The sequence below is a fragment of the Alternaria ethzedia genome (genome assembly GCF_023757985.1).
Source record: "Alternaria ethzedia strain BMP 0044 chromosome Unknown scaffold_27, whole genome shotgun sequence".
Classification (NCBI taxonomy): Eukaryota; Fungi; Ascomycota; class Dothideomycetes; order Pleosporales; family Pleosporaceae; genus Alternaria; species Alternaria ethzedia.
Window position 1 is genome coordinate 4,450 of NW_026056220.1, and position 111,985 is coordinate 116,434.

Sequence of the window (111,985 nt, forward strand, 5' to 3'; positions counted from 1 at the left end):
TATTACTATATACTATAAGATCTAGAAGAGAGAGAAGTCTTTATTAGATTAAAAGAGAGAAAAACGTATAGTAATATAAATAGAATAGAATTAGAGTAGATATACTACTAGTTAATATACTTAGTTATTATTTGTTAATAGGTAGTAATTTCTCTTTAGCGTAGTAGTCTTTATTACGTTAGGCAACTATAGTAATAGTATAGTAGAAAAGATTGTTCTTCTCTATATTCTAGTATAAAGACTTAAGCTTATTACTATATTATAAGTAATTATACTATCTATATTAGTAGTTCTATCTAGCGTAATCTCTTATAGCTACTAGAATAGCCTTCTATCTATTAGAGTATATAGCGCAGAACTATTTTAAATGTTAGTTTTCTTTCTCTATCTATATTCTTCTCTTAAACTAATAGTATATCTAATAGATATATCTTCTTAGCTAGTAGTGTAAGTGTTCTATACAAAGATACTTAATAGCGTTCTAGAATTCTACGCTTTTACGCGTATTCTTAACGTTCTATAGTAACTATACGCTCTTACTAGCTAGCTCTACTATCTCTATAAGTAATAGCTTTCTTTTCTAAAGCTTCTTTATAGGCTAGATATTAAAGTTAGAATTAATCTAGTAATAATAACTACGCTTATTAGCTAGTATAGCTTTACGTCTAGCTTTACTTTTTACTATAATTAAGTTAACGTTATATATATACTAGGCTACTATAGCTACTTTATTTACTATAGCTACCTTACGCTATTATTACTTATAGTTTTAGCTACTCTTTTTCTTTTTCTTCTTATCTATATATACCTAGTGTATAAAGCTACTATATTACGCTTTATTACTAATTTTACTATTAAGCTAGAAGAATAAAAGATATATACGTATAAGGCTCTTATCTTTAGTAGCTTTAGTGCTCTAGAGAACTACTAGCTTCTTATTTAGTATAGAAAGTAGATTTATAATAAGTATTCTAAGGTAAAAGAAAAGCTAGCGCTTTTAGATTACTACCTATATTAGATTCTATAGTATAATATCTATAAGCTTAGATACCTCTAAGCCTTTTCTCTACTAGTAGTTATTAATAGCTTAGTAGATAAGCTCTTTTTTATCTATAGTAAAGTTACTAAATCTTTACTAACTACTTTAATTCTACGTATCTTATAAGCTATAATTTATTTAAGCTTAAGGTATATAATATTACTACTAGTAATCTTACCTTCTAACGCTATATTCTTATTTAAGGCCTAATACTTATTAACTTTCTAGTAACTCTAACTAAGAGGTCTAAGAGTAAGCTATTTTACTAGAATATATAAAAGATAATATAATAGAGCTTTATCTTACGTAAGAAAAACGTAAGTATCTATTATTTACTTCTTTCTATACTCTTTATTACGCTCTTATACTTACTTTACTATCTATAATTATAATTCTCTTAGCTAACTATAAAGTATAGGCTAAGTAGGTATTAGATATTAAAATAGCTACTATAAATTACCTATAGAAAGGCCTAGATAGTAGATTTACTACTAGATAGTAAACACTATACTTTTCTATAACTAAAACTAGGTTTAATATAAATCTAGAGAGTCTTTCTAAGTAAAGCTATATCTACTACTTTTCTACTTAGGCGTCTTTATAGATAGTTATCTCTTCTTTATTTTTTTCTTCTCTTTAAAATTACTATAATTACTACTAGATAGTACTATAGATTAACTATTAGTTACTTTCTCTATAGTAAAATACTCTTATTATACTTATTATAAAAAGTAGTCTTTAAACTCTTAGACTATCTAGTTAGTTCTATTACTTTCTTTATCTCTTTATAAACTATATTACTTATTATAAAGATATCTAAACTTATTATAAGTAGATTTAATAATAGTAATAGAAAGATAGTATAGAACTTAGTGTATGTAGTAGGTTAGAGTTTAATATCATAATTACTAATATAAATTATATAAAGTAACGTTTATTATAAAGATATACTTCTTTATAGAAGATATAACTATATTAATTAGTATCTAGAACGCTGTTATATATATTACTAGTTAGAGATATAACTATTACTATATATAATATAGATAAAGATTAATACACTAATAGTGTATAAATCTCTTATAAGTACTAATTACTTAGTAAAAGGTAGTATTTAAATAAAAAACTATAGTTAGAACTTTTTTCTTTTATTAAAGGTATTATGTCTAAAGACTATAGTAGATTTCTATATAGGTTAGTGTAATACTAAAAGCTATTAGTAAGAAGCTACTTACTTTTTCTTTACTTTCTATAGTTCTAGATTTAGTCTAAATATTACACTAGGTTCTTACTTAAGTACTAGCTAAGCGCTAGCTTAGTAGTTAACGTAATAGAATACTACTTATTAAGACCTACTAGATTCTAAAAAACTAGCTTTAATATATTAGATTTGTGTAAGAACTCTAGTATAGATAATAGTAATAATAACTATATTAATAGAGAGTAGATACTCTAAAAAAACAAAGATAGTAATAGTAATAGTAATTATAATAAGCTTTTCTAGTAACGTTTTATAAGTAAATCTACTATTACTAACTAAAAACTAGTTAGTATAGAAACTATCTAGGTTATCTAAGTACTTATATTAAACTAAGAAGATAACGTTTATTAAGAAGAAGAACCTACTTAGAATAATAGAGATTATCTACGTATTAAGTATCTAGCTATAAATATATTATTTAAGACTAGATTAAAGTAACACTAGAACCTTTTTCTCTTATATAGTCTAGTAGTTTACTCTATTAGAAAGACTTATAGTATAGTTTTATTATAATAGAACTAATTATAGTAAATAACTTATAGTTAACCTAGTTATTTAGTCTTATAGTATTAGAACTTACTTTATAAAAGATAAATAGTAATAAGATAGAAATAGATATAGTAGATTAATCTTTATAGTTATTTTACGTCTACTATTAAAGTTTTTAATCTCTTACTCTTTAATAAAAAAAGAATTATACGTATCTATTATTAGTATAATAGCTCTAGAAGAGTTTAGAGTATATATTTATAAGACTTTATTATTTTTATCTAGGCTTTTTATTATCTTAAAGCTAACTTATATAGCGCCTTATAATATACCTCTACTAAAGTAAAATATATTAGTAGATATAAATTACTTTCTTTTTATTAGCTTTATTAAATTACCTTTTTTATATAGAACTAGTTTTATTAATTTACTATTAGAGTTAATAAGTATATTTTAGAACTACTCTTTAGATAGCGCTGCGTTTACTATATAGTAATTACTTTTCTTATAGTAGAGAAGATAGATTTCTCTCTTAATAAACTTACTCTTCTTATTATACCTTCTAACGTAGATATTCTAGTAGATAATTCTAGTATTATAAAATATATTAAGTTATTATTCTTTTAGAGTTATTATCTTCTAATATACTAGATAGTCTTTTATATTATATACGTCTTAGAAGGTATTAAAGCCTAGTCTAGTAATATAAAGTTATAGTAAGAAAAGTACTTTACACTTTCTAAGTACTTAACTTATTTTAATATCTTTTATATATTAAATAAGCTTAGGTTACTAATTATCTTTATTAATATTTAGCACTATTACTAATTTATTTAACTTCTCTACTCTATAGTTAGTATTCTATATTTCTTATATCTTTTTCTATACTTATATAAAAAGATCTACTTATAGTACTTTATACACTAGAAGTGTAATTCTCTAAGTCTAACTTCTTATATAATATTATTATATATAATTTATTAGACCTATAGAAAATCTCTAGACTATAAACTTTTAGACTTACTAAATTTTAAACTCTAGAGCTCTACTAAGTTACTAATCTTTAGGCCTAGTTCTTAGAAGATAATAATATACGTTATAATATAAATATAATAAATAGCTTTATAAACTAATAAAATACGCAGAAGCTTCTCTAATATTAGTAAATATAGAATAAAAAAAAACTTAAAGATAAAATTACCTTCTTAATATTTCTTAAAGCTACTAAAAAGAAAAGAAAAAAAGCTACTAAGAAGATAACTTTTTAAAGAAAGAGAAAGTAATACTAAGAGAGTATAGAGCCTTAATTTAGAGTTTACTTTTCTACTTTTAACTCTAAATATCTTATATTCTATATAAAATCTAAATACTTATATCTAGTTATAGTATCTATTCTCTTAAAACCTACTAGATTCTAGAAATCTAGTCTTAATGCGTTAGGCTTACGTAAGAACTTTATTATATTAAATAATAATAATAACTATATTAATAAAAAGTAAACGCTTTTAAAAGATAAAGATAGTAATAATAATAGTAAATATAATAAGTCTCTTAAGTAACACTTTATAAGTAAGTTAGCTAGTATAGATTAAGTAGCGTATTACACTATTAGAAGATAGTTTCTCTAAGCGTAGAGAATATAAAAAAAAGAAAAAAAGTAAGAGATTTTCTTTAAGGCGCGCTATATAAATAATAAAAGAGAAAGTAGAATAATAGCTTAATTCTATTACTTCTATTTTTAAAAGAGTAAGTGCTCTTCTAGTATCTACTTAGAGGCTTAACTCTAATAGTAAGTTATTTTTACTATACTAGAAGTATCTAGAGAAGCTAAGAGTAGTAGTACTTAGATACTAGTAAAGATAGTAGCTTAATTCTATTACTTCTATCTTTAAAGTTAAAAGTAATAACACTAAGCTTACCTCTTAAAGAGAAGAAAGCGCTTCTCTTACCTAGCTTATCTATTCTCTTTCTCTCTTTTTAATTAAAGTAGTTAAAAGTTAATTCTTTACTCTTTAGAATAAGTCTCTATATAAAGAACGTAGTATTATAAACTCTTAGATTATACTTATTATAGAAAATAGTATACTACTTATAGTTAGAATTATATAAGTAGTTAATAAACTTTATTAGTCTATTTATAAACTTACTATCTATAATATAGAGATTTTTTTCTTTAAAGCCTTCTAACTTAGTAAACTTATTAAGTAAATATAAATAGAATACTTTTACTTTTAAAGATAAGATTTCGCAATACGTAGCTTTAGTATCTATTATAACTTTACTATAGTAGGTATTAATAAACTAGCTTTTATATAGATTTTATTCTTTATTATAATAGCTTACTAGTCTTACACTTACGCTAGTAGCTAAGTAAACTCTATCTAGTAGTAGATAAGACTAAAAGTAGTAGCGTTAGGCTCTTTAGATAGCTATCTATTAGAGAGTAGAAGGCTATAAAGAGCGCCTAGGTAAAGAAGTAGTAGTTAGATATATAGAGAATATAGTTAGCTAGTAAAGATATACGTTAGTTATAGTAGCGTAAATAGAGTTTATCTAGTAGAGAGTATAAATATTAATATAGTTTTAATTATTAGTCTAGTACCTTATATATCTTATAACTACTTCTACTAAGCTTAGATTAAGATACTTTATTATAACTTCTTCTATAAGGTAATCTTAATAGTAAACGTTAAAGCTAGAAGCTATACTAAGAGAATTTAGTAAGAAAGTATTACTATAGAAAATAATATTTTTACTAAAGAAGAAGCTCTTAAATAATAAAAGCTTACTTACGTAGTAGCTCTAGAGTAGCTTTATCTTAGTAAATTATAGCTATAAGAAGCTATTTATTTATACTAGAGACTTTAGCTAGTAAAAGTAATAGCGCCTATACTAATAGAGATATTAGCTAACGTTATTAAGTAAGTTATTAGTATCTTTAAGCCTAGTAGCTTTAGCGTTACTTTTTTTAAAGCTAAGCCTACTACTAATAAAATACCTACTAAGAATATTAAAAAGGCAAAGAGAATAGAGATAATTACTAGATACTATTACGTTAACTATATTATATATAACTTAGATAGCTATAATCTTATCTTCTAATACTATAAGCGTAATAATTAGAAAAGTAAAAAGCCTTAACTTAGTAAGATCTTCTAGATAGATCTATAATAGAGTAGCTATATATAGTAGCATTCTATTTTAATATTTTATAAGTATACTTATTTAGTATTTTATATAGCGTTGCTGTATAGTTACTATAATATCTAGCTAGCGCTTTAGTTTATTTAGTATTTATTTAGATTATAATTAAACTTAAACTTTAAATTATATACTTTATATCTAATACTCTTATTATATATATAACTTTAGGTACTTTTCTTAATATTTAAACTAGGTAACTAAGTTATAGCTAAGTCTACCTATTATCTACTTCTACTTAACGTTAGTTCTTTTTCTACTATTACTATAGTATTAGCGTCTATAGTTATTAGCCTATTTATTTCTATCTATTATAAATACTACTCTTCTATAGTAAGAGCTACTTACTATTTATTTCTTAGATACTACTAGCTAGCTTATATTACTTATAATATACTACTCTTTATCTTTATCTATAGCTTCTTATCTCTTTTTTATAAATATAGAGTAGGTAACGTACCTACTATATCTAGAGTAAGAGATAGATATCTAATAATTTAACTACTAGTAGATAGAGAAGAAGAAGTACTATATAATCTTATCTTTTATAATTTAGAGTTTACTTCTATACTCTCTACCTCTAATATTCTACTTTTAATATTCTATACTTAGTATTCTACACCTAAGTAACTTTATTATATAATTCTTTAACCTTACTTAGGTAGCTATAGTATCTACACCTTTAGCTAATAACTAGAGCTTAGTATAGTATTCTATTTTTATAGAAGATAGTAATAATCTTACTAGAAATAACTAAGAATAAGACACTAATAATAATAAACCTCTTAAGAATAAGTTTATAAGTAAGTTAATAGCTAGAAACTAAAAGAAAGTAAGTATAGAAACTATTTAAGCTATAAAAGTACTAATATTAGATAAGAAAGAGAATATCTATAAAGATAAAGAAGCTATTTAGAAGAATAGAGATTATCTACGCGTTAGTAAATTAATATACTACTTATACTATTATACTAACTCTAGATAGTTAAGTGTTTTAATCTAAGAACGCTAAAATATTTATAGAAAAAGAATCTAGTAAGTATAGTTCTTAGAGAATAATTATATCTACTATAAGCTAAACCTAGCGTATAGCTTTAATAATAATAAAAAAGAGGTTAGATAACTTTATTATAAGTAGGTTACTTAGAATTAGAGATACTTTATAGATAATATCTTTTTCTTTAAGTATCTTTAGATAAGTAAGAAGACTAGAGGTATATTAAAGAAAGAGAAGAAGACTATTAAGAAGAAGAAGGTAATATAAAGTAAGAAAACTTAAGATTAAATATCTAGGCTATAGATATTATAAAACTTTTCTTCTAATACGCAATTGCGTTTTAAATACTATTAATCTTTCTACTCTAGAAAGTCTATAAAAATAAATAGAAACTAAAGTCTTTTTTATTTTCTCTACTAAATCTTATAGTAAATTCTTCTATACTTTAGTTATTTCTAGAGCTTTTTTATCTTTACTATTACTAACTATATAAGTATAAATAGGCTACTACTTTTCTTCTCTAGCTTTAGATTCTTCTATTATAGCTTTTATAGCTTTTTCTAACTATATACTATATTTATATCTAGATATTAGTTTAGATAATAGTGTAAAGCTCTTTAAGAACTAAAGTTTATATTTTCTTTTTTATAATATTTTAGCGTATACGTAGCTTATTAGCTTATTCTAGTAGTTAGTTACTCTTCTACTCTATCTATTAGATATTTCTTTTTCTCTCTTACTCTTTCTTATTAAATCTTTATTTCTAGCTAGTAGTATATATTCTAGATAGAGACCTACTTCTATAAGTATCTAGCCTAGTATATAAATAATTAAAAGTGCCTATCTTTACCTTTTATATCTATATAGCTTAAGTATATTACTTTCTAGAATATAAGCCTAAGAAGCTAAGAGTATCTTAATAATAATAGAACCTAGCGTATAGATTAGAAAAGAAGTAAGACTAGTATAGATTAAGTAGCGTATTACACTATTAGAAAATAGTTTCTCTAAGTATAGAAAATATAAAGAAAAGAGAGAGAGAGTAAAAGATTTTCTTTAAGGCGCGCTATATATATAATAAAAAAGAAAGTAGATAATAGTTTAATTCTATTACTTCTATTTTTAAAAAAGTAAGTACTCTTTTAGTATCTACTTAAAGGCTTAGCTCTAGTAGTAAGTTATTCTTACTATACTAAAGGTATTAGAGAAAGCTAAGAGTAGTAGTACCTAAACGCTAGTAAAGATAATAGTATAATTCTATTACTTCTATCTTAAAAGCTATAGGTAGTAATACTAAGCTTACTCTATAAAGATAAGAAAGCGCCTTCTTACTTAGCTTATCTATTTTCTTTTCTTCTTTCTTATTAAGGTAGTTAAAAGTTAATTTCTTACTTTTTAGAATAAGCCTCTATATAAAGAATATAGTATTATAAACTTTTAGATTATACTTATTATAGAAGATAGAGTACTACCTATAGTTAGAATTATATAAGTAGTTAATAAACTTTATTAGTTTATCTATAAACTTAGCGTTTATAGCGTAGAGATTTTCTTTTTTAAAGCTTTCTAACTTAGTAAACTTATTAAGTAAATATAGATAGAATACTTTTACTTTTAAAAATAAAGTTTTATAATATATAGCTTTAGTATCTATTATAACTTTACTATAGTAGGTATTAATAAACTAGCTTTTATATAGATCTTATTTACACTAGAGACTCTAGCTAGTAAGACTAGTAGCGCCTATAATAATAAAGATATTAGCTAATATTATTAAGTATATTATTAGTAACTTTAAGTCTAATAGGTTTAGTGTTACTCTTTTTAAGATAATAATAAGCCTCTAAAGAATAGATTTATAAGTAAGTTAATAGCTAGAAACTAAGATAAAGTAAGTATAGAAACTATATAAGCTATAAAAGTACTAATATTAGATAAGAAAGAGAATATTTCTTAAGAAGAAGAATCTACTTAGAAAAAGAGAGATTATCTACATATTAGTAAATTAATATACTACTTATACTATTATACTAACTATATAAAGTTTAGTGTCTAGATATAAGTATTATATAACTATTATAAAAGACTAATTAACTAGATACTATTTCTAGAAGATAACTATACAGTATATAAGCTAAATATAGCTTATAGCTTTAATAACTATAAAAAAAAGGTTAGATAACTTTATTATAAGTAGATTACTTAGAATTAGAAATATCTTATAGATAATATCTTTTTCTTTAAGTATCTTTATATAAGTAAGAAGGCTAAAGGTATAAGAAAGATATAGAAGAAGACCTCTATAAAAAAGAAAGTAACCTAAACTAAGAAAATATAAAAGTAAGTATTTAGAGTATAGATAATATAAAACTTTTCTTTTTTTATATAATTATATTAGTGTATTAGCTTTTCTTCTTTAGAAGCCTATTACTTTCTAAAAGTCTTAGATAAGAATATTAATTAAGCTCTACTTTATACACTCTTTAAAATTCTTATAGATATTCTAACTTTAATACTTAATCTCTAATAACGTAGAATTAATATAGTTAAAGCTATTACCTCTAGCTTTAAAAAAAGAAGTAATAGTTTTAGACTATCTTCTTTATTATCTAAGACTATAATATCTAGAAAGTACTTCTAGCTATTATTCTAAGGTTTATATATCTAACTATAGGTAATAGAAGCTAGAAAGAGCTTATAAATAATATTACGTTCTAGAATTATATAAAAGGTAGTAAGAAGAGTTACTAGATAATAAAAAAGATAAGAAGCTAGTTAAAATTATAAATATTAAAAGAGTTTCTTATTTCTATATAATTATATCTTAAATACTACTACTCTTTCTTTTTTAGAAGGTCTTAGAAAGTAAAAAGAAGTAATACCTTTTTAGATTACTCTACTTATCTTATAGTAAGTTATACTATACTATATTTAATTATATAGCTTTTTTATCTTTATAACTAGTAACTATATAAACTATTACTTTCTCTTCTCTATTATTACTTAGTAAGCTACTATTTCTAGCTACTAATATATTTCTCTTAGAGTAGGCGTATATTAAGCTTAAGAAAGTAAGCTAGAGTATTATAATAGAGTAATAAGATACTTACTAGAGAGTTAATATATTATATAAATAGTAAATTAGAATTATCTTTCTTACTCTTAATACTTAGGTTAATAACTTTTCTATTAAACTTATTCTAGAAATTCTTCTTTTAATAAGTCTTTCTTAGTATTAGGCGCTTTATATCTTAGATAGGTTAAGATAATAGTAAGTTAAAGTTAGACTCTTTATTACTAAATATATTTATTAGAATATATTTACTTCTTTCTTATAGTATATTTTATCTTATTAGTTTTTTCTCTTACTAGATAGAGCTATAGCTTATATGCGTTAGTAACTATCTAGATATTAGTAATCTAGTATACTTTTTATATTTTTATGCTAATCTAGTATAGTTAAGTATTAAAATATAAATATCTTATAACTATTAAGAAAGACTAATATAATATAACTAATATTTAAGTATACTTTAAGAATTAAATACATCTAATAATAATAACACTACTAATACTAATAGCTTTTCTCTAGAAGTAACGTACTAGGTTTTTAATAGGTACTAGTTAAGTAGTAGCTTAGTCTAGCGTATAAAAAACTACTTATTACTAAGTAGCTATAGTTACTAGCTACTATATTACTAGATAGATAGAGGCGTACCTATCTAATCTCTATATAGTAGCTTCTTATAGAAAAGTAACTTTATAGTTTACTACTAAACTTATAGGTATAGACTCTTTTATAATATTATAGCTCTAGAAGTAGAAATAATATTTATAACTAAGTAGTAACTATATAAGTTAGAAAGTAGTAGAAATAGAATAGTAGAAAATTATAAGTATAGTACCTACGTACTATTAGCGTACGCACGTAGAGCGCCTATATAATATAGCCTATATATAGTAAGAGTAGTACTTTAGTATATAGCGTATAGTATAATTAAGAACTAATCTTTATACTACTATAGCGTGTAAGTAGTAAGAAAGGCGTAGTAGTATACTATGTACGCTAGAATAGATAGCTAATCTATATACTATAGCAAATATTATATATTAGTATTATAAGAAAAATATACACTATAATAAATATAGTAAGTATTAGATATTATATTATATCTACTAACTACTTTTAAGAATATAACTAAAGTAAGTGCCTTTCTACTAAAGACCTTTAATAAAATATAGCATATAGTTTATATTAATCTTACTTAAGATAATAACTCTCTATAATATTATTATATACTTTTAACACTACTAAGCCTACTAGCGTATAAGCTAACTTACGCCTACTTTAATAAACGCCTTTATAAAAAAAATATCTTACCTTTTCTATATCTATAATAATAGCGTCTAAACACTCTACTAAAGTACTTTAAGAGGTATTTCTCTACACTTAAGTTATTCTTCTTACTAGGCGTATACGCTGTTTAGTTATTAGATAATCTTTAGTATAAGAATATTATATTAGATAAGCTTTTTAATATTAAGTCTATAAATAAAGTAGTCTTATACTTCTATACGTAGTATCTAATATAGTTAATAGAAATAATATAACTTAGCTCTATTAAGTCTACGTAAATTATAGATTCTAGAAGTGTTAAGAGCTAGTCTATAGTATAAGAACTAACTAGAGAGCCTTATAAGTATAGAAATAGAATAATCTATTACTTATCTTACCTCTAGTAGTATAGTACGTATTACGTAAAGTTCTTTATTTCTTTTAAAAAGAATAGAACTTTATAAGTTATTATTACTTTAGTAAATTTAACTTTTTAAAAGTAGAGTTATAAGAGTTATATAGATAGTAGAGAGAAGGCTTCTACTTTAATAGATAATATAGCCTTTATAGTAGACCTTCTTTTATAAACTATAATAGTAGTAGTATTAACTTAGTCTAACTTTTAAATTAAGTTTTAGAATTTTCTATAATACCTTTAGGTTTAGCTATTATTACTAGTAGCTATTAATTAATATAACTTTAGTGTATATACACACTTTAGTTTTATATATATAAAGTATATTCTACTACTATAAGTATTAGTTTTAGCTAATAACTATTAAGAGGTCTAAAAGTAGCTCTATCTAGATTTAAATTGCTAAGACGCGCTATAGTAAGTCTTAGACTTACACTAGTAAAATAGTATATATACTTTATTCTATATATATATTATAGTACTTTAATAATTAGCTATATTAGTAATATATTCGCTAAGTAGCTATTTAGCGTAATTTAAAACTATAAGCTAGAATAAGTAGTTATTAAGAACGCGCTAAGAGAATTACGTATTTATTACTTTTTCTAATTATTAGCTCTTATAGCTTTAAATAGTAATCTACGCTATATATTCTATTTAAAGAAGCTAGTAGAAGGTTATAGAATATACTTAATTCTAGACTAATACTTAGTAGATATAAGAAAGAGAAGGTAGCTTACGTACGCAAAAATAATATAGATCTAGTAGTAGAATAATAGTACTACTAAGAATAATATACTTCTACGCTACTACTTAATTTTTATAAATTTATAGAATATATTATTCTTAGCGTAAAGTAAAAAGAGCTATAAGTATAGAGTATTATTTCTAATACCTAGGTATCTATAGAAGAGTAGAATTTACGCTAATATTAGTGTTACTAGTTTATATTATAATATAGATAAGGCGTAGTTTAATAGATAGACTAAAAAAGAAGAATATATTAGACTTAAGATAAAATCTATATACTTTACACTATATAATATAAAAAGCTATAGCTCTAGAAGCTATAATAGAGTTATAGAGTATTCTAGTATTATACGTAATATTACTTTATATATAATATTATCTTATATATAGTATTAGCTTACACGTAGCGTTAGCTTATACGTAATATTAGCTTATATATAATAAAGTTAACTCTAATAGAAAGCTACTATTTTTGTTTTATAGAAGTAATAGAAAGTAAAAAGTTTATAGCTTTTTAATAAGCTAGAACTAGTTAAAGATAAGAGTTTTAGTTTTACTTCTTATATACTAGATACGTAGCTTACTTAGTAGTTAGTATAGACTTTTAATATAGTACCTCTAGAAATATAAATAGAACTAAACACTAATAAGTTAAGAAAGAAGTACTTTAAGGTTTAATAAACTTATACTAATATAATAGTAAGTTAAATATAGTAATATTAGAAGATAGATACTTTTTATAAGAAATATAAGTAGATATATAAGAAAATAAAAAAGTAGAGTATAAGAATAGATTAAAAAAAGTAAAGATATAGTAGTATTATAAAGAAGATATTATTTACTCTTATATATAAAAAGAAATTAGAGAGAATAGCTATAAAAAAAAAGAATAAAAAGCTTTAGATTAAGTTTAGAAAGTATCTAGATTAGAGTAAGCGCTAGAATATTTTTAAGAAGTAATTTAGAATAATTAGTATCTTTATATTACTACTATATAGTATAAATCTAAATAACTAGATTAAGAAGAAGATTACGTAAGCGCGCGTTATATAGTAGATAGAAATAGTATTTAAATATAATAAACTAGTAGTTAAGTTAGTAATAAGAATTAAGTAGTTAGTAGTTAAGTGTATATATAACTAGAATCTACTAATAGAATATACTTTTCTTAAAAAGCTATATTATTTCTAAGATACTAATCTATTAGCGCTACTTAATAGTATATTAAGAATTATAGATAGTAGTATAAAAGAAAGTAGTATAGTAAGTAAGTTAGCTTAGAAAGCTATATTTAGAAATTATAAGATTATAGTTTTTAAAATTACTAGAGAGTAAATAAAATAGCTATATATTAGTTATAATAAAAGTGCTTCTAGAATTATAAAGTTTTTAGATATATATAATTCTAAGACTATACTTACTTACTACTTAATATTTAATAGATTATAACTTAGATTAATATCTATAAGTAATATATTAAGAAGAAGTGCTTTTAGAATTATAAGGTTTTTAGAATATATATAATTCTAAAACTATACTTATATATAGCTTAATATTTAATAGAACTTAACTTAGATTAATGTCTATAAGTAATATAGTAAGAAAGAGTACTTCTAGAATTATAAAGTTTCTAAAATACTTATAATTTAGAAGATAGTCTTATCTACGTAGTTATATTATAAGTAAAATAATTTAAATTATAAATTTAGATTAAAATAGATAATATTAGTTATCTAATATTACTTCTAGGCCTACTAATATTAGACTTACTATAGCTAATATTACCTCTACGTCTACTAATATTACACTATATACTAGTAATATTATACTATAAGATTACTACGTATATACTATATTTTATATAATAATAGTTTATTATTATTAATTCTAATAAAGTTAGACTTACTATTTATAAGTACTTATTAGAATAATTATAGTTTAGAAATAGAATTTCTAATTAGGCTAAGAATTTATATATAAAGTTAAGTAGCTAAGTAGCTTAGTATATAAAGTATTATATTTACGTATATATAAAGATTTTCTATAAATAATATCTTAATAGTTAGATAGAATACTATTTATAAATACTTATATACGTATCTAATATAAGATATTTTTAGAATAATTCTATATTTAGAATAAAAGCTCTTTATCTTTAACTCTAGTACTAGTCTAATAATTACTTTTTTATTTTTCTAAGATTTTATAAATAGTACTTTCTAAACTACTTTAATTATAATAGCTAAAAAGATTAAAAGTATAAAAGTAGCTAAAGATACGCTTTCTTAACTAAAAATAAAGTAAAATAGAGTTTTTCTATCTCTATAAGTATATCTTTCTAAAGCTAACTATCTCTATCTATATATAAGTTTATCTATTACCTTATACTTTAGTTCTACTTATTAGATATACTATCTTCTAAAGATTCTACTAGAAATATTAGAGAATATTCTAGATTATAATTACTAGATAAATAAAATTTATTTTATAGATATTAACGTAAGTATTAGTTACGTCTTAATCTATATTTTATATTTATTAGTAAACTAATTCTATAGCGTAAACTAGTCTAAAAAGAGTAAGGTCTATTACTAGTATATAAAAAGACGTATTTCTAAAAAGATTAAAATCTTACGTTTAAAGGTGTAGGTATTAAGTAAACTAAGGCTTAGATTCTTAGCGCTACTATCTCTAGCGTAGTTAAAGCTTTTAAAATTTAGAGTAGTAAGATAACTATTCTATAAACACTAATGTCTACCTATAGTAAAGAGAATTATAATATAATTATATATTCTTAATAGCTTATAACTAATAGAGCTATAGATTATAAAGTAATAAAATACTAAATTTTTTAGTAAGTAAAATTATACTTCTACTATATATATACTCTCTATTCTTATTCTACTACTTATAATAAATTAAAGATCTAAAAACTTATTAAAGATATAAATAGTAGCTTAAATCTAATACTAAAGCTATACTAGTACACTAAATAAGCTCTAACTACGTTTCTAATACCTTATACCTCTTTTATAAGTTCTCTTAGCGTTAGTAAGTCTAAAGCTAATCTTATTACTAGTTATATTACCTTATACACTAAAGCTTAATTAAGCTTCTTTATTATTACTATATTAATTACTTTTCTCTTAAACGCGCTACTACCTCTATAAGTTCTTTTAAGGTTATTATTCTAGAAGCTATTATAAAGGCTATTATAAACTACTTTATTTATACTATACTAGAAGCTATTATAAGCGCTCTAAAGAGCTACTTTACTAGTATAAAGCTACACGCTAAGCCTATTAACGTTTCTATTATACCTATTTCTATTATATCTATTTCTATTATACTTATTTCTTTTACCTCTATTTCTATTATTTCTATTACGTATATAACTAGCGCAAGACTTTCTATTATTCTTTCTTTTAGTCTTACTTTTAAAAAGCTTATTAGTAAGATATATAAGCTCTTTAGTAGATATAGTCTACCTTTAAGATAATAGAAAGAGTATTCTATTTATAATCTTACTAGAATATATCTAATTACTTACGCTATCTATATCTATAACTAGATATATAAAGTAAGATTAATATTAAGTTTATAGCTCTTTCTAGCTTTTAAGAATACTATACTTTAGTAAAAGAATACTTTAGCTAGAATACTTTGTAAGAGTAATAAGAGCTAAAATAATAAGAATATAGTGTTTATAGCTTATCTTATATAGTAAGATACTATTTACTAGATAGTAGATATAATAGACTACTGTAAGTTCTATTAATATCTAGAGAAATAGTTATTATGTTATAGTTATTAGAGAATATATACTATAAAGCTATTAAGTACTAGTATTTATATTACTACTATATTATGTAGTTTTTAATTACTATCTAAGCTTCTAGAAGTTATATAAATAAGAGTAGTGTTAGTTCTACTAGAAGTCTTAGTACTAATAGTAATATACTCTAAGTTTATTAAAATCTACTAGCAGTTCTAAGACTAATAGCTAAGCGTCTTTTAATATCTTTTTATTAAATAGAGTCTATAAAATTAGATACAAGGCACTACTATATTCTATATATAGGTATCTACTAAATACTTAATAATAAAGATTCTAAGAATACTAAGAATATCTACCTTTTAGGCTATATATACTAATAGTACTAATAAACAATTAGATTAGTGTACTAGAGTACGTTTTATGCGTATCTAGATACAAAACAGAAAAGAGCTACTATAACTTACTACTTAATTACGTTAAAACTTCTGCAAAGAGCTTATTCAAAGAACTCGCGCGGCAAACGTGTGCGAAGAGCTTGCGCAAACACATCGTGCAGAAAGGCAAAGGTTTTGAATTATTACAACATCGAACGCGAACACCACCTCTATCCATCTCGCGAGCGAATCGCTAAAACAAACAACAAAACTGCTTCTATATACAAATCGTCGCAGCCCTCGCGCTGTCACTACTGTCGCACCGTCGCAAGCTCAAACAGCACACTTGTACGACTCCGGCTTTGTCGCATCGCTGTCCTTCGAGATGAGTCGTGTCTTCTGCGGGTACGGGCACAGGAACCTGTCGAATTGGGTTCCCTTCGTATCGTTGAAACTCACGGGCAAGGTCTGCGGCACGACGTCCTTCTCGACCCAGTCGACGAGCGCATGGAACGTGGCGGGAGGCTTGCCGCCGGCAGCGCCACCATTGCAATGTCCGAGGCCAGGGACTTGGTAGTAGCGGAAGAAGTCGTCGACGTTGGCGTCAAGGTCCTTCACGCGGTTGTAGTAGTTGTCGGTCGCCTTGTGCGGGATGATATTGTCGGCCTGGAGAAGAAGTTAGTCGGGTGTCAAGAGTAAAGGCGTAGCGGATGGAGAACTTACCAAGCCGTGGAATGTTATGAGCTTGCCACCAGCCTTGCGGTACTCCGAAAGGTCTGCGTCCGCCGTCTCGATGATGGAAGACCACTCCTGGACTGATGACTTGAACATACGCGTGTACTCCTCCACTGAGCTGATCTGCGTGTAGTTCCACTCGGGGTCTTTCTTGACGAAGAACTTCAACCAATTCTCACCAAGGCCCGACGGAGACCCGGTGCATGTACCATTGGCATTGCAGGTTGTTGTCGCAAGAGCGACCCGGAAAGGGGTACCGTCCATGCCATCGCTGCCGGTGAGATCGCTTGCGTAGTCAACGCCGTACCAGATGAACTCGCCGTCAGGTCCCCGGGGGCCTTCCCATGTAGCGTTCGCAATGACCGCGGCTCCTTCGCTGATCGTGACAGCCTTTCCGGTCGATGTGCAGTTGTGAACGCTGCCAACTATCGTGAATGGGTCGAAGAAGCACTTCTCCGGGTCGGAAACGAGACCGTCAACAACGCCGTCGAGAGGGTCGCAAGCGGCGACAGCAGCCGAGGTGATGGCGTCAAGCTCACACTTCGTCGGGAATTGGTTTGTCATTGACATCATGACTTGCGCCCATGCAGCGTTGAAGAACAACTCATTCCAGTTGATCGCAGCCGCTCCTGCATTGATGCCGTCGTACGCCTCAGGGTAGCGCTGAGCGAGCATGAACCCCTGGCGACCACCTTGGGAGCATCCGTTCCAGTAGGAATACTTCGGGGCTTGTCCGTAGAAGGACTTGGCGACGTCTTTGGCGATGAAAGATTGGTCGTGGAGAGACTTGGAGGCGAGGTTCTGTATCGCATACAAATTGACATTGCCAGGGCTGTTCAGCGCCCACGGATCAGGAATAGGTGACGAGCCCAGGCCGGCGTCTGTTGTTGAAGCCACATAGCCCTCGCCTATGGCTTCGTCCATGAAAACGTAGGATATAGTGAACCGGCCAGCAACCCAGCCTCCGCCTCCGACGGCCTGCAGTCGTTCGTTCCAGTTATCGATTGGGAGCCATGTCTCTACATTGATGTTGTCGTTCTGGCCTTCGTGGGTGTACGTTACGGTCACGTTGCAGAAGTCGAGGCCGAGCGCGGCGGGAGAAGGCTTGTTGGTGGACGTGTCGAAAGCTCCCGTGTAGTTTTGGACGAGCGCAGCGGTGAGACCCGTGACATTGGCGCCAAAGACGACGGGGTACGGGATAGAGCTGGCATTGCAGGCAGAGAATGGGACGGTGAGGTTCTGCATCGTGTTGTATTGTGGAACGAGAGACTGTGGTCGGATGGTGAGTTGGAACGATCGCGACATTGATCATATAAGTAGCGACATGATACAACAGCTCTCGCCGAGATGCCTACTGTAGGTACTCTGGTACGACAGGCGAGTCCGCTTGGTGGTCGATGCGTGGATGGGGACGAATACGAGTCATGGTATACGACGTATTCGCTGGTTGGCTACGTATCGCGCTAGGGTTGCAAAAGTACCTCGTTCGGCCAGTCGAGCCAAGTTTTCCAGAAGCTGCCCAAGAATCTCGAAATCTCTTCGATTAGTACTCTGCCGACGTTGCCGACCAGCCACACCCGGCGTCTACGATGCAAAAGAACCGCGTAGTGGGCCAGAATAATGAGCGCTTCCGGTTTGCGCATAGACAAAAGTGCCGTAAACTCGCTCGAGAGATTAATTGGAAACACCCAGATTAAACCAGTTCCAGGCGGCTGATTTGACGGCTTTTCCACGTCAGGCTCTGTCTGGTATACGACTGTCAGCTCAGATGCAGCCACACTGCAAGTCTGTCGAGATTCCTCGCTCATATCCGCATGGTCCAGTAAGTTTGACAGGCGCTCCGCCACTGCTACTGCTGTTTGTCCGTTCGAACATATGGCATGATGAATGGCACTCGTGCTTCGCTCGAAAAGAGGAGCAACGCTGGTCTGGTTCAAGAATCCCCAGGATTGCGATATGATGGCTCGAACTCCTCGATGCAAGTTCATGTACGTGACGAATCCATCCAGGACTCCACCCGGTCCCACTTCGGCATTCCCAGCGACTTCTGAAAGGGCGTGCAAGCCAGTCATGGTGGAGAATGACATGATAGACACAAGGTTATCTGGCGTGACTTCGATATGTGCACTATTGAAGGTGCATAACGCCTGAGTTTGGAGAGCTCTAGCCTCCTCGCGATGTCGGTCTGCTTCTTCAGGGTGTTGGTAGCTCATGTGCATGGCGGAGAGGGCCAGAACTTGGTACATGGCATATGGCTCTGACAGAATCGCTGGCATAAGAGCACGTGCTTGCGTTTCGTCTATCGACCCTGTTTCTGCGAGGCTTGGCAACGTCTCGTAGATGAAGTGGCTGAGCAACTGCATATGTCGCAAGCTGAAAGAGAGGTCCGAGCCATGCGGTGACGACGCCGCCCGAGAGAGGAAAGACAGGTCCACGGAAGACGTCACGGCTGGTGACACCGTACTGCTGTGTTCCACAGTACTCGGCACGCCATGCGACGTTGGAGTTCCGAAGTAAGATCCTGATGTGGTCTCGGGAACCGCGTATGGCGATTGGCTGGATACCGCGCGTTGAGATGGGTCTGGTGGCCTTGAGTACGTGCATGTACGATCATCGCGCGCGCAATTCTCGCACGTGGGCTGCGCCTCATCGCACTAGAACGATCAGTATGGTTTATTCCCTAATGCTACGCGAGCAGATGCAGGTACCCGCGCTCACGATGCCGTCGCGTACCTTGATGTGGCGTCTCTTGCACTCTTGACAACCGTTCCTAGATTTGCGATGCGATCTTCTCAGAACCTTACGCGGAGCCATGGCGGACTTTGGCGAATGCGACGTAATTGGCGAAAGGACGATGAAAAGAAATACGTGGAGGCGGGAATACGGATAGCGGCGAGAGGGTCTTGAAGCGTTGAATACGGATACGCTGACTAACCAGCGTTCTAGTTTAGCGCCATCGAAATCCGAATATGGGCTCGGGAAGATCCGTTCACGTTTCACCGACCCAGCACCAGCACTGCCGCGGCCATGTGGGTCTGTCATGGATCATGGTCGGTGGTCCGTATCGAGTGTACGGCGTATATTGCTACTCACGGTCGAGCCTGAACATAATCGCAATGACGCGGCTGCAGTTTACGGGACCCATGCGACGTTGTCTAAGCCCATAGCTCTCAGGAAGCTTGGGAGGGGGATTGGCGTTGGCTGCAACGTGCGTGATGCCCTGCACGCCCTTGATACCCGTTTTGATGGACTTTAAACCTGGTGAAACCTAGAAGAGAATGGACGTCGTTCTGAGCCGGACTTTGTATCGGGACATTCTTGCGGACAAGCTGCGTTTTCGAGACAGCGAAGTACGCAGCGGGCTTTGTATTCGATATCGAGAGTGTACCGAGCGAAGCATGCGCTACGCGGTATCGTCGGAGCTCAAGCCTGGGTCGCGTTCCCGACTGCGCAAGTTGAGGACGCGAACGTCACGCGCATGAACACTCGACCACAGCGTTATTTTGTGAAGGTACCGACAGCTATTATGGATACTCGATCGTCGTTCTCCTTGAAGAGGAGCTGGATGGGGGGATGAAGATGAGGTGTTGACGGGGTAGCGTGTGCCTGGCAGAACACGCGGCGCGGCGTTATGTAGCTCCGATGCGTCATCCGGCTAGTCAAACATTGTGTCGCTCTCAACACGAACACAGTCGCCCTGCATGTCAATGCCACCCAGACCTGAGACGGCACACGGCTTCCACAATGTTACTCCGACGCGATTCAAACCTTCAGCCAGAGCAATAGGGATCTTGCGGTTGCCTCAGGCATAATTCCGATAGCACACCTGGTACCTCTATCGCACAGCAACTTAAGCCCCCTTGCCAACATGGACACTATTGGACCAGGCCGCAGAGGAAGTCGGGCAATTACCAGTAAAACATCGACGGCATGGTATCCGCTGCCCGCGCGTGGGACGCTGACACGTCGTTCCAGCTCAAGACACTCACTCTTATTGCTCAGCTGTTTGCTGACTTTGTGAACACATAGTAAGGGCAATCAACTTCGAAGCGGCACATGCGAGCAAAGTCCTATACTTCACATCACGCGATGTCTCGTGTACCGACACTTCACCGCCCTCCGCGATACACACGTCCCGTCTTTGGTCTCAGCGTACCTGACCGGCCGATCCTCCTACACAACATCGTAGTACCGGCCGAAGCCGCGGACAAGGAAGGGCGATGGATATGATAACAGGCTGTTAGAAGATACCGATGGATCGGCTGACCAATGTCTCTTGGCCTGTCGTGCACATCGATGTGGGCTACGCCGTGACAACGGAATGTATGATTGGATCGCTGCGGCTGACTGCATACGCCCATACGCCCATACGCCCCGCCTATTTCAAGTGCTATAATGCGAGCTACACCGTATATATAGCTGATTCAGTGGCATTTCCGACCCGCTTCCTCGCACTGTGGACAAGCTGAGTCTGCAATGGCCGACGTCATCATCGTAGGCGGCGGAATCGCTGGCACCGTAGTCGCTTCGCGTCTGCACGAGAGGAAGCCATCGCTATCCATTGTACTCATTGAAGCCGGTCCCGATCCTACTGGGAATCCACATGTTACCATACCAGCCGCGGCCGCGAACCTCCACTTCTCCCAGTACGACTACAACTACTCTACAGCACCTCAAGAGCATCTCGATGGGAAGCCCAAGCGAAATGTAGGCTTTAGAGGCCTTGGCGGCGGCAGCGTTATCAACAACGGTACACATGGTGACTGCAGGTGCGCGCGACCAGCTGACTGTGTTAGGTGGATGGATTCGAGGCGATGCGCAGGACTATGACGAGTGGGCACGCGATGTTGACGATCCGCGATGGAGCTACGACGGCCTATTGCCATACTTCAAGCGCACGGAAAGGCACTTCGACCCCGATGCGGATCCCTCGCAGCATGGGCACGACGGTCCGATGCACACGGCATCTGTCACCTCTACCGGCCGTATATACCCATTGCGCGAAACCGTCCATAAGCTTTGGTCGAACCTCGACATACCACCTATCCATGACCTGAACGACGGCCGTCCTCAAGGCATCAGCGATCTGGTTGAGAACTTCCAGGATGGCAAACGGCAGATGGCGCACTCCGTATACCCGCTTCACGGTGTCCAAGTGCGCACATCAACCATCGTCCGGCGTGTGCTTTTCGACGATACGAATACGGCAGTCGGCGTAGAGCTCACAGATGGCGAACGCATTGATCTCAACGAAGGCGGCCAAGTCGTCATAACCGCAGGCGCCTACCGAACGCCCCAAATCTTGATGCTCTCTGGCATCGGAGAGCCTTCCCAGCTATCGCAGCACAACATTCCAGTTGTATCCAACCTACCAGCCGTCGGCCAGAATCTGCATGATCATCTGATGATGTACCGTTATTGGAAGCTGCGAAACCCAGAGAAGGGTGTAGCGATCGGCTCGCCGCTCTTCGGTGGTCTAAATTACGACAGAGGGGGGCCGGTAGACTTCTTGGTTCGCGCGCCTATACACCAAGTCGGGACACTGAAGGCAGCCATCGAGCGCGATGAGGGCCCGGTATCTGATGACCACCCACTGCTCAATGGCCCACGCACTCACCTCGAGATGCTTCTCATGTACATTGCCGTCGGAGCAGAAGCGCAGGGTCTTAGTATTCCGATTGACGGATCATCCATCATGACCTTTTTAATGGGCTGTCTTCCGACGTCGCGAGGCTCGGTGACGCTTGCATCGTCTGACCCGTCCGCGAATCCCATCATCGACCCAAACTACTGCGCCACGGAAACAGATCGCTACGTCTTGCGCGAGGGTTTCCGTATGCAATCCGAGCTGATGTTGGATACAGCCGAGGGTAAGATGCTTGTCGAATGTGAACACATTCCGCCAGGCTATCCGGGGAAGTCGGACGAAGATATCGACGCGAGACTCAAGATGGGCGCGAGTACCACATATCATCCTGCAGGGACAGCAGCGATGGGGACCGTTGTTGATGGATCGCTGAGGGTGTTTGGGGTCAAGAACTTGCGTGTCGCTGATGCGAGTGTTATTCCAAAGCCTCTTGCGGCTCATTACCAGGTACCAGTCTACGCAATTGCCGAACAGGCTGTTGACATCGTACTGGGTGAGCATTTCGAAGTGGCTAGACAGTAAATGATAATGTAGACAGACTCTTTCATGCTATGCCTCGTCTAGCCCAGTGATCGTGAGTCGTGCTATTGTTGAACATGTCGACTTGATTGACCTCACTAAACGGGAGCTACTCCTGCAACATACCAACGACCTCTAATTTCCATTTCACATACAGGCCAACCTTCTTGGCCCCCGAGCCTTACAGCAGGGTGATGTTCTCCGGACTGGGGAAGTGAGACGCCGAAATCGATCTGTCGCGGTTCTCGTGTGCCCGCCTACCGCGACTTCGAGTGTCGCTACCTGGGTCAAAGACTCTGTACACCGAGACCGCCCCAACTCTTGTGTATGTTCCTTCGGCCACTTTGACCGGTATAATAGCAACACCCATATGAGGAGTGATCATGAGGACTTGGCAGGAGTCGTACACGTCGATGTCAAAGTAGACACTGGCTTCAGCAAGTCTACCGTTTGTCATGCTGACCATGCACTCTCTGCCGTTAAGCGATAGATCCGGTAATACACCAGAGACAGCAGCTATCGGACCTCTGATCTTGGCGAATCCGTCTGTAAGTTCTCCAAGGGGGTTCTTACCCTTAGGCGTGACTTCGCAGCTGAGCAGTTCGGCGCACAGTCCTTGGTCAAAATTCTCCTCGAGGAGTAGATATAACACGACCCCTTCGACAGATGCGAATGACCACGTCGGAGCTCTCCAGGGGACGGCCCTCTGCGGTTCCTTCGGAAAAAAGACATACTCATCCCAGTTGGGATCCTGCAAACGCCAAAGTAGACCTTGTAGAAACCAGCTCTTCCAAATGCCCGCGAAGCAGGTATCGCCAGTCAGCTCCTGTAGGGCTGAAATAACGCCACCTAGAGCGGGGAATTTGTCGGACGCAAAACTCAGATTGCGCGATGTGTAATCTTCAATCATGCGGGCCCATACGCGCCATCCGTAGGACCTCCCGTTGACTACCGGGACCTGTATCTCCTGAGTGCCTGTGATTGGTGCCGCGTTTTTGATACTTTCAAGCCCCTTTGCTATCCTTTCCAAAGACGTCTCTTTCGAGGTGCCGTATTCGTCGACGAATTGGGGCTCAGTGAAGACTTGCTTGGAACACTCTAACCGCATGTTGTAGCTTGTGAACTGCAAAGTGCGTGTTGCAAGAATGCGTTCTTGGAGTACCCAGCCGCGGCTCAAGAGTGGCTCTTCCTATTTCACGTTAGCTGGCCGGAACGCTGTGCGGATCATGAGAAAGATGAGCTGTACCCGTCGCATCGTGATTGACTCGTCAGTAATAGATTCCATGGAACCAGGAGACCACATCAAATCGTCGTAACGGAAGTAAAGGTCGAAAGAGCCCTTGTCATCTGCAAAAGAGACAATGGTCTCTCCTCTGAGTTTACGTGCGTGCAAGAAGCCCTCGCCACAATGGCTGGCACGTGTCGCAGCAATGGTCAGATACGCGTTGCTGTACACATCAGCCATCCGAGAAGCCTCTCTCTCCCAGTCCGCTCCGTCATCTTGTATGATACAAAGACAGTCAGCCCAGAGGTATCGGATGCCTAGATATCTGGTGAGAAAGACGGCGTCTCGAATGGTTTCGGGGAGCTGGTTGTACTTGATTCCCCCATCCTCTTTGTACTTGTCGAGATCCTTGGTAGTCGTGGTGAATGCCAAAGCTTTTCCCCAGCAATAACTCAATGCGATATAATGGCCTTCACTGTCTGGGCCTTTCTCGATAAGCCTGAGTGATGTGTTGTCCAATAGAGTACGTGGATCACCTGCGGCACCTTCGAATTCAGCCGCTTTAGGCATGGAACCAAGGTCCAAAAGGCGCGTAGGTAGCTGAGATGTGTTGCGAGCCGGCACCGATGTTGAGCAGTCCGGATGGTTTTCATTGCAGTTCTTGACCCATGCTGACATTTGCTCAAGGACATAAGGATGAACCGAGTTCTGTATGGGCACGTGGCTCTTGAAGCAACCTGCGACCGAGCTGTCTGAAGAGCGCGCGTCAAATCAAGCCTGTGTCAACAAGTGGACGTCAAATACCTGGAGTGGTCGTGTAACTGAAGTTGCCAGTGAGCTGTACCTGAGGTTCCGCCTGGCCCATGAACACCTTCAGCATGGGCGAGCCAATCGGCGCCAGTATCCAAAGAGCTGTTCCATCACAGTCCTTAGCGTTCATTTGGTAGTGATAGCTGCCACTAAGATGACTGAAAATGACCTCGCAGAATGCGCATGTACTGACACTAGCTTCTAGGTCTGATACGCTGTTGTGCCATCTGTAGAACGGTTCCTTCGTTTCTTCAGTGGTGACCGACCTGGGCAACCGAAACCACTGGAATTCGTCGTACACGGAACTGTCGCATTGATGAAGCTTCAGGAAGCTGCGAATAGGTAAGGACTGGCATGTATGGCAGAATCCCATCTTTGCGAAGGTAGTTGTGGAAGGTACGGTACGTGGTCGCCTGATGGGGTCACTTCACGTCGAGAGTCCGCATGGGTATCAGCGCGATATGGTGATCAGCTTCTCCTTGTGTGCGCGGAAAGCTCAGCAAGGTGTGGAGAGCGGGGGATTCCAAATGTTTGCGAGATCGGTACACTCGTAGCGACTCATGCAAGAAAGACCTATCAGGTGGGCAGACTACATGAGGACAAAAGTATGCAAAGTAGCTGACGTGAAGTTGATGTAGGCTCTAGGGTGTTCAGCCTCTTTTCCCGGTTAACGCGAGCGAGGATGTTGGGACGGGCATAGCACGAAGCAGGCTGGTGCCTGATGAGATTGGTGGGTGGGACTTGGCCCGCATGCGATGACAGCGCCAGCGCGGTACGTGGATGTTAGTAATGGGGCGGTAGGGGTGCAGATGTCTTGACGTCGGCGACTGCCTAGGTGGTATGTTCGCTTTGATTCGAGCTCTCAAATACACGGTTGTGGCAGGCGCGAGGTAGGCCTATCAGTTGAAGATGCGAGGTGCTTGCTCCGATCGGAACGCCATTCCGACGGCAAGATCGAACCGCCGCGCTCGCGCATCCCTTGCTCCCTAATCATCACACTCACGCCACGACGTCCTACAATGCACGCAAGTCGCGCCTCCTTTGCCAGCATCGCAATGCTCCTTCCAGCTATCGAAGCACTCTCGGTGGACGTTTTGCCCGCACGAGCTTTTACACCACACGAGGTCTTCCCTGCCCCCCGGCGCGTCTCCCTTCATCGCATGGCAACAGATAGCGCAATCCCCTTCGATCTTTTGCCTGCGCAACTGCATCAGGTCACACGCTTCGCATGAGCGATCTTCCCAGTCACCGCGACACACAGGACATGTGAAGTCCCGGTGATCGATGTAGCATTGCTTACGCCAATCCTCGAAGCATCTCTTATGGAGAGTCCTTCCGCATGTGGACTCACACCACACAACCTCCGACCGATCGTATTGGGAGAGAAGGTCGCCTTCTTGACATATGGGACATTCATCGTCGAAGGGCAGACGGCGGGCATGCGAACGCGCACAGCGGGGTGTTGAGGTCGTGAAGCCTGGTGATACCTGCGGCACAGTCACGCTCGAGGCCTCGCTGGATGTTTCGCTGAACGTTTGGCCCTGTACCTCGCCGGACGACTCGCTGGACGATGCGCTGGACAAAGGTTCTCTGCCGGCCGCTGTCGGTCTTCGCGCATGTCGTGCTAGCCTCCGCATCATATAGGGTGGGTGCGACACCGTCGGGCTCGATGCCTCGCTGGACGAATCGCTGGACGAATCGCTAGACGAGTCGCTAGACGGCGGTCGCGCGCCCGCTGTCGTTGGGCTTCTCTCTCGACCCGACGCTGCGGTGAGGACAGGTCGAATCGGCGCTCTTTGCCTTCGCGCGCGCAAGTCGGTGAGGATATTCGGCGGTTGCGAAGACGACAAAGGCGGATCGATCGATCTCGTTAGACGAGAAACACGAGACTCCAACTGCGCCATGCTTCGGTGTGCAGCTTGAAGAGCCGTAAGCTCCTCGAGGCGGCGATTGACATCACGGAGCGATCGTTGCACATCGATGGCCTGTTGTGCTTCAGCACGTGCGGCAAGCTCGGATTCCGATGGCGCCCCGACTGAGGTATTGTTAGATGGTTGCGCTGTATGGTGGGCAGTAGAAGACCTACTGTTCGCAGATCCAGGCCGCTGCCTCACCCGCTCCGACGTAGCGTCGACCCGTTCGTCTACTCGATCATACCTAGGGAACGCCTCCCACATCCTCTTCATCCAACGGTTTAGCTCCTTGGAGACGCGATACTTCTCTCTTTCGTAGAGGATCTCCATCTTGTCGACTTGGTATTGATGGAAACGAAGACACAAGCCGGCTCAGCGAGGCGCTGGAGTTTTGAACGAAGTTGCTCAGGGTCTGAATTCTGGTTCGCCAAACCAGCCAGCAATAATTTGACCCTGTGTGCGTTGTCTTGACGTATAGGCATGCGGCATTTACGGTATATTGTACTTGCGATTTCTCTCGTTCGTGAGAGTATCATTTCGTCCAGGTCGTCGGTGTTGCGGAAGTTGCGAGTGGCTCGTCTCGCTCTGCGTCATCGCAGTGCCATGGGGTGAAGTGGATAGCGACCAGAATATGGCATCGCACGAAGGTGTGAGTGAGGGCGCCAATTCAACGCAGCGGCCGTCTTGAAAAAGCTTGAGCACCGCTTCTGGGTCCCAGCGGCGGCCAGACGCATCGCCAACGACGGCCCTGGGATTGGATGTGGAAAGAGGCATGCTTGAAAGAGTATGTATAGGGTAAATGCGCAATAAAGGTAAAGTCGCGACGCTGTGGAGTTGCACCGCTTGATGCTGTCGCCCAGGTCTAATTATACTCAACCGCGCAGTCTTCATCGACGCTCACGGCTTTGCTCGTGATACCACATACCTCCGCTTGAGGCCGCCAATTGTGGAAGGCCGTGGCTGTGTTCGACGCCTCTGAGACGGAGTAGCTGGCCAGGCTACATCCTCGCGGTTCCTCACTGGATGAATGCTAGGCGCAGTGTAGCATACCAGGTGCTCTGATGCGTAGGAGCGAGGCTGCGCGCTTGTATTTTTCATGCATCGTCTTCTGTCGAGCGTGGGGTAAGTTCTGAAGTAGTGTGGTAGCGAGGCTGTGCGGCACAGTCGATCCCAGCGGCTTCCTGGAACGGCTTCCGTTTCTGGTCGCAAAGCGACAACCGGCTGCCGTTGGACCAGATCATTTGGAAAACGGAACATGAAGCGAAACGCGCTCGAGCCTGGATGGTGTGGCTGCGAAGATGCATGTCTTCCGGCATTGCGACACCACCGCATCCCACGCAGAAGGACAAATCGAAGGCGCGCGCTTTACATTAGTATCAAAATGAAAGGTTGGTTCGATCTCAACGCGTTGTAGACTTCTGGGTCATTCACTCCTGTCGTTCGTGGTATGTAGGTGTCGAGCATTGTCGTGACTTGTTGACCGCCGCATCCCCGCCTACGGAGTCTTCAACGCGCCCTCTTGCATCATACGCCTTGCTTTGTTCAAGTCGTTCGATATCTCGTGGTCCCAAATCCACGCCATCCTTGACTGCGCATTGCTCCGCAGCGCTTCCAAATCGTCACCGACGTCTTCTCCTTCGAACTCCCACAGCATACCGGCTTCCTTGCTGGTCTTAACCAGCTTTTGACTGCGCGGCCTTCTAACAGCGTCATATGCGTGGAATACCGCCTCGAGGCCAGTGTTTGTATGACACTGCGATAGCAACTCGCTCAGGACGTAGACATCTTCGATACACATGCCCGCGCCTGCGCCTTGATGCGGTGTCGATGCATGAGCAGCGTCGCCCACCAGGCAGATGAGTGGCTTAGCGCTATAGTAGGTTGATGCAGGTGGGTGGTTGAATAGCGCCCAAATGTCGGGCTTCCGGACATTTTCCATGATCCTGCGCACGGCAGGAATCCAGTGCTTGTAGTCTTCCAGCATGTCATCGCGGGATGTTTGGACCACCCAGTTCTCGTCTTCCCATGTGGGTCGCGAGGAGAAAGCGACGACTGTGGGTACGTTAGCTACGCGGGTTGGCGGGTGAGCGGAGTTCTCGTACCATTGAACAGCGTGCCGTTCGCAATAGGAAATGTCAGCACATGCCCGTGATAGCCCATATACATCTGCGGCGTCCTTGGTGTCTCATTGCCCAAGATCTCAACCGCCTCCGACATGGGGAGCAGCCCCCGATACGCATACTTCCCCGAGAAGACCGCCTTCGCCGCATCCGTATCACCCAGCACGATAGATCGCACGCGACTTTTGATCCCGTCGCACCCAAGCACCGCACTGTGCTGCGCAGTAGACCCGTCGGCAAAGTGCAAGATCGCATCGCTGGAGCCGTCGTCTGCTTCGGTAATCTCAAGTACCCTCTTCCTGAAATGCGCGACTCCCTCCGGTACCAGCTTGACCAGCTCATCAAGAAAGTGAGCCCTGTGCACGCCCCCTCCCGGTCCCTTCCTCCCCGGTATGACAAAGATCTCTTCTCCCAGTTCTACATTCTTCTTTCTTTCATCTCCAACCCTTACATGGAACCAGTTCGGTGGGTCGGTGACTGTGTTGCCTTTGCTACATTTGACGAACGCTTCCGCGATGCGTTGATCGATGAGAGCCATTGTGCGAACCATGACTGGCGAGAAGCCGACACCTGCGCCTATCTCACCAAAGGCTTCGGCGGACTCATATAGCGTGATCTTGATGTGTGGACATTTCGTGAGAAGTGCGGTTGTCAGCGTGAGGCCAGCGATGCCGCCGCCGACGATCGCGATGCTCATGGGGTCTCCTTCAGTCATGACGGTGATAGGCTGGGGAGATCACGGATTTGATAGCGATGAAGGACACGAGAAATTGGCTGCGATATGGTGATCGTGATAGACGTCGCTGACAACATGCTTTGCAACTGATGCGAGCTAGCTTCAACTTCCAAAATGATACTTCGAGGTACAACTGCAGCTGCTGTGTGGTAAGATGACCCACATCATAGGTGGGGCAAGCTTGTGATGTTAACACCGGGGTGCCGCCTGGTTAAAGACAGATGCGCTAACCACCTGTACGGCAATGAAGGTGAGGAGACATGCGTATCGACCATTGTGCCGCGACATGCTTACCGGCATTTAGTGAACTGCCGCTTACTACCGTTCAATGCTGACTCCAGACCTTGTGGACGTACGGATTATAACAGGATCTTTCGCAACGATGTGTTTGCTTGGAGAGATAACAAATCTGAGTGCGCCGAGAGGGCCTGGAGCGTTGCTGGAGATTTGACGCGGGCCGCTGCGGTGGGGTTGCCTCTTCCCCGCCGAAGGCGCCGTTGTGGATCTGAACTCTCATCCCGAGCCCGCTAACTCATAATGTAACGGCATACCGGGAAGCTAGCTTCGAAAGAAGCATTGCCACCGACGGCTTCATATAACGATAGGTTGTTGATCCATCGTTCGTATAGCCAAGTCACGAAGGATGCGGAGAGGGCTCAATTCCGCGCGATGGCCTACCCGCCCCATGTCGGACACTTGTTCCATGTAATGTCCGCGCATCCTTCCGCCTACTACGGCCAATCGCAAGCATCGCGAAGTAGAAGTTATGAAGAAGCGCAGAAGGTCCGCTGATCCTTCTCAACAAGACGCTGCACATCAGGCCATGATAGAAGGCTTCGCGGCTCGTAATCGAGGTTATTGTGCCCGTCCTGGAGTGTGTCCGACAGCCAAATCTCGAACATGGCGAAAGTGCGACGCGGTGAGGGAATATATGTTGATCGGGCGTAATTCGAGTAGCTTTCGTCTGGTCTGCAGTAACCCTTGACCCTGCCCGCATCGCATAACGAGCTGTTACTGATAGTCGACCTTGGTCGGCTTCGCAGCAATTACTTCACCCCTCCTTCGTTCTTCATCACACTCCGTCGACATGACGGACGCCAGTATCGTCGAGAAGGGAGTTCACGTCGACAACTCATCGGTTTCCCCAGCAGGGTCAACAAACGAGCATGGCTTCGATCGCGCTGCGGAGAGGCGACTCATCCGGAAGCTCGACTTTCGAATCTTGCCAGTGCTGTGGATACTTTACTTGGTCAACTTCATCGACCGGTAAGTCTAGTTGAATGACCTTTGATCGTTGCGAGGCCGTGCTAACTCGCCCCCAAGAGCCAACATAGGGAATGCAAAGATCCAGGGCATGGAGACAGAGCTGAACCTCATCGGCCAGAGGTTCAACATCGCCGTGTGGGTTTTTAACCTGGGTTACCTCGTCGCTGGCATCCCATTACAAATCGCCTTCAAGAAGTATGGGCCCAAGAGTCTTTGCGTAATGATGTTCTGCTGGGGCATCACCGTCATCGGATGCGGACTCGTGAAGCGATGGGAGGAGCTCGTTGTCTGCCGTCTGCTGGAAGGCATCGCCGAGTCGGCCTACATCTCGGGAGCGGCATACTTGATCGGCGCGTATTATTCGAAGCGCGAGTACTTGACGCGCTACGTCTTTTTTTGCACCGCAGGTATTGTGGCGGGCGCAATCAACGGGTTCGTTTCCTCGTTAATCGCTCGCATGGACGGTACAGCCGGGTATGGAGCGTGGAGATGGTAGGTTAACTGTTGAGTCCTTTGGCGTACATCTACTGACGTGAATTAGGATCTTCATCATCGAAGGTTGTGTGACTATCTTCGTCAGCATAGCCTGTTGGCCGATCGTTCCCCCATTTCCCGAGCAATGCAAGTTTCTGTCTCCCGACGAGAAGGCGCTGATGCTAGCTCGCATAAAAGCTGATGGGGGTCATGTTGCCGACGACGAGATATCGTTCAAGAAGGCGTTACATTTCCTCAAAGACTGGAAGATCTGGACTGGGTAAGTGGCATGTATGTTCTTGCGCATAACTGAACTGATCGTGACCAGCGTTTTGATGAACATCGGGGTGACTGAGAACGCAAACTCTCTCGCGAACTTCCAACCGACCATCCTAAAGGGCCTTGGCTATACCGCGACGCAAGCGCAGGTCCACACGATCCCTGTGTATCTTATCGGCGCCGCCTTCTCGGTCATCTTCGCGTACATGAGCGAGTGGCTGCAGCGCCGGTATCTGTTTTACGTCCTAGGTTGGGCAGTTCTCGCGACAGGTCTCATCGTGGAGATTGTGCACCCGTCCAACCCGGCCGTGCGGTATTGCGGCATGTTTTTTATTGCCAGTGGATGCTATCTCGCGATGCCGATCTCGATTATCTGGGTCTCGATGAACTGCGGTTCTGGGTACAAGCGGGCCGTGGCTATTGCTGCAATTATCAACTTCGGTACTGCAGGGGCCTTTATTAGCTCTAACGTTTTTCTGTTTAAAGAGGCGCCGGTGTTTCGTACTGGGTTTAGTACGGGTCTCGGACTGGCTTGTATCGGTGTTGTTGCTGCGACGGTAACATTCTTTGGTTGCAAGAGGGAGAACAAGAAGCGCGATGAGGCAAGGTTGCAGATGCCGGAGGTTCTTGACCAGAGTACGAAGGCGCTGGGCGACGATCATCCCGACTTCCGCTTCGCGTTGTAGGCCGGACACGATGATCTGGGGAGGCACCGTTGGCATGTAGAATCGGGATGAGACGACAATGGAAAGGCGCCGTTCGGTGAGCCGTAGAGCAGGCGACTCTTCATGGATTGAGACGTTCCCGAACCCTTCCCAACCAGTGACTGACGTTTCACCAAGAGGCTGCGAGCTGACGTTAGTTGACTTGAGATTAGCAAGAGATTCTATGACGCGGTCGCGTTACGTGAGGCACTACGACGCGCGCTGCCAGATGCTGTGATGACGCGCGCTGCGTACGTCGGTGATGATAGCATCACTACGTACTCACGACGATGAGCTTGCAATATAGATGGCCGCACTTGTCGTACAGTCGCTGGCTGCCGAGATGATGGCGTTGAAGTGTTAATGGCGGTCGGATGGTGTGGTGTGTACCTGAGAGATGGTGGCCAATCGGCGGTCCGACGCCAAGCAATTGCGGCGCGTCATCGCGGTGTTCAACACCACGGCTTCTCCACCACAACGACATCTGCAGCCTCACGAGTATCGACGTTGAGCCGTCATTAGTGCTGTAATACGCAGGCGCTTCTGCGTCACCACAATGGCTGCAATCTGGTTCCTTCCTTCGCCTGGGCCTACGCGATATGACAATTTTTTGCTAGCTGCTAAGAGTCGGCATAAAAGCCGCGACACGATAGGCGCTTGCTTCGAGTTATTAACTAAGTGCATGATAGGCGCACGCGCTGGGTAGCTTGTGAGTCGCGAAGGCGTCCGGACTCGGGACCTTGTGCATCCGAAGCTACAGAAGGCGTCCGGACCCGGCCTCTGTGCATCCGACTTTCGACGTAAGCGCTAATGGATTCTCTGCACAATAATATCAGGGCTACAAGGCTGGAAACTTCTATGTAACACCAAATCATTGGTGGATATACGTACCTGTGCGCAAGCATCTTCCAAGATGCAGACTATTGCACCGAGGAGGGCCGTGTACGTTTTTGGTACGCTTGACGCTACAAGAACTTTGCTGACCCCGTGTTAGAAAGTTAAGCCCCTACCTTTAATTTTCATGCCCTTGGTTCAACTTCCAGTGCATAGCAGATGCAAAAAATGGCCGAAGTAGCGACACTTTTCAACGAAGATTGGGAGTTCCAACGCTCTGGGCAAACTGGCTGGAGCAAAGTACACCTTCCCCACGATGCTATGCAGGTAGAAGGGCGGCGGGAGGACGCCCTCGCTGGAACTCATGGCGGATTTTATCTTGGCGGAATGTACAAGTATCGCAAAACATGGCAAGCGCCTACTACTCTGGAGTCCAAAGTGGTCGCTTTGAGCTTTGATGGTGTTTACCGGCACAGTCGCGTGCTGGTGAACGGCACAGAAGTCGGCGGTTGTCTGGCGGGCTGGACCAAGTTTGAGGTTCGCGTAGACTCTTACCTGAAGCTCGGCGAGAGGAACACCATCGAAGTACATGCCGACAACAGTGAACAACCTAACGCGCGCTGGTACACTGGAGCCGGAATTCATCGCAGCGTTCATCTCATGGTTCGAAACCACAATCTGCTTTGCAAGGACGGGATCAGGCTGGCAACGCTCTCCGCCAGTGGAGTTGCTCTTCTCACATTCGAGGTCTTACTCAACAACGAAAAGAAGGATGACGTTGAAGTATCTTTCGAGCTTTCGAGAGGAGGAAGGAACGCGATCCAGTGGACAACAAAAACGACAACGTCTGAGCTGAGACAAAACTTCGAGATATCGAACCCAGATCTATGGTCGGCTGAGACTCCGAATCTCTACGACTGCACTGTCGTCATCAACGGCGATCTCTATAAGTTCAAGTACGGTCTGCGCACTCTGCAGTTGAAACCTGGTCATGGATTCCTGGTCAATGGCCAGGCTGTGAAGTTGCGTGGTGGTTGCATACACGCAGACAACGGTATCCTCGGCGCAGCGTCGTTCAAAGCTGCTGAACTGCGGCGCGTGTCGATCATGAAGAAGAATGGCTTCAACGCTATTCGTATGTCGCACCATCCATGCTCGGAAGTTCTTCTACAAGCATGTGATGAGGTAGGCATGTACGTCATGGATGAGTTTGCCGACTACTGGTACCAGGCAAAGTCTAAATACGACGATTCCAACACCTTCAACGAACGCTGGGAGTACGAAGTCGCTTCTCTTGTGGAACGAGCTCGTAACCACCCTTCAGTTGTTATGTACTCCTTGGGTAACGAGATCACTGAGCCAAAAACCGCCTACGGACACACGATCGCCAAGAAGCTCCTGGACTTCACGCACAAGCTGGATCCATCCCGACCCAACACTATCGCGGTCAACCTTACGCTGGCCGTGATGATGTTTTCAAAAATCCCGCCGGGGGATCCAAATACTCCTCCTGCAGATAACAAGGGCGGTCTGGGGGATTTGGTCTCTAGCAATTTCTTCAACATCATCGCCAGCATGTTCCTCTCATTCATGCGGTACATCCCAAAGTTCAATCACACCAATGTTGTGACCAGCAGACTCTATTCGTACATGGATGTTGCGGGCTACAATTATGGAGATATCCGGTACCAATCAGATGCCAAATTACACCCTTCAAGGATGATGCTCGGTACCGAAACCTGTCCACCTGATCTTCCTAGGAACTGGTCCAACGTTGAAAAGATTCCAAACCTAATAGGAGACTTCATGTGGACTGGATGGGACTACCTTGGCGAGGTAGGCATTGGTGTGCACGACTATGAGGCAAGCAGGTTTACCCCTATAAAATTGTACAAACCTTGGCCACATCTAGTAGGGGGTTGCGGCGCTTTAGACATCACTGGTGTGCCCAATGCTTCGGCTTTCGTAGCCCAAGCGTGCTGGAAACTCCTGTCTCAACCCGTAATTGCGGTACGTCCATTGGACGTCTCTAACTTGTATTACAAGTCGACGCCCTGGCGAAATTCCGATGCGATCGAGGGCTGGGGCTGGAAGGCTTGTGAGGGCCAGAAGGCTTACATTGAGGTCATCACTCAGGAAGAGGAAACAGAACTCTTCCTGAATGGCCGCTCGCTTGGGCGCGCAAGTAGCAACCAAGCCAACAGATACACCGCTAGATTTTCGACAGCTTACGAGCCTGGCGAACTTCTTGCTGTTGCATACTCTGGCGGACAGGAGCGTTCGCGCTCCACGCTCCGCTCCGCTGACGTTGCTTCAGTTAAGATCGTCAACGAGAAGTCCGGTGAACTTGTCGCAGACAGACAAGACCTAGCGTACCTTGGACTTCAACTCGCCGATCAGGAGGGAAACATCGAGATGAACGACGACGATACCCTCACTGTCGAGGTACATGGAGATGCCACTCTGGCAGCGCTTGGGTCTGCGTACTATAAGAATCTGGATTCCTTCAACGGCAATGTTCATAGAACATGGCGAGGGCGAGCCTTAGCTGTGATACGTTCCGGCAGTAGGTCTGGAGACGTTGTCGTTACTGTAAGCAGCGTAAGGCATGGATCTTCGTCGATTACAATAAAGCAGAGAGCTCAAGAGTAGTGTATCGTGCCGGTGCACAAGGTTCCCTAGTGTAAATCGGATGTTCAACCATCCAAAGGATACCCAGAACAAGGACGTCTTCTAACAAGAGCCCTTTCACTCGCTCATGTTCGTATATATGTCAACTAGCTGTTAGCGACCTTACAACGATGTAAGTGGTTTCGAGGGTGAAGATGCTGCTTGTCGTCGTTTGTGAGTGATTCCACGACACCAATACACATTCGCGTTGCGAGGAAGACACATTGGCAGAGCATAGAGAATTTACACGGTGCAAACATAAGGCAAGGGTAGAGGTGCCTCAAATTTGATCTTCATAATCATTGCATGACTAGATGAATGCTTCAGCTATCACTGGCTGATCGCCCTCGAAATAGAGCTGAATAGAGCCTTCAATACTGCCGTTGCTCCAAAATCAACCCTTACTCCCCGTCCGCCACTCACTGACCATTCATCTCAGCCCGTCTCCTCATCTCAATCCTCTTCCTCAGCAGGTTCGTCGCCCCCAGCAGCAAGGTCCTTAAGCGCTTGCTTGCGTATCTGTATGTATTTCTCGATGTTCTTGGTCGTGACATCGTACTTTGCGATAATCTCCTTGGCGAAGAACCGGCTGGCCTGCAAGGCGAAGAATTTCGCTCCGTCGGTATCAGGCGAGTTTCCGGCGTTCATCCAGAGGTCGTCTAGGTTATCGGGGCATGCGGCTGTGCCGTGGTAGTCGACAATACCGGTGAGAGAGTCGGCATGCGCGTCCACGATGCGTTGCATCATTCTGACGTGGTCGCTGAGCCAGTGCTCTAGGTTGGTGTTCACCTTGGTGCACTTTGGAGGCGGTCCCTGGACTTCCTCATGCATAAAAAGGCGCATCAGCGCAATCTCTTTGGCGATCGCAGAGTTGGTGGCTGCTGTAGCAAACGTCTTGTCATCTAGCAGACAGAGGTACGCCCCCAAGCCTGTGCGGATGTCGCCGTAAGTGACGCGGGTTTCGGTGTCGCGGAGGTATGCTGCGTATTTGGAGACGTTCTCGGGTGTCAATGTGCCGGTCTTCATTAGGCCAGGAAACATGTCCTGTGAGTGTTAGCAATGTTTACACCGTGCATTACGGTTGAAACGTACCGTGAGCCAGCGGTGAGCCTCTTTCGCGTCGCCGTCTTCGAACTCGTGGTGCAGATCTATGAGACGGTAGATGGCGATAAGTTGAGGTATCTCTGCATCCTTGAAGTCGTCTTCTGACCTCAAGATGGCTCGCTCCATCGCGTCCAACAGCCAAGGAGCGCCCGTCGCGGCGTACTGATTGGCCATCGATTGCAGGTCGATGCTCTGGCTGATCTCGAGCGGGAACTCAACACGCGCATGTGACTTTGCAGGGCGGAAGCCTTCGTTCTTGGGAGGCGTGTTGAAGTGTTCCGCGAGATATTCCTTGATCACCTGAGTCCATTTGTTTCGACGGTCAACCCATGTGGATGACTTGTCGACTCGGTACCGACGGAAGAAGAAGCAGTCCTGAGCCTCGATGGGGTGTGCTTCACATAGCTGATGAGAGTAAGCGATCGAACCGTTTAGACCGTCTATTACAGCCTGTATTGAAGCGGAGTAAAACTTACATTGGTCAACGGGTCGCGGTTGATCAGCTCGTAGAATAGCAGACGATCTGCTTGCATAGAGTTGTACCGGACTACCACCCGTGTCATGCCGTCCTTCAGCGGCCAGATTGGAAGGCTATTGAGGCGCATGACTGATTCTACCGATGAAGCCTTTTTGATCGTGATGTCCTTGAGTATGGCGAGAGCTGCCTGTGCCTCGGTGTCGTTACCAACAGGCTTGGCAGCTTGTTGGCGCAGCACATCGGCCCTGGCCGGTCGAACCCCGACCCAGAGACCTAGATCCTTCTGGTCGTTGTCCGCCATCGTCTTCTCTTCTGATGAGGCTTCTGCTGTTGTGTCAACCCGTCGATCCACAATTGTTGCGCTCGAGCTCCAATTCTGCACGCGAAGTAGTGTATGATCCTGGAGAGCTGGCGCCTCGACGCCAATGAGGGCGAAGCTGAATGCATAGCGGTGTAGGGGTTCGATGACGGGCTCCATATTGTGCTGAGTGCTCTGCGACGTGAGTATTGGAAGAGGATGGAGAGCAGTCGAGTGTTGAGGTGAGTGCTTATATACACCCTAGCGTCCCCGCTAGTGTCTACCACAACAAGGTCGAAGTCACCTTGGCCTTCACCTTCACCTGGCTGTTTTGGGTAACGTAATTAGACCACCAAAAATATTTCGTGCCTTCGGTTTTGTGGATCTGAACTTATCAAGTTGTGGTTGCAAGCAAGGGTATATTTATATGTAAAAAGTGCGGGTGAAGGTGCGCCTTCGGTCTTGGTAAGTGAGGGCCAGGGCTGTTCCAAATAGACGGTGCATTGGAAGGGTTGTCGTAGAAGCGCAAGTATGCTGCATAACACCTAGACATACTATGATCATTAGCAACAACTCACTCATACAGGTGGATTATAGCAGTTTGATGTTACCATTATAATCGCTTGTCTTATCTTATCAACGACTTGTTAGCACGAAGGGTGTGGAGACATTAGCGACTTGTTGACAGCCTCGCTAGCTAGAGCAACGCCTCTGGTCCATGAAATCATACCAATGAAAACCACTCCAGCTTCACACCCCTCTTCTCCAGCTTCTCCGGTTCGAGCCGCGGGTCGTAATTAATGAGCTCACCCGTTTCCTTGTTCCGAAAGAAGTCGTAGTTCGTAGGGTCGTCACCATCCACCAACTTGGCCGTCCTCTCCCAACCCTCAAGATCATCGACAGACAATCGTGGGTCTTCGATACTCACTTCCTGAGTATCGGTGTTCAAAAATCTCAAAACGCGGCGATCACCTTCGGCCCAGGCTGCCATGCCTAGCCACGGTGAAGGTAGTGAGCCGAGGAGCATATTACCATCTTGTAGACCGTATACGAAGCATTCACCAACAACGGTGTAGTAGTCGGGACCGCGGGAGCTCGGTCGCAACGCCAGAGGTGTAGAGCAGCCGAGCAAGATCGCGATGATGTCGCCGACCCGGGTATTTGACGGTGCAAGGCCAACGTATCCTTCTTTGGTACGGAAGAAGAGGCGATCAGCACAACATTGAAGGGCGTCCGAGACATCACTTCTAATTGCGGAGCTCGGCAACTCCGTCTCGCTTTGACCAAAGAGTGCTTGATCACCGAAGTCCTGGCCGACCCAAGCGTTCGTCGAGCTGAGTATCCAATCTGGCTCGCGCTCTTTCGTGATGCTGCAGTTGAGGGTAAGAGCATGTGCCTTCCTCATCGGCTCGTTCGTAGGTCCGTAGATAGCATCCAGATCGCCCGGCTGCCACTCCCTGACGCGACGGATCGCTTCCCGCCTATCGAGCCACGCTGGCAAAGGCGTGCTTACCTGGCTTACCTCCGCACATCGCACTCCACGTACTCGAAGGATTTCCGGTCTCGTCTTGTTTCCTGGCTGGGTGTTCTCCGCGTTGGTCACCGTATAGTGAGCCCGCGAGCTAGTAGCCGCGAACTGAGCAGGTATGTAGGTCTCGCCGGGGATGTCTGACGCCCAGTCGGGTACCCATGTCGGCGCATCAGCGGTGACCTGTCCATTATTAGAGCAATTGTGGAAATGCTCCAGTCGCTGCGATATCCCGGCGTGGTTGAGTACTGTCATGGCATACACGTCTGCCCCGGTGTTGTTATCGTCGTACTCGACTTTGATGCTTGCCGCGACCTTGTGTGGAGCGAGACCAAGCAGTCCATAGATCTTGTCCCTAGGGTCGGTACATGCCTTGAAAGTGGCTGCGCGATAGAGTAGTCGTGTGAAGCATAGGGCTGGTAGCCGCGCCATTGTACCCGTAGCCTGCTCTAAACGTTCTCGAAGGCCATCTGGTACAGTCGCTTTCGAGTATAAGCAATAAACTGCTTCAGTGAACGGAGCGACCGGCACTCTCTCATATCCACACTGCACTACAGCAGTCGGGCGAATCTCTTGTACAACCCACAAGCGATGGAACCATGGACGCTGGAGCAGAGTGTGTATGCTATCCCATGTCTCGGGTGTGTAAGGCAACTTGAAGTCAGGGTCGTACCAATCCTTCTCTTCCGCGCCGGGAGCGCTGAAAAGGAGCCCAGTGTCCGCTTCGGCAACGATCTGATTGCCCAGGTAGCGGAATGTGCGCAGCGCTAAGGTGCTGCTGGCGTCTTCTGTCCCCAACCACAGCGTGCTCATCCAAGCCAACCTGTATATATCGTGCATTCGTGGCACCTGCTTGTTCAACTCGTCGTTGTCACTTTGATTGAGGCAGATTGCATCGATCCATAGTGTTCTCGTTTGACCAGGGTAGCGTAGAAATCGGACCACCGTGGTTAAGCTCTTCGTGACGTACAGTTTCGCTGGACCATTCGGGCCTTCGACGGTGATAATTTCGCTCTTGCTTGAGTCTCCCCACTGTATCAGGAGCGTCAGTCAGACACTTATCAGAAGGGGTTGTACTAGCAGAACTGTACGTACGACGTAGGATACTGTCTCATATCTTGGTACCACGCCATCGCTCTCCGGTATCGACTTGTACTGCTCGATATGAAAGTCTGGATCCGGGTGGTTCCATTGTATATCGCCCGTCTCCACGTTTCGAAAGAAGTATTTGTGTTCGGTGATCTGTCATCTTATCAGAGCTGGTGGGATTGGAGAGGTTTCGCTGATTTCAGTCTCCTTCTTATACGCCGGACTGTTGCGATCAAAAGAGCCAAGAGGCCTGCTATGACTTACCGTCTGGAAAGCTTCCCAGCCTTTGGGCATATGATCTCTGATCTCGGCCAGCGTCAGTCGCGGAGGTTTGGCTCTAGACGGAGGCCTCAAGACATGATGATCAAGCCGGATCCGGATCTCGTCGTCAAACTCTCCAGGTAAGATCGTGGCAAGTCTGATGAAGCTGAGTGGGTCCGGTAGCGGAATGTACCGATGTTCTGGGAGTAAGCTCAGTCTCTCTTCTTCGCCGGCATTGTACGCGGCAGCCACAAGACTATTAGTGCGGGTCAAGCCTTTATTCTTGGGTCGTATTGTGGACCAGCGCAGGAAGCGACTCCACAACGGGTGGTTCACGTAGGTTGGCGGTGTTGCGTCCGAAGGTGGGTCGTTCATCTTGACAGCCTGATCGTCGGTTCCGATACAACGCCGCTCGCTGAATAAGTCAGGAAAGTCTCAATATACCGCAGCTAGAGTAAGTCGGCGACAGTTAGTTGGCAAATGGGGGAAACTCAATGTGTCCGTGAAGTGCAAGACGCGATGTTCGTGACCATCAGTTGTACAGGCAAACGAGAAGGTGGGTCATGCCACCTGCCTTACCGGTGAAGAGCTTACTCGAATACGTCTACATGCAGCAAGGCGGCGAATGAGCCTGGTGACAGTCCGCGGAGGATTCTCTCGCCACGCGAGATGCAGCGCAGTGCTCATGTAGTCAGCGGCAGGGTGGCCGGCTTGCACACGCCAGTAGTTACCGTCATCTACATCCATGATACGGCTCGCGCGATTGTAGGCGTTTGATTCGCTGCGACGGCATCACACGGCATGCGAACGCCACGAGGGTGCGTGCTGTGAAAGAACGCGTCGATATTGTGCGCGCAGTCGTGTCAACGTGTGGCTTTCGATTATAAATATAAATATGACCAGAATAGGATGGCATTCTCGCGAAACGATCGATGGGACGCGTGAGGCGTAACGTCGTTGAGTCACAACGAACGTGAAGAGGGTCGGGAGGGAGGTGCCGCCAGAGCCGTTGGGGTGCTATTGGCGCTAACACCCGAAGAGGGGAAGCGCGGCCCCTTTGATGTGGTGCGGCCTCGTACCTCATCGCTCAGACATCACATGAACACTACCCGCGTGAATAACGTCTGCATCATCTAATGCGACGTCTCCTTTCTATATTTACCACCGCACATGGGAGGTGACGCCCTCAAAATGTACATTGCCATCTACACCCGCTCGATGATCATTTAGAACGGATCCGGATTGCGCCACTGACGACTAGACACGAGATCAATCGTCGCAGGGCAGTTCGGCACGCCGAAAGGAACATAGCCACCCACCGTCCCATACTCACCATGGCACCCCTCGAATACATCCTTAGCGTGAGCCCAAATATCCGACAGCGAAGCCTCGCACTTTGACCAGTCGCCCTTGTAGTGGACTTGGACCGCACACGTCGTAACCACATTCGCCCACCACCTTTCGCCGGGTCTCTTGTGAACCAGCTGCACCTTATTCCGATCGAGACCCTCCAGCGTCGCAAAGGCGGCTACACAATCGTCGTACTGCGCAGACTCGCTCGTAGTCTGGCAAACAACGTCGTCTATATTAGGGTGGGAGAAGGCGAGTCTACCAAAGTCAGGCTCAACGGGCGAGTCTTGTTGGTACCACTCCGGGTAGATCGACGTCTTGTACTGCTTATCCGAAATCGCTTCGCCGGCGCCGCCATCGAGGTCGACATCTTCCAACTCAAACGCCATATTGTAACGGCTTGGGGCGCCCGGTTCGCCGTTCTCGTTCGCCTGGTTCTCTCCCTTCGTTTTCTCAGGACTCCATATGCGTGGATACGCGGGGTAGACCCCAAACTTCTTTTGCATGTACCGCGCGATGGCAAAATAGACATAGTTGTCGTTGGTTTCGGCCGCAGCCTGAACGTCCCTCGCCGCCAGTAGTTTTGCGCGGCCAGATTTGTACGTGAAGATTGCCTTGCCGCCTATCATTTGCTTGGTGTCGTGACCTAATCGTGTCAGTCGTACGTGGGAAGTTATAACGATATGCTGTAACACTCACATCCCCCCTGACAGATTTCCGTCTTGGAGTCGTTGACATGTAGTAACTCGTGGAGAGCGGTGCAGGCTATATTCAGTAATCAGCAAACGAGAATTGGTCGCAAGTTGAGCATGTAGTTCACCTCTGCTTCGCATATTCCTGGTGTTTAGCCTTAATTGGCCAGTCGGGTCGGCGAGGATATTCTTCTCCAATTCTGCGTGGTCCTTGAGAGTGAAGAAGAACGCCGGGCAAAAGTTGATACCGTCGTATGACCACGAACCTTTTTTCGTGGGCATGTAGTAAGCAGAAGTTGAATCGTCGCACTGTTTCGGCTCCGGATCGTCGCAGTGCATTTCGATATAGCGTTCAAACCACCAGTCGGCCCAACCCCGCCCCCATGACGCTTGAGTGGCGCGGTAAAAGGTATCATAGATTCGCTGCCGGTATCCAAGGTTTTCGCTTGGTGGACCCCAATATTCGATTGCCGCTTGAGTATCGAAGTTTATGATCCTGTGCCCGCCGCCGGTATTCGGAAGGAGTTCGTCGCTATCATCAAAGGCCGCATTAGCGAGCATTACGCCATCCAACCACGCTTGATGGATGATACGCTCTTGTTCCGCACTGCATTGCGAGTTCTTGAAAATGGGAGTAGTCTCAATACCCACATTCCGTGCACTGCAGACTTGGAAGAGAGACGTCAGGAGGCCAAAGATGAGGACTAGTAGTGCCTTGGAGGAATGCATATTCGTGAGCTTATCTCGAGGTAGTTTTTGACCAGTGCAGTTGGGGGGTACAATGGGCGGGAGGGGTACGTTGTGTATATATCAGAGATCCAGGCCGTGCGCTCTTTCTCTGCTGCCTTGGCTCAGTCCTTCACTTCGCGACTTCACTGCGCTACCATAAGAGTGGTGAAATTGATTGCTGCAATTATCTATGTCCAAACCAGCCTACCTATTCCAGTACCGCGGACTACAACGCAAGTCGTGAGGATGAAGAGGTAAGGAGAATGCCAATGTAGCAGGCACAACATTTCATAGACTTACATTTGAAGGACCTCCGGCTCGATGTCGCCATGATAACTACCTGTGAGCTACAGTTCGCCATGTCTAGCACTTGTTGTAGTCGCCCGGTCTCGTATTAGGGCCACAACATTCCTTCCCATTTTACAACTCATCTCAAGTGACGACGTAACCTCATTCCCACCACCAAGCCAGAAGACACCCTCCGCTACCTGAAGGTCTCCTGTTACACCCCTGCCGTCATCAAATTTCGGAAACGCTTTGCTCCATTCTTGTCGATGAACCCAGCTGAATCCGATGTCCGTCGCATTCTGTCCCTCCTCCCAATCCTTTCCAATCATTGCAGCAAGCTCGCCTTCTGAGATATACTCTAGAGACACTACACGGTACAGGTTTTCGTATTCAAACTTACGGTTCCCGCATTCATCGCTGTCGTAATGATCAGGTCGTTCAACCCAAGGTTCCTTGCGCCGAAGTCGGTCTTCCCAGTAAAAGCCCATATCGTCCCACATAGATAGCGAGATCAGGCTGGACTCCGCAGATGTCGTTAGAAGGCGGTCTGGGACGTCGAAGTCAGCGGATAAGTTGAGATATTCCGGTCTGAAGGCATGCTCCGTAGCAAAGTAGGTAACGTGCGCTGAGGTATAACTTGGTGGTGATAAGAGGTTCTTCGGCAGCGAGCCGAGCTTTTGGAGGCTGTCAAGTAGTGGACTCTCATGAACCAGACCCGCCAGCACGACTACATCGAACTCGTGGTTTTCATGTAACGTTAGATCTGATGCATCCGCGATTGAGAGTTTGTATCGTCGATCTTGGCCATGTTCAATTCCAACCACCTCGCTTCGCAGTTGCAAGTCCCCTAGCGAGGCGTTTATCATTGCGCCTACAAGCCGGATGTTACCGCCGACTAATGATGTTTCCTTTGACTCTCTACAAGCCACCATCGCATCGATAGCACTAACCTGCGTCAGATCAAGAGAGGAGCGCGCGCGTACACATGGCTCGATGACCTCGGACTGGAATAGCCTGCTGATACCAAGGCCTGTAAGATAGTCCGCAGCGGAGAGTTTTGCGATGTCGTCATTCAGACCAACCCTTCTAAGCTGTTCATCAACTCTACTGAACCGGTCTGTACGTCCAAAATGCTGAAATCTCTCAGCCGTAGTGTGGACCGCTCGCCGGAAGAGTGCAGGCGAGCTGCCGTACTCGTAGCGCATGTGGATACGTCTCCAAATCGATGGAAACGTGAAGTCGCACGAGGCCTGCAGCCCAGGGTCTAACTTCAGATCGTTCCAGTGGAGGAGACGCAAGGTATCCCATACGGACATGTTGCTGGACCATACGACTGGTTTCACAATCCAGAGCAGACCGTGCTCATCTAACCATTCGCTCAGTCTCAAAGCAAGCAATGGCTTGCCGATAATTTCCTTGCCGTTCCAAATGCCTGTTCTTCTAAATGGGTTGTAGAGACATCCCAGAAGCGACCAGCAACCTTTCTTGTCTAGGAGAGTCAGACCCAGCTTCTCAACGCTTTGCGTGATGCATGTATCGTCCGTAAAGAAACTGGCAGCGCCGGTTTCGAGAATGGTCCGGTTCTGGGTATCCGGTACTGGGAATGAAGCGACTCGTCCGCCGATGCTTTCGCTAGATTCGAAGATCGTGATCGAGAGTGGTTGGTCCGGAGGAGCATTCTTGCGTAAATGGTACGCTGTACTAGAGCCGCTGAGTCCTGCGCCGATGATGGCTATCCTCGTCTCCTTCCCAGGTGCATCTTGGTGTCCTGTTTGACGGTCGTTGGTAGACGCGCAAGTGAGTGTAGCGAGAAGCGAAAGTAGAATGCAAAAGATCGAAAGCGCCATGGTGGAGGTGCAGTGGAGTGGAATGGATGCGCAGAGGAAATTGTTGGTGGACGCGGTGTGCGACGACTCACTGGCCTCGTACACGATAGGTACGACCATGACGTAAGCGCACGTGCTGCACAACTGAAGGCAAGCGCGCCTGTATCAACCTCTTATCCAGATCTACAATGATACAGCAGAAATATCTACCAGACTTGTAAGACCGCGAAGGGGAGTAGATTGCGCACGTTCTTCGAGGCTCTTGGGACCTTCCGCACCACTTATGAGGTCTTGTTGGGGTCCTCGAGACACGTCTCCACCACTTTTTTCGTTCCTTCCTCATTCTGCAGCTTCAAGCTCAACCGCTCCAACCGCTCCAGCAACGCCTTCTCGGTCTCCCTAAATCTCTGTTCCTCAGCCTCATCATCCTCGTCGCCCCCAAGATCTCCTGCGGTTGGCGTCTTGTCACCCTCTCCACTTCCTTCGACCACCACGTTCCCATCCGTAGTCTCCTCATCTTCACTCGTGCCATGAGCACTCCCCCTCATCGCAGCAGCCCTCCTCTTCTTCATCTCTTCCGCTCTTTCCAGGCAGATATCCAATCTCTTGAGACTACTCTTGGGCCACGACGTCTTGTAATCATGGCCTCTTTGCGCCGTCTTCGCGCCCTCAGGCAAAGTGACCCAATCCAGCTTACTTTCCACGTGAATGTGTATATCCGGCTCCATGAGCGACGGGAAGTCCAGTGTGCCAACTCTCAGCTCAACGACTGCCTCACCCAGGTGATTACTAGCCCAAAGCTGGACATGACATTGCGGACACTCGGCATACCGATCGACAAGGCCCGGTTTAACCTCTCGGCTCAGGAACGAAGGCTTTGTTGGAGATAGAATCTGGATGTTGTATAGTTCGATGTTCAGACTCAGGTAGAACGCGCTGCCGGTCTGCTTTTGGCAATCCATGCAATGGCAGGCATAACAGTAGAGCGGTGCTGTCAGGAGCCTATAGCGGATCGTGTTACAGACGCAGCCGCCACTTAGCGCTGGGAACGGTTTCGACGTGGACATAGTGGTGCTCGTGGTGCGGAGTCGGTCCGGCTGGAATGGCAGTGATTGATAAGCTAGGGCGGGGTGACACGTGGGAGATCAAGGCTGTGACGTAGTAAGCGACCAAGCCGCTAGTGGGCATTTCGAGATTAGCGTTGATCTTCGCGCGGAAGATTCGCGACTTCACGATACTGCTGGATGAGTCCACCAGTAACATTCGACGGTGATATGAGAACCATCACGATGAGCGACGACCTCCTTCCAAACCAGCTCGCATGGGAGCATTATAAATCGGAGATTGGCGATGGCATGAGGGCTATCTAATCCCACAGGATACTTGACGACTTGACGCTTGCATACGGCAGAGCACAACGATTTATTCCGTCAGTTCTCCACGATACTACCAAAAAGCATATGGTCTACCCATATGGCCCTGAGCGAAGCATACACGTGAAAATTCCGCGCGACTGCTGGAAATCGCATCTTGCAAGGAACCCATACTTCATGCGGACGGCTACAATCTCACGCACGTTGATGGAACTACAGACACCGGGCCTTGGGAAGTCGACAATGTAACCAGCGTCCTCGTGAAGGGGTTTTTGAGGTAGCTATTGCTGCATACGCGGTATATTGTCCTTCACTAAGGAGAGTATACATAGCAATGTATTCTTTGAACAGGAACACGGGATGCACGTCTACGCGCAGTGGCGTGCATGTAGTCGGTAATCGAAGTATTCTGTCATCCTCTGGTGGAGTGATAGATGATGTCGCTGAGTTCTGTTAATAGCAGGAAGAAGAAGAAGAGTGAAGACATGAACAGAAGGTAGGTACGACACCGTCAAAAGAGAAGAGGAGCCGACGACCTTCAGGATATCAGATGCAAGGTCGCAGCGGACTCTCTGGCTCATTGAGAGCTTCGTTAGGCTCGCCAGGATAAGCAAGGAAGAGCTCGCGGTCGACGAGAAGGATCTGCAGTCCGCCATGGGCTTTTGTACGAGGGCGGAGCAGGAATCAGGCTTCCCTGTTCTCGCGGAATATACCGAGAAGCAAAAGGCGGCAATGCAGAAAAGTCCGATCGATCTGAAGAACGCCCGCAACATGTGCGTCGAAGCGGTAGTCGCCGCCAAGATCAAGGCCATGGAGCTCGGAGAAGAGGACAGCAATGAGGCTCAATGTCTCCCAGGTTGGGCCGACATTGACGAGACAGACACACAAAGCGCAAGGTTCTCTCGGCAAATGATGATCTGGCTCATGGAGACGGGATTCGAGAAGCTGGCCCTGCTGGCGATGACAGGGTCCGGTTCAGCCCACAGCAAAGCCCACGACCAAGTGAACATGGCCGATGTAGCCGACGACGATGCAGCCGAATTCATCGAGGAAAAAGATGAAGAGCAGGAGCGGAAGGATGAGCAGGCCGCAATTGCACCATTCATTCAGGAAAAGAAGACCGGCAAGACCAAGAAGAGGACGAAGCACCAGATTTCTCTCGATCGCGTGGCCAAGATGAGCGACCATCACGTTTTCACGCCCCGATACAACAAGCTCCTAGAGCTTTATGACACTATCTTGGTAAATTACCCTGCGGAGAAGATCATTATCTGGAGTCGATTCTACAAGGCGCTCATCATCATCGCCGAAGCTTTCCGCCGACGTTACTCAGTTGATATCCCCGTATGCTCCGGTGTCTTGAGTACAAAGGAAAGGGACGACCTCTTGCACAAGTGGCAGACGCTCTCGCATGCGACGACGCCCATCGGCTTCCAAGCCAAGGCTGGTGGAACTGGGCTGACCATGAACGAAGCGTCGCAGGGTATCTTCGTGGAGGTAAGTGGATTCCATGCAATACTGATACTAGGAATATGCTAACCTTGACTTTACAGCCCTGGTGGAACTCGCTCGATGCGCTGCAAGCTGAGCGAAGAGCCGTCAGAATCGGTCAAGAAAACTTGTGCACGTCTGGGTGCCGACCTGTGCTAACAGCTTCTCGGACGCAATCATCAACACTAGTGCACTGTGGAAGCTGAGGGTCATCGACAAGATCATGGCCGCGTTACGGACCGCAAAGGGAGCCGAGGTGGAGATCCCGCCGCACGTTCCGCAGTTTGGCATGGTACCGTATATTCACTAAACGCGATTCAGAGGAGTGGATGCAGAAGCGATGCGACAAGAAGAGGGGAAACAGGCGAGAGGAGCGACAGAAGAAGGCAAGGCTGTAGAGGGTGACGAGAGGCCTAGCAAGAGGCCCAGGCTCCCAGAGGGCGCGTACGCCAAAAATCATGGTGCGGTTGAAGGTCTCGTAGGGCTTGTGGACATTTCATCTTGCAACCAGCTCGCACCCCATATCAGGCGGTCACAACTACGCAGTCGTCCTCAGAAGACCTTTCTCGAGATATGGTGGGGAATACACAACGGAAGCCACGGAGCTCGCAGCAGTAACTACACCAATTGCACATGCTTGAACATCAGCATCCCGCCAACAAGCCAGCATATGTGAGCACCCACGAGTACATGTACAAGATCCTTTGTTACATACTATACACCAAATCTACAGAGTCGCGCTCTTAAAAGCATCCCGCGGTATCGACATGGCAATCCCGCTCTTGAGTGCCGAGCTGTCAAACGAGCTCTTCAGCCCATCCTTCTCCTCCAGATACTCGCCTTCCCTCAGATTCAGCGTATCCATAATCCTGCCAACCTCATTCTGCTTCTCAACCTCGTACTCCTCGGCAGAAAGCATCAACGTCTCGCCGCGCGCCTTGTTGATCTCCAGAGGCTCGTGCTCGATGGCTGCGGGCCATTTACCGGCTGCGTAGAGGGCGTCTTGTATGTCGGCCCACCGCACGCTCACACCTTCCAGTGTGTAGGGCTTGACGGGCGGTGTCTTGAGGGCTTTGGGCAGGACGGAGCGGGCGATGTAGTGGTTGCCGTTTTTAAGCTGAGCCTTTGCTTCGAAAGCCTGCTCGAGGGTGGTGATTTCAGCGCGGTGACCTGCGAGAATCTCACGATCCAGCTCAAGGTCTGCCTCGGAACGTGTAGGATCGGGGTTGTCGAGCGCCTCCTGCAGGGTGCGGGCCTGGAGTTTGAGTTCATACAACTTCGTCTCAGCACCGAGCTCGTTGGCTGGCGCCGCTCGCTTGGTGAGATCTTCTTGTAGGTTCTTGAACTGCTCCGTTTTTCGCAGAGCGTACTGTAGCTTCCCCAGGCGGGTCTCGAGGCTCTCCTTGGCAGCCTTTATGCTCTTCTGATCGGCCTCGTTCTGGTGGTGCTTCATCTTCAGCTTGTGGTCCATGGACCGTATTTGGCCCTGCAGCCACTTGACGTTATCCGTGGGCTTCGCCTTGGCCAGCCCCGCATTCGCCAGGGCGTCAATCTGTTCCCAGCGCTTGTCGAGGAAAGTCGATACTTTCTTCTCCTGCTCAGCCTGTTCTTCCGCCGTCTTGGCTCCATGCGCCTCTTGTATCCGCAGCACTTCCGCCAAGTCGGCGCTGGTGTTGGCGCGCTGGTCCATGATCTTCTTGACCCTCGTCTTCTTGTCCATGCGCTTGAACTCGGGGTTCGTCTTGTCCCAGGCAGTCTCGTGCAGTCTGCGGAATTCGCGTAGCTTGCGGAAAGCATTCTGGCCTTGGCTGGGGGTGGGGAAGGTGAGGACACAGTGGGGTACCCATTCGTCTGGACGTAGGGCGGGCGGCTTCGAGTGCTTGCCAATAAAAGGAAGTTGTTCGAGGTGGTGGTTCTATGAAGTTAGCATACAAATGTACAATTGATGACTTCTGCATACATCTAGGAGTTCCTGCAGCGAGTAGATGATCTGATTCGACTTGGTGTTGCGGAAAATGTAGATGATCTCGCCGTGCTTGGCAGTGCCTTCCGGGTCTACCACGTCACGAAGAGTGTAGGGCTTGACCGGTGAGATCACATGCTGAGAAGTCGCTTGTCGTCTCGCCTTTTCGTTTACGACGGTCTGTAGGCGGAGATGCTGCGGATTTGACTGCCTTTCAACATATGCAGCGATCTGCTTTTGCATGTGCGCGACATGCTGAGGGGTGACGCGGCTGGCGGCGGTGGGACTGGCGAGAGATATGGGCTGTAGTGGCGGCTTGTACCGCAGCCGGGCAAGAGATCGAGGCATGGCGGCGGGGTGGTGATGCCAATGGCCGCCGGCGATGTTGGTGGATGAAAGTTGCGAGTCTCAAAAAGCACGGGCCAGGCCGCGGAGGTCCGCTTGATCCAATACGACAACTGGGAACTCCAAACACGCGTTCACCCGCAAGCTTTACTATGCGCTGCGTCATTGCGATTGCTGGGGCGATTGATGTCACTTATAGCAATGCCTCGATGATACGTTTCTTTGGAATCTTCCGCTCCCGCCACTGCCTACCCACCAGATCAGCGACGTAATGGCCGGCGAGTCCCAGGCAGCCGAGCCCAAGTCTCCACCACGTGAGCGCCCGTGGCTGCTTGCATATGTATGCGCGTCGAGTATACAAGGGTTGTAGTCGCTGATAGTCTCCCAGAATCGCAAGCTCAGACACCTCCAAGGCATCACCATCCGCAACCTCACGCTCAGCTTATCTCCCCCAAAGTCGCGCGGACGGACCATTGACGATGAAGCTATACCGAGCACGCTCAAGTCGCCCACCAAGGCGCTGGCGATGAGAGAGAGCAGGGGCCTGGCGCATTCGCGATCTTCGAGTGACCTCACCTCTCCCGAGGACACGCGGCGCAGCAATGGCGGCTTGCGCGAACCTGCCCCGAACACGGCGACCAGACCCGGATATGGAAGGGGACTGCGACGGCGCTCGACTATGGAGTGGACCAATGCGACCCCCCTGTTCCGCCAAAAGAAGCTGGAAGACATTACCGCAGGGCGCATGGCGGATACCTTCTTCAGCCTGCATGTGGAGGACCAGGACGACCCGGTTTACATTTCCGAAGTCGCGGAGAAGGCTATGAATCCGAATTTCAAGTTCTTCGATCTTGGACCCTGTGGTCCTGGTGTCACGCGACTCGACAAGCTTACTGTGAGGGTGTGGGCGAAGAGCGAGACGATGCAGGATTGGCAGTTTCTCATGGACTACACAGTACAGTTCAGGTCACTGCAGTTCATTGGCAGGACCCTTGGAAGCTTCAGACACCCACTCCCACAGAACTGCATACTCTTCCACATGACGGACGGAATCTACACCAGCTTCACGGATCTGCCGGTAGAGGAGCGAATGCGCCCTGAACTTCTCGCACCGCCGAAGAACAACCCAGACGGGAAGGCACTGACTTCTTCGTCATACGATGCGCTGATGCGACTTTCAACTCTAGACGACTGCATCCAGGATGCGCTAACTACGCGAGACCGGATCGCCGACGAGATTGAGGGCATACTTGCGGCGAACAAAGAGGATATCTGCACGGTCGAGGCAGTCCCCGAGACGGAGGAAAGTCTGCGCACAGTCCAGGCTGCGGTGACTGCTGAGAAGCGGCGAGTGGTGGCGGCGCGAAGGAAACGGGACGAGCTTCAAGCCAACATCAAATATCGACGAGAGAAGATACAGGCCGGACGAGAATTGCAAACGCAAGCCGAGTCGGCGCTAACTGGAGAGAGGGCAAAGTGCACTGAGAGTAAGGAACTTATAGAGAAAGCTGCCGAGGACATTACCGGCCAACGGCGAAGGGTGTGCGAAGACCTCCTCAGGATCTTCCCTATCGAGCCTGTTCAGGGCAAAGCGCTCGCATTCACGATACGCGGCCTTCTCTTACCCAACTCCAACTTCGACGAAGTAAATCCAGACGTTACTTCAGCAGCGTTAGGTTACGTCGCTCAAGTCGTCAATTTGCTGTCGCCCTATCTCTCCGTCATACTACCATATCCAATATCGCCCCACGGCTCGACATCGACCATTGACGACCCACTCGCCGTTACGCAGGCCAACCAGAATCCCCAGCGCACTTACCCTCTCTACATGAAGAATGTTGTCAGGTATCGCTTCGAGTACGGCGTCTTCCTCCTCAACAAGAACATCGAAATACTTTCCAACTCCCTCGGCCTGCGCCCCGTCGACATCCGCCACACATTACCAAATCTGAAGTACCTACTTTACGTTGCCACTGCCGGGAAAGGCGAGCTTCCGGCGCGGAAGGCGGGTGGTATCAAAGGCTTGTTACGTCAGGATGGTGTACTCTCCAGAAAAGGAAGCATGGACAGTACAGTGACAGCGAGCAGCGTCGGTACACCCACAACTGAATTGAAGAAGAATCTTGAGATTGCGGGGAAGAGATTGGAGATAAAAGCAAATGGTGCGCCGACTCATACACATGGTCATGCAGGGAGCAGACTAAGACCTGCAGCATAGCGACACAAGCGTTGATTGGGATGAGGACATGTAGTCTAGCTGTGTTGGTAAGGACTGCAGCCATGTAGATGTAAATACCAATAGTCAGTAACATAAGCTTCGAGATTACCGTTGCTTTTGGTCCGGGTAGCTCCCCGACCCATCACCCGTACATCGATTGCTTGTTCCATGCACCTGTGACGCGCGCTTCTATTATCTTTCTATCAGACCGCGGAAGGGACCCGGACCGCACCTCCATCAGGGTCCAAAAGCATCTTGCACCGTGGTCCACGTCACATTCAGTCGCATTGGGATCTTCAGCATTTCTAAACAGTAGTTTTAAGCGAGTACGCCGCTGACATAAGACGTACCCCTGGCATTCGCTCACAGCAGATCGACGCGCTACGGAAAGCCAAGGGCTCCACTCCACCGGTCGGAAATTGCTTGGGACGTCGAGCCAGCGAGGCCTGACTTGCGGCGAGCCTCGGGAAAGCCAGAGAAAGGAGAAGCAACGCATCCGCTTTTATATCTCAGCCGCTTTATATCTTCTGCTGCAGGCTCTTCTTCGGAGCTTCTTCTACGTCGTCTGGGAGGTGTTTTGTTTCTCCTTGACAACAGACAAGGTATTGCGACTACCGACCCGTCTTCCGCGTTCCGCTTCTCCTCAACCTCACAATGACGGAACCGTTTCCTCCCCTCAACGGCGCACTGCCACACAATACAGCAACGCACGGCGCAGCCAGGCGGAGAAGAAAGTCTAGTGCGCTGGGTTCCGATGTACCTGGCGATGTCGACGTCCCAGCGTTGGCTACACACCGCACGAGCACCCCGCCGCTGAACAGCCCGACGAGCATGGACTCGGTGAGTGCTTTTTTGGCCCTCATCCAGGGTATGCAGGGCACGCGCTGACAGCTCCCGCAGAAACCAGAGAAGTCCGCCCGCCGCTCCAAACGACGAACAACACGCCGCTACCTCTCCAAATTCAAGCGCCAATGCATCCGCCATACCTGGCTGCTGCCGCTCATCCTCGGCCTCACAATCGTTGCCCTCTACCTCGTCTACCCCTACGAATCAAACCCGCTGTCCGCCTGCCTCTTCCTGTCCTACCCGCTCGCACGCGACGACCCGCTCATCCCCGCCCACGTCCGCGCGGATCCCAATGGCCCAGTTCACTACGGCAAGGGCGGGCGCGACTTTGCTTTCGTCGGCTTCTACATCATCGTGCTGAGCTTTACCCGCGAGTTCTGCATGCAGCGACTCATTCGCCCGATTGCGGTAAAGCTTGGGATCAAGAACAGGGATAAACAGAGCAGGTTCATGGAGCAGGCGTACACGGCGCTGTACTTTGCGCTGTACGGACCGTTTGGCATCTGGATCATGAGTCGCACGCCGGTGTGGTACTTCAATCCTATTGGGATGTATGAGGGTTTCCCGCATCGCACGCACGAGGCCGTTGTCAAGGCGTACTATCTCCTTCAAGCGAGTTACTGGGCGCAGCAGGCGATTGTGCTGTTGCTCATGCTGGAGAAGCCGCGGAAGGACTTTAAGGAGCTGGTTGCGCATCATGTTATTACTGTCAGCTTGATCTGGTTGAGCTACCGGTTTCATTTTACGTACATGGGGATTGCGGTGTACATCACGCATGATGTGTCGGATTTCTTCTTGGCTGTAAGTCGGGATTCTCCCCAACCTCAAGATTGGTTTACTAACGCGATCCAGACGTCCAAATGCCTAAACTACATCGACTCCCCCATCGTCGGCCCCTACTTCTTCGTCTTCATGGTCATCTGGGGCTACACGCGCCACTACATCAACCTCAAGATCATCTACTCCATCCTCACCACGTTCAAAACCGTCGGTCCGTTTGAGCTGAACTGGGAAACGCAACAATACAAGTGCTGGATCTCGCAATACATCACCTTCGCCCTCCTCGCGTCGCTGCAGGCCGTCAACCTCTTCTGGTGGTTCTTCATCTGCAGGATCGCATACCGATTTGTCGTGTACAAGGACGCGGATGATGACCGTAGCGAGTATGCGCCGACGGATGAGGAGACGGAGGAGAAGGAGAAGTTGATCAAGGAGGATGTGGAGGTTGAGAAGGATCTGGACAGGATCGAGGAGGCGCCGAGTACGCCGGCAAGTGGTGTGGGATTGCAAGCGAGTGGAAGTGACAGTATTGGGTCGAGGGTTAAGCAACGGAAGGGCGGGAAGTCATGATGGGGGATGGGGGAATGTCGTAATGAGAAGGAAGGTGGGGTTTGGGTCGGGATAAGGGATGGGGTTTAGAAAGTCTGGATTGTTGAGTGCTGGACAGGTATTTCGAATGCCGAAGCATTGGGCGGAGTTTGTGTATAGGTATTCTTTCTCTGATAAGCATGCGAGAAAGCGGCTAATGAGTATGTCAGATATTAATTCACTCCATAAAACATGAGTCCACAGGCGTGCCTTCCTGCATAGTGTCTGTGCTTCCCTTGATGACGTTTGCTGGAGTGCGAAGACCCCGAGTTGCATCCTCGCACAGCGCACTTTGGCAAGTCACCCATCGCCCTTGCCGCGTTCATATGTTCCTTGGATCATCAGAATTGTTTGCTGATATTGGACAGTCGCGATGGCGATGGCGGTGCTTCCCTATTCCCGATGACGTCTGCAGGCGTGCGCACACTTTGAGCCGCTTCTTCGCACAGCGCATCCCCGAAAATTCCCTTTCGCCAATGGCTATCGCACTCATACCAGCCAGGAGATTTGCGCATGGCTTGCTGACATCGCCTCCGTTGCTGATGGCATTCTGTGTGTAGTGGTCCGCATGTAGGCTAGCGCGGCTGGGGAGTCATCTTCGTTCCACGGATGGCTCAGTTGCTGCATCCAGTCATCACCGTAGCTTTTGCACTGATGGTATCGCTCCCGCAATAGTCTTGGTCGATGCACAGAATTGCGCTCTAGCGAGGCGCCTACATTGATTTGTTGTATCGAGGTTTGCGCGCTTTGAGTGGGATGTCGTCTCCTCGCAGGCTCGAGACGGTCTGCTCGGTTTGATCTACCCACGAGATCACGCTTCGGCGAGGCGCCTACAATGGTCTATTGTGTCTAGTTGTGCGCGCATTGGGTGCGATGTCTCCTTCCCGCAGCCTCGAGGTGGCACGTTTTTGGCAGCTACGCACGCCATCACGCATCAGTGAGGCGGCTACGATGGCTCATTGTGTCTAGTTTTGCGCGCTTTTAGTGAGATGTCTTCTCCTCGCGACCTCAAGACATCACAGAGGTTCCGCACAGCAGTGTGCGCCTTCCGTGATCTGGGCGAGGTAAGGTCGTGCGCTGTGTGTCTGGGAGTGACTCATGGAGCGAACCATGGTTGGATCAACCAGCTCGACCGATCGCGGTAGAACCGACAATAGTTGAAGGAAAAGTGGTCTTTCATGCTTTGTGGCTACAATATAAGGAACGTAATCCCCTGTACGCTGATAAACCATCAAGATGGCTACATCAACTCCCACCAGCAACGATCGGCTGCCGTCAACCCTGTTTACCGTATACCAGACGTATAAGCGCGGGACGTCCGTGGTACTGGAATGGCTTACTGCCTTCGACAGGAGCCCCGCGCCAGTATCAGCGTCTAATGCCATTACCATCAAGCAACTGCTGGAGAAAGCGAAGAAAGCCTCGAAAAGCAGAGGTAACCCTCCGCAGACGGTTCATGACGCATTCAAGGTCGTTCTCGTCAACCGTAACAAGCTCACCAAGTATTACGATCGTCTCCCTACAGCTTCGGCAGACACCATCTCGGCAACAACGCGTCACAAGGTCTTCAATGAGACTCTCTCCCAAGCGTATTCGATTCTATTCCCGCCAGAGTTGACAAAACGCAAACCGAAGAGGCCAATCACGAATATTTCGCAAGCGACACCCAACATCAATTCATTCGAAACCCTAGCTCATATCGTTGAGGAAGAGCCCGATTTCGACGCCTGCGCATCGGACTTTTGGCAAGCTGAAGCCCCCAGTAACTCCGCCAACTCTTCCATCACCGACGACTCTGTTGGCGAAGCTGTTGCGCTGCATGCCTACGTTACAGAGCTTCAGACCACAATCGAGACCATGAAGAGTTTATGGAAGTCCGTTGCTGCCGGTGAGACATCTCTGGCAGCGGCCGGTTCGCTCACGAACATGGTCCAGAATTACTTGATCGAATGGATTCGTTCACAATCACTCGTTACGGATCATCATGACGCACTGTTGAGGTCCTTTTTCCATGGAAAAGACAAACCGGAAGAAGCAAGAGGCAGCTTTGTGCCCAGGTGGTTGCAGGATCCTGAAGGGTTCAGATCAGGCCATGAACAAGATGTCTTTCAAGATCTAACTAACGGCTACGGTCTCATCTGGCCATACAACGAATTTGGTCAATTTGGAGCGCTAATTTTAGCAAAAGACGAGTCTTTGGACGTCGTGGAGCGCCGTAAGTTCGAAGATTACTTCAAGGCGCACTCGCAACAGAAGGCCCTTAAGCAAGACTTCGTCGATTCGATCCTGGCCTACCTTCCAACGAAAGAGACTAATACTGTCGCTGAGCATGTCCAAAAGCTCACGGATATCGCAAACGAACGATACCATCATGAAAAAGAAATCATGCGATCTATGTGCCGAAGCATCTATCAACATCCGTTGTCGGCCTTGCCTTTTGAAGAAATGATGAATTCGGCGAGTTGCAGAAGCGATTGGATGAAGGATTCGTATGGCGAGGATAATCTCCAGTTTCCGCTAAGCGTCCCGCTCCTATGGCTGTTCAAAGAAGCTCAAAAGCCCAAGATGGTAATGCGGACTAGTCTCATCATGGGGGTACACTTATTCATAGAGAGCTGTCGAAGCTTCATTCCATCGAAACCTACCGAGTATCTGCGTAGTACCAACAGTCGGATTAAAGTCTTGTCATTCGCCAAGAACAATCGGAACGCGATCGTAAAACTACTTGAAGCGGAAAAAGACCCGGTCAAGGCCGAGATGTTAGACTATTGGTACCCCAAAGCTAAACTCACAGTCAAACAGCTGGACAAATTCACTTCCCTCAAGGTGTTTGACTTATACTCGCAATCACCATGGGTTGCAGGGAGCTACATGGCGACCATCGCGGCGCGCAACATGCTGGTTGGTAGCTGGCCGCTTAACAAGGACGGATGTCTCTCCAACATGCTGCATATGTACAATATGCTCCAACAAATTGGGTTTTCTTGCCCCCGTATTCCCATCTTGGAGCATCTTTGTGACCTTCTCAGCCCGGCGATCTTTCCACATTCTCAAGGACGGCCCACATCCAACTTCGATAACACGGCTCGGGTCACCAATGGCCAGGAGCTGTGGTATGTGAGAAATGGAATGCCGGAATTCGCCGGGTTGAAACGAATGGTAGAAAGAACTAATAACGTTCGAACTGCCCCTCCAATCAGTATATGGACCATGTCAGAATTCGCAACCCAGACCATACTTCAATGCCGTTTGGACACCAACTTCTTAGTCAAGATCACGGACAAGCGGCTCTCGAACAGAAAGCACGATGTTAGGCCCAACGTCCTAGCCCACTTCACGCCTTCCGAGATTCTACTTCGCGCGAAGGACCACATACTACCGGAATTCGAAGGGCCGTTTCCAGTAGCAAAGGTCAACTTCTTCGCTGTTATGGACCTGATGCTCGACTTCTTCAAGGATGTTGCCGGCCGCATCTCGAAGCCAGGGGGTCTACCGGAAGATATGCAACTATGGAGCAGAACCATCGTGGAGAACTCTGGGGTTGATAGCTTTCCCGACGTTTCATCAAACACTGTGAAAGCTGCCAACGACTTCTTGGAGCAGGCCAGGCTCTTCATCGATAAGAAAGATTTGAAGTCTGGGGCTGCGGGGCTGAAACGGGCCAGGCAAAATGAGTGTTTGGCTCTCCTGCGTGACGCTATGGTCAAGGTTTGCGGGGACGTCAAGCCAGAGGACTACCTATGGAAGGATATGTGAGGCGGATGTAGTGGCTTCAGCAGATAGTGCAATAATAGTGTCGCGTTAGATGAACCGGCCAGCCGTAATGAACACGTCTAAGCTGAGTACATGTGCAATCATCGTCGCTGTTGACAGTGGCCGAAATGGGACGTTGCTTGCACGTTGATGAGTAGTCCGAGAGACCGTTCCTTCCGTTTCGTCCCTGAGAGCAAGACTAGCCTCGTTGATCGAATGCTTGGCGCGCTAGTCCGCCGCGCAACCTCCCCGCTCACGTTATGCGGAATCCTTTCATCCCAGGCACTGTTAATATCATTGGTGAAGCGTGTCTTGCCATTTTTACGCGCATCTGTAGCTTCCACCGTGTAGGTAGCAGAATTGTAATGGTAATCACTCGCATGTGCAACACCCGCGCTTTCCCTTTTCTCGAAGGTGCCATGCCTCGCGATGCCGGACGCGTCGAGCGATGAACGATCGCTGCTACACAACCGCAGCACCTTATCCAAGCCGAAACACTGTAATTAGATCCACGGCGCAGGTTCTCGTCAATCTTGCGACACCAGCCTCCCACCAAGGCCCCGATGGAAGAAGCGCGCATCTGGTGGTCAGCTTGATGGCGACGCATGGGTCATGCGACTGCGTTCTGCGATGGGGGCACTTGCAGGCTTCCCAACCTACACAATTTACATGCACGATCTCACTTTCGAGCTCGATCCCGCTGAACCATGGGATGATGCTGCGCTAAACTCTCACAGCCAGTCACGTGTGGGATGTTGCATGAGTTGCAGCCTAGAACATGATTTTTCTGCTTCCGCATAACTACAAGACTGCGAGCTCCCCCACCATTAAGCATAGCGACACGCCCCCAGCTTCCCCTTTCTCACACAGCACCAAATCGACTTGAAACGACATTTCCGATCACAAGCCCAGTCGCTTCACGATGTCTGCGCAACCCCCCACCAAAGCACCCGAGCGGCTTCCGCCGACCCTATCCGAGATTTATCGCACGTACAAGCAAGGAACTTCGATCGTCATCAGTTGGCTCGTGTCTTTAGATTCGTCAGCTACAACTAAACCGCGACCGAACCAGGAGCAACAAGACCAGTCACACGCAGCCGGGTTGACGGTGCGCGAGATCGCTGACCGCGCTCGCCAGGCTGCAAGCATGGGTAAGAAGCCACCCGTGGACATTCAAGCGGCTTTCAAGAACGTCATATTAAATCGCAGCAAGTTGACCAGGTACTACGAGGCGTTGCCATCTTCCACGCAAGAAGTTCAAGATTCGACTGAACGTCACAAGGTCTTCAATGAGACCTTAGCTGAAGCATATGCATTGCTCATGCCAAAAGTCAGGCAAAAGAAGAGGGCCACAAAGGGCGCACCGAGCGCGTCATCCGACGCATTCCCTCCCGCTACTACGAACAGCTTTGAGGCGCTGATTGGACTGATAGAAGCCGAGAAAGATCATGACGGATCCGTATCTCAATACTGGCAAGACAGCCTGCCAAGAACTAGTCCCAAACGATCCGCGATTGTAGAAGACCCCATCGAGGATGCGATTGCTATCCAAACCCACCTCACAGAATACCAGGCCATCGTGGACACTACGAATGCCATTTGGAGGTCGTTTGCTCGCGGCGACACATCCCTCGCAGCCGCCGGATGGTTGACGAACATGGCTCAGCACTTCGTGAGAGGGCTGAAATGTCACGCGAGCAAGGACGTCACTATTCAGCAGGGCGTGTTTAGTGAAATTGGGGACTGTGGTAGTCTACGGTTAGACATAACTGCGGAAGAATTGACATCGACGAAATTTAGCGAATCTGTAACGTCTTCATCCTTTGTCGAGCTAACTCATGGCACTGGTCTAATCTGGCCGTTCAGACTCCTGAACGCTTTTGTCGAAACAAAACAAATCCCGCGGTCTTTCGAGAACGAGCGGCGTCGTTTCCAAGACTTCTTTCGCAACCCGTCTGAGGAGCGCAGTGTCAAAGAGAATTTCGTTGGGGCAGTCGCCGAGTTCGCATCGCGCGATGGATCTCAGCTCTCTCAAGAGGATCGCCAAGCAGCAGGCGAAAAAATTTGCGCCGACCGTTACGACTATGAGCGCATGCTGCTCGGATCTATAGTCAAGAGTATTTCTCTACACCCCGCCTATCAAGCATACCAACTCGATCCGGATTCAAACAAAGCGCAAAATGCCTCGCCCCGGTGGGCGTATATCAGGCAAGGACATCTACAACACCCCTCAGCGCTTCCTCTTGTCGCTGAATCTTCGAAGAAGGTGACTTGGTTCTCGGAATTGGTAGCAACGCACATGCTACTGGAAAGCGGGCGTAGCTTTCTGCACGAATGCGAGAGGTTAGGAAAGACGCCGCCGAACTGCCGCATCATTTTACTAAGCCGAGCGAACGAAGTGCTTCGCGCGATAGCAGAGCTACAGCAACATCAAAATCTGACGGGAGACACCATCGAGCTACTCAAGATGAACCTGGAGAAGTTCCTTGCTGTCAAGACGTTCGACATTTATTCTCAATCACCTTGGGTCACGGGAAGTTACATGTCCGCTATATCTGACTTTACGCTCTACTGTGGCCTTGCGGTTCTCAACGAGCAGAAAATGTTCGCCGCTGTAATGCATCTTTACAACATGCTACGGCAAATCGATGCTAGATGCCCCCAGATACCAGTATTGGAACATCTCCAAAGTTTGTTCAAGACAGTGGTTTTCCCGGGAAAGCAAGAACCTCGAGAGAAGTTTCTGAATACCTTTGAGATCTATTGTGGTGCGAGGTTCGTGAAGAAGTTAACGAAGGACTTCACAGAGTTGACCACAACCCCAAAGAAAGTACCCCAGCAAGTCGCTGGCGAACAAAACAAGATCCGATTTAGTACCATGGAACTTTCCGCGCAAGACAGCTTTCACAATGTTTACATACCCACTCCCGAGCTTTGGGTCAAACTCACGGGCGACCCTAATGTAATTCGACGGATTGAAAGGGACAAAGGCAAGACCGATATTCAGACTTCCTATCCACCATCGGAACTTATCCGTCGCGCGCAAGAGATTATCAGACCGGAATACGAAGGGGCGTTCGCAATAGCTCGGCTGAATTGTTTTGCGGTTTATGGTCTTTGCCAGGACATACTGTTCGAGATCGCCACGCGCTTCGGGGAGTGTGGGCCTACGTTATTCGACCCGTTAACTCATGCATTAGACTCGTGTGGATATCTCGAGATACACAGTGATAGCATCGACTCGGCGTTACTTTGCGTTCGCCTGACGATGTCCGATGTCGACTTGAATTTACGTGGTCGCAATGACCGGATGGCAGACAAGAGGTTCCATGAAATACGCTCGGTGGCCATGACGCGAGACGCAATCGTGAAGGTGTGCAAAGGGAGGAAGGTTGAGGACTTTCTGTGGCAGAACTACTGAGTGGAGGCTTGAGTTTGGGATTGGTGCAACATTCAGCTGGTATTCTTCTCTTGGTACTTGTGAAGGAGGATCTCTTTGAAGGGCTTTGCCTTTTCTTTCGTACGTAGGTAGTGTTTGGTTGCAAATGAATGCCTGTAGGGCGAGTTCGTTAGGTACAGCATATAACACGACGTCCCTCATACATCGGAGTGGAGGTTTTGATGACTGCTACAGGGAGTGCCGGAGAAACGCATAAGAACAAGCGTCCGCGACCTAGATTTGTTGTTGAGTTGCTGTTGAGGCTGGGGGTGGCGAGGCTGGGGGTGGCGAGGGCAGGTTAATTCTCGGTAGATTCGTCTAGAAGGCCGGGGATGCACCGCAGTGCCGATCTCAAAGCAGGGTCCCTGCGGCTCTTTGTGAAATATAGCCGGGTGGAACTCGGAGAGCCTCATCGTCGGTCGCATTCAGTTTCAATACATCGAATGCATCATCTTCAAGACTTCTCAGCATGAGTCCAAGCCGCGTGATGCAAGGGCCGTGACTTCCTCAAGAGTGACGGCTACCCCAGACTTCACATTTGCTATTTCCGCACCCGACCCACTCACGTGCTGGCGGCCAAGCCTATCTCGACCTGGCACATCCCTGCACGGATCGCTCACCGCCCCTAAATTTTCTGCTCGCGCCATCTCCGGCTTCGCCTCCTTTCCCTTCAGCCCTGTCACCTCCTTCCCCAGGCCCACTTTCTTTATATAAACCGTGTTCCGTGTCTGTGTCCTCTTTCCCCGGATTCACTCGAAACCACGCACGTTCACTTTTACCATATCCAAGAGGGTTCACTACCACGACTGCAATCGTTTGTTTATACGTGTCATCACAGAGGTTACTCACGTCGGCACTTGTCGCTACATAAACCCGGTTTCCTCGATAATACATCCTCAAACCTCAACAACAATCAACAAGATGTTCGCACGCATCGCCACCCGCGTCCCCATAACCGCTGCCTTCGCCGGCAAGCGCATTGCACCCGCCACCATCCGCGCCAACTCCTCCAGCTCCACCAGCAGCGCAGCCCGCGTCATGGAGATGGCCGCGCAGGCCGAGCGTCCATGTACGTCATGAAAAGGAAGCATCAAAAATGAAGCAACCGTACTAACCTGTGTTTCAGCTGGCGCCGAAGCCGCCGTCCCCGTCATGTGGGCCGCCTGCGGTGTCCTCACCTACGCCGCCTGGAACCGCATGAGCGAGCGCAGCGCGGGCGAGAACGTTGAGAAGCTGCTCATCGTTTAGGCGAGGACGATAACGAATTACACACTTCTGCGATACCCCGACAAATTCTTCCTCTTCTTCGTCGACGAGCGATCGGTCCGACGATGACGGTCATTACCTATACTTGCGAATGCTCTTTGGCATAGACGTATAGACCGCTTGTGACATAGCATGGCATTTGCGTGCGCGTGTTTGGTTGCAGCATATAGATCGTGTTTTTTCTTTTGGTTGGATTGGATTGGACATTGGGAGGGCATGGATATGTCTGCTTGGACTCTTGGGATGGCTGCGGCCAAGGACTTGGATAATGGTCGACGGCGTTCGACTTTGCGCATCAATGCAACATGAGCTCCAGGGCTCTTTCTTCACATCATCCTCATCACCATGACTTTGATATTGCGCATCTTCTGACCGGACTACGCAGGCTTCACCACACGCAAGCATGCCGTTCTGAAATTTTTACTTTGAAGGCTGCTTCAGAAGGGGCACCACCCTTGACTGCACCGGGTGGCCTTTTTGTTCACACCTCCACATCATCGCCTTGGCGAAATATTGTTTTGGTCGCTCGCCGTCGCCGTTTTGCTGCCACACCGCACTGGACATATCCTTTTGGACAGAACTTTTGCGCATCATTTGCTTGCACTTCGCTTTGGAGGCGAATGGAATCAACAAGTTTCTTCCACCAACTCCGATTATGAGAAGTGCCGCGGAGGGAGAGACGGACATCCATAGCTCAGTCAAGCATTTTGGTTTTCCGATAACACAATGCGGCATAAAGTGCAGCGGTCGATCATGCGCTTTGAATGTGACATTTTGAAAAGCGAGCAGCGCCATCAGGCTTTTCCCTTCTATCTTGGATCGCGTTTCAAAGAGACAGGAGGCCGACGCAGGACATGTACCGAACGACGGCATGTTTTGGAGAATGCACTCTGGGAGTGGTGTGATGAAGACGAGAAGGACAGCCTCGAAAAGAGGTTTATATACCCACATATCCGAGCAACACTAACATGGATTGAGGTTCTGCTTAATTTGATATCAAGGTGGAGTAAGCGTTCCCAAACTCCATGGATGTCAACGTGTGTACTTTAAACAAGAGCCGAGGCTCTACTCGGCCACATGTAACTGGTGGTCTGTTTTTTTGGTAGAGTCAGGGTTGCGACAAAGCCGCAGAGGACCAGACATGGTAATGTTTCACTGTGGTTTTTGGCGAAACGGTACGCCTTGTGTGGGTGAGTGGAACAGGAGTGAAGATGGCGTTGAGTTTATATACCCGCACTCCCGAGCAGCGCTGTCATACACATGCCTGTTGCGTTTTTCAGAAAGCAATCGCAAGAGCACTGAACAAAATACCAGGTCTCGCGTTCTCACATATCGAGAGAGACTCATGCTTTCAGGTCGAAACGGACTTGCGACGAAGGCGAGGCAAACGCAGACATTGTCCATGGTAACGGAAGTTTTTGATGAAATGGGAGACGTTGTGTGGGTAAAAAGGAAGCCTGTGAGAAACGCGTGAGCTGTATATATCCCCACGCTCAGGCAGTACTAGCATGACTTTATCAGAATGCGAATTTTGATGACAGTATTTGAGCTCGCGCAAGGAAGACATGTCTTTTCACTGAAGTCTTTTGTACAAGCCCCACGTCGTGCTTCGCACATTTAGTACACGTTGGGACTTTTGAGTTAAATTGGACTTGGAGACGAAGGCGCGAAAGGCAGAAACATGTCGAATGCCTACTGCGCCTATTGGAAAAAGAAGTTTTGCTGTGGAGATGAAGAGAGAATGCTGCACGGAGAGCGAAGGTTTTATACTTGCGCAGGCCATGCAATAAACTACATCAGCCCTTTCTTCTCGTTGCTTAGGAGAAAGGAGAATATTTCGACGGTAAAGGTCATGACGCGAACCGTGATTCGTTGCAACGAGTGTTGATGTCGTGGTCCACACATGGCGCCAACCTTTGGTGTTTTTGATCGAGTGTGCCATACACGATGAGAGCGCAGAGGCCGCGGACATGAGGATAGTCGGCTCTATCTTTGGTAGAAAAAGTAATTGATGTGTGCGTGAAAAGAGATACTATAGACGGCGAGACAGTTTTTGCATCTGAAGTCTGAATCAAGTTCTGCAAAGTTGAAATCAGTACTTCGATGTCATAACTGTATACGCGCCTGATCGAGCAATGTGAGGAATATGTTATCAAAGCCCATTTCCTCTAAATTAGTGACCTTTTGGATTGCCTTCCTGATCTTCCATTCCGGCTTATCGGCTTTGTTCGCGTTGAATAGGTCTTGGAGGATATCATCGACCGCCGAAGTTGTCCGCTTGCACGCACTAACGGCGTCGTTGGTAATCTTGCTGAGATTGTTGATTCCTTCCTCGATCACCATCCGGCGTGTTGTCATCCAGGCACCGTAGTCTTCCTTGGTAGGGACGCACTCTGCTTCGCCTCCACCGACGCGCTTGGCCAGGGCATCCATTGCTACACTTCCTTCGCGAATGGACTGGTCACCTTCCTCTATGACTTCTTGACGCTGCTGCTCGATTGCTCGCTGGAAAGCGCCCAGACGCTCGGCGATGAACCCTTCCACGGTCGCAACGTTAACTGCATCGTCATCCTCGTAAGCTTGAGGCCAGTTGTCTGTGGAGACTCTCGCAGCGACAAACGCGTCTTGGACGAACTGGTATAGGCTCTTTCGTAACCGAAGTGAGACCGTATCTCGGGTCGCTGTCGACATCGTGTTGCGTGTTTTGGTATGTGGTGAGGTGAGATGTGCGACAAGGGCGGAAGACCAAGGAAGGATCAGAGACGTGTGAAAAGTGCGAGGCAGGTGCGTAGCAAACACGCGTGGCTGTCACGCCAGCGATTCCAGGAAGGTACGCAAAGATCTTCTGAACACTCGCGCAATCTGATAAAATGTACTGTAACTGGGGGGCATGAACACACAGCACGTAGTCAAATGTCGATGCACTGCCAGATTGTTGACCTGATGTATTCATCGTGAGTTACCTACTTTCCTCCTGACATTATGCTTTTCTCAACTGCGTCTTTTCTGTGTTCTACGCTGTCGTCACCGTCGCCGCCGTCTTCGCCCAATGCAAACCCCAAAGGCTACGCAGACATGTCAAGCTGCTCGAACAACCGCGTAACTAGCCAAAGCTGCTCCCTGTCTACGATGAGAGTGCGTCATACCTGAGACGAGGGGACATACCAAGCCTAGCGTCAACGGCGTCGATGTAAGAACGCAAGCATATGTCGAATCGTTGAGAATGTCTAGAAATGCTCATGGAATTGTTGCTCGCGGAAATGCGAAGCTCATCTAAGAGCACTCTACAGACATCCTGGTCGGTGCGATACTGAGCGACAAATGTCTCCAGAAATGTCTTGACTCGTTGTTGTGTACTGCCGTCGTAGAGTTTGGGGTGGTCCAAACTAGTGCATGCATCTTGGAGGTAGGCGTCTAAGACCCCCTCAAGAGCAGCAACTGCCGCATTTTGCTGATCATGCGCCGCACTTTTCTGATCGCGAACAGCAGCGTTGACACGGTCGAACAATAGGTCGAGCTTGAGCTCGATGCTTGTAGATGAGGGTAACGCTCTTTCAAGGATTTCAGGAACTCGTCGGTCTATCTGATGGTGTAGACTGATTTTCAGTTTCTCTGAGGCAAGGATGCGTCTCCTCATGGAGCCGAGCACTCGGGCGAGCATGAACTCTTCTCCGGGATAGACCTCGCCCAATTCAAGCTCCTGGCTCACCTCGATCAGAAGTGCCATCATACGATCCAACAGTTCTGTCATAGTTCCAATGGTGAAGACCAGGCCGTCCATCTCGGAGTTGACATTTTTCTTAGCTGGTGTGCTTGATCTCCACGTCCTTGAGGTCTGCGGCGTGTTTGGCCTCAACATCCCTGAGCTTGTGACGAAATGCGGCGGCTTGTAGTAGAAGAACGCGAGATTGCTTCTCGTCGGCGTGCTCCTCGGCGTGACGCTTGGTGAGAGCAGTCTGTTTATCGAGTTCCTCTTCGTGCTTGTTCTCGACTTCGGAGGGCTGGTAGGGCTGCGCAGCCGCTTGGTGCACCTGCCTGTTCGGGTGGGCAAGGGTGCGCATATGGGCAACGAACCTGTCCGTGCAACCCACCATTATCCTTAGACCAGATAGGTCGCGAGTTCAGGCGTAGAGAGATATGAATGAAGGCGAGAGAGGGGAAGTGTGAATACGAGCTGGTTTGGGTACCGACTATGTAAGTCCAGGCAGGGGCGCGCGAAGAGATTTTCGCGCTCGTGGAATTGTCCAAGCGTGTTACTTTTGAGTGAAAGGGACACAGTTGTAAACTGCAGATTGCATCTCACAGATATGTATATTCAGATAGCGACGACGTCTACCAATCACGGCAGTTGACCAAGATCTAAGATTTGAAACAGAGTAACTTGAGCTGGGGTACATGTGTTGTGAAAGAAAAGAGTTCAAGGACGGACATGTGATAAGCTGCAAAAGTTTAGGTAATCATGAAATTTCAGCGTCGGTTGGGGAAGATTACTCAACTGCCCGCGTCAATACAAGCTGTAATAGCATCTGACTGTGCCCAAAGATATCAGCTAGCTAATGCAGCCATGCTATTCTTTCAACGACCACTCCAAATTACCTACTACTTCAAATATATCAAACCACACAACCCAAACAAAAAGGTACGTGGCAGTAATCATGATGTCCCAACCTCAGTGAGCGCCTTCGTCGTCTCCATAGCGAACTTCTCCAACTCCTTGAACTCCTGGTACTCGTCCGGGAAATTCTCCTCAAACTCCTGCCAATCGTCTAGCAGCCGGTGCTCTTCTCGAATCTCCTCAACGGCTTCACGCATGCTCTGGAGCCTTGTCTTGAAGTCCGTGATTTCTTCCATTTCTGCGCTCATGCCGGCCTCGTACTCGGCCTTCTGCAGCTTCTTACGGGAAGCTACCTCTTTCTCTAGGGTCTTGTCGTAGTCGGCGTAATCTTTGACCCATTGGGTGTTCGCCATCCACACATTTCCGCGTTCCTGGGGCTTAGACCTGCTCAGGCTGAGGCTCAAACTACTGGCTTCTGCTTGACCGATGCTGAGGCCGCCAGCGAAGTAGTATGCGCGTGCAAGGCGGGCAAGAAGCATATAGGCGACAGGACCGCCAGTGTCATCGGGGATAAGACAGATGGTGAAGTGATGCATCTCGATCGGGTTGAAGTTCTTCCAGCTTTCAAGACAGCATTTGGTGAAGGCGAGCAGCGAACTCGTTCCCGTCAAGGTGTCTCCGTGTTGCGACCTAACTTGATTGCCTTTGCTTGCATGGCCCATAGACTGTAGGAAAGGAATATAGGCGATGTTGTCCTTCTCGGCCTGGTCGGCGAGACGAGTCAGCGCGCGGGAGAAGCCTCGCAGCACGCGCTTCTTTCCGACATCAACGTCGCCTTTGCTGCCCTCGATGAAGTGGCGCCGTCCGCTGATGGTGTAGCGAATATGCCAGTCTTCATCAAGCGCCTTCTTGTCGATCTCATACGCCATATCCGCAGCGCTGTCTGAGGTATCTTGATTCGCGTACTGCATAGCGGCCAAGGCAAGGTCGCGTGCGTGAGTGACGGAAAGTGCCTCTTGTCCCACACCAACCGTCATCTGTCGCAGATAGATAGTCGCTTTGCTGTCGGCGCGGTCTTCGTATGAGTGGATGACTTTGCGCAGGTCGCTATCGCCTTTGATCGTAGCGTTCACGTCTCCACAACAGATGGCTTTGAGTATCGCGGGTTCGACGGTAGACAAAGCGTCATCGGAAACATTGATCCAATCTTCGAGGCTGCAGCGCTTGGCGAAATTATTGTCGGTGAGCTTCTCGTCATCGTACGCGGCGCGGACTAAAGGTAGCCATCCATATTCGTCGAGACTCAAGGCGAGCTTGGAGTACTTGGATTGATCAACCTAGATGAGCGTACCGTGTTAGTTCATTCCCAACACAGCTCTATTTCGTAGATCTTACATGTTCTTGGGTCCCTTCCTCCCACTCGCCAAAGGGTGTTTCGAATGCGGCGTTCATCTTTATCCTTGCGTCGTGGTCGGCGATAAGATGGGAGACAAGATTGGAAAGACGGGGAAGGCGACAGTGTGATAACCAGGTAGGTGCAGGCCGCAAACACTCGTGGTAGTCACGCTAGCGACTGCACGCGTCCAGGCAGGCGCGCGAAGAAATTTTCGGAACCCGTGACATCATTGAGTGAAAGGGTAGGAGCGACCCACTACTCTTCTTGTGTCCATCTCGTCTCGTTCGTCAGCCAGCCTGCCGGAATCTGCGCTGTCTTCGTCACCCGCAGCCGAGAAACCCCAAAGGCTTCAAAAGGCTAAGGCTTCGCGCTGCATTCAATATTTGCTGTGGTGATTTGAGAGTGAACGGTGAGACGAAGGAGTCTTGCAGCATGGAAAGCTGCTTCGGCATGTTTGCAAGGGCCCACACAAGAGACCCAACTCCATGACTTCTTTGGCTTCTAACTTCGGTCATTCTCCATACAATGCGAGATTATAAATGTACTCGTGCTTTCTACTGTGAAAAAAGATAATTAGCTCGTCGGGAAGACGCCATTAAAGGGTCGAGAAGCTCTTTTGATGCTATGACGACATTAAAAGAGTGACCTAGACACATCCAAAGGTTTCGCTCGCGTTTTGAAAGACAGAGACAGGAGAAATAACTCCATTATGTTCTATTCAATCGTTCTTGGTCATATTACCCGAAGTGCGAGGATGCTTGGTGTTCGTCTCTCTCACATGGCGACGAGAAACTGAAGGTTCTGATAGCGGAGCGCCATGATGCCATTACGATGTCGTTTTAACATCGAAAGAATATTGCGAGGCGTGCAGAAACTTGCAATCATGGAAAGTCGGGAACTATTTTTCGAAAGACCGCGCGAAGTCAGCTCATAGTAGTGTCCGATGGCGAGTTTGGATACTCATCAAGTGTAGAAGATGTTGTATCGGTCTCGGACTCTCTGCTCAGTATATGTACTTGGGGAATCATCGAGGCGGAGTGCAATACTGAGTTTGAGGCGCTGTTTGGATATACGAGTTGTGCCGCAAGAGACGAAGGAAGGCCGCACACGAGGAGCAAACTCCATGTTGCCATTGAGAACAGCTTTTGAGAGTATTGCAATCCTGGTGGATATGATGGAGTCTTCGGAGTTGCATACGCATAAGACGTTCGAAGACCACGTTTTGGAGACCGAGAGAAGGACGCCAACTTCATCAATCTTTTGAACTGCCATTTTGGTGATTTTGCGAAGTAAGGAGAGAACTAAGGACGTTCTTCGTGCGCTGCGAGGAATACATAGCGTATTCCGGAACGAGCTGCTTCCACATCAACTCATGTGATTTCATGTTGCGCTGTCGCAGCGGAACAACCAGGAGAAACATGTAAAGGGGTGCCGCAGGTTTTGGAGGCCGAAAGAGCACCACTTCTCCATCTTGGAAGTTCTGAAGCATCTTTGGTGTTCTTCCTGGGAAAGAAGAAGTGCAGAAATATTGTCCACGCATCGAGTGATAAATTTAAGGCGCTCGCCAAGACATCTACATCGCCTTTTTGCAGGAGGCGCTTTCCCTAGTCAGGCGGCGTAGAACATGCAACGGTAGTAACGGCTTTTGAAACATTCCCATCGCCGACCGAGGCGAACACATAGAAACGTTCCATAGCGATTTTGGACAACCAGAAACGTATGTATACCTCATACCGCATCTTAGTTTTGATTTTGAAAGCGCAAGTTGATGCCAGCATATTCCCAGCCTTCTTCTATCTTTCGAAACGACAGGCGGTTGAAGTCATGTCGTCTTCAGGCCTAAAGTTTTGGAGGTTGAAAGTAACGCGAGCAGGCGGACACATTACCTCGAAAACATACAGTTTTGGGAAAGACCGGAACCAGAAACCATGTGTTTCTTGATGCCTGGTTTTCGGCGTCGATGTCGAAACCGGAAAGGAAAGGCGAGCACATGCTCCATTTCATCTAGAATTTTGGAAAAGCCAGACCGGCGAAGCCATGGCTTTGCGTCAGGGCCCTTTCGGTCAATGAAGAATGCCAGGTGTGATGAAGAAGAGAAGGAGGCGGCGCGGAGGAGGGGTATTTATACCCCGCTAGACCCCGTGACTGCAGAATGGGGACGATATCGGAAGAACGCCAAACCAGAATTCCATTTGTGGAAGGAACGATGCGCCGAGTTTATGCATGTAACCAAGTAACCAAGACGTCGCGCCGCCCACCTAGCCCATAACCCATCCCAATACATGAAGTTTTGCCGTACAGAATCTTACATTACAAAAAGGGTACAAGAAACATAGATCATACTCTCGCACTCCTCACCGCACTCCTGTTGTGCGTCGTATAGCCATTCTGCCACCATTCACCGGGCGGCTTCCCCTTGGCCTTCGTGCTAGCATTGGCACGCTTGTACACCTCTTTCCAAGGATCACTCGCAGCAGACTGCTTGGCCATTTTATCGAACTGCTTGATCTCCCTCTGGATCTCGCGGTTCTCTTGCTCGATGTCTGACACCTCGTTGCCGGCCGTACTTCCACTCTTACTCTTCGTCTTGCTAGTGCTGCTACTACTGCGCGGTGCTGGCGTTGCGCGGAGAGGTTTGAGGATGTCGCGGAGTTCCTGATCGGAAGAGGATATTTGCGCTTTGAGATACGCCATTGCTGTTGGATCGCCGACTGCGTCGCCGCGCGAAAGAGTAGTCATGATGGGTGTGCGGGGGGTGAAGGCGTGAGTGTACTTCTCCGGTGTTGGCACGTCGGCTTCCTTTGGAACGTGCTTGGGATCAAGCCGCGCTTCGTCGCCCTTCTCCAACAACGCCATGATATCCAGACTCTCACCATGCGGGATCTTCTCCTTGTTGCTAGGTGTGATGCAGTCCATATCTACCTCCTTTCGCAAGACGTGATCGATATCGACAGCGGAGAAGTAGGCGCATGATTGGGGCAACTCATTGATCCCCATTTGCTGGCTGAACATTGCGCGCGTCCATACATTAGCCACTTGCAGAGCCATCGCTGCTTTGTACCTGTCTTCTTCTTTGACGAGGTACCGGATTTCGTCGTGGACAGTGATGACGAGGCGAGCGTCGAGACCGTATCGACGGGTCAGGTAGTCCATGGATACGATGAGAAGGTGGAGGTAGTCGACACCGGAAGATTGGATCGCCCAGTTGATTCGACTCGTCATGAAGCCGCCCTTTGATAAATACCGCCGTTGCAGGGCCTCGGTGATGGCAGCGCCGAGGACCGGTGTGCGGGGTCGTTCCTGCTCAGCAAAGTCTTCCAGCTTGTTGAACACGAAAGATTCAGTGCCGCCGCGCCAGAAGGCTCGTTCATGGAGTTGCTTCCGGTTCGTCTTCTTTCCTTTCGTGTTCTTGTAGAGGTCGTCTGCTGTTTTGGAGGTCTGCTCGTCTGACAACGAAGGGTTGAATTGGCGGAGGAGGGTAGACGCAAACTTCAGCCCGGCGCCGTAGATACGTCCGTAGTTGAAGACCTTTGCGTCGTTTCGCGATATGCCTAGGATGGCGGCTGTGCGAGAGTGCAAATCTGTTCCTGCTGCCTTGGTACCCTCAAGCGTCATGAAGCCGACAGCATTGCCGCCGTGGAGTTTGAACGTCGCGTCGCCGATCAAACTAGCAATCCACAGTTCCTGCGAATCGACATCGGCTCCAACAAAGCAGTACCCTTGTGGTGCTCGCACCATGGACTTCAACTCTGACCCAACGCGGTTCTTCTTCGCGTTACTAGCCGTAAGCCATGTATTTTCAACCGATCTCCGCGTGACGGTGCCCATTGGTATGATCTGTGGAAGGATGAAGCCGACCTTCTTCCCCGCGCCTTTGCCGGACGCAGATACGAGTTTTGGCGGATCAGGTACCTCCTTGTTGTAGACGACCATCTGCTTGGTGATTCTCTCCCTCGCGCTGATCCAGTACGAACAAGATGCGTTCATCTCCAGTGCTTCCTTGGCATACGCATACTCCGACCCCAGCTTGCCCTTCTCGAAGTACTGCAGATACCCCTTGGCGAGTGGATTGGCACATCTTGCGAGCGGCCCGTCCTTGTGTGGGATCTTGTAGTAGACATACTCGCTGTCATCCCTGAGCTTCAAATTCTCTTCCTCAGACATGTCCAAGACCTTCAACCCCTTGTCATCATACGCAAAGGCCTCGTCTGCTGGGACCTTGTACGTCCACCCATGTATGTCCGACCACACCAGAGGATTGCCATCCCATGCCAGCTTCAACAGAATCGGCGTGATGCGTGTTCGTACGGTGAGAGCCATCGGAGCGTCGTTCTTAGCAAAGAGGTCCTTGTACCACTTCGGCATACCGGGCTTCTTCTGGCGGGCTGCTGGTCTCGGCGGATCGCCCTTCTTCTTCCCCTTGACCATCTTCACCTCCTGACCTGACCAGTCCAACTGACTCAGCCATGGGTCGTTCTCATACACCTCCGGCTGATCCTTGACCTCCAGCGCCTTCTCCGTCAACGCCACCAAGCGCTCCTTCACAGCATCGTCGAGCTGTTTGTATGTCGCCTCGGCATTGTTGATATACGCATCCCACGTCTCGTTGACGGGAAGGATCTCGGCAGCCAAAAACCGTAGTGCGGCAAAACTAACAGGATGGGGACATGTTTCGAGGAACAGCGGAAAGACTTTTTGATACACACGATGCGTGATTTCTACATCAGCAGCACAGTAGGAGAGCAGGTCTTCCAGCATATCATTGACGACCGCACGGTCTTTCTCACCAAAGTACTCCCTCTGCGCCTTGTCGAGTGTGATGTTGCAATGAAACTTGGCCACGTCCCGTAGCGAGTTGATTGCGCTTCTTCCCATCCACAGCTCTTCTTCAGTCGGAGGAGCCAAGACCGTGGAAAGACCTGCGTTCTCCTCATTTGTGGCTGCCTTGTCTTGCTTCTCCTGATCCTTCCTATTCTTCATCCACGACGGGCGTTGGCGCGAGCACATGCCGTTGGAGGCTACATGGAGGGACATGGTATCGACGAAGGTGTTTTTGGATTGCGCAATATTGTACTCTTCCGCTATCCTAGCCCTGTCGTATCCAATGTTGTGTCCGACAACGACGCGGGGTATTGAGGTGTCGCCGAGCGGGATGAGGTGGCGATCTGACTTGGTCTCACCCAGCAGCCATGGCGATAACCACGCATACCAGGCGGTAGGACTGGCGGCACATGCCATGCAGGCGAAGGGCGTCACCTCATACATGACTTCGGTGTCGAATGTGAGCATCGTCTCGTCGGGCGCATCCACGGCCTCGGTGGTGCCGTCGCTGTTGTACTTGGTCCAGCCGCTCCGTCGCACCCATTTGGTTGGCTTTGGTGGAGGGTTCGCCCATGCCAGTTTCTTCGCCATGCTCAAGTACGGTTCTGCCGTGTCCATGCCCAGTTTGTAGAAGTGCTCGTCGAGGCTGGTCCCTTGTAGTTCTGGCAGGTCGAACCCGACCGGCGGGGTCTGGTCCTGGTTCTTGCCGAGTAAGTCATGGCGACTGAGGTGGTCCTGCGATAGTGCGACGAGTTCGGGTGGTGGGTGGGTGCTTGCGCCGGGGAAGACCTGCGAGTGGATGTGCGAGGAAAGATGCTGAACGCCGATGGGACTGAAGCGGGCTTCCGAGGGCACTGACAAAGACGCATTGGCTGTCGCACCGCTCAGACTGCCCCTTGCATTACTACCGTCCGCATCCGGAGATTGTGTAGACTGCACTGTGGCGAGACATCGTTTGGCGGTGTTGGCGAAATGTGATTGCGCATGGATGGGTCGCGGGCGGGCGGCGTGGGCGACAAGGGAGCGACATGAGCAGCGCATCGTCAGACTGGAATACGGCGGTCACTGCATGGCGTCGGCGGGTTGAGTCGTCGTAGTTGAGGTTGCCATTCGGTGTCGTCATGTTCAGTGTCTAGTTCACCCGCAGACTCTTGGCGCGGTGCAGTTCCCCTCAGCCCTACGCGATGCATGATATAGCACGCCCGAGCCCAAGAGCGGCCGCTGCTTTTGCGTCACCAAGCCCCCGGGACTGCGACACCATGCCCAGACCAGCAGCTACGCAGATGGTGAAGGAGCACGTTGCCCTTCCTGACCTGCCCGCCCTCCCGGCCTGCGCTCGCCACCATGTCGGCCGACCGCTCTCACAGGGACGACGATGACATAACCCACCCACTCGACGACGCCAACTTCGACACCCCCGAGAGCCACCACCACAACCACTACTCCCCTAACCACTACTCCCCCGAGGCCTTCGACTTTGGCGAGCTCTTCGGCCACTACAGCGCCCCCGCCGACGAGGGCCACTTCGACGACGTCTACCGCGCCCCGCCCGTGCCATACTCCACCGGCTTCTTCGACCACATCCTCAATCCAGCCGGCCTCGACCACGGACGCTATTCACCCTTCGCTTGGCGCCCCTACAGCCCATTCACCGGAGACATGCCGCCCGCCACACGCGCACGGCCGCAGGGCTCACGGCCTGACCGTCTCGCAAATGGCTACGTCGACCTCACCAGCGCCCCCGAGTCACCACCGCGGAGAAGGAAACCGCAGTCGCCCACCCCGGGCCCCTCAGCAAAGCGCCAGAAGCGGGACGATGGATCAGCGGCGGAAGTCAAGCAGCAGAGCGCCGAGCCCGAGAAGATCGAAGAGCTTGACCTGACGGAGCAGAAGACGCCGCTGCAAGAGGCTCTGCAGAAGCAGCGGGAGGATGCTGTCAAGGCGCAGGCAAAGCCAGAGGAGACTGTCACCACCTTCAACTCGTTCAACTGCGTCATCTGCATGGACAACCCTACAGATCTCACGGCGACTGCGTGTGGTAAGATACTTCAAACCATCCCAAGTGCTCTGCTAACTGTTTAGGCCACCTCTTCTGCCACACCTGCCTCATGGAAGCCCTCATCGCTGGCGAGAACCGCACCGGGCCCCACGAAACGAAGCGCTCTCAATGTCCCGTCTGCCGAAAGACCATCAGCCGGAACAAAGCGACCGATGTCATACCTCTGCTGCTCAAGAAGGGTCTGGCTACACAGCCGAGGAAGAAAGTGCTTGCACCCGCTGCAGCACCCGCACCCAAGGTAGCTTGAGCACTTGATTGAGCACTTGGATTTTGTGATACTTTTATTGCCACTTGGATTTATTCATGGAATATAATGCTAAGCCCTCCTAGCCAGTCAAGACAGCCAAGAAACCGCCTCAAGGCCCACGTCGAACTTCGGCGCGTCGCACGAGACGAGACGACGACGTGGAGTGGGTGTGAGAGGATGGAGTGGGCAACACAGCAGAGGGAAATACTGGGGTGGCATGGAATGAGGATTCTGTTGAGGCGTTGGAGGTGGTCATGTTCGGGTAATCCACCATCGCGACTTCCTCACCAGCGTATCGATAGGTCGGCTGTCTACGGACTGCTTTCGCACTAGCGCCATCACGATGACGTACTTCAATATCTTGTACTACCAGATTACAGAAGAAGAAAGAACTCTGAACCCACCAAGTATCCCCGTCAACAACCAACACCCCTCCACCTTTCCATTCCAGCCAATTGTTCTACACTCCCATAACCTACCACCCAGCATGTCAGACCCCAAGAACACCTCCTCCATAGCCATCCTCGGCGCCGGCGATGTAGGCGCCACAATCGCATACAGCCTCATCATGAACCCCGTTGCCGGTGACATCCTGCTCGTCGACCCCAAAGAAGAAGTGCGAGACGCTCAAGTGGCGGACCTGTCAGATGCCACCTTCCACGGTAACACCAGCACCCGGATAAGAGCAGGCACACACAAAGAGGCGGGACAATGCGATATCGTCGTGATCGCCGCTGGTGCAAAGCAGAAGAAGGGCGAGAGTAGGACGGATCTTATCGGTCGCAACAAATCCATTCTTGAATCCGCCATCTCAGACATGAAACCTTTCCGCGGGGATACGGTCCTTCTGCTAGTCGCAAACCCCGTCGACGTTCTCACCTACTTTGCGCAACAATACTCCGGTCTACCCAAATCGCAAGTTATCGGCAGCGGCACTTTCCTGGACTCTGCGCGCCTTCGCGGTATCCTCGCGTCCAAGGCTGAAGTCGCGGCGTCTAGCATCGAAGCGTACGTCTTGGGTGAACACGGCGAAAGCCAGTTCGTTGCCTGGAGTCTGGCGTCCATCGGCGGCGTTCCTTTGTCATCCGCGTTGTCGTCGAAGCAATCAAGCGCGTTGGACAAGGACGCCATTGCGGAAGAAACGAAGAACAAAGCCGCATCCATTATCGAGAACAAGGGCGCGACGAACTACGGTATCGGCGGCGTTGCAGCATCGATATGCAAATCCATCATCTTTGACGAGAAGATCGTTAGGCCGGTTAGTACGTACCAGGAAAAGTTGGGGGTTTGTTTGAGTATGCCGGTTGTGTTGGGTAGGAAGGGCGTGGTGAGGGCGGTGCGGATGCCGTTGGATAAAGAGGAGAGGGGCAAGTTGGAAGGGAGTGCGAAGGCATTGAAGGAAGTCATTGAGGCGTAGAGTGATGCATGGTCTTGATGATGGTAGGGGCCGTAGGGAGACAATGGTGGGGGTATATGTGTCAGCCGTCTGATCTTTCGGGCTGAGAGTATGTATAGAAGGCCGACTTTTGTCTACTCTCTTCTTCTTCTCTATCATCCACTCCAAAAGGCATTTTCCAAAAGGGACGTGGATCTATTCTATGTTCTCTCCGAAAGCTCCTCTTTTCCAAAACGTACCTCGACCATTCATATGGCTTCTCCGCTTCTCCGCGCCGCTCTCTACCAAAATAACCCACTCTTGAATTTATGTTCTCTCCGGACCGTCTTCTTCCAAAATGTCCAGCAAGATAGACAATGGCTGCTTCGTCTGTCCGCCCTGACCTCTTCAAAATCGACAAGATAAAGTTCCCATGTTCTCTTCTGCGATTCCTGTCCTCTAAACGACTTCTACCCTCCAACATGGCCGCTTCTATCTCTCGGTACACTGTTTATTACCAAAACAGGATCAGAGCTCTTGGATGTTCTCTCTGGGACTTCCTTCTTCCGAAAAATCGATCGCGCACACATGATGACTGCTTTGCACATTTTATCACCAAAAACTGCCTCGGAGCATATGCATGTTTGCTCTGAGAATCTTCCTTCTCCAAAAATTCATCATCGGGACGTTCCATGGCTGCTTTCCTCCTCTGTCTTCCTCAACTTCTACCAAAACATACTAGGGAGACTTCCATGTCGTCCCTTGCAGCTGTCGTCGTTTCGCCCAAACCTTGCAGTTACAATACTGATGGTCCGCCTGGCATGTCTTCTTCCTCAAAAATCCGGCAGCCGTCAATGCCATGGCTGCGTCGCTCGACCTTGGCGCATCTCTATCAAACTTCAGATACAATACGCAGCCTGGAAATGTGTTCTCCGAGACGTTCACCTTCTTAAACCGCCCGTTGACATGTCCATGGAGTTCAGCGACTCTTCCCAGTACACCCAAAAGATCGATTTGTCGGGAACATGTCTTCTCTGGTTCGCTCTTTCCAAAATTGACTCCGTATCATGGTATGTCTGCGTCGCTGTTCCTCAGCGCAGATCCAACTACTAAAATCTACCACCAAGGCTTTAATGTTCTCTGCGAGAAGTTCGCCTTTCCGACCTCATTGCCAATACTTCGACTGAATATCTTGAGCTTTTCTAAATGCCTCAAACGACAATAGCTACGCCCGATGCGATCTCCGGTTCTTTCTTTCTCAAAAGAAACGGGGGAAGCAGACAATGACTGCCGTTCTTCCTTGGGTCTCTTGTATAGCGTATAAAACATCCAGCGTACAGTTGCGAGTCTTTGCATGCTACCTGGAAAATAAATGCTACGTCAAGACATTCATGTTCTTCTTCTGCCGATACCACCAAAACAGCATCTGATCGACTAGATCATGCTGTTCCGCCTCGTCCCTTCGGCACAAAACTCCAGCAACTCCTCAAAATTGCATACAATTTGTTCATGTGTTCGTCCGCGGTCTTTTCGCCTTTCAAAAACAGCACTTCAAAAGCGCGGAGGCTAGTCGCATGAGACGTCTGAGTGACGAGTACACCGAAGCCTACCGCCTACAACACCATATTTCCGGGCTCTAGGATCTTTTTGAGACCTCGGTATCCGCCTGCACCTATCTTGGGACGAGCATCCAGGCGTATAAAGTCTTCCCAATTTGCAGAGTTCTCTCCTTCTTTACTACACACCTACCATAGTGTTTCTCCAAAACTGTGGAAATACATGGACATGATTGCTGTGCCTTGTGCCTTCTCCAAAACTGCAAAACTTTAAAAGAAACTGGGACATGTCTGTCGCACGTCCTCCCGACTTTCAATACCAGAACTGTCCCAGCCAAGATTCTATGTGGACGAAAAGACTTGGTCACTCCTCCATGAGCATTGAATTGCAGCAAAACACACTCCTATGATCAATTTCTTCCGCGCTCTCCATATTACCATCTCGCTGCCCGAGCCTAAAGCCGACACGAAGCCGCGCGGGTGATATAAACCACATTACGACCCCGATCTTCTTCTCTTCATCAATCCCAGGGAGCTTTTCCAAGAATTCAAGGACGTCACTGTCATGATCGTCCTCTCTTCCGGTCTTCTGCACCCAAATTTCAGAAGCAGAAATACAATGTTTTTCTCTCTCCTGCGCAGCGGGACATATTCGAAATTGGTCTGTGCTGGTACATGCGCCTGAAAGACTACCAAGACCTTTGCATGTGCTACAAAATTCCCACAAGATCGAGAACATGACTCTTCTCTTCCGCCTTCTTTGGAACGCAACAGCTTCAGCGGCTCAAAAGTATGCACTGGACTGATCATGTGTTTGTTCTGTCAAAAGGTCATGACAACCAAGGAATGATTGTGGAGCAGAACCTTCTGTGCAAAACATCAAATCAATGACTTCATGCCATCTGCCGGTGATCCAGCTGCTACGCCGGTGTGGGTCTAGTGCGTCGATGTGATATAAAAGACACCTTCTTCTGCTTCCTTTCTCTTCCTCATCACACTCCAATACTTCTTTTTCCAAAAATTGACAAGGCCAGCTGTTATGTGCGTTGTTTGCTGCTGCTTCTAAAAACCACAAATGCACCGTCTAAATGATCGCTCGTCTCCAGCTCCTCGCTCCCCAATCTCGATCGATTCGGCACACCCCAAAGATGTCTAGCCACCAGTACATGTGGAGTGCTCATCCAAAACTTCGATCCCCTACTTATCCGATCCACGGTTGCTATAAATTGATAGCAGGGAATCTGATGAGTGCGGTGCTTCCTTCATTCCAGAATCTACGCAAATACAAGATCATGACGTTGGTCGTCGGCGTCAAACGTGTTTCCTCTCCAAAAGTGTCGAAACTCGAGTTTATGAGAAGAGAAGAGTCAAAGCTTGACTTTAGAGCACCTGGACGTCTATATAAAGCTTACTATCTTCTACTTCTCTCTTCTTAACTACACGTCGCCCCCTTGCTACCCAAACGAAGGATGCGAGCATGTATGTGCGCTTCTTTCTTTCCTCAAAAGCTCCGAGTACTATGACATGTGTCCTGCTCTTCTCTCGCTTTCTGAAAGGCCGCGACTCCAAAACAGGAAGTACAAGAAATGATGACTTCGTCTCTGTCACGTTGCAGCCTGGAGGTATCCGCAGTCATTTCGAGTGATATTTGTAACATTACGGGTATACGTATTCCTCAACAGGTCATGATTAGTCGAAGATACATGATCACGATGGAGCAATTGTGAGCTTCTGTGTGCGGTAAAGGCGTCTATCAGCGTCGACGATGGTATGGCCGCGAAGAAGACTGCGAAACCGATAGCGCACTAGGCGGGCTGGAGGACGTGGACCGTGCACAAAGTGAAGGTGAGAAAGATTCGATAGGGCGAGAATCTTCGCTCCCCAGCCCGCGCAGAGATCTTGCCAAACAACGACATCCGCGCGCACCGGGTATTCGACTCCAAAGCATCGTTCCTTCCGCCGACATGACGGGAGGTCTTCGACATCGTCTGCGTCGCTGGTACCGCGAGAAGCGCACCAGGTTCTCATCAAGCTCCAAGACCACGTCCACGTCAGTCACTCGTAGACACCGTTAATTTTGCAATTGCTGACAGATCGTAAAGCTTAAAGATGCATTCAACATCGCCAAACAATGCGCACCAGTGTGATCCAGCAGGTCCTACCATCGCCGACAGCACATCCCCTCTGCTCCGACTGCCTGGCGAGCTGCGCAACCGCATATACGAGTACGCACTTCAGACCGACGACGAGTTGAAGTTCGACAGCGGTGTGAGGTCCTATGAGGGTGTGCCTAGCGACGATGGATTTGACGGCCACAACATCCCACGCTTCATCCCCTGCGGAGCCTACCGCTCAGAATGCAAAGACCACGTCAATCAGCTGAAATTGACCTGTCGCCAGTTGTACAAGGAGACCGCGGGGCTGGAGCTCCAAGTTAACCGAGTGCATTTTTTTACCCACTGGAGTGATAAATTCGGCCCTGGACAACTTTTCCTGACTTTCATCCGGAACTGCGCAGCGACTAAACGGGGACGTTTCCGTGACATTTACCTCTGGTCAAGCAGTCATAGACAGGTGCCAAGGCTCAACCAGTCGCTTGAACCCAAAGATGTCATGTTCGAGCTGGCCGGATACTGCCGGCAGCATCCTCAAGTCAACATCAGCTATGCTGTGCCGTACTTGGACACAAATGACTTGTGGATAGACGTCGTGGCGCAGGGCTTGTTTCTCAGCTTAGTGATAGGTGGAGAGGATCTACGTTCGGTAGCAACCATCGCCCACAATAGCGCACTCGATGATATGGAGACTGCAGAGTTTTTCAAGGACGCAAGCGGCGCTGCGATACTTCGCGTATCGAACCTGAAATTTCGGTTTGACATAGCGGAAATTAGGAACATCGAATCCTTTCAAAGGGAACTTGCGACCGCGCCCTGGCTTGATGCTAGGGTATGTCTTGAGTTGGCGACGAAGTGGATAAAGGAGGGTATCTGAAAGGAAAAGGCCGAACGGGTCTGCTGGCTACATTGAGACGAAAACATGCAAAGTAGGTATTCCAACGTCAACGTAGCCTCTGGGTCTTTCAGGATTCTTTGCTCGAACGAGGAGTTGGCGCTGTTGTTCTGAGGATGCGTGGAAGGACGGCGGTGCGGAGATTGAGATCCCGACAAGCTTGGGATGAGGATCGAAGCTTGGCACGCTAGTGTTGGCGGCAGCGGGTTTCCGATCCTCTACGCGTGTCCACATCATCACGATCACATAGAAAGAACGTTGAACAACACCTTGGTGCCCTTTCGCCTCATGCAAACCTGAACACAGTGCCTACATCACAATCACGATCTCAAAGCATGCAAAAGATGCGTCGTCACCGGGTCGCAGCGGCCTGACTCACAAGATCAGGCGTTCACATGCTTACGCGACAGTTCCTTCTTTCTCTCACTATTCGCAGTAAACCTCCAGAACCCATGCCCTGAGCATCGACATCATGCGCGTCGGGCTGTTTGACATTCTTGTTGCCACTTGCATGCGACAACGAGGTTTCGCAATGCCCAGGGCCACCAAGCATCACCCGGTCGCATGCGTCTTCGGCTCACGCGCGCCCTTCGAAAGAAATCCATCGGCATTACACTGCTGTCGCAACGAATCCACTGAGCCTCACCCTCACGATCCCCACGAAGGTGCGAACTTCTTATGACTGTTGTTCACCCTCCTCGGCCGAGCATGTTGAAGTTATCCACACAACCGGGTGTACTTCGGTTCCCGAGATCTACCTACGATGTGCTACATGGCGAGGCTTCATCGGCAATTGCACGACCCACAGGCGCTCAGTGTGATCCCAATGTCGCGTGTACAGATATATAGCATCTCAAAGCTTGTGGGGTGGAGCATGTTTACCACTTCACATCCTCAGTCCATAGTATGACAAGCGAACCCTTCAAAGTCATCGTGATTGGCGGCGGACCGACGGGACTGACAGCTGCTCATGCATTACATCTAGCCAACATAGACTTTGTCGTTCTTGAACGCAGAGATGATGTCATTGTCGATGTCGGCGCCAGTCTCATCCTCGGAGCACATGCTATGCGGATAATGCAACAACTCGGTCTGCTTGACAAGCTGCTTTCAATCGGACAGAGAGTTTTGAATAATAAGTCCTTCACTAAGGATGGCAAGAAGTTCGCAGACGGCACGTCCGTCCAGATCGTCAAAGACAAGTAAGTTCTGCCCATTGGTCCAACCCATCTTTGATCATCCACTTACTCAGCACAGCTTCGGCCTCGAGCCAATCGCCTTTCATCGCGCCGAACTCGTACAAGCCCTCTTAGAAGGCCTCCCGGACGAAGCAAGAAAGAAATACTGTGTCGGCCAGAAAGTGGTCGACATCGCGACGACCGAAACTGGCGTCGTAGTCACCTGCGCGAATGGCACGACGTTTACCGGATCCATGGTCCTTGGCGCCGACGGAGTGCACAGCCAAACACGCAAGATCATGCACAATCTCTCAGCAGAGGACCGCTTTTCAGCCTGCCGCAACCCGGAACCGCCGTTCTCCGCCCACTACCGTTGTCTATGGTCCAACACACCGCGCCCATGCGCAGCTGGTCTGGGAAACAACACACAGGGCAAAGACCGCTCTCTCATGTGGATCACTGGCCGTGAACGCGCTTGGTTATTGCTGTACGAAAAGCTGCCAGAACCGACCCAGGAGCCGAAACGATACACAAAGGAGGAAATGGATGACTTCGCCGCTAGCTTCGCAAACTGGCCTGTCAACGACGACTTGAAGGTCAAGGACATCTACGACAGCTCGACCGCAGGCATGTCAAATCTGGACGAGGGCGTACTCGAGCATTGGAGCTTGGGACGCATCGTACTCGCGGGCGACGCATGCCACAAGTTCACGCCAAATGCCGGCCTGGGATTCACAAACGGCATCCAAGACGTCGCATTGCTTTGCAACCTACTACACAACGCGACAAAGTCAAGTGCAGGTTCTGATATTGGCTTCGGTGAACTCCAACAAATCTTCCAGGAATACCAATCTTCGCGGAAAGAGCCAACTGCGTTCGACTTTGGCGTCTCGGCTGCCGCGACTCGAAGCCACGCGTGGGCTACACCGATCTACTGGTTCGTGGGCAGATTCATCTATCCGCTTTACGCTTTCCAGTGGCTCTTGATGAAGTATGTTGTGGCTCCGCGAATGAAGCAAAGTAGGGTATTGGACTACGTCTTCGGCGAGGACCGCATTCAAGGCCGCATTCCATGGGCCTATCCTATCCACACGAAAGGCAAAGAGTTGTAACGGTAGTGTAGTTGTTGCGACATTAGTTAATGGGAATGGGATTCGGTGTTCTTCCAACTTCGATGGCATTGGGTGATCGGCAGCCTTTGCACAAACTCTTCGTGGCTGACCGGATAAATACGCGTCAGAACCCACCGTCTCGCACCACAGAACATGAACAAGCCAGCAAAACCCACCGAATCGAGCCGGGAATTCACGATGGCGAACCAACACGTCATACATTCACGAGTAGATAAGCATTTGCGCGCCGGCCCTTGCGGTTGGCAAAGCTTGAGTATTGTACGGCGGGGCACACTACATTCTTCCTGTCCAAGCTGAATATTAAGGCTAGCTCAGTATGTCGCAGGCAGGATACTCAAGCGCCCCCCGTCCGTAAGCAAGACATTCCCATTCACATAACCTCCGGCTCTACTAGTGAGGAACAGTATTGCGCCTGCCATATCCTTGATGTTGCCAGCTCTTTGATCGGGTATGAAGTCCCTCGGCCACGTCTCCTGATTGAGCATGCCCGCGGTCATTTCACTAGGATATACTGTCGGACGCTAGTAAGCAAAAGGCACTAGGAAGGGAACGCTTGGACTTACAGCCAGGCGCGAGTACATTGGAGCGAATATCGTAAGGCACCAACGTCGTCGCCAATGCCTTCATGATGTGTACTGCTGCCGACTTGGAGCCAGCATACGCATAGCCCGCCATCGGTACGCGGTTAAAAGCACCCGCACTGCTGATACATATAACTTGACTCTTCTGCTCAATGTTGCCGGCTTTGTTGCCTTTATCGAGTAGCTCAAGGAATGCGACGACCGTGAAGAAAGCCGAAGTAGTATTCACCGCAAAGGTTTGCGTGAACTCGTCCATATCCCAGTTCCATAGGTGGTCGCGAAATTCGGTGATTGACGCACCCTTTTCCAAACCTTTCAGTGTTGGACCTTGGATGCCAGAGTTGGCGACAACAAGATTGACGTAGCCGGATTTGGCAGCGATGTGATCGACCGCTGCGGAGAGATCGGATTTGGATGTCACATCGGTCTTGAAGTGATGTATGTTTCCGTGTTTCTAAAATAACGTGTTAGCATAGTCTAGCACGTCGTTCCACGAACATACCGCTGTGCTGGCTGCCTGCTTCAGCACTTCCTCTCGGCGCCCTAGGATGTACACGATTGCACCATTCGCTTCAAGTGCTTGCGCTATCATTAATCCGATGCCTATTCATAAATCAATGAACCTGCATGTCAGGAAAGATTTCATCCCCACCTGTTCCTCCGCCCGTAACCACAGCCACTAGCCCTTTCACATTGAACAAAATACTCGGGTCGAGATCAGCCATGATGGAAAGTTCGTGTATTGGCAGCTAATTCAAGCTCTACCTTATGTAGGTGGTACTGTCGCAGCGAGAATGCGCGAGGTACGGACGGAGATACCGAAGCTCCGCGAGTTGACAGTGATGCGTTGAAGCTTACAGGTCGAAGCTGATGCATGACTGTGCCCGCTGTAATGCCGAAAGATACCCCGCCCTAATGTCGCTAGGCTTCAGAAAAGCTGATCTCATTCGCTATCGACAGACATTGCACATCGCGCAGTAGTAGTAGTGTCGGCCTAGAATAAAGGCGCGTCTCTCGAGCTCTTTCGATGTAGACATGACTGCTCCTCGGAGAGTGTAGAATTAAGGAAATTGCCGACTTCTGGAGCATGGGGTTGGAGAACATGGCTCGGCCGTGAGATACCCCAAGATGCACAATACTCAGCATCATATACTGAAAGTTCTGAGCACGTGTTCACACTGGGGCCGGCGCGCACCCAGCATCAATATCATGAAAGCGCAATCGTGGTGAATATTCTATCATCGCAGTTCGATCGCGCCTAGTGAAGTGGGACCTGCTTTCGTGAGATTTATATTGCGTAATCCAGGGGAGCAGTGTTGGTGCGCCTGTCCCCTAGGTTGGTGTCGAAAAGAAGGTGGTGATGTTGCGATGGAAGGGTGCGAGCCTCGGATGACACCCGCGACCACGCTAGCACCGCGTGGGGTAATTAGCGGCATACCTCAATGGGCAAATGCGGGGGCTGATGCCTAGTCGGCCAATGCTACACCGAGTTGTCCACGATGCGGCGTCGACGTCTTTCAAGAACACGTTTACAACTTCAGCCTCGTGACGTTTGGCTTCTTGCAAATCAGCGACTGCTTCATTCTCACCTTTGCCGCACCTATCCTGCAGTTCATATATAAGATGGGTCTCGCCCCGATCGAGTGTCTACCAGTCGAGCTTCTTCAACCCATCTTCATCGCCGCCGAACATAACATCGCGCTCATTCAAGCTTCGCATCACATCGCAGCACGACTGTCATCCGAGTACATCTACAACTCAACATGCGACTACTACCTCACTGAGGTACGAGGCAAGCGCGCCGAGCAGACAGCAGCTCAAACCTTCATCTTCGCCAGTAGATGGATGACGTGGTATTTCTTCAAGTCGTGGATCGTGCGACGATTTGAACCTCCAGGATGTCTCTGTGGCCTGACGACAGATGAAGGCTGCTTCGACGCCCAGTGGCCGCCCGACTTCCAAGATGCCACACAGATGGTCTTCTCTAGAAGTCATTTTCCTCGACTCGCTTTTGTGAAGGGACGCCTACCAAAGAAGCTATTCACGGGCTCGTGGACCCAAGACAAAGTCGAGTTCTTACGATTCTTACTCTGGATTACAGCGATGACTGTCGACTGGACGAACCCTGAAGTTGCGCATACGGCTGTCGCTGCAAGAAAAAATGCCATGCTGGAACACAATCTTGAGGCAGTAGAGCTGTTCAACCACAATAGACGCCTAGGCCGACCTGCCGACCTGGACACAGTGCGATTTGCTGTTATCGAAGCTGGCTGCGACCGATCCATCGTCTATGACACGCTAATGGCTGCAAACATTCGGCACGGACCTGGACGCCGACAATACTCCGCAGAACTCTACAAATGGTGTCTCTCCCAACAAGTAGAAGGGAACCAGAAAGGTCTGTGGCTGCGGATGAAGCTTGAGGAATCATGCATCATGAGAAGCGAAGGGGAGGCAAAAGAGGCACCTAACGCAGGTCTCCTGGAGTTGAACGCTAGCAACCAAGATTACGATGGTGGACCAGAAGATACACTTACAGTGAACGATCTTCGTTGGAATAAGGTATGTTGCTATTTCCCTATAAGACTCTGCTAGTTCCAGTAATTCCTCGCCTCATCCAGGAGATATCGATCTCCTTCCCAGTAGTGGACATTCGCCAAGGCCGATCATGAATTGCAAACTACCAACATCAATAAAGAGACGCGCAGGACTAAGCGTGCACTAGGCGGTCCCAGACAAAGGATGGCTCATTTCCAGGATGACGGGTTATGCACGTCAGACCATCAATCATAACATTAGTTGGCCCGAGGTCGTACGCTCCCCGGGGTACTGCATGTACCGCGGTCACACCTGTCCTCGTCGACTACATTGCTGGGTTGAACACAACGGAGCCTCACGAATGGTTGAACTTTGGCTTTCGCCGCCAGCGTCTTGCACCAACAAACAGATGATCATGCGTCGCATTGGGGAGACGAAGAAGTTTTAGGACTCTTGAAATCATAGCTAGCTGGCGTTAACACTAGAGACATCTTCAACATTCCGCAGTGCGTCAGTCTGCTATCGCCGGTGTTTGATGTCCAGCGATTATCCAATTCCACACACTGACACCTCATTCCAGCCTCATCGCTCGTTCGGATGGTTTGCCGACATTCTCCCGCGACGATATGGCATACACGGCACGACGAGAGCAGATCTAGGCGACTACTGGCATCATTTATATGGGCAACGACGCTTGACCCGTGGGGCTAGTCAGGCGGGATCGCCAGTTCACGATTTTTGGCTTGACATGTGGATCACGCAGACGAAGAGTCGGACTCATGAGCAGGGTGGATAGTCGTGACAAGTTCCTGGGTCGCTGCTATTCTCTGACTTCTCATTCACAACTTGCTCGAACTATCACGTCCAACAAAGCCATCAATTGGCCTGATCTTCACCAATTCCGCCCCATCTCTCCGCCCATCGACCATGAAATCCTGATATGCAGCAAACGCATCCCAACTCCGCAGTACGCATTCGACACGTGTACTTTTCGCTTCTCGGTCTTCGACGACGGTAAATGAGTTCACGCCTCTCACGCTCTTCATCACGATCTGCGACAGCTCACTCCACTTTTCGGCCTGTCTGGTGGCGGATGTGTCTGGTTTGGAGGGAATGTTCAACAGAACGATGGCCGGACTTGATGAGATCGGTACTAGTGATGATGTTTTCTTGGTGATAATCGGGCAGTTGTGGACTTCTGGTGGCTGAGCAAGGACATCTCCGGTGGTAAAGAGTTGTATGAGGTCTTGTACAGGCTTGGTAGTCAGATGCGCATCACTTGCTGCTTGATTCGCGTATCTAGCACGGTTAGTGACATGATCTTCTATCTCAATCGAGAACTTACTCCTCAATCATATATATCTCAGTCCGCGAACTGTCATCCACCGGTAATGCGCAGACATACTGCAACACCTTCGGCTCGTGTGGTGTTGTGAACTCGATGATCTTGTGAAACGCGTCGATGGCTTTTTGCCGCGCAGCTGAGTCCTTGAAGACCAGTCTAGCGGTTGTGAGAATAGCTGTCATCTTGAAGCTTGGGCGCAAACATTCGAAGATTGATCATGATCATCAATATAGTTTTATGGTAGTGGATGGAGATACCCCGCAAGCTCGGGATACCAGTTCCGATGCTCGGAATAGCCGACCCGTACCTGCAGCGAGGCGCTCATAATGTCGTGGGGGCCAGTTCCACTGCATCCACCGACTAGATACATGTCGTATCCTCTAATGTACGAAGACCTAATGTATGCTAGAGCCTTTGACGAGGCGGCAGTGGTAAGTCATAGGATTGCACTTCGCGTCGGCACGTGAGTCCGCGTGTCATGACGTCATCATCCGTATTTCACCCACACCAACCGAACGCGCCTTCCCAGCAAACTTCCTATGCTTCGCCCTCCCTGATATCCTCAACCCATGTCCCTCCCTCGCTATCTTCGCAACATCAAACCAAACTTCGCCACCCCATGGCGCGCATACTCGTCACTTAACCGCTCCATCCCCTTCAACTTCTTCGCCGGCTACACCGTCGCAAACATGACTTCCGCAACCTTTCCCGCAACACCGTATGCCCCGACATACGACAATTGGCCGTATACCGATTCGGACTTCGTGCGATACGATGAAAATGACGATGGCGTATTCTACCGACAACCCAGACTCGTTACGCATATTGATGACCCGTCAATTGCGCGGTTGACACAGTATTACGATACCGCATTACCGAAGACTGGGAGAATAATGGACATGTGCACGAGTTGGAAGTCATTCTACCCATTATCGGTCAAGGAAGCCATCCAGAAGGGAGGATTGGAAGTTTATGGCGTGGGACTCAATGAGGAAGAAATGGCAGTTAATGGCGTGTTCCAGGGCCCCGCTCGCTGGCGAGTGCTTGACCTGAACAAACCACCACACGACGTACGAACTGCATGGGAAAATGGCCAGATTTTGCAATTCGACGCAACGACCTGCGTCGTCAGCATTGACTACCTCAACAACCCGCTAGAGGTTTGCAAGAAACTTTTGGAGGCCACGAAAGAGGGTGGAAACGTTCATCTCGTTATTAGCAACCGGTGCTTTCCAAACAAGGTCGTGAGAAGATGGATGATGCTAGATGAGCGCTCGCGACTCGAGTTTGTGGGCGATTACCTGCATTTCGCGGGATGGAAGGATGTGCAGATAGTGGATCTTTGCGCGAGGGATGAAAACGGCATGCGCGTCACGGATGATCAGGGGACGGTGCTTGTGAGTTCGCAGCGACTTCCAGATCATTTGGATCCGTTGTGGGTAGTGCGTGGGACGAAGAAGTCGTGAGCCGAGTATCTGGGAAAGAGTAAACCGGTAGAGTCCACAAGACTGCACCGTAGACATGTCCACATTCCTCCTGTAGCAACGAACCCCTCTCAAATCTCTTGAAGTCTCCTCGCCTTTTTTCTTCGACGTTTTTTTCGTTTTTCGCACTACGTAGTCCCCAAAAATCAAAATGGGTAACGTTTGGGTCTTCGGGATCCTTGTGGTGCTGTCGCTTCGGTTGGGCGCCTACATGTACTTCCAGCGGCGACGAAACGTGCGCGAAAAGCGCATTTTGGAGATCGCGGAGGATGCGCGCGCCTACCAGCGTGACGGCTGGGCGAGGCGTAAGGACTATGAGGACCTCCTCGCCGCCTACAACGTAAGTAATAAATTATGTAGTTCGATAGGATATGACTCTGACTATTTCAGACCCTGAAGAATGACACCTCTCGCGCGGAATAGTGCAGCGAGATGCACTTCGGAGGCGCAGCACCCTTCGGGGTCAACATCAAAACCACGCGTGCCGCCTACATCACCGCCGCCACCACCCACTCGTCGCGCTCGCCTTCAACGTCGTAGCCCGAGATAGTAGGCATAATTGAAAAGTAGATAGTAAACCCGTTTCTGTGCGCGTCGCAAACTTACTGGATGTTCTTGTGAAGTTTCGTATGATGTCAAGTGGTGCGAAATGAACCCAAAGATTCGGTAGGCCTATGACTGTTGTGGAAGGCGCATGTAAGCTGCCAAGCCACCACCACGTCAACCTGAACATACATCCATCGCTCTCACTCTTCCACAAGAATTGCAGCTATTCCGTAGCCAACAGCACCTCCTTCAGTCGGTTACCGACCTCGAGATGCTATTCTTTAGCAACGTGACTTCATGGCTGGCGCCATTACTCGGCGCAAATAGCTGGATCAATGGCTTTGGCGAGGTGCTTCCACCACAACGCGAGTTCTTCTACGTTGGCGGAGAGTATCAGAACCTGTCAGTAAGTCACGCGAAATTGACGACTGAACTCTTCCCTCACAGCTACAGGTACCATGCCCTGAAGGAGTGCACTGCATTTTACTCTGACTTATTGCAAAACCAAATGCCGTACATAACTTCAGGGCGCAGTCTTCTTAGAGGGCAAGCTAGTCTTTTCTTTCTAAACTCCCAGTGAATGCTGATCGTATAGGTAGGAAACACGACCGCGCAGTACATGGTCAACCAGATCTATGTTGAGAAGCTCACCCCAGCAAAGCCAACCCAAGACTATCCCCTCGTCTTCATGCACGGAACTGGTCAGACTGGAACAACTTTCCTCGATACACCAGATGGTCGGCCAGGCTGGGCTTCATTCTTCTTATCGCACGGCTATACTGTCTATCTGAGCGATCAGCCATCGCGCGGTCGTTCTCCGTGGTTGCCGAACACAGGCACAATGAAAAGCTCCAGTACTGCGCTCATCGAGCAACTGTTCACTTCAACGTCATCGCATAGCCTCTGGCCGCAAGCACGGTCGCACACGCAATGGCCCGGGACTGGCAAAGCAGGCGATCCGATCTTCGACGCCTTCTATGCGGCGCAAGTCCAGTACCAGGCCGACAACCTAATATCTGAAACCGAGAACGCCAAAGCATACACGGCCCTTCTCGACAAGATCGGTGGTCCAGCGCACATCATTGCGCACAGCCAGGCCGGCGCATATGGATGGCGAGCCGGAGACCTCCGCCCTCATCTAGTCAAGAGTATCGTAGCGCTCGAACCGGCGGGTCCGCCATTCATCGGAAGGATTTTTGGATCAGGTCCCGCGCGACCTTTCGGCATCACTGAGCTCGAAGTCGCTTACGAGCCGTCGGCGGGACCCAATGCGACGTACATCCAGACTGTTGTTGTTCCTGCAAGAGACGTCAATTCGAGTGAATGTATCATGCAGGATGAGCCGGCGAAGCAGTTGGTGAATTTGGCGCAGATACCGGTGCTGACAGTGACGTCAGAGGCGAGCTACCATGCGGTGTACGATCATTGCACTGTAGAGTACATGCGACAGGCAGGTGTGAACGTGGAGCACATGAAATTGAGGAACGAGGGTCTTCATGGCAATGGACATATGTTCTTCATGGAGAGGAACAGTCTAGAGATTGCTGAGAAGGTTTTGGCTTGGTTGCAGAGGCATTAAGCTGGGCGAAGGAGTGTGCAGCCCACGTTGACGTTGGGTCACCTATTCACATGTTCTCATCCTGATGTAGGCTGCAGCCTTTTCCCCTTGTGTGGGTGCGAATGTAGAACACGTTAAACACCTGCAGCATGTGGGTTCGAACACGTTTCGTCTGATGGGAAGGAAAAGGGTGCGGTGGCTGGGAGATGATCGGCCAGATGACGGCTAGCGCACCCCAGAAGAGACTAGTCTCCGCAGCGCCTTCCCTTCCACCCATCCAGTTGTCGCACCTTCTCGTCTCCTCAACATCCGTCACACAACAACCCCAGTCGCACAACGCGTTTCCTTCCTGTCTGTTCGTGTTCAGTCTGTCGCACATCTAGATCTTCATCATACCAGCACGTTTGCGCAAATTACTCCCAAATGAAACTCGAACAATGGTCCCGCCCCGACCCATGATAGCCCGGCCAATCACAGCCGCCATGATAGAAGCGCTACCAAATTGGGAGGCTGTTGCTTGTAACGTTCATCGCACACGGGTCTCGTCGAAGACGAACCATGGGAGACGAGACGCTAACGTTTGCTGAAAACTCACAACCTACAAAGACTTCTACAAGCCCATAGAATTTGTATTCATGACCAACGTCTTTCACAATGTGCCTGAACATCCAGATCACCATCGCGAATCCCCTGGATCGCTCCCGTCAGGGTAGCAAACCAGATCACTCGAGCCGACATGCACCAAACATCAAAAACTCTGCGACACGCAAGAGCAGCAACAAGACTGTGACAAGCAGTACCACAGCGCCCGACATACACTCTTGGTTACAGAACATTCCAGGGCCGACAATACACAGCGAAGACCCGCCTCCTTACACTGCAGAGCAGCCAAAGTCGCGCAAACAGTCATTACGACCACGCCAAAACCAGTGTTCGACGACTTCTCAGGATGAACCAAAGCTCGCCCCGGCAGCTACAACGCGCAGGCTAAAGTGGAAGAAAGCTATCTTGGCCATATGCGAGCACAAGGCCTTCACATGACTCAACTGCGTAGCCTCTATAGCAAATATGGGCCTTGGCTATGTCGATGTAGCCGCCACAGTTACGCAAAGCAGGGCGTAATGCCTCCCTATATCGAAGTAGAACGGAGCTCCAACCGCGCAAAAGCCGTATCGCATTTCCATCTCTTGTATCGCCCCGATGGCATTGTGTTATCTCTGCAAGACGTCCAGGAGGCACTCGCTGCCTGGGACAGGCCTGTCTGTCCACACCTCAAGATCAACAACACCCACGTCTTCTCATCGTTGACGAGGCATTTGAGTCTTCCGACCGAATGCTTTCGAAGAGATCTCAACAGGCATGGTGAACATGAGAGGCGAGGCAGCGAACCCATTTTGCAACCCAAGAATATAGAGCTACTGAAGGAGGCGGAAGGACATTGTGGTGAGCTGCATTGTGACACGCACTTCGGGTTGGACTGGATCTCTGACTGTCGTGGGATTGGGTTTTGGGTAATCTGACGCTTGGGAACCATGTGACCATCAAGCGTTGAAGAGCTCGAACTTGAGCTGTCCGCCTACCTCAAACTACAGCCTGGCAGCTACAACGCACAAGATGAAGTCACTGGAAGCTATTTTGGCCTACGTAGCCGCCACGCGCATCACCAGCGGTCACGACAGCGTTCGACCCACGCACACAAGACTCGCAAGAATACCCCCATTCCAGTCATTATACCGTTATAATTCGAGGCCGACGCGATCAGCCTTCCACACTCCCTGGCGCAGGTCGACCGGGTCTATTTCCAAAACCACGTCAAGGAGCAGACATATTGAAAGAACTGCATACGCAAATTGTCAAATCTAACCCGGGCGTATACATAGACACCGCCAGCACACTCTCTTCCAGTGTGAAGTACTCGAATGCGGTATATAAGCTCTCGAATCCACGCTCTTTTGCTTCTCCACAACTACCACTACCACTACTACATCAAGCAATACTACCAAAACCACACTACCAGTTTCAAAAGCCTACCAAGTTTCTCAACAAATCCCCTCCCAATTCAACTACCACTTCCGCATACCACCGTACTCAAAAGAACCCTTCCTCGAACCACAAAACATCACCATGTGCACCTACGAACCAGTGTTATACATGGGCTGTGGCCATTCCAAGAACGAGTTCGTCAAATCCTGCCTGGGAAAGAGAAACGGATTCGCGTGCTCAGAGCCAAATTTTCTTAGGGCGAGAAGGAGCACGGGGAAGTGTAATAACCCCTGCAGATGATTGAGGAGAGACCTTCGTCATTTTCCTTCAGGAGAGAAGCGACCACGAGGACAGGAGGATAGCGAGATGGAAACGCGATTTGTTTGGCGGATGACATAGGACATGTTTGATTGATGTATCAATGAATGAATGAATGATGTACGAAATGCTTCTGCTATGGTCTGCTTGTGATGATCGACTGAATTTAGGGTGTAATAAAGTTCTGACAGCTTGATCTTTGGATATGCGATCGAAGAGAGTACGAAGAAGCTTATTTTGTGTGAAGGCCTTGCCGAATACATGAGTCTCGTTGGAGCGTCTACTTCATGTTGCACGTCCACGTATCCTCCAGGAATAAGTGTGAAACTTAGGAATACAGTGTCGCTGTGGTCGCCACTTGATCAAACCGAGCGTTCACATCGTGCGTTCTCAGGAATAATCACAAGATGTCAACATATCCATGTTTGATGCTTCAATTATCAACGATCATGAAGACACGATCAACCATTCGTGAAGCTGCATTCCAACGAACATTTTCCTGTGACAGCGGCATGAATGTATAAAGCCTTCGATCTCCTTCTGTTTTGACACACAAATCATACATGCAGCAAAACAACAACATCCATCATACCAGCAATCCATTATCAGCAGCACAATATCCAACATCCCCCCAAGCACACTAGGCATCAAATCTAAAGCCTCACACATCATCTACGCAACTCCTTTAAAACCATCATGTGCCGAGTCCACAAAGTCATCTTCAACGGCTGCGAGTACAAGTGCGAAGGCTCACGTACAATCATCACATGCCCGACCCGCTGCCCGGGGCATGGTTGTATAAACTGGACGAAGTCGGACAAGGAAATTATTTAAGTAAGGGCTCTTCCGCTTTGAAGAATCGTCTGTGCGAGACAGGAGCTGACCTGGTAACAATCGTTAGGTTGTCGATAAATGCTCAGGTCATGGCGGGCCGGTAGAGATCACGGAGGAGGTTGAGAAGACGTGAGGCAAGTCTGATCGGTGGTTGGAGTGGAAGAGTTAGGTGGGAGAGGTGATTGAGCGGGATGGGTGAAATGAGAGAGATGGATGGATGGGATCTGTTACGAGCGATGTTCAGCTGTTGAGTGTGCAGCGTAGTCAGAATGGAATATGCCAGTTGTATTCGACCGCCGATGTGTCTTGACTACTCGGGAAGGTACTCGGTGCCATGTGTCTTTGCAGATGTTGATGGAATATACAGCGCAATGCTCCAGACCCTAATGTTAGTGGAGTGACTTTGAAGAGTCCCCAGTAGTGACATGCGCGGCGTCGCTCAAGATAAGAAGATAGCGGGAATGGGATGAGACAGTGTGTGGTCGGATGCGGTCGGCTCAGATATATTGTATGTTCGGTGTATATTCATGTACCGGCTGCAAGATGTCGAAGCAGACAAGAAGCGTACTCTCACCTCTCACCATGACGTATGCGCAAGCGAAGGCGACAGCAGAGACTGAAAGTCGCGTAAGTCAAAAAGCTTGCTCCGTCATCGCACGGATAGCAAACACTCATAGGCGGGTCGTGCCTGCCTATCTCAAGCTCTCAACACCTTCAACCTGCATCACCCACCACACCATCGCCATGGAACTCGGTATAATCCCCACATCGCCAGGTAAGTTGGAGTGCTTCGGCATCCCGTCGAAACAGTCGCGCATGCTGTACCAGGCATGCGCATCCATATGATATCCGCGACGCTAACAACTGCTGTAGTAGGCAACGAGTACTATGAAGTACGCGCCATTCCCGGAAAAGGCTACGGATGCGTCAGCCTCAAACCCATTCCGCGCGGTACACGCATCCTCGCGGAGGACCCCCTCCTGATCGTCCCGGTCGGCGACTACATGCTCTCCGATGTTCAGAAAGCCTTCGACAGCCTCACCCCTTCGCAACAGACACTCTACTACACACTTCACTCCTCACACGGCCAGGATCCGAATAAATGGCCGTCGCGCATCCACGAATCAGTCCCACCCCAAGAAGTTCTTCGAATCAAGGAACAACACAAAGCGCGAACCGATCCCTCACCAAGTCTGATCAGTATATTCCAGACAAACTGTATGGAGATGAATGCAGGCGCCGCAGTATTTCCGCATGCCGCCCGCTTCAACCACTCTTGCAACCCAAACGCCTGCTTCTCTTGGAACGCCTCCATCGGCAAAGAGACTATCCACGTCATGAATCCCATCGCCGCGGGCGAGGAGATTACGCTATCTTACTGCGACATGATCCATGACAAGTCGCTCCGCGTATACGAGCTCAAGCACTACGGCTTCACCTGCGATTGCCCGGCCTGCAGCGACGACGAAGAGGACGAGACATCATACGGATACCAGAGTGCAGAGCGGCGATTCCGGTTACAAGAGCTGGAGCGTGAGACGAGGTTCTTCCGTGGTGCAAACCTGGAAAAAGGCGCACAGCGAGATGACTTCGTGAAGAAGCTGTTGCAGTTGGCGGCTTTACACAAGGCTGAAGGGGACTATACCGCCAGGCTGGCAAATTTGTAAGTGGCAATCGGCGTGACTAACCCCAGGCTGGGATTTCGAAAATCCCCAACGCTTGTGAAGGCCATGTCGTCGTCAGAATGGGTTTTGCTCTTGACATGTTTGCTAACGTTTGGTCAGATTCCTCGATATTGCGCTAGTCTGTGAGCTCAGGGGAGACCTTGGTATGGCGGAGTTGACTGCGGGCAAGGCTGTGGAGGTCAAGAGGGACTGCCAGGGGGCGGACTTCCCCAACTACAGCAGGTATACTGACGTGCTTCATCGGATCAAGTCAAAGGTAGCTTTGAAGGGCTGAGGGGAGGTGGGGCTACATGGAGCCCTGCATCGGGAACGGGCGTATGGCGGACTGTACACTATCAAAAATTAGGAAATGCTTCTTAGTACCCGCGATGATAGACAAAATGGAGCGAAGGATGAAGTGCGAAGCCACCCGTCGTGATGTTGTTCCAAGAATATCGCTAGCGCACCTGCAGCCGCCCCTGCGCGTACCCTGAGACACGGCAAGCCTCACGCCAACACGACTGACGGCTGCCAACGCGTCAAGCCCACCGCATCTTCACTTATCGCGCAAGCAACCATGCGCAATGCGAAAAAAGAAAGAAGACCTAGTACTGGAAGCGGACGCCGCTATTCCACACAAGCATCACGGCTAACACGACAGCGGGAGCTAACAGGCAGGTTTCAACAGGCGCTGACGTCGCTGCGTGTACCTGCGTCTCACAGCGCGTCGCAAGTCTGGCGGTGTTTCGGGTCTTTGTTCAAATATCCAACCCTTCCACACCTCGTGTACTTGCCGACATTCTATACTTGCTAACCGGTAGACTCCATTTACGCCCTTTCGTATCGAGAGTGCTGCGCCCCCCGAGCGATCACCATTTCAGCGGCCCTCTAGCTCCGGCCCAGCTGGCATCCGTGAGCTGAGTAACACCGGACAGAGATACATCACAACATACGCGCCCGACCTCCTGACTCACCTATCGCAAGCTTCCCACCGTCACCATGGAAGAGTCAGATAGCAAGAAGGCCGCCGAGGTGCCTGCGCCCATCGCGACTTCCGCACCGCCGCTGTCAACAACGCAACTTCCCTCACCACCCCACTCACAAACCGGCCACCAGGCTGACCCCAAGCTGTCGGTCGACGCCGCAGACAGCATGACGCCGCCGTTCTCGCCGTCGAGCCAAACACCCGTCTTGCAGAAGGAACAGGAGGAGTTTGAGGGCACCGTCGACGTCAACAACGACATACCCACCGACAAGGACCTAAGCAAGGTGGAGGACCTGCTGGTGTTGGATGCGCAAGGCCAGAGCAGGCCCTTCAAGGAGCTTTACAAGGCGCCGCATGTCGCTTCGAGGCAGCTGATCATCTTCATACGGCATTTCTTCTGCGGCGTAAGTACACTTACACACTTCTCGTAGACAGAGCTGACAGATCCTAGAACTGCCAGGAATACCTCCGCACAATCGCCTCCTCTATCAAACCCGATGACCTCCTCGCGTTACCCACACCCACCTTCATAACCGTCATCGGCTGCGGACGCCCCGAACTCATCCCAATGTACACCGAGATCACGGGCTGCCCCTTCCCCATCTACGCCGACCCTACGCGCAAACTCTACGACCATCTCGGCATGACGCGCACCTACAATCTGGGAAGCAAGCCTGAATACATGCAAACCCACGTCCTCATAAACTCCGTCCAATCCATCTTCCAGTCTCTCGGCACCGGTCGCAAGGCGCTCAAGGGCGGCGACTTCAAGCAAGTCGGCGGAGAGTTCCTGTTCGAGAACGGCGAGTGTACGTGGGCGCACCGGATGAAGACTACACGGGGACATGCGGAGCTGTCAGAGTTGAGGAGATTGATCGGGCTGGATGACGCAAGGCCGCCTGTGAGGAGGAAGTGGAGTCATGATGTCAAGGAGGATAGCAAGGGCAAGGAGAGGAAGAGGGCCATGAGCTGGGGCAGACTGCGAAGCAAGAGCAAGGGTGGAAAGGACTTTTCGAGGGATGCGAGCAAGGGCTCGACGCCGGAGAGGATACTGGAGGAGGAGGAGCCGCGGAAGATGGTGGGTAGTCCGACGATATGAGTATACGTGTATGAGGTGTTTGGTGTTTGGTTCAACTTGGCTGCATGGTTCTCCTGGCGTTACTGGTATCTGTCTACTGTGCGTGGTCTTTTCTGTCGGCTCATCCCTACGATATCGGCAAATGAAAGCTCTTCAATTTCAGTCACAAGTGCGCCGAACGATATGCTATCGATACATACCACCTCAACACCATGAATCGCATTGCTAAAAGCCGTATATATGTACATCACCCTGTCGTATACACCGTCCAGATCCGGCAAGTAGATCCGCCGCGCTCACATGCCGAGACCATGACATAACACCTCACTTTCTCCACAAGTGGCTAAGATGCCCGGCCCACGCACCATCCCAACCAATCACCGCGCAAAATCCAGCAGTTAGGCCTGGAGCCGCCAACTCCGAGCCAGCTACGAGTTTGAGCCTCAAGTCGCGAGCGTTACGCGCAGCAGCACCGAGGCGCGTCCGACGAATCGAGGGCGAATGAGGGGCAATGGAGGGGCAGTTATGACGATTACCTATCACTGCGACCAGCCCCACAACGCCTCGTACAAAAGCTACCGGAGCCGCTCGAGCTTTCTGGAGTAGTGTGTTATTTCCCCTCCCGGTGACGGTATTCGTATATATAAGAGCTGGTACTTTGTTACTTCCTCTCGACACACGTTGAAACTCTACCCACGTACTACTGAACCGAGACATTAACGCTACAATGTCTGCTGATACCGTTGGAAAGGTATGCTGAGCCCCGCTTCTTGCTTTGGAAGCTGCGCGACGCGTTGAATTATGCTGACGTTGTTCCTAGACTATTACCTGCAAGGTACGTACCCTCGAGCTTCTGCCTCCTACGCGACATCGTCATCGCGTCGTGCTTCATTCTTCTGAGCATCAGATTCCATCATCAGGCTTGGCATGCGGATCCGCAGAAGATTCGCGATTCGCGATGCGCGATGACGCTGATGTTACCGGCGAACGCGATCTCGGAAACAACAGCCGACGAATTGAAGTCTGACATCTCCACAGGCTGCAGTTGCTTGGGAAGCCGGCAAGGACCTCTCCATCGAGGAGATTGAGGTTCTTCCTCCCAGGGCACACGAAGTCCGCATTCAGATCTACTACACCGGTGTCTGCCACACAGATGCCTACACACTCTCCGGCAAGGACCCCGAGGGTGCCTTCCCCATCGTCCTCGGTCACGAAGGTGCCGGATACGTCGAGTCCGTCGGTGAGGGCGTCACCAACGTAAAGCCCGGCGACCACGTCGTTGCTCTCTAGTATGATCAAGCCCTCCAAGCCCCATGTTCATATCTAACGTAAACAGCACCCCCGAATGCAAAGAGTGCAAGTTCTGCAAGTCTGGCAAGACCAACCTCTGCGGCAAGATCCGCGCCACACAAGGAAAAGGTGTCATGCCCGACGGTACCTCGCGCTTCCGCTGCAAGGGCAAAGACCTCCTCCACTTCATGGGCACATCCACCTTCTCGCAATACACCGTCGTAGCCGATATCTCTGTCGTCGCCATTGAGGAAGACGCCCCCATGGACCGCACCTGCCTGCTCGGCTGCGGAATCACAACCGGATACGGCGCCGCCGTCATTACCGCCGGCAAGAACGGTGTAGAAGAGGGATCCAACGTCGCCGTCTTCGGCGCCGGCTGCGTCGGTCTATCCGTCATCCAAGGAGCGGCCAAGAACAAGTCTGGCAAGATCATCGTGGTCGATGTCAACGACGCAAAGGAGGAGTGGGCCAAGAAGTTCGGCGCCACACACTTTGTCAACCCCACCAAGCTCGGCAACCAGTCCATCCAGGAGAAGCTCATCGAAATGACCGACGGAGGCTGCGACTACACATTCGACTGCACCGGAAACGTCAACGTCATGCGCGCTGCTCTCGAAGCCTGCCACAAGGGCTGGGGTGAGTCTATCATCATCGGTGTCGCAGCCGCCGGCCAAGAAATCTCCACTCGCCCCTTCCAGCTCGTCACCGGCCGTGTATGGAAAGGCTGCGCATTCGGTGGTGTCAAGGGCCGCACCCAACTACCCGGCCTCGTCGCGGACTACAAGCGCGGAGACCTCAAGGTCGACGAGTTCATCACCCATCGCCAACCGCTCGACAAGATCAACCAGGCTTTCGGTGACATGAAGGCTGGCGACTGCATCCGTTGCGTCGTCAACATGCGCGAATAACTACGCTCGGGCCCCACGCCGAAGCTGTGATAAGGTTGTGTTTTGAGCGGATTTCTTTCCTTTGTTAAGATGTATCTACGACGCGATGCTGGGGATTAGAGAGCATGGCGAGGTGTTGATGACGTATGTAGCATGAGTCGGCGTTGATGTACAAAATGGAATGAGATATGACACCATAAAATCTTTGATGTCTACACAACTCTTATCATCATCAAAGATTGTGTCGAAAAGCTGAGTTTCTGGATACGTGGTACTATTCCTGTCGCTTTGACCCAGTTCCGAAAGGTTTGCAGTTGGTAGGCATGTATTTGGAAACTTTGGTGGCTCCTTCCAAAAGCATCGTATTCGGTAGTCATAGTTCTGAGGTTTTGTTTGCGGGTTCCCAAGATGCATGTAGCTCACAAACATGGTTACATAATTTCGTAGGCCTATCGGAAGTGCGATGTATGATTCTGAGGGACTTTTGCCGTACCACGTTGTGAGACGGTCCGTGCGCGGGGGAATATATTCGCACGTCGCTCCTTCCTTCTTTCTGAACATCAACCTTCTACTTTCACTCACCTTTTTCCAAAATTCTCGAACGACAAGTACATGGCCGTGCTGTCTGTGCCTCCAAGAGGTGTTGGGACGAACACATGTGTTCAGCTTTTGATTCAAAATACTTCGAAGTTAGTAACATGCCTGCCGGCAGGCTTTCACTCAAAAACATCACGTCTGTCTTACCATGTCTGCCCTCTGGCACCAAAATTTCACAAAAGTTACATCATGTCCGCCGCTGTCTCTGCGTCGCTGGTACCAACACATCACCAAGACAACAACAGGGACTTTCCGCTATGTGTCGTCTCTGGAAGACTGACAGATCTATCCACGCCTTTGCACCTCAACTTATCTGTCATTTCGCCTGGATATCTACAGCGACGTACCAGCATCGAAGAGCTCGAGCTGTGAGTCACGAACGGATGTGGCGGCCTGATGGTGACCCCCATCGTCGCGTCGACGTCTCTCACCACGACATGCAATATCTGGTCCGACGGCGCACCTGCGAGGAAGAGGCTCGGTTAGGCTCCGCGGAATGACGCGAGCTATGCTGAGGATGGTAAGACTCATCGACGCATCGGCATGTTTCACCACGACATGAAGCATTACTGTCTTCTGCTGCTGGTTTTTCCTAACACACCTCACCACGACATGACGCTTTCGGTCTCCGGTGGTCCCTAGTACACCTCACCACGACATGGAGCATCGCTTTCCCTCACTGTTGGTTTGCGACGACGCACTCACCTTACACACCTCATTGCCTCCTCTTTCCGTCCCTGCCCTACAACATACTCGCCTTACACACCTCATCCTCTGCTGCCGTCCGGCCCTCTTCCTTACCATGAAATAACGCCTTCGACGTATCGCAAGCAAGCTAGCGGCGGGCTTACGCTCAATAGCTCGTAACAACAAGGCCACTCGACTACTTACACAACCCGGCTGGACTACCGAGTCGTCTGCGACTCTGACAGTACCCCACGGCACACCTCACCACGACTTGCCGCGCTATCTTCGCTCGGTCGTGGTCCGCGACGGCATACTCGCCTTACACACCTCACTCCCACGCCATCCGACCCTCTTCCTTACCACGCTCCTGCCTTGCCGCCTGCGGTCGCATACATGGTTTTGGTTGGCTCCTTCCGCGATACTTTTGGGCATGACGGGTTGCGCGCGCAAGATCGGGCAGCAATAATCGTGTTACACGGCATCCATCCTCCGGTCCTCCCTGTCCAGACGCTTCCTCACACGCCTGGAGTGTCATCGATGGTTATGGCCTTACCCCCGTTGACACATCCACAATATATTTGGTTGAACTGCTCAATCTTCCACATACGACCACAGGATCTTGAGACACAGCGCATCCCGTTCGCTCTGCGGTACTTAAGCAAGATACCGGCGCATTAGTACTCGGGTGGGTGACCACCGGGGAATACGCGCTGTTGTATGTTTTTGCCATTTTTTTTGCCATTTTTTTTTGGTGGTGGAGACGGAAGGTGGGCGGTGTGGGGCGGTTCTTCGGCTCAACTTACGCATCGAAGGGGAAGCAGCAATACTCGCCTTACATGTCTGGGGGTCCGGCGCTTTCCTCTGCAGAGAGTAGCCGGACAGGACGAGCTCAAGACTTGGTCTTCTCGCTGTCTGGCTGATCGTTCCCACAGCCACAGCTTCTAGCCGATGGATTAATTCGGAGGCGAGCGCAGCAATACCCGCTTTACACATTCTGGCGGTTCGCATGATGCTTAAGATTGGGGCTCGAGTGGTTGGCTCAACAGCTCACCTGCTTGCAGTCGTCGCAGCCATTGTCACGCCCTTCTCGTTCTATGGAACCCCCAAAGACTGCTGCGCTTGGCCGATGGACTAATTCGGAGGTTTGGAGATGAGGGCTCTCCTGTTATGCCTGATCCCTGAACCCCAAGTATGCGTGGCGCAAGAAGAAGGAAGTGGCCTGGCCGATGGACTACACCACAAAAATCCGAAGTTGACTGGTGGCAGCGAGAGGTATTTGGCCACGCTCAAATGCGACCACATTGACGAAGAAGGCGACCTGGCCGATGGACCGATTGAACGTGGTGGTGCGATCGTGCTTTCTGAGTGCCATGGTGCCAGAAGTCGACTGGATCTGCTCTCGGCCTTTGCCACACTCGAGCATCGGTATCTGGCGATGAGTGGTGTAGTGTGATTATCAGTGGAAGGAGGGACGAGAGCGTTGAACAGGATGCCAGATCACATGTATCTGCTACGTAAATGAATGATGAAACTTCACGAACTATTGACCACAGTCTCGCACCTTCCCGTCCCTGCGTGCCTGCTCTGTTGACTGTTGCCAAGCAGAGTTTGTGTCTCTTTCGATGCACTCCTACACTGTGATAACGACGAATAATGAACTGATCCATCTCGCCCCTGGGGAGGCAGATTGAGCTGGCGATGGGTGCAAGTGCGCGTCGGTTTGTGTTCCAGTATCAGACGTGAGACCGACGCGTCGCGGGGAATCGTTAGCGCTGACTAAGACGGACCCTGAGCGGCCATTCGACACCCACCAGCGCGTTTCCGCGTACCTTTGCTGGTCTTGCACATTGCATGCATGCCCACCACCGCCAAACCTTCACTACGCGATGAGGTACAACGTGCGCAATCCCGATCTGGAAACGTTGTCGCGAAGGGGACTTGAGCCGCAACGAGGCAGACCCGGCAGGCGGCGTCTCTAGCTCCTTGCCATGCTTCACGACATCATCGCTACGAATGCGCGTCGATAATCAAGGGACACGCTCTTCCCGAAATCGTCCAAGCCTATACGTATCCCAGTATTACGTGCACCACCCGATATCGTTCGCCGCTGCACTGCGGTGCTCCCCTCGACCATCGGCCACCCGCCGAGTACGATGCTACACCTGATGGTAGGAGACGAGAGGCGACGGAGGGCATACATCAGACTCGGTAGGGATAGCGACGTTGCTTACGCCCGCCCAAGCTAGTCCCTGTGATAATACGCAAAGGGTGATGGCATTACTCATCACCGAGTGTGGACCACGAGCTTGCATCCTGTCACGGAAACAAGTTGGCTAGGACAGCAGCATCAGACCGAGAAGTCAGTGTGGCTATTGCAAGAGCCGCCGTCCTGCACGGGTCCGGAACGACGAGCTCTGGAAGAAAGGCTGCGGCTGTACTCTGCGGCCCTTCAATGTCAAGACTAGATATCGCCCCTGAGTTCTGATATACCTGGATCCTGGCGAGTGGGTCTGGTCAGAGTTCTGGCTCACATGATGTGCATCCAACGGCAACGGCCGCTGGGCCTAGGAGATTCTGGACTGACAAGATATCCCCGCGATGCCCGTTACACTGGAACCCTGGGCGGCACGTGTCATAACGGCGGAAGCTTGACTGACAACACAAGCAAGCTAAGCCAAAGCTTGGCTAGACACATCATGTTGAAAAGATGCTTGTCGCTCTTCGCACAGTAAAGACGCGCATGGCAGATGTGGAAGCTTGACTCAATTTGCACCGAGTTACCCGATAATCACCACCTAAAACACGCATCGGGCTTCGCAATTCCCAGCATTGTGAGGTAACCATTGATTCATACAAAACCCAATTCGTGGCAACCGCGCAGCCGTACGAGCGGTGTCAGGGTGTGTATGTCAACTAAGGTTGCGGGATATCCCAATCCAAGTCATGTGGATTCAATCCCGCTTCTCGTTCTACCGAATAGATCCCAAGATACAAGGATACATCTAGGAATGGTATCGTCGACTTCCACGCCTGGCAGGTACACCGGAACAACACCGGCGTCCCACTCTTACAGCTGCGTTGCGCCCAATCAACACATCACATGGCCGAATACGGTTCGGGCCGTTCACCAAGCTCAATGCAGCGAACGCAGCGAGCGTAGCTTGGGCGCATGAGCAGTCTGCGACATGTTCGCGATGGCTTTGTGTACCATGCCGGCACGGATGCGATGTTTGTAGATCTCCCCGTGACTTCCAATAAGGCAACATGTACGCCGATCTGTCAACCATGTTCGTGGTTACCTGGGTATACTGGCCTATGGGTACCCCGATGGTCTGTCATGCGGGTCATCGTCAATTGCTGGAACAGAACGATCACTAATGTCCAGTACCCCTTACGAAGACAGCGCACCGACTCAGTATGTCCCCACATGGAGTCAATTTTGTGTCTTTAGCTTAACGTGAGTGACGATGAAACCAGTCATGCCACCACGCCAAGTGAGGAAAAAACTGAACACCCTGGAGTCTACGTTAACGTTGGGTCACCTACTTTGCAAGTTTTTGGTTTGATGTAGTCTGCAAACGTCTACTAACCTGCAGGTACACTTTCCGGATCTTGTGATTAGTAGTCGATAAGATAAGACTATGTCGCCTACAATCTGGCAGTGTCACCCCTCGGCACGTTGTCCGGTGCTCTCCAAGTAGCTTCATTTGGCCATTGGCGACCAGAGCGGAGCCTCACCTACTTCAAAGTCCCACTTCCACCGCAAATTAAAGCCGAAAGAACGAGGGCAATAGTAAATATGACCTCTTTTTGCCGCACTGTCCCTTACACCGCATCTCTGAGTGGCCAGCATGACACCGTTGCGACCTCTCGGCGATACTACGACAGCATCACGTTGTCATCGCGCGCTCGATGTGCGTGGAGAGAGCCGCTTCACCACCGTTGATGTCTATATAAACAGCAAAGAAGGACGCTTGAACTCACCATCCCAGAGCTCCTCAACACCACAACACCACAACAACCAACCTTTACCATGAAGTTCGTCACCACCCTCCTCGTTTTCCTCGGTGCCGTTGCCCTCGGTGAGGCAGCTGGCTGCAGCGGAGCCCGCCAATGCCAGTGTCTCTTCAACGACGGCTCTCACTGCTGCCTTTACGGCTACGTACGTCTTTCCTCCCTATACATCACCCTCTTACTCCCTTCCTCTCTTGCTCAAACTGACGACTCTGGCAACAGAACGCCCAGACCGGCGATACATCCGACTGCACCGCCGTCTGCTCCGGCGCATCTCGTCTCCTGCAGAGTGGCGAGAACACTCCTACCAAGTGCAATGCTGGCGGCAAGTTTGCTTGCGCTGGTCTAATCACTGCTCAGGGACGCACTCCTTGCTATAACAACAATGAGAGTATGCTATCTCTTTCTTCTCTCCAAATACTGATATGAGCGCAAGCTAATGAGACACAGCTCCCCCATAAGCGTCTCGTTGTTTTTCATAGGATCGGATGACAAGGTTGTGATTGGAGGAACGGGGGTTTGGGACTGGATTTGGATGGAGGTTTTTTGTTTGCCGTTTGTATTAAATCGATCACTCGGACCTGCTCGGACCTGCTTTGGCTTCTTCGATCTGCTCTTTCTGGTGTACGTGCTGTCCCCCTCTTCAATTCAGCCATTTCCACGTCATGAAATGCCGTGTTTCCAAAAAACGTGGTATACCCCTAGCAATCATCACTGGATTGGTGAAAAGCTTTTTTTTGGGATCATTCACCATTACAACTATCTGTCTTGACGTGCATATTCGCGCAGTCGAGCTGGTGGTTCAGCATTCGGGTGGGCGCGTTCCGGTCGCTATGAAACACCATCGAAACGCGATACGCCACAACAATAATAGCCACCTCATCCATGCATCTTACCAATCTTAGAACCACCTAGCGCAGATCCAAAAAGCTTAGCCAGACTTCATGCCTGATCCCGCAGGCATCAAAGCCAAGTGTCAGTTCATACTAGACAATCATTGCATGTAGAGAAAACTTAAAGGTATATCGTATATTCCAAACTAATCATTAAGGAGCGTAATTGACCAGGGTTCCCAAGCCCGAGTAAACCACGCAATCCACCACTTCCACGCAATTCTATCATACAATACCCAGCATTGACAAGCCCATCATCTGCGCGTCACAGACGCCGCCAGAATGACAGACAACTAGCTCCACCCCACACTAACTATTCCAAACTATTCGAGGTATATACAACCCATTCCATTACCATATCCATTCATCCGTCTCCGTCGTATTTATGTTGTTTTGTAACCGATCGTGATATTATCGTCGTAAGATGCTGAGCGATGCGTCTAGAAGTCCTCGCCCTCAAGGAGGTCGAGCTCCTCCTCCTGGTCGTCGTTGGTGAGTGCGGGCTGGTTGCGGGCAGCCTCACGCTTGCGCTGGGAGGCACCACCGGCGAGAGGAGCAGTGCCGGTGGTAGAGCCAGTGGTAGAGCCAGTGGCACCAGTTGCGCCAGTAGCACCGGTAGCGCCAGTGGCCCCGGTAGCGAGACCAGCACCAGTAGAAGCACCAGTAGTAGCACCAGTGGCGCCAGTTGCACCGGATTGAACACCTGCACCGGACTGAACGCCAGCGGCGGCGCCAGCGTTGGCAGCGGGCTGAGCACCAGTGGCACCAGTGGCTCCGGTAGCACCAGTTGCGCCAGTTGCTCCGGTCGCGCCAGTAGCACCGGTAGTAGCACCAGTCGCGCCAGTGGCTCCAGTAGCGGCACCGGCGTTGGCAGCAGGGGAAGCAGCAGCGGGAGCGGCGGCGGCAGGGGCGGCAGCACCAGCGGCGGCACCGGTAGCAGGAGTGGCGGCAGTTCCAGAGGTGGCGGCACCAGCGGCACCAGCAGCGGGAGAAGCAGCTATGTCAAGTTAGATACTGAAGTAGAGATGATTATGTGTGAAGAACTTACCAGCAGGGGCGGCACCGGCAGCGGGAGCGGCACCGGCAGCAGCACCGGCGGCAGGGGCAGCAGCAGCAGCTCCAGCCATCTGGACGGGGACACAGCCACCGAAAGGTCCAGCACGAGCAGGGTTCTGGCAACGGACCATGCAGACGTTGCTCTGGCCAGCGACAGTTCCTGTGCAGGTCATGCCGGCGGGCATGGAGACAGTGAGGGGAAGATCCTGCATCTGAGTGTCCCGGTTGCGACCACGGTCGTTACCAGGAAGGTTGGTGGTGACAGTGGCGGCTTGCCAGTTGGTACCAGTACCAGTAGCGTCGACCATGCAAGTGTAAGGACCGGCACCGTCAGAGTTGACCTGGTGGACAGTCATCATGACTGAACCACCAGCAGAGACCTGAGGAAGAGTGGCGCCGTTGAGCTGCATGACCTGAGCAGTACCAGCCGCAATGTCGTTGGCACCTCCACCGAGTGTCTCACCGCAAGTGTCTGCGGCGTCACCACGGAAGCGAGTGGCATCCTGTTGGAAGGGGTTGCGGTTGGTACCGTCACGAGGAGTGTTGGGGTCGACACCAATGGCGGAACCGGCACCTCCTGCATCACCAGTAGCCTTGATGATGGCAGCGTGGCCAGCCACGAGGGAAGAGGAAGCCAAAAGGCTGATGGAGATGGTGGCAATCTTGGAGAACATGTTGATTTTGTTGATTATTGTCTGAACCGGTCAGAGAAAAGATTAGGTAGTGAAGTGAAGAGGTATTAGATAATAGAAGAGAAGAGGAGTGGTGATTACTGTAGTTGCTGGGTTGGGAACCTGTTGCTTGATGCTCTTCTAAGGTTGCGAGGCCGGTCGTCTTTATACAACGTCTGGCAGCACAGGCAGACACCGAGAAGGGTATTCGGCATCGTGACCAGCATCGACTTTGGTTAGTTCCAAGGTGGTGAGGCGCTCCGGTTTGGCCAAGACGTGAGAGCCTGGTAGGATGGAGTTTCAAACCCATCGTGGTCCCGTAGAAACGTTGCATGAGGTGCGGAGTCGCTAGACGAAAACGTACGAAACGTGTTTGCGGCAGCATCAAATCCAGAAACATACTGCAAACATGACTCTGGGTGTTGGATCTTCGACGTTGAAGGTGGTCTGGCAAGTGTACCGAGCCAATCTGGTGTGAACTTGACATTATTACTGGAGACTGAGACGTATGGATTGGTGTCGATTCCGGTGATGAGGTTGCGTCGGTAGGAACTTGGCTCCAACTTGTCGTAGTCAGCAACAGCACACTTGCATGAATCGTCCAAAGTTTACCGGTGGATAAACGGACTTGTGGCTAGGGCGAGTTAGGGCTAAGCATTCGGAAGTCTGAGGTTTCAAAGCTTGGCAATGAACACAAATGAACCCTTGAATCCATGAAACTGAGAGTGGCTGAGGCGGTGGACGTTTATGCGTGCTATTCGGGGTATTGACGATGTTCGGGCGACTGCCTTCAAGAATGCATCGTTGACTTTGTTTGGATGTTATCATTGTAGAGATGCGTACAATCACGCTGTAGTCTAATGTACGTCGAGTCGTGACTGCGCAAGTCCGTCGATCAGCCGTACTGCGATAGCCACGATGAAGATGTGCGACAGGGTGCTAGGCGAATGCAGACCATACCTGCAGATGGTGATCAGGGTGATCAGGGTCTCGAACTGACCAAATCAAACCGGTGTTTCCATATCTTGAAGCACGAGAGCGGTCAGTTGAAAGTTTCGTCGTTCCCTTCTGGGAACAAGGTTTCCTAGTGGCACATCGTCGGTTTCAGGGATGTTGATACTGCATCTGGGGTACTTTCTGCCTCCGGCGCGACCATGATCCGGCCTGAGTGTTCCGTTTGTGGCTGCTGGTGCGCAACTGGGGTGGAACTGGTGGCCGCGGCGGGGGTGTTGTGAGGTTGGTTCTGAGGCGCAGAGGACGGCCACCAGCGGCTAGGCCCGCGCATTAGTCAGGGTCTTGGCAAACCTCCGTGGTGCCGACCAACCGAGGCGCGTCTCACAACACCGGTCGACATCCGAAGTAAGGCA

At 48.6% G+C, this 111,985-nt stretch overlaps 29 protein-coding genes across 29 annotated transcripts; 16 read left to right on the forward strand and 13 right to left on the reverse strand.

The window, feature by feature from the left end:
- Window positions 1-16,973: 16,973 nt before the first annotated feature.
- J4E87_008479 (uncharacterized protein) lies at window positions 16,974-18,680 on the reverse strand (the record flags this gene model as incomplete). The annotated part of the gene is made up of 2 exons (XM_049380068.1): window positions 16,974-17,306; window positions 17,364-18,680. The coding sequence occupies 2 exons, from the start codon at window positions 18,678-18,680 to the stop codon at window positions 16,974-16,976; spliced, it is 1,650 nt and encodes a 549-aa protein (XP_049230065.1).
- A 3,171-nt stretch (window positions 18,681-21,851) lies between these two features.
- On the forward strand, window positions 21,852-23,544 carry J4E87_008480 (uncharacterized protein; the record flags this gene model as incomplete). Its single annotated transcript, XM_049380069.1, has 2 exons — window positions 21,852-22,125; window positions 22,172-23,544. 2 exons carry the CDS (start codon window positions 21,852-21,854, stop codon window positions 23,542-23,544), a joined length of 1,647 nt encoding a protein of 548 aa, XP_049230066.1.
- A 178-nt stretch (window positions 23,545-23,722) lies between these two features.
- Window positions 23,723-25,932, reverse strand: J4E87_008481 (uncharacterized protein; the record flags this gene model as incomplete). The annotated part of the gene is made up of 4 exons (XM_049380070.1): window positions 23,723-24,730; window positions 24,788-25,503; window positions 25,571-25,859; window positions 25,927-25,932. 4 exons carry the CDS (start codon window positions 25,930-25,932, stop codon window positions 23,723-23,725), a joined length of 2,019 nt encoding a protein of 672 aa, XP_049230067.1.
- A 3,052-nt stretch (window positions 25,933-28,984) lies between these two features.
- J4E87_008482 (uncharacterized protein) lies at window positions 28,985-30,324 on the reverse strand (the record flags this gene model as incomplete). Its single annotated transcript, XM_049380071.1, has 2 exons — window positions 28,985-29,541; window positions 29,592-30,324. The coding sequence occupies 2 exons, from the start codon at window positions 30,322-30,324 to the stop codon at window positions 28,985-28,987; spliced, it is 1,290 nt and encodes a 429-aa protein (XP_049230068.1).
- A 1,108-nt stretch (window positions 30,325-31,432) lies between these two features.
- J4E87_008483 (uncharacterized protein) lies at window positions 31,433-33,050 on the forward strand (the record flags this gene model as incomplete). Its single annotated transcript, XM_049380072.1, has 4 exons — window positions 31,433-31,611; window positions 31,669-32,103; window positions 32,153-32,365; window positions 32,414-33,050. 4 exons carry the CDS (start codon window positions 31,433-31,435, stop codon window positions 33,048-33,050), a joined length of 1,464 nt encoding a protein of 487 aa, XP_049230069.1.
- Window positions 33,051-34,130: 1,080 nt separating this feature from the next.
- On the forward strand, window positions 34,131-36,554 carry J4E87_008484 (uncharacterized protein; the record flags this gene model as incomplete). Its single annotated transcript, XM_049380073.1, has 1 exon — window positions 34,131-36,554. One exon carries the CDS (start codon window positions 34,131-34,133, stop codon window positions 36,552-36,554), a length of 2,424 nt encoding a protein of 807 aa, XP_049230070.1.
- Window positions 36,555-37,025: 471 nt separating this feature from the next.
- Window positions 37,026-41,705, reverse strand: J4E87_008485 (uncharacterized protein; the record flags this gene model as incomplete). The annotated part of the gene is made up of 7 exons (XM_049380074.1): window positions 37,026-37,616; window positions 37,665-38,081; window positions 38,153-38,647; window positions 38,713-38,778; window positions 39,183-41,012; window positions 41,076-41,222; window positions 41,334-41,705. The coding sequence occupies 7 exons, from the start codon at window positions 41,703-41,705 to the stop codon at window positions 37,026-37,028; spliced, it is 3,918 nt and encodes a 1,305-aa protein (XP_049230071.1).
- An 851-nt stretch (window positions 41,706-42,556) lies between these two features.
- Window positions 42,557-44,101, reverse strand: J4E87_008486 (uncharacterized protein; the record flags this gene model as incomplete). The annotated part of the gene is made up of 2 exons (XM_049380075.1): window positions 42,557-43,326; window positions 43,501-44,101. The coding sequence occupies 2 exons, from the start codon at window positions 44,099-44,101 to the stop codon at window positions 42,557-42,559; spliced, it is 1,371 nt and encodes a 456-aa protein (XP_049230072.1).
- A 347-nt stretch (window positions 44,102-44,448) lies between these two features.
- Window positions 44,449-46,236, reverse strand: J4E87_008487 (uncharacterized protein; the record flags this gene model as incomplete). Its single annotated transcript, XM_049380076.1, has 1 exon — window positions 44,449-46,236. One exon carries the CDS (start codon window positions 46,234-46,236, stop codon window positions 44,449-44,451), a length of 1,788 nt encoding a protein of 595 aa, XP_049230073.1.
- A 260-nt stretch (window positions 46,237-46,496) lies between these two features.
- J4E87_008488 (uncharacterized protein) lies at window positions 46,497-47,177 on the reverse strand (the record flags this gene model as incomplete). The annotated part of the gene is made up of 1 exon (XM_049380077.1): window positions 46,497-47,177. One exon carries the CDS (start codon window positions 47,175-47,177, stop codon window positions 46,497-46,499), a length of 681 nt encoding a protein of 226 aa, XP_049230074.1.
- Window positions 47,178-48,025: 848 nt separating this feature from the next.
- On the forward strand, window positions 48,026-49,389 carry J4E87_008489 (uncharacterized protein; the record flags this gene model as incomplete). The annotated part of the gene is made up of 4 exons (XM_049380078.1): window positions 48,026-48,084; window positions 48,131-49,085; window positions 49,142-49,215; window positions 49,269-49,389. 4 exons carry the CDS (start codon window positions 48,026-48,028, stop codon window positions 49,387-49,389), a joined length of 1,209 nt encoding a protein of 402 aa, XP_049230075.1.
- A 417-nt stretch (window positions 49,390-49,806) lies between these two features.
- J4E87_008490 (uncharacterized protein) lies at window positions 49,807-51,390 on the reverse strand (the record flags this gene model as incomplete). The annotated part of the gene is made up of 2 exons (XM_049380079.1): window positions 49,807-50,994; window positions 51,040-51,390. The coding sequence occupies 2 exons, from the start codon at window positions 51,388-51,390 to the stop codon at window positions 49,807-49,809; spliced, it is 1,539 nt and encodes a 512-aa protein (XP_049230076.1).
- Window positions 51,391-51,658: 268 nt separating this feature from the next.
- J4E87_008491 (uncharacterized protein) lies at window positions 51,659-55,801 on the forward strand (the record flags this gene model as incomplete). Its single annotated transcript, XM_049380080.1, has 5 exons — window positions 51,659-51,701; window positions 51,801-53,549; window positions 54,309-54,445; window positions 54,506-55,252; window positions 55,304-55,801. 5 exons carry the CDS (start codon window positions 51,659-51,661, stop codon window positions 55,799-55,801), a joined length of 3,174 nt encoding a protein of 1,057 aa, XP_049230077.1.
- Window positions 55,802-57,055: 1,254 nt separating this feature from the next.
- J4E87_008492 (uncharacterized protein) lies at window positions 57,056-59,575 on the forward strand (the record flags this gene model as incomplete). The annotated part of the gene is made up of 1 exon (XM_049380081.1): window positions 57,056-59,575. One exon carries the CDS (start codon window positions 57,056-57,058, stop codon window positions 59,573-59,575), a length of 2,520 nt encoding a protein of 839 aa, XP_049230078.1.
- Window positions 59,576-60,494: 919 nt separating this feature from the next.
- Window positions 60,495-62,993, forward strand: J4E87_008493 (uncharacterized protein; the record flags this gene model as incomplete). The annotated part of the gene is made up of 1 exon (XM_049380082.1): window positions 60,495-62,993. The coding sequence occupies one exon, from the start codon at window positions 60,495-60,497 to the stop codon at window positions 62,991-62,993; it is 2,499 nt and encodes an 832-aa protein (XP_049230079.1).
- Window positions 62,994-63,932: 939 nt separating this feature from the next.
- Window positions 63,933-64,259, forward strand: J4E87_008494 (uncharacterized protein; the record flags this gene model as incomplete). The annotated part of the gene is made up of 2 exons (XM_049380083.1): window positions 63,933-64,080; window positions 64,138-64,259. The coding sequence occupies 2 exons, from the start codon at window positions 63,933-63,935 to the stop codon at window positions 64,257-64,259; spliced, it is 270 nt and encodes an 89-aa protein (XP_049230080.1).
- A 2,124-nt stretch (window positions 64,260-66,383) lies between these two features.
- Window positions 66,384-68,338, reverse strand: J4E87_008495 (uncharacterized protein; the record flags this gene model as incomplete). The annotated part of the gene is made up of 3 exons (XM_049380084.1): window positions 66,384-66,958; window positions 67,443-68,076; window positions 68,102-68,338. The coding sequence occupies 3 exons, from the start codon at window positions 68,336-68,338 to the stop codon at window positions 66,384-66,386; spliced, it is 1,446 nt and encodes a 481-aa protein (XP_049230081.1).
- Window positions 68,339-68,930: 592 nt separating this feature from the next.
- J4E87_008496 (uncharacterized protein) lies at window positions 68,931-70,284 on the reverse strand (the record flags this gene model as incomplete). The annotated part of the gene is made up of 2 exons (XM_049380085.1): window positions 68,931-70,169; window positions 70,228-70,284. The coding sequence occupies 2 exons, from the start codon at window positions 70,282-70,284 to the stop codon at window positions 68,931-68,933; spliced, it is 1,296 nt and encodes a 431-aa protein (XP_049230082.1).
- Window positions 70,285-72,565: 2,281 nt separating this feature from the next.
- On the reverse strand, window positions 72,566-76,090 carry MIP1 (DNA-directed DNA polymerase gamma mip1; the record flags this gene model as incomplete). Its single annotated transcript, XM_049380086.1, has 1 exon — window positions 72,566-76,090. The coding sequence occupies one exon, from the start codon at window positions 76,088-76,090 to the stop codon at window positions 72,566-72,568; it is 3,525 nt and encodes a 1,174-aa protein (XP_049230083.1).
- A 303-nt stretch (window positions 76,091-76,393) lies between these two features.
- On the forward strand, window positions 76,394-77,355 carry J4E87_008498 (uncharacterized protein; the record flags this gene model as incomplete). Its single annotated transcript, XM_049380087.1, has 2 exons — window positions 76,394-77,087; window positions 77,132-77,355. 2 exons carry the CDS (start codon window positions 76,394-76,396, stop codon window positions 77,353-77,355), a joined length of 918 nt encoding a protein of 305 aa, XP_049230084.1.
- A 487-nt stretch (window positions 77,356-77,842) lies between these two features.
- Window positions 77,843-78,772, forward strand: J4E87_008499 (uncharacterized protein; the record flags this gene model as incomplete). Its single annotated transcript, XM_049380088.1, has 1 exon — window positions 77,843-78,772. The coding sequence occupies one exon, from the start codon at window positions 77,843-77,845 to the stop codon at window positions 78,770-78,772; it is 930 nt and encodes a 309-aa protein (XP_049230085.1).
- Window positions 78,773-82,395: 3,623 nt separating this feature from the next.
- On the forward strand, window positions 82,396-83,277 carry J4E87_008500 (uncharacterized protein; the record flags this gene model as incomplete). The annotated part of the gene is made up of 1 exon (XM_049380089.1): window positions 82,396-83,277. One exon carries the CDS (start codon window positions 82,396-82,398, stop codon window positions 83,275-83,277), a length of 882 nt encoding a protein of 293 aa, XP_049230086.1.
- A 924-nt stretch (window positions 83,278-84,201) lies between these two features.
- J4E87_008501 (uncharacterized protein) lies at window positions 84,202-85,585 on the forward strand (the record flags this gene model as incomplete). Its single annotated transcript, XM_049380090.1, has 2 exons — window positions 84,202-84,497; window positions 84,553-85,585. 2 exons carry the CDS (start codon window positions 84,202-84,204, stop codon window positions 85,583-85,585), a joined length of 1,329 nt encoding a protein of 442 aa, XP_049230087.1.
- Window positions 85,586-85,917: 332 nt separating this feature from the next.
- On the reverse strand, window positions 85,918-86,912 carry J4E87_008502 (uncharacterized protein; the record flags this gene model as incomplete). The annotated part of the gene is made up of 4 exons (XM_049380091.1): window positions 85,918-86,117; window positions 86,170-86,641; window positions 86,690-86,790; window positions 86,840-86,912. 4 exons carry the CDS (start codon window positions 86,910-86,912, stop codon window positions 85,918-85,920), a joined length of 846 nt encoding a protein of 281 aa, XP_049230088.1.
- Window positions 86,913-87,810: 898 nt separating this feature from the next.
- J4E87_008503 (uncharacterized protein) lies at window positions 87,811-88,901 on the forward strand (the record flags this gene model as incomplete). Its single annotated transcript, XM_049380092.1, has 2 exons — window positions 87,811-88,749; window positions 88,896-88,901. The coding sequence occupies 2 exons, from the start codon at window positions 87,811-87,813 to the stop codon at window positions 88,899-88,901; spliced, it is 945 nt and encodes a 314-aa protein (XP_049230089.1).
- A 1,738-nt stretch (window positions 88,902-90,639) lies between these two features.
- On the forward strand, window positions 90,640-93,679 carry J4E87_008504 (uncharacterized protein; the record flags this gene model as incomplete). Its single annotated transcript, XM_049380093.1, has 4 exons — window positions 90,640-91,467; window positions 91,691-91,894; window positions 92,324-92,506; window positions 92,696-93,679. The coding sequence occupies 4 exons, from the start codon at window positions 90,640-90,642 to the stop codon at window positions 93,677-93,679; spliced, it is 2,199 nt and encodes a 732-aa protein (XP_049230090.1).
- Window positions 93,680-97,537: 3,858 nt separating this feature from the next.
- J4E87_008505 (uncharacterized protein) lies at window positions 97,538-98,752 on the forward strand (the record flags this gene model as incomplete). The annotated part of the gene is made up of 3 exons (XM_049380094.1): window positions 97,538-97,568; window positions 97,667-98,456; window positions 98,578-98,752. The coding sequence occupies 3 exons, from the start codon at window positions 97,538-97,540 to the stop codon at window positions 98,750-98,752; spliced, it is 996 nt and encodes a 331-aa protein (XP_049230091.1).
- A 704-nt stretch (window positions 98,753-99,456) lies between these two features.
- On the forward strand, window positions 99,457-102,721 carry J4E87_008506 (uncharacterized protein; the record flags this gene model as incomplete). The annotated part of the gene is made up of 5 exons (XM_049380095.1): window positions 99,457-99,846; window positions 99,894-100,520; window positions 101,341-101,355; window positions 101,559-101,809; window positions 101,857-102,721. 5 exons carry the CDS (start codon window positions 99,457-99,459, stop codon window positions 102,719-102,721), a joined length of 2,148 nt encoding a protein of 715 aa, XP_049230092.1.
- Window positions 102,722-109,331: 6,610 nt separating this feature from the next.
- Window positions 109,332-110,621, reverse strand: J4E87_008507 (uncharacterized protein; the record flags this gene model as incomplete). The annotated part of the gene is made up of 2 exons (XM_049380096.1): window positions 109,332-109,888; window positions 109,940-110,621. The coding sequence occupies 2 exons, from the start codon at window positions 110,619-110,621 to the stop codon at window positions 109,332-109,334; spliced, it is 1,239 nt and encodes a 412-aa protein (XP_049230093.1).
- Between the last annotated feature and the right edge of the window lie 1,364 nt (window positions 110,622-111,985).